The sequence below is a fragment of the Saccostrea cucullata genome, unplaced genomic scaffold (genome assembly GCF_032062105.1).
Source record: "Saccostrea cucullata isolate Sc308-1 unplaced genomic scaffold, CSIRO_AGI_Scuc_v1 ctg1109, whole genome shotgun sequence".
In the NCBI taxonomy this organism is placed as follows: domain Eukaryota; kingdom Metazoa; phylum Mollusca; class Bivalvia; order Ostreida; family Ostreidae; genus Saccostrea; species Saccostrea cuccullata.
The window spans coordinates 1-144,179 of NW_026930649.1; the positions used below are offsets into that span (position 1 = coordinate 1).

Sequence of the window (144,179 nt, forward strand, 5' to 3'; positions counted from 1 at the left end):
AAATTGTGACTAAGAAAAAGTTTCAATTTGCTTCGCATAATCAATTATTTGACCTTTCTGCACTTATAAAATGTGATTTTTCTGGCATTTAAAATTTAATAAGAAAGAAAATTATTTTAAAGTTTTAATCTTTTTCTGATTTGAAACAAATAGGTCAAAGTTAACTTCAATATTAAGAAATGAACATCAAAAGCGGGGGTATATGATGTAAATATCGAGATATTACTAAAACAGTTTCAATTTTACGTTAAAATTGGCCAAATTTTTCCAGGGATTTTCAGAATATATTTACTATATTTGTCACACTTTGTTGATAGAATTCATAAAAAATAATTTAATAAATATTTCAGAACCAGAATAAATATTTCACTGCAAAAAAACAGCTTTGTGTGCAACCTGCATGGATAAATAGGAATCCAAAATTAACAGTACTGTTATAGTTCAAAAAGGAAAAACTGATCATTTTCGTCTAAAAAACCTTCCGCCACAAAATAGTCCCTAGTCTAATTCTACTTGAATAAAATTTAATAGCGGTTTTTTTCACTGAATATAGTTCAATTTGCATTGTAGAATTCAGATCTAATGATAGAAATAAAAAATGATGCAGAATTTTATAAATAAAGGTCATGACCAAAATCTACTCAAAAGCTCAGGATCGAACGTCCTTAAGGTCAAGATCTAGTAAATAATTTTAGACTAATTTTTTTGGTTCTGATCCATTATGACGTCATAATCAATTTCAACTTTCTTTTCCCCGTACTTAACGGCTTTAGCAGAATTATGTAGAAAAAAGGTATTTTCATGACATTCAGTTTGAAATCATATGAAAAGTAAACCGGATACCTATATTAAATTTGATATTGATTTAAAGAAGAGGCCACGAACATGCTAATTATATTACCGTTTTCACATTTCACACACATTTGTCGAATATGAAAAAAACTCCTATATTCATGACTGGTTTTCTTAATTTTTTATTGAAAATGACAGTTTAAAATACAGTTTTTAATCTTGTTTACCTAAAAATTATACCCCAAAACACCTTATTTGTCCAAGCTAAAGTTGTAAAGCATCAATAAAGGAAATTTATCTCAAATTTGATAAATCTGTAGGCACCTTTTATTTACTAGATCTTGACCTTAAGGGGGCAAAATTGCGAGAAACTATTTTAAAAAAATATTTCTTTTATTTTTCTCCTTTATTGGTAAAGTATTTTAAACTAACTTTAATATATTTTCTCACAATTGGGATGATAACGGCTGCTGTGGAGTAATCGGTAGCGTGTCGGACTGACAATCTGGGGTCTTGAGTTCAATCCTCGGTATGGGCGTTGTCTATAAATGGGAGCCGTGCACTATTTCGGCATAGTATGCTTACGCTATATAAATCCTTAGAACACTATACGAGAATTGTTGGGTATGGTTTTATAGAGACAAACTGGCAGGAAGCATACTAAATTAAACAAAAGGCCCATGGGCCACATCGCTCACTTGAGCACTGTGGCTAGGAAAAATTAGAAATTGGATTATTATTGAATAGTTTATATCCAAAAGTAGTCCCATGACCAATCATGGCTTTGCTGTTCTTGAGAAGATGATTTTTAAAGAATTTTCCTATATATTTCTATGTAAAACTTTGGTCGGACATTTTGCCCCACCCCCACCCCCGGGGGTCATGATTTGAAAAAAACTTGGATCTACACTACCTGAGAATGCTTTCATATAAATATGATCAATTATGGCTTTGTCAATCTTGAAAAGAACATTTTTGAAGAATATTCCTATATATTTCTATGTAAAACTCTAGTCAGCAATTTTGGCCCGCCCTACCCTCGGGGGCCATGATTTGAAAAAAATTGAATCTACACTACCTTAGGGTGATTCAACAAGAGTTTCATCTTTCCTGGCCCAGTGGTTCTGGAGAAGAAGATTTTTAAAAGATACCATTAATTTTTCATCAATTCATAATTATCTCCCCTTGAATGAGGGCGTGGCCCTTCATTTGAACAAACGTGAATCCCCTTCACCCAAGGATGCTTTGTGGCAAGTTTCGTTAAAATAAACGGACGGACAGACGGACGAACGGACAGACGGACTACAGACAAAATGTGATCAGAAAAGCTCACTTGAGCTTTCAGCTCTGGTGAGCTAAAAATACATGGTTACTGTCTTGAAATATAAGCGATATTTGGGCGAGGTAAGAAAACGTGATGGAGGACGAGGCTTGCCGAGCCCTCTTTTGTTTTCGACCCGAGCTCAAATATTGCTTATATTTTAAGACAGTTTTTGTGTTTTTGTTTATCCTGTAACAAAATTTTATTATTTGAACGCCCAAAGCAAGCTATTTCAGACAACATAATTATCTGATATGCATTTAATCCATTGAAACTTAGGCTAATATGGTTCGGATGCATTAACATTTATTAAAAGAAAGTATTTTCTTACGTTTGCAAAGTTCATCAGTCATTTTGTTCCAGGTGCCGTTTGAGGTACAAATAATGTGTGAAGAGGTGATGGAAGATTCGTAACCCATGTCGCACGTGAATGAACAGTTATTTCCTATTACTCTTTGGCAATCTGACCCTAATGTTCCATTAGGGATTGTTGATACACACAATTGTACTGCAAACATTACATAAGTTTCTTATAAATCTTTAAAATAATTGATTGAATTTCTCCTGATTTTTTTTTTAACAAAAAAGCAAACTCACCGCATAAATCTTCAGTATTATGACTCCATTCCCCACTTGTATTACAGGTAATATTTGGAAAGGAGGGATTTATTTCAAAAGGACTGGCGCATTTATACTGACATGTTTCTCCAAGATGTGCCCGACAACCGATGAGCTGACCATTTTTTAATGTTTTGGAACATGTAGAACCTTAAAAATAATCAAACTGATGCTTTACACAAAATAATTCATAGTTGAATATCTTAAAAGAAAAAAAAATCCCATGATTTTTTAATTTATTTTAAAAACTTGAAAAAAAAATGGGGGGGGGGGGTTAAATCACATACTTTTAGGTTTTTTTGTTGTAAAATTGCTAATAAGCTCATTTTCTATTGAGATATAAATTTAAATGTACTTACGCCGGCACAGGTTATTGGTATCCAGATTCCAAATACCGTCTTCTGTGCAAACTAAGTTTTGGGAATTTGCTAGAGAATATCCTTCAGCGCACTCGAACGTGCATAATTCATTTACTCTTCTCGAACAATTTGATGAAAGAAAAGCATTTCTTATGTGGGATGGACAAAATATCTCTGAAAATTAGACATTTTCCATGTCATTGGTAGGGAAGGGAAAACATAACTTATACATGTATTTTGTTGGATTAGAAATCAAAGAAAACAGATTTATTTTACATGTACGCTGGTCAAAAGATTATAAATACATGTCCTTTACGCGGATTAGCCAAGAGCAGGAGCCCATTTGCTGCCGAATGGTGTTACCTAGATGTAAGCTTTTACAGGTAAATCTAATCTTAATGATTGTCTTTTTATGCATTGCAAAGATCAGAATGAGAGCTTTCTATGGTATTTTACATCATATTACGAGGGGATTTCAAAAAGTTCGGGGACTGAGGCTATAAAATTAGTATTATGTAGTCTGTGCTTTCAAATTTTATATAGAAGAATATGGAAATAACGAACAGTATTCAATCTCAACGTCCATTAAACAATATACAAAACAAGAGCAGAGCAAACACGGACCTCCGAAACATCAGAGGTGTGATCCAATCGGCAATCCTCGGCTGACTCCGCTCCACTCCATTCAAACCTCGGATGTGATTGGTGGAGGAATACGCAACAGATCCTTACATTTCTCCGCCGGAAACTGCCTTATCACTCATTTCATATTTCGCTCTGCATAACGTTCTTCGAAAATGTTTCTTAATTTATGCAATTCTTTATCGTAAACAGGTTTTGATTACATCCTCATGTTAATAGGCTTTGAAAGCAAGAAAAAACTGTTGAGTGTGCCACAAAATAACTTCGATTTCAAATGTATGACATTTGAAAGAAATTCAAATAAGATCACATGACTGAATCAGCAAGATGGTAGATCACCGTTGACGTCCGAGGTTATGTGCGAGGTACGAGTCATCCGAGGAACTCCGAGTGGGTGTGATCAGGTACCATGGAGGAGTGAGCATCCCCTGCCGACCGGTCACACCCGCCGTGTGCTTGTTGTCATAATCAGAAAATAACGGAAAAAATCCGTCGTCAATTCAGTGTATAAATAATGGACTAACAATTGGTATGAAAAACGTCAATCAGCATTTCATTCAATGATATAGATAATAAAACAACTAAAAATAAAGAAATGTTAAAAAATTTAGCTTGATGCGTTCATTATTTGCCAATTTATTATAAATTGAAAACGACATTATATGATCACGCGGCGCTGTCGTCGTTTATTTTCTGACGTCCGATAACGTCATTGTTTTTTCAATGTTCGCTTCTACTACCTCAAACACTTTTTTGATGAGATTACCTGGAGATGAGTAAGGATTTAAACCCGCCTTGTTTATATGACTTTACAATGTCATGAACAGTGGCCTTCAATGAATATAATATTCCAAATGGATTAATATATTGGGAGAGATCTGCGCTTGATTGTGCCGGCATATTTTGCTTTTGGGAGTTCAATATCTACAACACATGATCAACGTCATTTTTGACGTGATTGATTTTTCACACTTTGACTGCAAATCGGTTTTAACTGTGTATCCCTTTTCTCTCTGACTCTATTTTGACATTAGAAGACAATTACTCTGGATGCATATTATTTCTACCTATCCAGTTTCAACATAATTTGGGTCTATACCAGTTTTTTCAGGGGCAAAACTTTATAGAATGTTGGAAACAGAAACCCCTCCCCCCTTTTGACGTCATTTTCAAGGCCTCAGTTGTTTAGACATTCCGTGTAAAATTCACGATAAAATTTCATAGAACTTCCAGAATGAAGTAAAATTTTATAGTTTATGGAACAATTGTGTCCCAACACATACCTGAATTAACGGGAATTTCGAATGTCAAATGACCTTATCAAAAGAGTTTTTCTCAGTTACACATAGGTCGCAAAAACGTCGTTTTCGAGGTTGCGCCGCCTGGACATAACATTGCTTACTAAAACATTACTAATTTATTAAAAAATAAAATTCATGATTCATGGTTTATTCTTTAGATAGAAAAGATGATGCTAACTAGATATTTTAAAATTCATTGATGTTCCTAAAGCAGTTTTAATTTTATGATGCTAGTCCACGAACGTTTTGATAACCCCTCGTATCTTAACAGAATTTTCAACTTTCAAAAAACAATAATCAAGAATCAAACATTCATAACCTCAAAGATTATATGCACTGCTCGTCATATTTTTACATTTTTGAAAAATGGCCATTAACTTTATGTCTGAAATTTTCCAAAATAAATGTTTATAAATAAAAGAGAAAAAAATTATATTTTATTATGTTTATTACAAATTCATTAATCAAAGATTCATTTATAGCACACATCAACGTGAGATAAATAAATAAATTAATAAACTAATTAATAAACATTTAATGACTTATTAAATGTATACTGACCTTATTGTACCAAAAACACCCATTTACTTAAAATAATTAACCGAAAAATGTGCATTATTAGACGTACTATTTTACTTTGCACGGCTAAACATGTGGCCTTTATTGGTAATTTTCAATTTGATCAAAACGCCATTGATTTAGAAATCTGACATCATAAAGTTCACGTTTTCCCGCCATTTTAACATATTTACGTACATTTTAACGTATCTATACAAGTTTTGTTACTGACAGCATGTTCCAAGATTTGCTCTTTGTTTCCCATAAGAAAAAAAAATGTCAAGAAAAAGCCCACTTTTGTCTTGTTTTGATTGGATTGCAAAATTAGCATCGTTTCTGACATCAATATTAGCCTGTGAATGCATATTATACATGTAAATCCAAAAAAATGTACTGGAAATATTTTCAATGTAATCTATTGTACAAAATAAAAAATCAATTATACATATTATGAATATCATTCTAAAATGTTTATTTTTTAGGGGACCAAAAACGACTCATCATATACAGTCCATTGATTTGACTGCTACGTGAGTGATTTAATCAAAACGTTTAAAAAATCAGCTGAACTGAAAGCTTACACATTAAATAGTAATATATTAAGTAAGAGGAATGTAAAGCAAATTAATTAATGTATAAAAATTTTATGTTATATTCAATCTGCTTTAGATGAATAATCACGCAGTGATATTTGCGACCTATGTGTAATAATAAATAAGGAGAAAAATTGTATATTTTACTTTTCTTCGTACAGACTTAGTAAAAAGATACAGCGTACTTCAACCTGAGAAAAATAATTTTAAAATAACCATTCACCGATTACTGTCATGTATACTGATCTTACTGTACCAACAAGAGGCCCACGGGCCTTATAGGTCACCTGAGCATTATAAAACAACTTTCCAGTGATTGAATTTGATTCATGTTTAAAGTCAGATGCTTTGGCATTCACAATTTTGAAAGAGGCACCATTGATCATCATAACAATACATTTAGCAGTTGTTTAGTTTGTTTACTTAATACCCATACGCAGGGTAGGGGAACAAAAAATGCATTTCAACTGATCAGTAATATTCAGCAATAATCAGTAGTGCCCCTACCACACATGAACCCCTGACCCTTGGGCCTTGATATTTGATTAATACCAAGAAGTACATTTCAAACCATTCATTCATTTTCAGTATATAAGTACAGCCCCCCTCCTTCTATGGTGCAGTGGCTGGAACGTTATTGTTGACAAACCAATCGTGTAGAATCGTTCGTGTATCGTGAGTGATCGTTTGTGTAACGTGCAAGATCGTTCGTGTATCAGACTCAATCGTGTGCGTTTTTAATAGTGCGAGATCGTGCGTTAGGAATCGTGTAAATTTCGTTTTGTAAGTTTTTATCGGAATGTTACCCGGTATTTGCAAAATAAGCATTTCCCATGTTTGTTTTTCTTAATTTATTAATTAAAATCCAAATAAAATGAAAAAGCGCAATATACATAATAGAATGCAGAACGAACTAATTATCGCCCGTGAACTAGCACTGGTTCTCTGCCCTTGATTCCAGTCGCTGCCGCTAGGAATTACAAGGACAGGTAACCTCCGCCGCCATGACAGTGGAAAAACTCACTGCTTGCTTCGCGCATAGTACTGCGCATTCCAAAAATAAATAGCATTATGCTTGCAGAGAAGAATGTTAGGTGGATCCAGCGATTTAAATAACAGAGAAAACAAAACGTAGCATATCTTTCTTGATGAAAAGAGCAATTGAAACAACATAGTAAGGACTTTATTAACTGAGTATATCATCAACTATATTGTCACAATGAACTTTCAAATGTTCCGTAGTGTTAAACATTGTAATCCTCCTATTCCTGGTGCATACCATAACACATGGAGTTAGAGAGACGAGTTATAGCATTAATTCCTCGTAAACTTTAGATTAATTAGAACATAAATAATGTTAAAGAACAAGTATTATAACTAAATCGATGATTTAATTATCATATCAGTGGCAAATATGTAGGAAAATTAATCATGCAACAGATCTTGATTTGAATTATTTTGATAGGATATGCATATGGGACCTGTGATATCGCTTTAAATTTAATGGTTTTTGAGGCAGTACTTCTTTATGGTTTTACAGATGCTTAAAATCCGTCTACTTTCTTTGTTAACAGCAGTGTAGCATGTGTAGAGTGCAGAGAGAAGGGTTTATTTACTTCAGCACTTCTGGATCTACGCTTGTCTAAATATAGATTTTTTCATCAGTGCTGTTTCCTGTGACGCGATAAAATGGCAGTGGTTACCTGTCGTTGGTTTTTTAGGGCGCTTGTGCCCGTTAACCAATGTCAGGGTACCAGTCTACCCGTGAACAAGCAATATAGTAAGTCGTACAATATTAAGTTCTCGTCAAATAGCGCTTGATAAAGTACTTAGATCTTTAATGCCTTTTTGAAAAATCTGATTTTAATTATTATTTACTTCTTATTGTGGTCAAGATAATCTTGAAATCAATTCATTGAAAATAAATATATTTTTTTAACAAAGAAATAAACATTTCTCAATGCTTACATAACTAGTTAGTCGACAATTATACATGGACACGGCATGATTTTCGAGAGTTTTGATTATCTGTGTTTATCTCTTGAGCCTATTTGGAATTAATTAATTTTAAATTTCTGCAAATAAAAAAGTTGAATAATTGGCAAGTTTACCAGACATTGAATCATTTGAAACATAAGGATAAAATTTGTAATTATGATTTAAGTCATTCCATGCTGCCCTTTTTGTTCAATCGTATCCCCCTTTCTGCATATCATGATATCCAATTCAATCAAATTATACGACACACATACATGTACATCGTCTGATTGAACGAACAAAATCCGTTTTTTTTTATCGGAGAATTACTTTAGAAATAATTATTTTTTATCTAAAATATTAAGTCTTGCATATATATAGTTACAGAAATATCATTTTCCGTTTTTTTCTTCAAAGTCTATGAAATAATATTGATAATTCTTTGAAATCTTAAATAAGTATTAAGCCGTATTTCGTTTTGAAAATATCGATTCCTAAATATTTTGAACTAATTTGAGTGAAGAATCGTGCGTTTGCGTTAACAATCGTGTAAGATCGTGTAACGTGTAGAATCGTGAACGTGAAAGATCGTTCGTGTAACAGGTTTAATCGTGCGGAATCGTTCGTGTAACGTGATCGTTCGTGTAAGTTGTCAACAATAACGTTCCAGCCACTGTACCCCTGACCCTGTGGCCTTGAAATTCACAACTCTGAAAGATTAGGGCACTTGTCTATCATAACTATATAGGTAGTTCATCTTCTTAATACCCTGGAGCAGAGAAGAAAGATTTAATGTATTTTCACTATATCATCAACAGAGCCCCACCCTAACACTAGAACCCCTGACCCTGGGACCATAAAATTCACAAATTTGGTAGAGGCACTCTTGCTCATCATAACTATGTACTTAGTTAGTTTATTTAATACCCAGGAGCAGAGTGGAAGATTTTCAAAGAATTGATGTATTTTCACTATATAATGTATAGAGCCCTGCCCTAACACCAAAACCCCTGACCCTGGGGCCATAAAATTCACAAATTTGGTAGAGGCACTCTTGCTCATCATAACTATGTACTAAGTTAGTTTATTTAATACCCAGGAGCAGAGAAGAAGATTTTCAAAGAATTGATGTATTTTCACTATATAATCTATAGAGCCCCGCCCTAACACCATAATCCCTGGACCCTGGGGCCATAAAATTCACAATTTTGGTAGAGGCACTCTTGCTCATCATAACTATCTACTCAGTTAGTTTATTTAATACCCAGGAACAGAGAAGAAGATTTTCAAAGAATTCATGTATTTTCACTATATAATCTATAATAGATCCCCACCCTAGCACTAGAACCCCTAACCCTGGGGCCATAAAATTCACAATTTTGGTAGAGGCACTCTTGCTCATCATAACTATGCAATTAGTTAGTTTATGTAATACCCAGGAGCAGAGAAGAAGATTTTCAAAGAATTGATGTTTTTTCACAATATAATCTATAATAGAGCCCCGCCCTAGCACTAGAACCACTGACCCTGGGGCCATAAAATTCACAAATTTGGTAGAGGCACTCTTGCTCAACATAACTATGTACTAAGTTAGTTTATGTAATACCCAGGAGCAGAGAAGAAGATTTTCAAAGAATTGATGTATTTTCACTATATAATCAATAGAGCCCCGCCCTAACATCAGAAACCCTGACCCTGGGGCCATGAATTTCACAATTTTGGCAGAAGACTCCATGCTGATTACAATCATACCAACAGTTTGACTGCTTGATGTCCAGGAGTAAAGAAGAATATTTTTAAATATTGCACTAATTTTAGTGGTTTTTGCCCCACCCCCCAGGCCCCAGGGGGGCAGGGACCATAAAATTCACAATTTTTGCTCCCCTTTACTCATAGATGCTATTTGCCAAATTTGGTTGAAATTGGTTCAGTGGTTTCAGAGAAGAAGCTGAAAATGTTCAAATGTTAACGCACGACGGACGACGACGGACGAAAAGTGATAGCAATAGGTCACCTGAGTTTACTCAGGTGACCTAAAAAAACCAAGTTATTTAAAATAAAGAATCTGTTAGATGAAAAATGAGCATTATCAGAAGTACTGATTTTGATTGTGGTTGGATATGATTTTTATCCAACTCACTGTGTGTGTTTGCCCTCGACAAAGGCTCAGACAAGAAAGGACACATTTTGTTTAAAACATATCAAATCACAAATCATGGAAAATCCTTTATAATAATAAAAAAAATGAAAACAGGAATTCAGACCTGCACAAAGAGATGCCAACGATGGAGTCCACTCGCCAAACGAATTACATGTAGCAGATACGTTGAGAGTACGTCTAAATCCAGGTTTGCACCCAAATTCACAAGTGTCTTCCGGATATGCAAAGCAGTCAATCAAAATGGCATTTTGCAAAGAAGTAGTGCAGCGTGATACTGTTCAAAGTAATATATTTCCATAAAGACATTACATAAAATTAGATGTTTAGTGTTATAGGAATATCCCAAATGACAACACATTTTAAGTATTTTAAAAACTTATTACTCAGTTTTCTGAAAAGAATAACGCATAAAAATCAACTTTATATTGTAGCTTGTAGGGAAGCAGTTATTAAAAAACTTATCATTATTCATATGCACACAAAAAAGTCATAAGGTATATCAATAAATCTATACTTATAAATCAATAAATTTTGCAAATAAACTCCAGAACGGGGGCACTCGTGATCTTAATTACTACTCTAACAAAACACTTGTATAGTATACATGTATACAGGATGATGTCCGTAAACTACATTTAGATTTCACACATATAAAAAGTATCGTACATTAAATTCAAAGTTTACTTTAAGGATATCCGATCCTTAGCGACGAAGGATAACTCCTTAATTTATAATTTTATTCAAAATGCCTCAAATTTAAGCTTGAAATTGAAATGTTTTTGATGCAAGAATTTTCATTTTATGTCTCTCATCAATGTGATTCAAGGTTCTTTGAAGTTTTAAGAAACGGTATGAAAAAAAGTTTATATTTGTACCTCATAAAAGTACTAAGTAAAATCTACATATTTAAAGAAATCGAAAGATTTTTTTTATCTAGCCTTAGTTATCAATGTTTATCCGCATTATTTAAGTTTAGAAGTGATTTATGGTGTTCATACTTCATACACTTTGCATAATAAAACGATCGTAGGAAATAGGAGCTACTAAAGCATCGAATAAGTATAAATATCATACAATTTTCTTCAAAAGCCTGGATACCTATGATTTTAACTCATAAAATGTTAAAGATGATCAATTTTCCATTAAAAAATATGCTGCAGGTAGTTCTATTCGCATTTCCTGAAAATTTATGAGATTTGCTATTTTTTTCTATATAATATGAATAACGTGAAAGATGAATTTTAAGAAACAGTGGGTAAATACTAACACATAACTTTGAGAATTTAGAGACATCTTTGTGACCATTTTCAATTACTCAATGTATCATTTTCAGGATCTGAGGTTCGGACTACCTTAATTTTCTATATTTTAACAGCCAAGAAAAAGCAAACGTTTGAGTATGGTGGCGTTTACGTTGGCGGATCGAAGCTGCTGACAATTTGTAATGAAACTGACAACATGTGCAAGCAAAGCGTTTATTTATATTATAAAAAGTCATCACTGATTTATTCAACCAAAACCTGATTTGAATGATATAAAAGAAAAAAAAATTGTGATAACCGATGAAAGAAGGAAAATTGAAAATCATTTTCGTCATTCAACGATCTCAATATTGACGAAAGCTTCTAGAATATCATATAGCATGGAGTCCGATGTTAAAAAGAAAACAACGAGGCGATTTTTGCTGTACAAACATAAAAAAAAACCATAGGTCACCTGTATATCATATAACAACTTTCAAATAAATGAATTCGGTTCGTATTTTAAACCCAAGGCCATATGACACAATGACAGTATAACGAGTAGTGTCACACATAAAATTCATAATTTTGAAAGAAGCACCATTGCTCATTTCATCTATACATGCAGAATGCTTTAAGCTTGAATATTTATTACCAAGAAGCGGGGTAGGAGTTATAGCAAAGAAAAAGTACATTTCCATTAATCAGTATTAATATGTAGTGTCGCCACCCTACAGGAACCCTTGACCCTGGGGCCTCACATTTCATAATTTTGGGAAAATGCAACATTCCTCATTATAAATTATGATAAATACAGAACAGATTTCAAAGCATGAATTTATTTTCAGTAACCTTTACCAAGAAATCTTGAAATAAACAATTCTGTAAGAAGGATCATAGTTTATCATAACGATATACTAAGATCATCAGCATAATACATATGAGCAGAGGGAAGGATTTTCAAATAATTTATGCATTTTCACAATAAAATCATAAGAGTCCTGTCCTTACACCAGAAACCCTTGACCCAGGAGCCATGAAATTCACAATTTTGGAAGAGGCATTCTTCCTCACCAAAACTATGCACAAAGCAAAGGAAAAGATTTTCAATGAATTTCACTTTATAATCATAAGAGACCCATCCTAATACCAGTACTCTTAGGAGGCCATGAAATTCACAATTTTGATAAAAAGCATCTTCTCTCATCATAATTATGTATAATCATCATTTGCTATATATCCAGGAGCAGAGAAAAAGACGTTCAAACAATTCATGCATGTTCACTTATATATAAGCGTTAGATCCCTGCCCTTCACGTAACACCAAAAACATGACACAGCTAGGCGGCATGAAATTCATAATTTTGGACGAGGCACCCTTCCTCACTACAATAATGTACCAATTAATTTGATCAATATTTACATTTGTTAATATTTTTCTGAGATGTACCTATTGAAGAGAAAATATGTTCAACTTTTTATAAACTTATTTGGGGGTCAGAGATCATAGCGCGATGAAATCACACTTCGAGATGATATTTTGCTAGCATATTTCTGTCACGGTGCAACTGGTTTTGAAATTTTTCTAAATTAATAGCGATGAAAAAGATAAAATGATTGAAAAATGATTGAAACATATTGGTAATTTTTAATCAAGAGATATACTATAGATCTTCTATCGATGTGAACAATGTTTTGAATACTATAATTGTCTTAAACCGCACTTACCTTCTTAACCCGAATTTCCTTTTTGAGTTATGCAAACATATACTAAACAGACAAAACCACCGCTCTTGACTTACAATACATTGAGAACTCATGAAATAACTCTCATCAGCAATCATTGTTCTTTTATTATAAACAGAGAATTACTAAACTGGACTGCTGAATATGAATTTAAAAATTCAAATGTTGGAGCGAAGTAAACTTTCAAGACTAAACAACAACTAGGTAAGTAGGCGTCACAACACAACAATACGGCGGGACTTGCGGATAAAAAATGCAGTTTTATCTTCGTCCCGAGGATGTATGGAATACAACCGGGGTAAATCCCCGTAAACACTTGATTGAACCTGGATAACTAATAATGCTAAAGTTCTCTTGGAAATGAACTTAGTTGGTATGTGATAAAATCTAAGAAGCCTTTCGGGTTTCACAGAATTTGATCACGTGACAAACTTAGTTTATTTCGCAGAGAACCTATAACATCGTGTTTATTTATTAAAAACCTAAGAGCAGAGTTGATTTTCAAACAGTTCATGCATTTTTACTATATAACCATTTGAGCCTTGACCTAACGCCAGAACCCCTTACCAAAGGGGCCATGAAATTTACAATTTACAGACTTTCTTGCTCATCATAGCTATGTAAATACTGTAGGTCATCGGTTAATTACTCAGAAGCAGAGAAAATAAAATTAAAATAAGTAAAATTATTATCATTATTCAATTTTATAATTCTGCATTTGAATTCACGGCGCCGCTGGAGGGCCAGGTAAAAAAATAATTTTATTTGTTCGGACAAATTAGAAATTCGTTAGAAATTTGTCCGAAGAAATAAATTATTCGTCCGAACGAGTTTCTAATTTGTCCGAACGAGTTTCTAATTTGTCCGAACGAATATCTGATTCGTCCGAACGAATTTCTAATTTGTCCGAACAAATAACTTATTCGTCCGAACGATTTTCTAATTTGTCCGAACAAATAAAAATATTTTTTACCTGACCCTCCAGCGGCGTCGTATTACGGCGCCTGAATTAACAAAGTACTACTAGATTGATTTAATGGAACTATTTACAAATCAGCGGCTTTTACAAATTAAATAGAAATATGAAAAGTAAGAGGAATGTATACATGTAACAATTTTATTGATGTATGCTTATTCCATGACTGTTTTGTTCTGCTTTAGATGAATAATCACACAGTTAAGCGAAGTGAGGCGGATGGCAATAAAACAATTTTAAGCCTTTTCTTTTTCTATGTATCAGTCGAAAATGAAATTTTTAAAAACAGCTTATTGAGACCAAAGGGTTACATTATCGATATCAGGTAGTATACGATGGGTGATCAAAATGTTCGCGAATTATCGCTCTATCTACGAAACTACTATTCAGATTAGAATAAAATTTGGTACACATATAGCAATACTCAAGTTCTAATAATAGCATAATTATGCCGAAAAGGTTAAGGTTAATCTTGAAAAATTCTTTGCAATAGCGTATAATAATTTGTACACATTTAATTAAGACAAAAGTCTTCCTAGAAATACAATCAATGATTGGATTGATTGCTTTAAATTAATGAAGGGAGATGGTTAGAAATTATATATGTTCTGTTGCCAAGAGAAAGTATGTTTGAAAAGAGATGTGTTTTTAATTAGACAAATTTGACAAATTGTTATTAAAGATCTCCAATTTTCAGTTTGAAAAATAGATTAAGGATATATAACACAAACAAACTTTTTTTTTCTAGAAATCAGCAATATTTCTCATAGATTAAAATTTAAACTGGTAAAACCTTAGTAATGTTTACCAAGTATAGTAGGGGAATTTTATAATATTTTGTCATAAGGTTAACAATTTATGCAAAATTTTGTATATAATTATACAGAAAGCGAGACAAAGTCTCATATCTAAGCACCAATTAAGAAAAACCTACAATTAATATATATTTCATGGATTTATAATCTATATCATTTCAAATCAAAATCAGTCATAAAATATATATCAATCCATGCATCAAATATTTTGTTTTTGTTTAGTACCCTAACTTTATTGATAATAAGATAAGTATTAAAGATGTATGGATACAGATTTCAAGTTAATATTTTCTGTATAATATCACAAATTACATATTTTAATAGCATTTCACACATAAATATATTTAAAAAATCATTTCATCTTAAAGTTATCGAAACTTCAATTTTTTTGATTGGTTTGATTGACACATCCTTGCACTTTCACAAATTTTACTTTTATTCTTAACACTGAGGAAATGTGGTAATCTTGTTGTGTATTAATGAAAAATATTAAAAACTTTAATCCAAAAAAATATTTATATTCAGAGTAGAAATGTTAGAAAGCAAAACCCCTTAACAAGTATCATCATTCCGCGCTATGTGTTGTGTGCAGAGTTTAGCAAATTGATTGCACCCGTGAACGTACATAGTTTTTGTAAACAGGGCACGAGCTCTGTTATTGTTGATAGGTGCGTTCAATTGTTAAAGTGTGCTCAGCACAACTGCATGGACTGTCAGTATATACTGTGTGTATGTTTTGCTTTCGAAAATTTCTACTCTGAATTTTCTGGACTATTGTTTTTAATATTTTTCATTTACACACAACAAGGATGTGCCAATCAAACCAGTCTAAAAATCTGAAGTCTTAATAACTTTTATATGAAATAAGATCTTTGATATATTTTTGTGAGAAAATGGTATTAAAATATATATAAGTCGAAATATGATACAGAAAATAATAAAATGGAGGGGCACATTCTATGGGAAAAATATGACTCAGAAAAATCCTTCAGCTTTTGTGACAGAACGCTAAGGAGCAGGTCACGAGACCGCCTATATCACGTGATTCGCGCATGAGCAGAATTGTGGCAGATGCACATTAAATTTGTAGAGGACTCATTTAAAAATAATCAACACTGAAACCAAAATGGATGTTATTTAGTTAGTTCACGAACGTTTTGATCACCCGTCGTATGTACATGACTGTAAAAATAGGAAAACAATGTGTCGACCCATGATTTATCAAGAAATGTTTGTAAAATAATTATGTCCCACTGACTCCCCTGAATAAATTGATTTTTTTCGGTCCAAGGGACATAACATTTAACCTAAAAATTATTATGAAAAATCTGTACACCAAATTTCTCAAATTTCATTTCAATATGTGCAACCTCTGCAAAGAATACAAACGGAAACTGCAAATGATTAGAATTCTTTTAACTCTTTACAACTTACTGAACTGTTATGCAACATACACTTAATGTATCACGTCATAGAAAAATGACGTTAACATTTCCCCGCAAGCACTTAAGTTTCTCTAAAGTTTAGCTTAAATAATATAACTTAATATTTAAAAAAAATTCCTAGTGAAGTATGTAGGAATGCAGACCTCCTTGACATGTAGTTTGATCAGACTGTAAATTAACATTATCCTGACATCCACATGTTCTTCCAGTTGGTGTCGGAAAACAGAACGTACTGCAGTTACCGTTCTTCTTTGAACAAATGGCGTTCACTGAAAATGTTAAAATCAAATTATATATACCATAGTATACAGTTTTCCTTACAATATATCTTTATTAACATCAAGTCAGAAAATGGCTTATTCGTTTACCGTCAACTGAATCATCTGCATAAATATCTAGACTATCGAGTCTCCCAAGCTCTGGATGATTTGCCATAAAAGTATGTTTTACACCCGTTGTCTTGTCCAGCTTTGTAATGCTTCTGAATTTAAAAAGGAATCATTTAATTTTAGTTGTTACACGTCATTTGATTGGATGAAAGATATGGAGATATCGAACAGTGTTCAATCTCAAAGTCCATAAAACAATACAAAATAAGAGAAGAGCAAACACGGACCCCCGAAACATCAGAGGTGGGATCAGGTGCCATGATATAAAAGATTTATATTGATTAACACAAGTTGCCTACGTCATAATGAGTAAGTAAAAACTTATAACTCTGCTTGACGTTAAAGTTTTATCTATGATCAATGTGAAACCATCTTTGGAGGAAAAATTGTCTTATTGTCGTCTGCAATTAAATTAAATAAGAAATGGTGCTTATTTTAACCTATGTTATACAATATAACAAAGCTTGGGGCATATTTTTTTAAACCGCTTTGTGGATATATAGTTAGTTAGACGAAAATAAGCTTTATTCCTTACTATCGAAAATGCTTCAAAACATTTTTTATACCCCCGATCCGAAGAAGAGTGGGGTATACTGTTTTACCCTTGTGTGTCTGTCCGTCTGTCAGTCTGTCCGTAACAAATTTTCGTCGCACTTTTCTCAGCAACCACTCATCGCAGATGCTTGAAATTTTAACCCAATCTTCTCTGAGGCATGCCATACGGTGGGATACATTTTTGGTCAAATCCGATTTTAACTTCTTGTTTGTCTGTGCGTCTGTCTGTTTCATAAAATAACAAATTTTCATCGCACTTTTCTCAGAAACTACTTATCGCAGATGCTTGAGATTTTAACACAATCTTCTCTGAGGCATGCATACGGTAGGATACATTTTTGGTCAAATCCGATGTCAACTTCCTGCTTGTCTGAGCGTCTGTCCGTTTCATACATAACAAATCTTTCGTCAAACGTCAAAGTTTTCTCAGCATGTACTCATCGCAGATGCTTGAAATTTTAACACAATCGTCTCTGAGGCATGCCATACGATGGTATACATTTTTGGTCAAATCCGATTTTAATTTCCTGTTTGTCTGTGCGTCTGTCTGTTTCATACATAACAAATTTTCGTCTCAGTTTTCTCATCAAATACTCATAGCTCATGCTTGAAACTTAAGTACACTCTTTGTTGAGGCATGCCATATGGTGGGATTAACTTTGATATGAATCCGATGTCAATTTCATATTTATATGTGCATCTGTCCATAATTGAACTTGTGTCTATTAACATGAAAGTGTTTATTATGTTCCACAAACGAAGTTTGGGAACATATTGTTTTTAAACTGTTTCTTATTAAGGTCTTCCGTCTTCAGCGGAAGACCTTCTTGTTATTCTTAGGTTTCTTTTTCACTTTTATTATTAAGGTCTTCCATCTGCAGCGGAAGACCTTATTGTTATTCTTAGGTTTCTTTTTCACTTTTATTAAGGTCTTCCGTCTTCAGCGGAAGACCTTCTTGTTATTCTTAGGTTTCCTTTTCACTTTTATTAAGGTCTTCCGTCTTCAGCGGAAGACCTTCCTGTTATTTTTCGGTTTCTTTTTCACTTTTTTTCCTTACCTATTATTAAGGTCTTCCGTTTCAACGGAAGACCTTCTTATTATTCTGTTGTTTCTTTTCAACTTTTCTTATTATTATTCTTACCGATTTTGTGCAGGCGATTTCTCGTAAATGCGTCGATGGATTTTGATGAAAGTTTCAGCATTGATGACAAATTATATGACCTTAAGGAGTTTTTCTTTAATTTGATGACGTCACTTCCGGTTCGGGGTTTTCTGCGATTTAGTGAGTTTTAGAGGGTCATTTTGTCCGGCAGTTTTCTCAATAATGGCTGAAGATAGAAACATGAAACTTTCAGGTATTATAGACCAAAGTCTATAGATATGTATGAGGTATTTCATTTTTATTGGAAGTGCCGCACGTCGGCGCTCGCTTTTACCGAAAATAGTCCTATCAAGAATTTCACAATTTTTCAAAATTTTTCTACAATATCTTTTTACCTGGAAATATTTTGTTATAATATATAGAACAAAAGAAGTGTAGAATTTCAAGATCTTTCGAATGATATTTAGAAAAAAGGGCTGGCCCCTAAAATAAAGGGTCTAGAGGGGCCGAAATTGTTTTCTTTATATCTCAAAAAGTATTGAGAATTTGTAAAAGGTCAAAGAAGCAAACTTGTTCAAAATTTCAAGCTAAATCTTTCGAAGTCGTCAAAATACATCCGGCGTTGTCACTTCCGGCCAAACCGGAAGTAGTCGGAAAACGCGTATTTTTGCTGTTCTTGACAAGTTTTTGAATAACATATGTCTCTAGGAGCATAATAATTAATTTTCCGTCCGTCGTCGTCTTTTCCGGTCAAACCGGAAGAAGCAAAAATGGCTTATTTTTGCATTCATTAACATAATTTTAGAGGATTCAAAGTTTTTTTGGGCGTTATTTCTCATTTATGTTAAAAATGAAAGCTACTTCCGGTCAAACAGGACGCAAGACCTACTCGTTGCTTTGCAACAAGCTTTGCATTTTTCATTTTTCATTTTTATTGGAAGTGCCGCACGTCGGCGCTCGCTTTTACCGAAAATAGTCCTATCAAGAATTTCACAATTTTTCAAAATTTTTCTACAATATCTTTTTACCTGGAAATATTTTGTTATAATATATAGAACAAAAGAAGTGTAGAATTTCAAGATCTTTCGAATGATATTTAGAAAAAAGGGCTGGCCCCTAAAATAAAGGGTCTAGAGGGGCCGAAAGTTTTTTCTTTATATCTCAAAAAGTATTAAGAATTTGTAATACGTCAAAGAAGCAAAGTTGTTCAAAATTTCAAGCTAAATCTTTTTGAATCGTCAAAATATGTCCGGTGACGCCACTTCCGGCCAAACCGGAAGTAGTCGGAAAACGCGTATTTTTGCTGTTCTTGACAAGTTTTTGAATAACATATGTCTCTAGGAGCATAATAATTAATTTTCCGTCCGTCGTCGTCTTTTCCGGTCAAACCGGAAGAAGCAAAAATGGCTTATTTTTGCATTCATTAACATAATTTTAGAGGATTCAAAGTTTTTTTGGGCGTTATTTCTCATTTATGTTAAAAATGAAAGCTACTTCCGGTCAAACAGGACGCAAGACCTACTCGTTGCTTTGCAACAAGCTTTGCTCTAGTTATTCTTTTTTTCTTACCGATTTTGTGCACGCGATTTCTCGAAAACGGCTCGATGGGTTTCCATGAAACTTTCAGGACTTATGTAACATTACTTGAACTTGATTCATTTTTTTCCGTTTTGATGACGTCACTTCCGGTCCGGAAATATTGTCGATTTTATGATTTTTGAAGGGTCAGGTTGTCCGCGAACGTTCTAAAAACTGGCTTAAGATAGAAACGTGAAAATTTCAGGTATGATAGTCCTAAGTCTATAGATGTGCAAAATGAATTTCATTTTTATCGGAAGTGCCGCGCGTCGGCGCTCGCTATGGCCCGAAAATTGTCTTATCGCGAATTTCAATTTTTTTACAACCTTTTCTATGATATCTTTTTACTTTGAAATATTTTGTTATAACATATAGAACAAAAGAAGTGTAGAATTCCAAGATCTTTCAAATGATATCTGTAAAAAAGGGCTGGCCCCTAAAATTAAGGGACTGGAGGGGCCATAATTTTTTCCTTTATATTTCAAAAAGTATTGAGAATTTGTAATACATCAAAGAAGCAAAGTTGTTCAAAATTTCAAGCTTAATCTACGGGCGTCGTCAAAATGCGTCCGACGACGTCACTTCCGGCCAAACCGGAAGTAGTCGGAAAACGCGTATTTTGGTCATTCTTGACAAGTTTTTGGGTAACTTATGTCACTAGGAACAAAAAAATAAATTCTCCGTCCGTCGTCGTCACTTCCGGTCAAACCGGAAGTAGCAAAAATGGCTTATTTTTGCATTAATTAACATAAATTTTGAGGATTCAACCAATTTTGGGGCGTTATTTCTCATATTCGTTAAAAATGAAAACTACCTCCGGTCAAACAGGACGGAAGACCTACTCGTTGCTTTGCAACGAGCTTTGCTCTAGTTATTCGCAGTTATGATAAGGCTGTCCGAAGGCTTAAAATGTTTTAAAAATACACATTTTATTTTGAGCTAGATTTTAGTTTCAATATGTTATCCTTGTTTGAAATTGCAGTCAACTTAAGATAACAGTTTAATCAGGTATTATAATAAAGCCTTTCTGTGATGTCAGATGACTATGTTGATCACGTGACGGACATTTTTTGATATTCTTAAATGTTGCACAAAAATCGCATCGGCACAAGTGCATAACACAATTATTGTGCAAAGTTTGTTACATAGATCAATTCATCGTGATCTATGGTACTTAAAAAGTGATGGGGGCAGGTTTAATTTTTTCTTCTTAAGAAAATATTTTACGATAAATTAAAGTTACCTACGTAAGAAGGGGTATTTTCCACTCTTTATCCCGATTTATACAAAAACGGATAAAATATATACGATCCCCCAGCAAAATTCAGTTAGAAGACATACATCTCTTTTAGATTTACGCAAAATATCTTCAATTTATCCTTGTTTTTCACTTGTGCCAGTCCAATTTAAACACGATTCATAAATTCTAACTCTCTCTACGGAAGTGTAAGGGGAGCGATTCAAACATAATTTTTTTGCTATTGCTTGAATATATGCATATCAGACAAGCAAAAGGAATAGAGATATTTAAATATAAAATGTTAAACATTATAACAGCACACACAAGTTAAAAAAACGAACCTTACTCTTGAATTAAACACAAATCCCCATAATATATCTACATGCCGTGTAAAATTATGACACTTTCCCCGTCATGTCAGCTCAAATTTGCAGTGACTTGACGTCATATTCTATTATGACGTCATATCTAGGTAGTTCAGAGAAGTTACTACAGATTGAACAGTTTGATATTTTACGGGCAGCCTTATCCTATTTGCGTTATTATTTTTTTTTCTTACCGATTTTGTGCACGCGATTTCTTGAAAACGGCTCAATGGATTTCCGTGAAACTTTCAGGACTTATGTTACATCACTTGAACCTTATGCGTTTTTTTTCTGTTTTGATGACGTCACTTCCGGTCCGGAGTTATCGGCACTTTAATGGTTTTTTAAGGGTCAGTTTGTCCGCACTATTTCTCCTAAACGACTTTTTGATAGACACATGATACTTTCAGGTATGGTAGATCTATGTCTGTAGAATTGCGAAATGTATTTCATTTTTATCGGAAGTGCCGCACGTCGGCGCTCGCTATGGCCCGAAAATTGTCTTATCGCGAATTTCAAATTTTTTACAACAGTTTCTATGATATCTTTTTACTTTGAAATATTTTGTTATAACATATAGAACAAAAGAAGTGTAGAATTCCAAGATCTTTCAAATGATATCTCAAAAAGAGGGCTGCCTCCTAAAATTAAGGGACTGGAGGGGCCATAAGTTTTTCCTTTATATTTCAAAAAGTATTGAGAATTTGTAATACATCAAAGAAGCAAAGTTGTTCAAAATTTCAAGCTTAATCTACGGGCGTCGTCAAAATACGTCCGACGACGTCAGTTCCGGCCAAACCGGAAGTAGTCGGAAAACGCGTATTTTGGTCATTCTTGACAAGTTTTTGTGTATCTTATGTCACTAGGAACATAAAAATAAATTTTCCGTCCGTCGTCGTCACTTCCGGTCAAACCGGAAGTAGCAAAAATGGCTTATTTTTGCATTAATTTACATAGATTTTGAGGATTCAACCAATTTTGGGGCGTTATTTCTCATATTCGCGATCAAACAGGACGGAAGACCTACTCGTTGCTTTGTAACGAGCTTTGCTCTAGTTATTCGCAGTTATGATAAGGCTGTCCGAAGGCTTAAAATGTTTTAAAAATACACATTTTATTTTGAGCTAGATTTTAATTTCAATATGTTATCCTTGTTTGAAATTGCAGTCAACTTGAGATAACAGTTTAATCAGGTATTATAATAAAGCCTTTCTGTGATGTCAGATGACTATGTTGATCACGTGACGGACATTTTTTGATATTCTTAAATGTTGCACAAAAATCGCATCGGCACAAGTGCATAACTCAATTATTGTGCAAAAGTTTTTTACATAGATCAATTCATCGTGATCCACGGTACTCAAAAAGTGCTGGGGGCTGGTTTAATTTTTTCTTCTTACGAAAATATTTTACGATAAATTAAAGTTACCTACGTAAGAAGGGGTATTTTCCACTCTTTATCCCGATTTATACAAAAACGGATAAAATATATACGATCCCCCAGCAAAATTCAGTTAGAGACATACATCTCTTTTAGATTTACGCAAAATATCTTCAATTTATCCTTGTTTTTCACTTGTGCCAGTCCAATTTAAACACGATTCATAAATTCTAACTCTCTCTACGGAAGTGTAAGGGGAGCGATTCAAACATAATTTTTTGCTATTACTTGAATATATGCATATCAGACAAGCAAAAAGAATAGAGATATTTAAATATAAAATGTTAAACATTATAACAGCACACACAAGTTAAAAAAACGAACCTTACTCTTGAATTAAACACAAATCCCCATAATATATCTACATGCCGTGTAAAATTATGACACTTTCCCCGTCATGTCAGCTCAAGTTTGCAGTGACTTGACGTCATATTCTATTATGACGTCATATCTAGGTAGTTCAGAGAAGTTACTACAGATTGAACAGTTTGGCAGCCTTATCCTAGCTGCGTTATTATTTTTTTTTTCTTACCGATTTTGTGCACGCGATTTCTCGAAAACGGCTCAATGGATTTCCGTGAAACTTTCAGGACTTATGTTACATCACTTGAATCTTATGCGTTTTTTTTCTGTTTTGATGACGTCACTTCCGGTCCGGAGTTATCGGCACTTTAATGGTTTTTTAAGGGTCAGTTTGTCCGCACTATTTCTCCTAAACGACTTTTGATAGACACATGATACTTTCAGGTATGGTAGATCTATGTCTGTAGAATTGCGAAATGTATTTCATTTTTATCGGAAGTGTCGCACGTCGGCGCACACTATGGCCCGAAAATAGTCCTATCGCGAATTTCAAAATTTTCAACAATTTTTCTACAATATCTTTTTACCTGGAAATATTTTGTTAAAACATATAGAACAAAAGAAGTGTAGAATTCCAAGATCTTTCAAATGATATGTCGAAAAAAGGGCTGGTCCCTAAAATAAAGAGCCTACAGGGGACCAAATTTTTTTCTTTATATCTCAAAACGTATAAAGAATTTGTAAAAGGTCAAAGAAGCAAATTTGTTCAAAATCTTATGTTTAATCTATAGGATTCGTCAAAATACGTCCGGCGTCGTCACTTCCGGCCAAACCGGAAGTAGTCCGAAAACGCGTATTTTTCCTGTTTTTGACAAGTTTTACGGTAAGATATGTCTCTGGGAGCATAATTATTAATTTTTGGTCCGCCGTCGTCACTTCCGGTCAAACCGAAAGTATCAAAAAGGGGCGTAATTTTGCATTAATTAACATAGCTTTAGAGGATTCCAACCATTTTAGGCGATATTTCTCACTCTTGTTAAAAATGAAAGCTACTTCCGGTCAAACAGGACGGAAGACCTACTCGTTGCTTTGCAACGAGCTTTGCTCTAGTTATTATTTTTTTTTCTGACCGATTTTGTGCACGTGATTTCTCGAAAACGGCTCGATGGATTTCCATGAAACTTTCAGGACTTATGTTACATCATTTGATCCTTGTGCGGTTTTTTCTGTTTTGATGACGTCACTTCCGGTCCAGAGTTATAAGCATTTTAATGGTTTTTTGAGGGTCGGTTTTTCCGCACCATTTCTCCTAAACGGCTTAAGATAGACGCTTGATACTTTCAGGTATGGTAGACCTATGTCTGAAGATTTGCGGAATGTATTCCATTTTTATCGGAAGTGCCGCACGTTGGCGCTCGCTTCTGCCCGAAAAATGTCCTACCGCGAATTTCAAATTTTTGAACACCTTTTCTACGATATCTTTTTTCCTGGAAATATTTTGTTAAAACATATAGAACAAAAGAAGTGTAGAATTCCAAGATCTTTCAGATGATATCTCGAAAAAAGGGCTGATCCCTAAAATAAAGGGCCTACAGGCTTTATCTGCTGGGTTCATCAAAATACGTCTTGCGTCGTTACTTCCGGTCAAACCGGAAGTAGTCGAAAAAAGCGAATTTTTGCCGTTCTTGACAAGATTTTGGGTAGCATATGTCTCTGGGAACATAAAAATTAATTTTCCGGCCGTTGTCGTCACTTCCGGTCAAACCGGAAGTAGCAAAAAAATAACTTATTTTTGCATTAATCAACATAGCTTTAGAGGATTCAAACCAATTTTGGCCGTTATTTCTTATTTTTGTTAAAAATGAAAGCTACTTCCGGTCAAACAGGACGGCAGACCTACTCGTTGCTTTGCAACGAGCTTTGCTCTAGTTATTATTATTTTTCTTCTTCCTGGTAAAAATCTTTTCCGCGAGTGATCTTGTAAACTACACATTTGATTTAGGTGAAACCTTTTTAGGGTCACTAGGCATGTTATGTAGATTTGCGGACCGAAAGTCATTTTGCGTGCACGTGCTTGCAAGAACGCGCACGTGCAACACGAAAAATCATCAATATAATTGATATACGAGGGTTGTCCAAAAATTTCGTAGACTGAGCTAATATCTTTTAAAAAAGTTAATGTATCTTTATAAAATATTCAGGGGAGATAAAGCGTGTTCTTGGCAGATAAATTACGAAGTTTTATCATGTTTACTTGAAAACATTTCGAGTAATAACATTTAAAGTGATATCGTTCTCTTACACCCGGAGCAATCTGCAACGTCAAAAAATACAAATTTCGACGGATCAAATTTTTGGAGAAAATATTTCAGTTACCAGAATCAAATCCTTAGATTAAGCGAAAGGGTTATAGTTATAAATGTAAAATATCTTATTTACTATGATATGATCAAAAAATATGTGAACAAAGTTTATGCATGTACAGGTATGAAATAAAAATAATTTGAAAACGTTATATTTCTACGGTCTTTTCGTCTGTTTTCTCTTATGGAGTTGCACAATGGAACTCTTGCCCATTTCTTAGCCCTGTCTTTTATTTTAGTTACTTTTATTCACATATACATAGAGAAACTGTTTTAGTCATTTTAAATACTAAGGATGAGAAGAAGTTTCCTAATCTACCAAACATTTATGACTGGTAAATTTCTGCAAGAGTGAATCCAGGATCAAAATACTTGATCATAGTCCAGTGCGCCGCCTGAGCCAACGCAGCCGCCATTTTTCACAAATTCGGATTTCAACCCCATGTATATAAAACTTTATAAAATTTATATTTATCAAAGGATAAACACCAAAATTTGAGGAAATATAGTTAATAACACAATATTAAGAATTTTCATTTCCATTAAAAAAATACGGGGTAGTAATTACTTTTCCGTAGGATTTTAAATATAATATTCCAAGTTGTAACTGCAACTTTTAGGTATTGCGCCGCCTTCCTACACCAGACAATGAAATTTGTCTTTAAAATTGGAATAGTTTGTATAGGTACTCCATATCTGTCCATAAAACTATTAGATAATGTTGGTTTAATCTATATACGAAGTTTCAATAATGTATGACATAGGGTTCCTACAAAACAACGCTTGTCTGCGGAATTTTGGGACAACCCTCGTAGACGTATTTTTTTTTCAATTCTTGATGAAATCCTTTGAACCTCATAATATAAGGATATATTAATAGAATAGACAAGATGACATGGTCAAAATTGCAAAATCTCATGCGCATGCACGTGCGCTTCGCACTGATTGGCTGAAACTTAAGTCTCAATATCTTTTCTATTTGAAATTTTAAACTTAGTCATACATTAGGGAGATATACAGCCTGATGTATAAGAATTATCATGAAAGCATGCGCATGGATGTGTGTTTGCAATAGCGCGCACGTGCAACACTTGAAATGACTAATATAATGGATATAGATGTAACTTTTTTATTTTTCGATGAAATGTTTTGAAACTCATATTGTAAGAATATATAAGTAGTATAAACAAAGTGACATGGTCAAAATAGCAAGATCTCACGCGCAAACACGTGCGCTTCGCTCTGATTGGCTGAAACTAAAGTCTCAATATCTTGCTTTTTGTCATAATCCTTTGCAATTTTGAACAAAGTCACATATTAGGTAGATCTACAGCATGACATATAAGAATTATCATTAAAGCATGCGTATGCACTTGTGCTGCAATCTGATTGGCTGAAAATGAAAATGCCTTTAACTCTCTTGGTTCTCAACAAAACAGGATGAAATTTAGAATATGAATAGGTATAATGGATTTCTACTTGATGCTACTGTCAAAATCGAATGCAACGACATGCGCATGTGCAATGCGTTAAATGACAAATTTATTTGTAAAACGGTAACATTTATATTTGTATGATTTTTTATTGATTCTCGCGATTATAAGAATATGTTTATGGTTTAGACAACATACCATGATCATCTTGCATGTACATGCGCGTGCGTGCATGTGCAATGCGTTTAGTGACACATTACTGAAATCGTTATAGGGTGAATTCACCATGCATCGGATACCCTTGTACTTCAACAAGTTCTAGCGATATCGCTACCGACGGAAAATTATCAAAATGGAGTTGAACATTTAGTTTGTGATTAAAATATCAATTTTGGACACAATTATATGCCGTTTATTGAGAAAATATCCCCAAAAATCGAGTTTTTAGAAAAAACTGAAAATTCACCATGGATCGGACATTGTTCACCATGCATCGGACATACGGTATAGAGACCGGAAAAATATCATACCTTTATCACAGTGCTTTAAAATCCTTGATATGGATATATTTTTATCTTTTATCTAAGAAATAACCCCCAACTTTAATTTAATCGACGATATTATTGCACAAATGTAGAACGATTCTCGAGATCTCACTCTGCCTTAGAAATGCTTTAAAATGCTTATAATGCCGTAATTTGCGCCCTTTTCTCATGTTTTATCATACTCTGGTTTGTAGAAATAAATTGAGTAAAATTCCAGTCGTCATATATCGATAACTTGTATTTTGACTGAAAATATAGAGTTTTTTTTTTCTTTTTCCGCAAAAAACAGCTGTCAGCTGGGTTCTGTATGAAAATGGTAGTGCTTACCTTTGCATCGAGAAGTGTCCGATGCATGGTTAATTTGTGTCCGATGTACGGTGAAAATAGCATACTAGTAAAAACCCGCTCTGATAAGAATTAAACAAACATTGAAGTGAAATTTAATTATAATTTATGTAAAATTACCAATCCCTGACAAAATTCGACAAAGTCCGACTCGTTCCGTGGAAGTCGAATTTAAAAGAACGATAACTCTAAAAATTGCAAAATCATAAATTTCGGGTTATTCCCCTTTGATGATGTAACATATGACGTAACTTCAAGTCCATTTCGGGGTATTTTTATCACAACATGATAAACACAATCGGTATCATTAAAAAATTTAAATCTTCGTCTTTATGACAGAAACAAATAAATACACAGAACTCTTAAGTTGAAAGAGAGTTTATTGCCTAAAGTTGTCCGAAGCAAGGTATGTGTCCGATGCATTTTATAATTCTTTTATAAAATCCTTCGATACTGAGTATATTTTTTAAAAAGTCTTACAGAAAAATAGGACAGAAAAGGGAGTTGGGAAGCGTTTGGGGAACATCTGTAACGGTCCCCGTTACGATTAAAACTAGTTCACATCAGAGCGAGGGTATTCCTAGTGAGCATTAGCTCGCAGATTTCTTGTTTATCTTAAATTAAAGACCTACATGTATAGATGGTCCTATTTTGTAGTGCTTTATTGACTTTTGATCTAGAATACTGTTCGTTTTCTCCATATGTTTCAAACAGGTATTTTAACTAGGCTATGTGTGTGTGAGTGTGTTGGGGGGGGGGGGGGGTTGATAGAACATCAAATTTGTTATTTGGTTTTTGAAGTGTTTCATTCATAATGAAAAAAATTAAATAAAACGAAAAGTCATTGATTTCTAGAACAAAACTATGAACAACACTTAATTTGTGAATTGTGCTAAAAACAATGACCCATGAAAATTCCAGCTTTGATATCAAGTGCCTAAAGAGAGTAAACATCCCCTATTGATCGGGCACACCCTAGATGAGCCCTCTCTTTCTCTTTTTATATGCCTGGTAGACTGGACTTTCCATAGTCAAATTCAGTATTAAAAAGGGCTTAACAAGTTAGCCAAAATACAACCCTATAAAAGGTTATATTTGCTTACAAAGTCGTTATCACGACGATAGAACCTACAAAATTCTGACTTTAATTGTACAAAGTTGTTTATACCTGTACTATCAACTCATAAGTGAGTAATATGTCTCGATTTAAAAATTGTTTATACTCTGAGCAAGCTTTCAAGAAGCTAAACAAGATGGAAGACATACATGTACAATGTCATGTAAACACAATTAACAGGTTAAAATTGATTATATCTACACAAATAATGGAATTTAGCGATCAAAAAGTTGTAGTCATCTCGTTTTTAAGAATGAAAATTTAAAAGACATTACCTAAATTTTTCTATGAACATTGTTAAACTAGTAAAAATGACCCAAACCTACATGTGCCTTAAGCCTAATCTTACCTTTTTCGTTGAAAGAAACTTTAAAATTACATATTTTCGTTCGTTCAAATGTTCGTGGTTTGAGGATTTATTTCGTGGATTAAGGATTGTTGTAGCTGGTTTGTTTGTTTTTTGTTTAACGTCCCTCTCGAGAATTTTTTTACTCATATGGAGAAGTCACCACTTGCCGGTGGAAACTGCAAATTTTGTCCAATGCTCGGCCTTCAGGGCCACTGAACATTGAGAGATCTTTTTCGTGCCAGCACCTACTGCGACACGGGACCACGGTTATACGACCTCATCTGAAGGGTCAGTCTCTACGTCCCATAGTGGGATTCGAACCCGAGGCGTAATGATCAAGTCTTCACTTTGCGACTTTAGAGCTAAATCTCCAACCACTGCGCCACGCGGATAAATTTTAAAGTAGGAATATATGTTGAAAATTACATTTCACGTTAAACAATTTTTTATACTTTGAAAACTACGAAAATTAAACTAAGTGATTTCCTAGTAAGTAAAATGTGCAGAATATGGGGTAATTTACGATATTATACATGTAGCAGGACTTGCTTTGAAATTTTTCGAGTCAGGAATATATCTTAAATTGTATTGTTCACCTCTTTGTTAAATTTAAAAGCCAGTCCAATTTTATATAGATTTTTATATTATGAAGGACTGTTTTAAGAATAATTGGTACATGTACCTTAGCCGTCTGTAGAAATATGGAGAAAATGCATCATAATCTTTTTGTGATTACAGATCAGATAAGATATGTTTTATAACTAATTCAGTGTCCAAATGTGCATAAAGAGAACAAACTTAGGAAGGAAAGGCCTAAAACATAGCAAAAAGAAAAAAAAAATCATTTAGACATATTAGATATTTAAGGAATCACTGTCAAGTTAGTATAGTATACCAGGGCATCAACGATAGTGGGAAACATAGGATAATTTGCATAACGGGCAAAACTCGTTATGCGTTTCCCACTATCATTGATGTCCATGCCATACTATTATAACTAAACAGGGATTTCATATATTTCATTATGAAATAAAATTGTAGATTTATACTTCAAAATTGTAGATATAGATTTATTTAGCATAAGGACTCTCATGCCAATTTCAATAGTCCTCGCCCACTGACGTCAAACACAAAAGCAACCGCACGAGATTTGCATGCATATTTGGCCTACCTAGCATCAGACACAGAGACAGGTGAGCACGAGATTTGCATGCATATTAGGCCTACTCAGCCCCTGACCTATCGACCTGCCTAATTTACATTCCGATAGAATTATCAAGAAATCAACTCATTCAACTAACTTTCAGAGTTATCACAGATAAAAAAAAAATAGAATGGGAAATATTTACATGTAAGTTTCAAATGCAAATTCATGTGTATAGGTTCATAAACAATGAACTTGAGTAAAATAGTTTATTGTTCAAGCAAACTTACTGTCGATTCCATGCAGTATAATAAATATACTGTCCGTGCACCAAAATGCTCATCAGATGTGCATCCGTGTCGGTTGTCAAAACATGCTTATTTTCACCATTTAAACCCGAATACTCTATGCTATTCTTTAAACCATCAGTCCAATATAATCTGTTGGCTAAATATGATTGATAAATTATTTCATTTTCATTTGTTAAAATATACATTCAAATTTGTTGACTTAAGAGAATGAAATTAAAGAATCAGACTTGCTTACCGGTATAATCTATGGCAAGGCCATTCGGTCTTCCAATATTCGTTGTAGCAATATTCGTTTTGAACGTACCGTCCATATATGATCTACTTAATTCGGTTACATTTCCAATCCCTGTCGCTATCCAGAACAAAAATCTAAAAAAGACATATTAATTTTTAATAATACTGTAAGTTGTAGGCCAATAGAACTGATTTTTAGGATTACATTTAACACCTACATTCCTTACGACTGTTAAAGGCAAAAAATCAAGTTTATTGATCTCATGTAGAGACAATTATAAAGGGTTAGGGAGTGAACGGTAGTAGATTGACCAATGCTGGAGTATAGAACTTCTCTGCAACCTTGCACAGAAAATCTTGCGCCGTAAATTGCACATTATTTGCATTTTAAGGGATCTGTCGTGTTATGGGTAGAAACATAAAAACGAGGGTTGTCAAGAATGAAAAATAATCATCATTGTGTTCTGAAATTTTCCACTGGTTCAATTTTCATTAATACATATATACACGATAAATTTCGAACATAAATATGTATTAATAAACAAATTGTTAGATTCTACAGCTGTATGTTATGTAATGTATCTCTCTACATGTACGACGCATGGATATCGACAAAGTGTTTAAAGTTCTGTGGCCTCATGTTTCCTCTTTGCTAAAATAAAAATTGGATATGTCCAACATCAGTTTGGAAAGTTCATTGATACACAAACTCAAGAGTTTCCCTTTATTATTCCATAAACATCGGAGGAATCAATCTCATGGGACCTTCTGAAGATGTCTCAGTAAAATGTGGACAGAATTCTCACTATCATTTAATTAAAAAGACAATCTTATGTCGATGATCTACTGTGACAGCGTCTTTCGCCATTACCACAGCTGTTTATCCGTCTGTTTTGTTCTATACGGGGACTGGATCAAAAAAGATTTCGATATGACAGCTACCATTTCACTTATATACCAAAGATCTGGTGATATATTTATATATTGTGTCTTCTGTATACATTTTACGTCTCTAGAGTCTTTACAACATCTCAGTCAAACTAAACTGCTCTTCACTGCGCCGTAACGTCATCAAACGTCGCCATTTTGCGTGTTTTTACCACTACATTTCGAATGATGAAAAACTGTAATCACAGGAGTCTGAAGTTTTTATCGTCAAAAAAAAAAAATCCGGAAAAAAAATTTCCTACCCTTAACTAAAAAAACCCCAGGATGGCAACGTGTTTTAGGGGGACCCACCTAAACAAATAGATCTGGGCTTGGCCAGAAAAATCTCGCGACTAATTCAGTATCCGGGGCATTTGTGTTATTTATTTAATGTGAAAAATCCAATCTGCTTGACGACTACGGGCCGTTCCTAGCCCTTTTTCCACTTTGACACCTCATCCTGGACTCCATGCCAGTAAACCGGAAGAGAATCTCGCAGTGTATATTTGACGTTTATAAAAACTTGTTCAAATAAAATCAAATAAATAATTGTTCAACGTAATTTTATTCAGTTATTTTAAATATATTTAACAGAAGTTTAAAAAGTTATTTATTCTTTTTCTTACTTGTACGACGATGTGTACCAGGGACAGATAATACAGTTTTTACAAGCGCCAAATTTAAATCACTGAAAAGCCATGTCGACAAAGAGCCAAACAGTTAGACTAAGCGCCATTATAAAGCATTATTTTGTTTGAAAAATATATCTTTTTATTGATCACTTATGGTAACATAAAATTGTACATGAAGTTTTACATGCATTTTTTTTGGTTCTTTTCTTCATTTATTCACCTCGGAGTTCCCTTCCGGTTTAGTGGCATGGAGTCCAGGATGAGCTGTCAAACTGGAAAAAAGGCCATGAACAGCCCGTAGTCGTCAAGCAGATTTGATTTCTTAACTTGAATAAATAGCACAAACACTCCAGATACTGAATTAGTTGCGAGATTTTTCCGACCAAGCCCAGATCTTTTTGTTTATAGGGGTCCCCCCAAAACACGTTGCCATCCTGGGGTTTTTTTAGTTAAGGGTAGGAAAATTTTTTTCCGGATTTTTTTTTTTTTTTTTTTTTTGACGATTAAAACTTCAGACTCCTGTGCTGTAATAAACCAAAACTCAAGAATCTGTGTAAAAAATGCCTTATCCCCCCTTACATGTATGAACAGGCCAACGTATTTGATACAAAAGACTGTTCTTATATAAAAAAAAAAAATTAATGCATTTTATTGAAGCACAAAACTTAAGAGCTTTAATTGTATTTGAACAACAACTTATTTGTTAGTTTTCTCTTTTATTGTAAGCATGTTAATTTCAAAGTACAAATTGTACGTCGGGTTCGTTAACAAGATACTCTCAGTAAGAAAAATACAAAAAAATCTGATATTATGAAAAACATACATGGAGTATATAATATTTGTTGTATAGTCTTTCGATATATAAGTATAATTCGCAACTTATAGTGGTATTAATGATTTATCGTACCGCGTTGACCAGTCACTCAAAAGCTTTTTTAAGTTCATAAACACCTTTATTTTATAGTCTATTTATAGTCCCTATATAATCTATACAAACGCAGTTATAGTTCATAAACACCTATATTCCCTTGTGTGTTTGTTTTTTTTAACATCGGGCTCGATGCTATATGATGTTCTTGAGACCGGTGAATGACAAAAACAATTTTCACATTTCGCTTTTTAATCGGCTATCACAATTTATTATGTTCCCCAAACGAAGTTGGGGAACATATTGTTTTTACTCTGTTTCTTATTATTATTATTTTTCTTCTTCTTCTTCTTCTTCTTCCTGGGTACTTTTTTGTCCCGGAGTGATCTTGTAAACTACACATCCGACTTAGATAAAACCTTTTTAGGGTCAGTAGGCATGTTATGTAGATTTGCGGAATGAAGGTCATTTTGCGCGCACGTGCTTGCAAGAGCGTGCACGTGCAACACGTGAAATGACCGATTTAATTAATATAGGCGTAACTTTTTACCTTTTTGATGAAATGCTTTGAAACTCATACTGTGAGGATATATTAGTAGTATAGACATGATGACATGGTCGAAATAGCAAGATCTCACGCGCATGCACGTGCGCTTTGCTCTGATTGGCTGAAATTGAATTCTTAATATCTTTCTTGTTTTTTGACAAAATCCTTTGAAATTTTAAACATAGCCATGCATTAGGATATCCTACAACATGATATATAGCAATCATCATGAAAACACGTGCATGCACGTGCGCTGCAATCTGATTGGCTTAAACTTTAAATAGCTATAACTCCCTTGGTTTTCAACCAAACAGGATGGGATTTGGAACATAGATAGATATAATGGATTTCTACAAGAAGGTATGGTCACCATGCACATGCATACACGTGCGTGTACGTGCGCTGCAATCTGATTGGCTTAAACTTTAAAAAGCTATAACTCCCTTGGTTTTCAAACAAATGGGGTGGGATTAAGAACATAGATAGATTTAACGGACTTCTACAAGAAGGTATGGTACCATGCTCTTGTATGCACGTGCGTGCACGTGAAATGAGTAAAATCAAAAATACACTTGAATAAGCGTATTTTTAAAACTTTTGGATTAAATACTTTAATATTTATTACATGAAAATATATAGATTGTGTAGACAATATGATATGGTCATTATGCACATGCATTCACATGCGCACGCGTGCAGTGCTAAAATTTGATAGAACTTGGTACACTTCTGGGTAAACGTTGTTAAAGTCTCAAATGCATAGAATTTGTCTTATTCAATGAAGCTTACAGGGAATAGGGCACCAAAAGGGAGTTGGGGAGCGTTTGGGGAACATCTGTAACGGTCCCCGTTACAATTAGCACTAGTTTCTTTTATATCATATAAATCAAGTTTTGATTGAAAAATTCACAAATGACATTTTATGAAATAAATAAACGATTGCTTGTTGTCAGTTTCATTGAAATTTGCCAGTAGCTTAGATCCGCCAACCGGAAACGCCACCATACTCACAATAATGCTATTTCATGGTTGTTTACAGAAAATTGAAGTATACTAAATTTATTCTACGATACTGACTATCCGAGTGAAATCTAAAAATAGTTTACAGACTTCATCTTATTTATAGCGTATTGTTAGAGTAGTAAGTAAGAACTCTGGTACACCCATTTTGAAGTTTATTTGCAAAATGTATTAATTTATACATATAAGTATAGATACTTTGATTTCGAACAATATCCCTATAATTAAACCTTGGTTTTTCAACCATACGCCGAAGGACCGTGCCTTATGTACATTCAGGTATCATAAAATATCCATTCTTGTCTCAATATTTAAAAAAAAGTGTTCAGATTCACTTGAATATGATAAATAAACATTTACTGAAAATTTTTATTAAAGCAATATGAGCTTTACTTTTGAGAATTTTATTTTGTTGGTAAAATGTGTTTTTATGATCAATCTGTATAAAATCTAAAATCTTATTATCAATAAGACCAAAATAAAGTTTAAAAATGTTTCATTAGAAATATATCTATACAACCAAATATACAGTATTATATAAGAAATCATCATTGTATAGGACGACAATAATTCAATTTTGCTTCTATCAAAGCTTATAGAAAGTTCTTTCATAGCAAATTTAAACAACAGAAGTTTATAAATGTTCAGTAAATTTTTCTGTCATTGAAATAGTTAACTACAAATTTGCAACATTTTTTTCCGATGTCAAACATGCAGCTCATATTGCTTTAAGTGCGCCAATTATTGTTCGGGAAAAACGCTTTGTCCACGATTTTATCGGACAACCTTGAAGTTCGTATAAAACCATTATAACGCTTCAGTTCCCTATCAAATCTTGATAAAATTTAAGAGGGATCTCTACGACGTCACAACATGGGGTACATGTAATTCCGTTAAAAGCCATTTTGGTCCTAAATGATCTGATTTAAATTAACTTTACACCGATAAATAACCGAATATAACTCTTTGCACGTATTACCTTGCACGTATCGTCTTCTGATGAACTATTATACATACCCTTTTGATGGATATACCACGAGATCGCTTGGACTCTGAAGATTTGTCCACAAAGTTTTTTGAAGAAAACTTTTTCTATGAACAACTCCAATATAGCCTTGATTCTGTGCTGATGCCACAGCAATAAAGTAAATATTCCCCGTTGAATAGTCAATCGTCAAACGGGTAGCATGAGCAAAACCTGTAATGCAAGAAATAAAAGGCAAAGGGCCTAAAGGGGACCTGATTAAAAAATAAAGCTGTGAAGTTACCACAGGTATATTAAATTAAACAAAACAGTCATTTGAAGTTATATTTACCAAAAGAATAAAAAACAAAATAATTATTTTCGTGTAGCTATATTTTCTCGCGTTTGCTTGCCCCCAATGTTGTCAAAGTCACCAGATAAACTAAGCACTTGACAAATATACTAAGACGCTCTTAATAAACCCTTTCCATTCCCTCTCAAATTTTCCTCTCTTGGTCATTAAAAAACATAATTTATAATGCTAAAAGCTTAAGATAAAAAAAATATATATATTTACCTATTTTTTATCGTTTATTACAAGTACACATTAATCAGAAAATTAAGAAAAAAAATTTACTTTTTCTTTACTATATTTTAATGCTTCTGTATGATTATATAGATTTCTATTTAATCGACCTTAAAGTATGTGAGTTACGATATTTATTATTTACACAAAAACCCCTGACTTGGGGGCCAAGCAAAGCGCGAACAGAGAGGTTTCAGATTTAAGCTATTTCAGAATATACCCACCAAATTATCGACCTGAGACATAAACACCTGACTAACGGGCTATGAAATACATGATTGTATTACAGTAAATATGTGTTACATGTATCAGTGATTTCAGGTATTTCCTGAAATTTAGGAATTAAGAATGAAATTCCTTTACTGATTGGGAAATACATGTACACATACGTACTGATTTCAGTTAGGAAATTCATGTATTTTCTTAATTTTTCAAAACGTATTTACTGACTGTGTTTTGGTGAGATGATTTAAACAATAAAAAATAAAATATAATTTTAACAATGAATAAAGAAATATGAACAGATGAAAAATATATTCAATATTTATTTCAGTTAGTATATAACGCATGTCAATATATATACCTGGAGACAATTCGAACTCATAAATCTGTCATTTACTTTTAAAATGTTAAGAGTTACTGTGCAAATTATGCAAAAGAACTACAACGGATATTTAATTACATTTTTTCTTAGCTTGGACTGTCCAAGTCAGTTCAAAAGCCACTAACATCTTAAATAACTCTGGAGCCCGTTTCACAAAACTATCTTATAACTTTAAACATGTTAAAAGACTGAAAATTATTTAGAAGATAGCAACATGGCTATTTTATAAAGCTCTTATATCTTATCATAATATTAAAGGGACATAGACACAGTTTCAACTTAAAATTTTCAAAGTTATATTTCACATGTTTTATGTTTACAAATATTTAAGAAATAAGGTATTTCTAATAATTTGAATTTCAGTTGTCAAGATAACAAGACAAATATATAAAAAAAAATGTACTAATAGATGTTCTTCAAAGCAGATTTTTTTTTCAATATACGTGTGTAAAAATGCTGTTGTCTGATTGGACAGAAAAATAATTACATGTACATGATCTATATCTATAGCAACTTTCATTTATCGTTTTTGGCTTCCATATTTTGAAATCGTCCAAACTTGTTAATATGACTTTAAATTTATATAAGTTTTATTTATATTTTATAAAACCTACGACATCAAAGAGGATGGAAGTACCTTATAATAAGATATTCCTTAATTCTTAAATGGAATTTAAGAGATACAATGCAGTATTAGTCTTACCCAGAGTCAGAATTATTGTATAACGTCAGCTTTGTAGAAACAATTATTTGAGTGCTGCTCTTATAAATTGCATACATGGAATTTTAAAATTACTGAATGTTTTAAAGCGTGTATAGTCATTCAGCCTAATTCATAAAAAAAACTTGTAAAATTGGCTGAAATTTTCAGTAAATACATGAATTTTCTAGCTATTCAGTAATTACATGTCTTTCCTAAAAACAGCCGGGAAATACACGTACACTGTAAACATGGAATTCCTGATTTCACATATTTACTGTAACACATATTATTTTGAAAAATGCACACTTACTATGTCATATCATTTGCTACATGTATAGTTTCTGAACTAATATTAAAAACCCTAAAATACAAACATTTGCCGTAGCTAGTCATAACTATGAATTTACATGTACGTAGTTTGCTTGCTTCGTATCCAGGAAAAGATAAGATTTTTCAATAAGTTATGTATTTTTACTATTTAATCAATTGAGCCCTCCTCTCTTAAAAGCCCATTACCCTGAAACCAATTCTAGAAAAGATACCATTGCTCATCATATCTATGCACTTAATATACATGCATTTGCTTAATCTCCTGAGGCAAAAAAAGAATTGTTTTCAAAGAAATTATACATTTTACTATATATGATCAACAGCTAGGTCCTCTTTCTCACAACAGGAACCGTGACCCAAGTCAAATGATAAGCAAACCTCTGGAAGAGACATCCTTTGCAACGGAGTTTAAAGAGATTCCCCTTTAGAAGCCCTGACCCTTTTGCACCAAATTTTAAAATTTGCACGAGACACTTCTGCTGAACCATGTACATGTACCTAGTTGATCTACAGATGTACAGAGGAAAAGGATAATTGAAGTTATTTCTGAATTTTCATAATATGAACATAAGAGTCCAGTCCTGACTTCTGATTTTGTCAAAGGGTTTTGCAGAAGATTCAATTATACTCAAACCTACGGTGGCTGGTATAGGACATGGTATGAAAATTTTTTTTATTAATTCGTGGCCACGAAATAAAATTCGTGGCCACGAAATAAAAGATAAAGAATCTAGTGTATTGACAGATCGGGTTCGTAATTCAGATGTGTCCATAGACGCGCGCGCTGATCTGCAGACAAAAACTGAGAATACATGTTATTTACAATAGCCAAGGTTATGCCCAGTGCATATTTTAATGTATTTCGCACATTTATTGCAAGATGTTTCAATAAATATAGAATGTACTTGTAAGGCTTGTTTAGTCAAACACTCAACGTTTATTTATTTACCAATTAGTGGCAGAATAGACCCCTATTATCGGGAACGTGACATCTTAAAAATTAGAGCAATATTCATATATTGTCATGATTGTTTTTACATAAAATCAACTGTTTAATACAAATGAAAGTGTGTTACTTCAATAAAGGTACAAGTAATTGTTAAGGCATTGCTTGACATACAAGAGAAGAAGCTAAATATGACATTATATAGCAGAAAATTTATTTCGTGGCCACGAATTTTATTTCGTTCCCACGCATTTTATTTCGTGGCCACCAATTTTATTTCGTTCCCACGCATTTTATTTCGTGGCCACGAATTAATAAAAAAAAATCTTATACCATGTCCTATACCAGCCACCGTACAAACCAGGTCTGAGAGTAAAGAAATATTTAAAGAATGCAAAAATTTTAACGTTAAAGCCTCGCCACTACAGTCCCAGGGGATAGGGACCATGCGTGAAATCTCAACTGCCCTTCCTCTTCAGTAATATTATTGAATAGGTAATAATTATTGTTCAGCAGATCCACAGAAGGCGCTTAATATGTTCAATTGAATCCAGGTCATTTCTCCCCAGTACCTGCTCCGCCTAGGTCATTTCCTCCCATGTCATTTCTCCCCTGGGTCATTTCCCTCCCTTACCCAGGTCATTTCTCTCCACAACCTAGGTCATTTCACTCCAAAGCGAAAATCATAATATAATAAGTTTAATTTTAATTAGTTTTATTTGCTTCCATCATTATTGCATACCGGTATTATCTTCATTTTTTTTAAAATTCTGTCTTATTATTCATTTATTAATTGACACATTATTATTTATTCATTTATGAGTTCACACATTTATTGTTTTATAATATTTTTTTATTTATGAATTCATAATGTAAACTTTTATGAATTCACTCGATTACACGTATTTGTAAATTCATTTTTTAAAAAGAATTTTTCAATAGTTTAATTCATTCCTTGATTTGTTAATTTTTTAATTAATTTAATTTACACAATATTGAATAAGTTTTTTTATAAGGACAGAGACATATGATTTATTTAGTTATTTTTTTCATTCATTCTAAGACTTGCTTTCTTTTTAATAGAATATGAAACAACTTTAAATGCGATAATAGAAATATCTTCTTTTACTCTTTAATAATTAAATTCATTATCAAGTAGACTTCAAGTGAATTTGTTTATTGCCCTGTCATCTTTTGTCTATGGTCTTATCAGGAATAAATGTATAATTGTTAGAACTCGTAATTGCTGTCTTGCGGTTTTATGGTACCCTACACAGTGTTTTTATCATCATGCGGGGTACATATGTTTGTCCGTAAATAAATTGTCGATTTCACTGATTGATAACATATCTCCTTTACACTTTAGACAGAATATGACAACTTGTACAAAGATGTGTTCAGCCAGATTATTATATTAATAAGAATTTTCCCCCCACTTTTTATTACATTTAATAATAATCTCATTTACATGAACCTCCTAGCGATCACAACTTTTAGGCAAGATGACTAATCCTAAGTGTATGATTTGTCACAAATAAGTTTAGACCATTTATTTTTTTTAATTACACATGCTTTCTTCGTGTAACAGCGTACCCCCGGGCCCCTTTACACGTTATATATTCTTAAAACACAATTCAATGTACTGATGTATTAGGGATGTCAACGAATAGTCGACTATACGACTGTCAGTCGAAAGGACCGACTATCGAATAATGCGACCGACTATCGACTAAATAAAATACGATAAAAAAGAGCGATAACTCTTGATTACAAATTTATATGTTTATGAAAAAATTGTTGACAAAATTATTTTTCTGAACAAAAACTGTTGATTTTTCATTATCAATGTATAAATGCATATTAATTTAATGCTCTTCTATAATCTGATAATTGTCAATAACAATTGTTTTTCTGATAAATTATGAATCACTGTGCTGGGTTTTGTTTCTAAAATTATAATGAAAACACAGTTATTTAGTCATTACATTCCATGTATCCATAATATTGTTATTTTAGTAATGTTCAAAGGTTCACATACGGTAGCCGAGACAAGTTTTGATAATTTGATAATTACTTTAATAAAAACACGCATACTTCAAAATTGTACATAGTGTTGTAAGCTAGGGCATTTAACTGTAACAGTTTTAAAGTTACGGTAATCGCGGTATCAACAATGTCACACGGGCACCTGACGTGTAGATGCTGTGTTTATCGTATTTTATTTATATGAGTTTAAAAAATGTTTGCTGGTAGTTTTTGATGCATATTATAACTAAATAAATATAATTTCATGTAAACATAATAGCTACAAGTCAAGTGCCTGTGAATATCTGTCAAAAGCATACGTAATGCATACACCAAAGAAGGATAACTCTTGCATAGTCTATGCAAACAAAATTAAAACGGAAATCAAGAATTTTATTATGAAAAAAATGTTCCGAATAGTCGACTATCGTTCGAATAATGCAATCGAATGTTCGACTAAGGAAAATATATATTTTGACATCCCTATGATGTATATATTATTAATTTAAAATGTCCCGATTGTTACAAACATTTTCTGCATTAATTTCTCAAGCGTTCAGATGTATATGCATACATGTAATAGACTTATCATGAATGGTTCCGTAATAATTAAGCGGAGGTATTGAACAGTTTTAAGATCTAGCTAACAATTGAGAGTCGTACGTCTTTTCTCTTTCAAAAATCTAGTTCAAGTTGGTATTCTAGTTAAAATATTATTGTTTGTACTGAAAATTTATTATCTCTGGTATAATAGTGAAAACTGAACGCCACGGGTAAAACGCGTATAAAAAAATTGATGAGATTTGTTTTTAATGTAAGAATATGCAAACTTTTAGGGACAGTTGATTATTTGACATCTACTGAGAGCATCAAGATTTCAATTCCTGTACAACATTTTTTTGTACCTAATAATGTATTCTCTATTTATTTAGAACGAACATTTGCATAGTACTCGTGGATTTTCTTTGGATATCTTCAAAATATAACAATTTAAAAATATATGCTATATTTATTTGAGAAAAGAAACGTATGACAATTTCACTACACCAATTTCATAAAATACTGTGGTAAACACAGCAGTTTACATTATATTAAAAAAGGGGTTGTTCAAATAATTCTTCTTACAAAAATTCATACATGCAAGGACATTTTTAATAGTGTAATATACTAGTATTTTAAACAGCTTAAAAAACCAATTCCTGCGAAGTTGTGGAGGTGTCTATTTCAACACCGACTAAGTTCCTTTTCGAAATCTTATAATTCATGTTCTTAAGAGATATTAGTTTTTTTTTCATTTATACATTCACAGTAATTCATGAGATTTGGCTACCTTTACATATCATATAGCTTGTAAATATTGCATTTTAGGGTTTTTCATATTCATAGAATTTTTACGTTATTGTTTTATTTGCGTTCTTATTGTTTTAATAAGTTACAATTACTAGTATTCAAACTAAATATTAATAAATATTTACATACTTTTACATGTGTATCTGGTTTAATAATACACATTTTGAAGTATCCTTTGTTTTCTAAACATTATTCATATTTTTAGCTCCAGAACTGTAGCTCTCCAAAAAGAAAATATATTGACAGATCAGTCTAATCAATATATTTCTTTTCAGAGAGTTGCAGCTTTCCAGTCATAATATTTTATCAAGTATATTTTCTCCCTTTTTCTCGTAAGATCTAGTAAGTGACATACTGCGTATATTTAAACGTTTTATTTTTTCATCCCTATACTACATGTATTTGTATCGCCAAACATTATGAAATCAATCAATATAAGCAAATTTATTTATGTATAATTTTTGTAAGTTTCAAGTTTGATCATCATCTATATAATATTAAGTTTACAGACGAAATCAGCTTGGATAAAAAATGGATAATTTTAAAAACTTTATAAATTTCAACTGGGTTTAAATTCTTTCAAAATTCTAATGAGGAGGCCTCCACATGGCAAGGGCTGGAAAACGGTATCAACTGTTTTATTAAATATTTAAATTTTTTCCCTGTAAATAAGACTCCGACACACTTTCTCTTGTTCGATTTTTATGAATCTTGAAAGATATAAAAGTTAATAACACAAGAATGGAATTGTAAATAATTATATTAGACCAGATTAAAAATTGTTTGAAATGACCTATGTAGGATAGAGAAATAAACTACCGTGAAATGGCAGTAGACAGAAATAACCTGGGAGCGAAAAAGTTTTAGAGAAAAATGATCTGTCACCGTTCTATTCTTAAAGGTTTGAAGTTAATATTTTCTCATTTTTTCTGTATAATATCACGAATTATATATTTTAATAGAATTTCACACAAAAATTAATTAAAAATCTTATCTCATTTAAAAGTTATTAAAACTTTAAATTTTTTGGCGGGTTTGATTGACACATCCTTGCACTTTCACAAATTTTAACTTTATTCTTAATCCTTAGGAAAAGTGGCAATTTTGATGTGTTTTAATGAGAATTATTAAAACTTTTATCAATAAAAAAAATTTTATTCAGAGTAGAAATGTTAGAAAGCAAAACACCTTCACAAGTATCGTCATTCCGAACTAAGAGATGCGTACAGAGTTTAGCAAATCGAGCACACTCGTGTTATGTACACAGTTTTTGTAAACAAGGCTCGAGTTCTGTTATTGTTTATATTTAGAATTCACCGGGTGCGTTTAATCGTCACAGTCTGCTTACCACAACTGCACGGACTGACAATATATTGTGTGTTTTTTTTTTTTTGCTTTCGAACGTGTCTTCTCTGAATTTCCTGGCTTATAGTATTAATATTTTTCATTTATACAAAACGAGATTGCCACTTTTCTTAAGGATTAAGAATAAAATTAAATTTGTGAGAGTGCAAGGATATGTCAATCAAACCCGCCGAAAAATTTGAAATTTCAATATCTTTTAAGCGAAATAAGATTTTTAATTAATTTTTGTGTGAAATGCTATTAAAATATATAGGTCGTAATATTATAGAGAAAATATTAACTTCAAATCTGTGTCCAAGTACCTTTAAAGGATGATATGTAATGCTTTTAACGTGTTTAAGAATAGATATCAATGGATCACCTGGCAAATGTGACCTTAAAATAATGTGCGAAACCGAAATTAAATAGAAATATAACATACGAATTGAGATTTTATCTTTTAAAACTGGTCGATATTACCTGTGGCATAGATCAACGACTTGTTCTTTCCCAGAAGTGTGGTGGACATAATAGTTTTTGTTGAGAGTTCCGAGTAAAAGATTTCCATTGTTGATTTATCAAATGTAATGCCTGGTGAGTTTTGTACATTTATTGGCAGTTTAACCATGTTTCCTGTGGTGATATCAACCTGGAGGATTCGACCGTGGGAATAATCCGAAACAATAAGGAAATTTAACGAATAAACACCTATCAAAGAGAGAAAGAGGGTATAAAAATCATCTGTTAAATTCAATTCTTGTATCAATTCTATCAATTGTATCAATTAAAATTTTCGAAGGAAAAGAAATACTCACTACTTTTACAAGTCAAATTTTGATGTAGCTGTAGACCAAAATCACACTCACACACCCGGCCATTTTGAAACGGCACGCATATTTCATCGCAACCACCATTCAGTATTTGACAGCTGCCTATATTTTTTAAAGTTAAAAAAATGTATTTGATGCAGAAAATGCATAATTAAATAAATTTCAGGTCTACTGGGAACGATTCTTAGCTGAAAACTATTTGTAAAAGAATTCAAAGGCCATATTTTGTTCTTGCTATTATAAATAGAGCCCCTATATAGAGACTCCGTTTATACTTGTTATCCGTCCCACTTGGTCACAGCCATCGGGCAATACAAATCAAATGTAAACTTCATGTGGTATTATAAATGTTTGCCCCAAAAGAATTTCAGATAAAAACCTCAAGACATAAAGAATACTAACTAAAGAATAATTTCTTGGGACATTAAATTACATCTCAAATAATGTTAAAGCAGTGGTAAAAACTGAAGCATTTTTGTACCATGCTTTCGCAAAAGCGAAGATGATAATAACTTACATTCTACTGTCACTCTGTCCGTCTATCATAAAATAACTTCAACTTAGGCAATAACTTTAAATTAACAAGAGGCAGGGCTTTCGTTTTTCATATGACTTTTTATTGTACATTACTTGTGAGAAGACCTTTCCGAATATACTATGACTTTCCACGACCTTTAAGTTTGGCCTACTTTTAAAGAAAATCCAGGTCTTACTGTCCAAAAGTTATTACAAAGGTTAAAGTTTTTAAAAAGTGGGTCAAACTCTAAGGTCAAGGTGGAAAGGTCAAAAATATTTATACCAGCTGAAATTAAAGGTCATTTCAGAACAAATATATATATATACACATGTGAAATATTAAAGCCCTAGCTCCAACTATTCAAAAGTTATGGCCAAGGATCAAATGTGATACGGGCCTACAGGTAAATTTGTATACCAAAGGTATGATGTCACAGCAATGTTTTAAGAATGCATATCATATAAGTTAGTAGACTTTCTCTTTTGTTTTGGTCGGATTTATACTCTCTCTATCAGTATATATACATTGATAGTGTTTGTTATATCCATATACCGGTATTTCATATACACAGTCACGTCTCATACATATGAAAAAAAACTTGAAAAGCTATAAAAAAAACTCAATTTTTAATTAGCACTTAATGCTTTGTTAAGCATGACGTGTACTCAGATAACAAAAAAAAATCAACTTACATGTGTAAAAGAATGAAGGACCACCTATTTTTCAATGTAGATCCCTGACTGTATTGTTATAATTTGTTTTCAAGTAACTAGGCTATTGGCCTACATTTTTATGCTAGTGGACCCATAATGTTTTAGGTTATGATCAATATTTTACGTTTTTCAGGAAAGATACTTAAAGGCAAAAGAAATGCAATATCCTATTTTAAGGGGTTGGCAAATATCATATATAGGAAATAATTTTGTATACAAGAGGTCCATGAACCGTAAAAGGTCTCCTAGCCATAATATAACAACTTTTTCAACAATGGAACTTGGTTTGTATTTTGAACCAGAGGTCACTCGTAATTTTGAGAGGCACCATTGCTCGTCATAACTATACACTTAATATGCTTAGTTTGGTTACTTAATAGAACCTCTTTCGGAAAAGTCTTTGCAACAGGATTTTCTAACTTTTCAAAATGATAAATAAGCACTCGCTTATCAAGCAGTTAAAAGTACAAGGCATGTTTCCTTGTTACGTGTATTTAATGAAGTTAAGCCTGTAAAACTTGATATTGTAATAACTACGTACGAATACACATTTTCAGTCATTTGTAGAGGTACTTGTCAAGAAGAGAGCATGAAAAATCACAAAAAGAATTCTTCAAACATCGTCATTTATAGACTTATTTAACTGAACAGAATTGAGATGTACTGCTCAAGAATGATTTTATATTAAATTGACTTAAAAGATTAAGTCCACATTTCCAAAAATACAGGCAAACTAATGAGAGCTAGTTTATTAATCAAAGATACTGATCTTGACCTTTTTTGCACTAGCACGGAATTTAATCATTAAATGAATGTTTAAGAGGGTAAGTTCAGATAAACAATGTGATTCTTATCAAAAAAGTTCTCTTTTTTAACTTAAAAAGATCATAATTTTTGTGCATGACAGTCTGGCATGCAAAAAAAGGGAAATGGGGGAGGGGGGGGGGGTAACTGTCACGTGTGAAGTTAAAACCTGTTTACATTTTTATTAATTTCCTGACTAAATCGAGTTTAACAAACTGTTTTCTTTTTGAAACCATAACATAAAATATCATATTAGTTGTAGATTATTATTACTGCTTGTTGCGTTTCTTTTGCGTTCATTATTTAATGAATAAAACTCTTAAGCTTTGGATAATAGAATATAAAATTAATTGACTATTTTTGCTTAATATATTTAAAAAATAAATGTTGAAATTTAAATGGAAATAATCAGAATTTCTTTTGTATTATTATTGTACATTTTCTACAAATACGAGTAATAATATACATGTATAATTTAAAAGGGATTTTTAGTTTTAATAAAATGTGATTTTTCCATTTAGAATCCATTTTTGATATGACATGGGGTAATGAATTGAGTTTTATACCTGTAAACCATAACTCTGGGTATATTGTACTTTATTGCATTTTCATATTTGTCAAGTGTAACTCTGAGTGCACTTCATCATTGATAAATGTTAAAATCTTTGGTAAAAAAAAACTTTACTTCTTCTATCCTGTTGTACAATGGTATCAAATATGGCGATTTGTTTCGTGTTCTGTATAACATCTACGTTGAACTCCGCATAGACAGCAGACTTTTTGGCAAAATACGTCTTGTTTCCATTTATCCAACCAAAATAGTCCTGTAATGGAATACTATGATTAGTTATATTAAAAAAACGCCAACACAAAGGTTTTTAATATTGTTTTGTTTTTTGTTTGTTTGTTTTTTTTTTTTTTTTTGAAAGAGGGCTGTCCATGAAGTTTGTGAACAAATGCGAGACATTTTCTTATGGTCAAAATCTAGCATAATATGAAAGATGCCTATAGCTTTATCAAATTTTAAAAAAATGAATTCCTTTAATGATGCTTTATAATTATAGCTTGGCAAAATATTATCTTTTGGTTCATAACTTGTAGGTACATGTAAACAAGATAAAAAAGCGTTAACATAATATTATGTTGAACTGTCATCTTCAATAAAAAAAAATACGGAAACCAGTCATGAATACAGGAGTTTTTTATTCATATTCGACAAAAAACCCCGGTAATTTGTTTCTTTATAGTGTCTTCTTGTTATTGTGTTATCTTGTTATTGGTAAATGTAGAAAACATAACTTATCAATTGATTGTAAATTAGACATGTTTGATAAAATTGTCAAACCAATACTCTTATATGGGTGCGAAATATGGGGTTTTCACAATTCTAAACTGATAGAGAAATTACACCTAAAATTTTGTAAACATATTCTGAGCCTGAAAACATCAACACCAAACTTTATGGTGTATGGAGAACTTGGTAGACACCCTTTATTAATTGATATCAAAGTTAGAATGATCTCATTTTGGGGTAAACTCATCAATGCTCAGTGCTCTAAATTATCAGCAAAGCTTTTATGTGCATTGAAATTATATAAGAATCCATGGTGTGACTTTGTACAGAAAATTTTAAATGAATGTGGATTGACCTATGTCTGGTATGAAAATTCAATTAAATATATTATCATTCCATGGCTGCACTACATTTAATAGCAAGGAAACACCGTTCACGGTAGCTCAGTCGGTAGACCACTCGCTCTGTGAGGTCAGGAGGTCGTGAGTTCGCATCTCGGCCGCGACTGACCTAAGTCGATAAAACATGGGTAGCAACTGTTCCATCTGTATGCGCTCGGCACTTTGAAGTGAAATTTGCGGGTCCTTCGGATGATACCTTAAAAACCGAGGCTCCGTGTCAGCAGCAGGCGTTGGCACGATAAAGATCCCTCACTTCTCAATGGCCCTGAGTGCCGAGTGAAGGTCAAAATTTGAAGCCCTTCACCGGAAAAATTCTCGAGAGGGACGTTAAAAAAATACAATCAATCAATCAATAGCAAGGAAACATGTCATGTGCTTTTAACTGATTGATAAGCAAGTCCTAATTTATCATTCATTTCATACACTGTATCTTAATGAAACTCTAAAAATGATATTCTATTTCTTAAATATTTACATTTGAAAATGATGATCACGCCAAAAATACCCTACGCTATTTCTCGGTGATGTCATAAATGAGTGACGCCCTTTCAATGGATCAAAATGTGCCGTTGAATTCAAAAAATAAAAAAATACCACTCGTAAAATATATTAAACAGATAAACATAGAAGATAAATTGTAAATTTTGTAAATTGTAAATATAAGTAATAAGTTATCATTTTAAAACATCTCTTAGGATGTAAACACTGGTTAATGGTACGATATCGAATTTATCATAAAGCATTATGCTATTTATAACAAACAAAGAAAGCATTTTATTGTTTAAATAAATCAGAATGACTTGTCACGTCACGAGTGATTTTTTATGAAGCGCGGCTTGTGGTGTAACTTAAACCTGTTTCATATTGTTCTTACCACATATTTACTTTATCAATTAGATTTTCTTAATATTTCCAGAACTGTGCTTGATTCGGTATAATAAACAGTTTATTGCATGAATATTCTAGAGACATGACGATTTTTTGAAAAATCAAAGTTTTCATGGGCGAAGAAATCTTCATATCTCTGGATCCCTGACTATCATGCAATAAATGTATAATGATTTTCGTGTTTTTGATCATGATATGTTATTATATACATATATTTCCATTTCTAATTTTTTTCTCTGTGATAACTCTTTGAAAGTTGTCGGAGTTTATTTGTTGATAATTCTGCCGGAATGTAAATTAGGCAGGTCGATAGGTCAGGAGCTAAGGAGGCCTAATACGCATGCAAATCTCGTGCGCATCTGTATCTGTGCCTGACGCTAAGGAGGCCAAATATGCATGTAAATCTCGTGCGGCTGCCTATGTGTTTGACGTCAGTGGGCGAGGACTATTGAAATTGGCATGGAAGTCCTCGTGTGATAATAGTCTATGTCTACATTTTTAAAGTCTAAATCTACAATTTTTATTTCACAATAAAATGAAAATATAAGGAATCACTGTCTAGTTTTGAGAGTATGCCAGGGACATCAACAATAGTGGGAAACATTGGATAATTTTAGCATAACGGGCTTCGCCCGTTATGCAAATTATCCCATGTTTCCCACTATTGTTGATGCCCTGGCATACTCTCAAAACTAGACAGTGATTCCTTAAATATATACTTGAAGAAAATGAAAATAAAAGTTATATCTCGTGAAAATCCCGTATTTTTACCCCCAACAGTGGCGTAGCATCGTTTTTGAAAGTGGGGGGGGGGCAGCCAGCAGTTTTTTTTTTACTTAACTGAAAAAGTTGACATGCAAAAAAAAAAAGGAGGAAGTTGAAAGTTGCCCAAAGACGAAAATCCTATTTCGTGGGGGGGGGGGGGGGGGGGGGGGAGGAGGTGGGGGGCAGGCCCCCCTGGCCCCCCTGTTGCTACGCCCCTGCCCAAAATGTTTTAAAACGAGACCTTATTTCTTAAATATTTCATCCATTTAAGATTATTAATTTTATTAGGGTTTATATTTTCCCTTCATATATAATTAATAAATGAAGATAGAAAAAACGCACTGATAATTACTTTGATTGTAAAATAAAATAGTTTTTATCCCGGGAAATGCTAGATTTTGACAATGATATATCTATATTCCACTGCGGTTTAATATTTTTAACAACAATATTTCAGACGAACCTTATATGCAAACGCCTGTGTTGCACCGTATGTGTTGACATGGCTTTGAATATCAGATCCATTTGTCATTGAGCTTTTAATCATAGAGTTATCCAGCCAGTAAATTCTGTGGTTGGAAAACAAAGACATACCGTAAGTAATTTTACATGGTAGTTTTTATTTTTTCATGCAAAGTTTCATAATAATGGAATTTAAAGTGAAAAAATATTTGTATAGATTAATAAGGATCTTTGCAGAATGGTAGAGTTTTGAACATCTTAAAAGGTTTCAATTTCTCAATATTTTAGAAAATTATCATTGGCACCATTTGCAACAAAATAGGCCAAGATATATATACCAATCCATGAGTCCATATTTTTTGTTTGTATCGTCTATTCTAAAGAACAGAAATTGTTGAATGTAATTCCGAATAAACAGCTCCATGTATCAATGTTTGAGAAATGCCAGATGAAATTCAATTCTAAATCTTGAACTTTTGATTCATGATTGATTGATTGATTGTTTGTTGTTTTACGTCCCATTCAATCAATCAGTCATTCAAAATTTAAGATTTAGATTTAAATTTTATCTGACATTTTCAAAAGTGTAATTTTATGCAAAGATACAAAACACGTACCTGTGACTGATGACATCATATTGAAGAGAAATCGGATTATTTAGATTTGCATGGGACACGATGACTTTTGGAGAATTTCTATTCCAGTTTCCTCTTAGTATTTCCTTTTTTGAGGTTCCCGAAATCCAATATAGGTCCCTAAAATGTGTATATTAACAATGAATAACGTAGAAGCACGGTTATATTACATGATTGTTTTAATTTTCTTTTATCTCCGTAAACAGCATCAAAGGTCTACTATCCGACTGGAAAATTTGTTGCGTATCACACGTACATGTATGGTTCGATCTCTAATGAAATTTTCCCTCTTTGTTTTAATGATTTGATGTTTAAATAATCATACATGTCTTATATAATATGTTAAGTTCATATTAAAACTACACAATTGCTTCTAATTTCAATTTACATGGAAAACTTCCAATCAAGAATCGCAATCATTTACACAAAAATTGAAATAACACCAAAAATCCATGTTAAAATTATGTTGAATCTTCAACGTAGTTTCAATTTTGAAATTTCGACAAACATTCAGTGTTGAAATTATGCATCTGTAATGTTGTTTCAACCTTGAAATAACACCAAACATTCAACAATGAAAATACAATGTACGAGGGGTGATCAAAAAGTTGGCAAACTAATTGAATAACTTCCATACAAGAAACAATATTTGGTTTTAATGTTGATTATATTTTAAACTAATCCTCCCCGATTTTAATGCACATCAACCACCGTTCTGCGCATGCACGAATCACGTGATATTGGCGGTCCCGTTACCTCCTCCGTAGCGTTCTGCCACAAAAGTTGAAAGATTTTTATGAGTTTAATATTTCTTTCCATGTGAGTTAATTTTTATGACAAGAACTGTTCATTTGTCAGAAATGGTCATATCTCGGCAACAGAATAAATGGATAATAATATCCTTTCCAAAAATAAGCATGGCGACCGTTAAAACACAAATCTTCTGTCTCGGGAGAGACCTTTATTCAATGTGGATAGAGAATGGGTGCATCCTTTTTATCAAATCTAATATGTTTAAAATCTAAAGTAAACGATATCTTAGGTATTTAATACTTATATCATTGTTCAAATATCTAACTATTTTTCAAAGTGCTAATTGGAGGTCTTTGATAGCAAATTGCTTAATTAAAAATAAATATCTTTTCAAACTTGCTTTCACTGGGTAAGATGACAAGTATCACTTTTAACCATCAGCTTTCCTTCACTAAAACGATTAATCCAATCATTAATTGAATTTATAGGAACTCATTTATCTCAATAAACTGTGTACAAATTATTATATGATTCTGTAGAGGGATTTTTAAGGTATACAATAAATTGTACAGTCGTTTGTTGAACGAGTCCACTGAGACAACCATTTTCGTCACAAGTGACCAAAATAGTGACGTCATTTTCACATTGTGACGTCACAAACGAGAAGAAAAACTTTATTCAGCATATGCTATTTATAGAACCTGTGTATGACTATGTGTGTACCGAATTTCATTCTAATCTGAATTGTGGTTTTGTAGATATAGAGATAGTTTACGAACTTTTTGATCATCCCCTCGTATGTTGCATCTTCAATGTTTTTCTTCATTGGTGTAAAAAAAATTGAAGATTCAACATTGAATCAACGATGAACTATACACTGTAGTTGTTCAATGTTGTATCTCAAATTCCACATTCTTTCAAGGTTTGAACAAGTGAAAAAATGTTGCGTTCCTGCTGGGTTGTTTTGTACATATAATGAACAGTTAGGTATTTGACATAACCCAATTTCAGGCACCCTCACTTTAACTTTAACATATTCCAATGATTTTCAAAATTTTTATAGATATTGATATAAATTTTCATAAAACGTTACTTATTTGGGATACCAAAGAGAGAAAACTCTATAATTTTGGTAAAACTCTTGTGTTTTCCACAATAGAAATCAACGGAAAACGGAAAGTATTTTTAAAACATCTTTCCCCCCCGTGAAACAAAAATTCCCTTTTACAGGTAATATGGACTGCCATTTTACAAATTTATGACAAAGCTTTTTGTGTTTCACGGGGGGGGGGGGAACATATGTTTATCGACAGAAAACGAAAAAAAACCTGATTTTTCACCAGTTTTAAAGCTATTTACAATTAAATAATTGTATTTTATTAATTAACATATGTTTTATTTATTTGTGTAAAACATATGAAAAGATATGAGATACATCTTATCATATTTAAGACTATTTCAAATTATGGTGATTCTTTAAAGTTCGATTTCACTAGAAAATATCGTCTACCCCCTTTTTTCAACAGCTGGAATTAATGATAATTTACTGTCTAGCTCTGGAATTAAAATGATTAATCAATAACCATAGAACTGTTCTTTGTATTAAACAAAGATTTAATGGCCAAATTGCATTAATATTGAATTTAATGGGTGCAAAATGTAGGCAGGAATCAAGAGTTAGAGTTCGTAGTTCTTACCATACGACATTTTAAGGATATTTGATTCTCAGCCAGGAAGGATAACCCTATAATTTATAATTTAAATCATAACGTCTAAGAAAAAAAGGTTGAAATCGATATTTTCATGCAACAATTTTCATTTTATGCCCTCTCAATGTGATTCAATGTTCTTTCAAAGTATACGAAACGGACTTAAAAACAGTGATATTTGTACCTCATAAAAGTAAGAAGAAAAAATAAATATTGCATGAAATCGCAATTACTTTAATTTATCTTCAATTGTTAATGTTTATTAACAAAGATATGAAATTAGAAGTGATTAAAGATATTTTTTAATGAAAGGAAACACTTCATGCATTATAAAATGATCGAAATAAATAGGAGAAACTAAAGTACCAAATATGTACAAAAATCATTCAATTTTATATCCACAACTTTTCCACTAATAAAAATAACTTTCACAATATGAAAAGCCTTTCCGTAGCTTGTTCTTGTTACTTGAAAACTAGTGAAGACACGAGAACTTGAGTTGAGTGAAAATGTCATTTATTGACCAGATAAATGACGAAAGTGAACAAAAACACATAAATATACCATATTACATACAATCATGTAAATTATAGCTGGGATAAGGCCAAATAATGATTAGTTTCAACTTAGATATGATATATTGCGACTTAGTGCTTATCCCAGCTATTGTTATATAATGATTACCAAGTTTGTGTAACAAGAAGGTGGCGTAAACAAAGAGGCCACACGGCATGGTAAATGCTTGATGTTATACAATGAGGAAAAAATTCCATACAACAAAAATTCAAATATTGGTATTACATGGGAGGAGGATGGGGAGGTGGCGGTAAATTGATTCCAACCTCATGTTTGCGTAAAGTCAAATTAATTGAGCACTCGATCCCGATCAAGCCGAACCCGATCAAAACATGAGTTCGATCCCGATTCAGTCGACCCCACTCTTTTTACATTAAAAATCAATAACAACTGCAATTTTATTCTAAATTTGTCAAAAACAATGTAAAAAAGATTGTATATAAATCATTTTATGAGACATAAAATTGTATTTATTCAAAATCCTGAATACCAATGATTTTTATTCTGAAAATATATTTGTTGATCAATTTTTAATTAGAAAATATGCACTGGATAGTTTTTTGCATTTCCTAAAAAAAAAATATCTAATATAAATTAATTTTCTTTATATAATATCTGACATCAAAAAGATGCTTTAGTTTCTGATTGACAATATTTATGTTGTTTTTGGAGACCAGGTCTTCCAACAGTCTATTGGAATTCCATTGGGTACCAATTGCGCGCCTGTATTAACAGACCTATTTTTGTATTCATATGAGGCAGAATTTGTCCACAATCGTGTGCGTAATAAAAAAGAAAACACTTGCTGTGACCTTTAACTTCACATTTAGGTTTATCTACGACGTATTGTCAATTAACAATGGTAATTGCCATTGTTATGTCGATACGATATATCCCGATGAGCTTGAGATAAAGAATATCATAGAGTCTGACACATCTGTTACATATTTTGGATATTTTACTTGCAAAGACGTTAATGGTATTCTAACGACAAAGCTCTATGATAAACGTGATGACTTAAAATTTTCTATCGTCAACTTCCCTTACTTATCCAGCAATATACCTTCATTACATGTTTTACGTATGAACATTCAGATTCTAAAACGAGGTAAATTATTGACAAACAAGTCGATGAAACAAGAATTTCAGCAGTGTCGTTTAAAGTCATCATTTGGTAAGTTTTATGGTCGATACAATGCCCTTGTCAGCAAATACAATTTATCATTGAGTCAAATGCTGACTGACGTTTTTTCATACTTATTGCTAGTATATTATTTATACACTAAAATGACGACGCATTTTCCCGTTATTTTTCCGATCATGACAATGAGCACATGGCGGTTGTGACCGGTCGGATTGGTATGATCACTCCTCCGTGGCACCTATTCACACCTCTGATGTTTTGTAGGTCTGTATTTGCTCTGCTCCTATTTGTATTGATTAATGGAATTTTACTTGGCAAGAAAAAATTTCTCAGTACGTTTGGAAAAAAGAGCCAACCTCCCTAAGTCTGCTTAATGGTCCTGGGACCTGCAGTCCCCTCCAACCAGATGCTCGACAATGTTTCGTTTAGTAAATTCCGACCTTATATAATGTCACAGCCTAGACTGTGTCTCATGCGGTTTGAAGATCTTTGAAGAAACGGGGCAACGTTCCAAAGGTATGATCTGTATAAATTTTTCCGATAGTACAACTGCGCTCGAATCATACAAAAGTCCTGAAGGGACACGTGATTAACAAGGTAAAAACTAATTTGAGATCTCGGATTACGCGTACACAATCCGTTCCCACAGATCATGAACTCGTTCCCTCGGTTTATAATTTAGTCACATCATATAACAAATGAAAAATTCTCCTATGGGTAGTAAAATAACAATTAAATTATTTATGCTTCGTTGCAATGGAAGCGTCGAAAACGTTAAATTATTAAGCCATCACCGATGTACTCTAGCGGAAATGAAAAAAAAAACAATATTAAAAAGCAAATGATAATTCCGAGTTTATATCATTCTATAACCAAAACATTGACAGATTATGAATTTTGTCAATTTCACGATTAAAACTGATCTACATGTAGTTATAACTAATTTCGTGTTTTCAGAAAAAAAAAAAAAGCTTTGAAAAGTGCATCTTTTGATTGCTCTATTACAATTGCGCCTTATCATGGTTAAGAGAGTTTTGAATGTATCTTGTCTTCAAATTATTTCTTGAAAGTGCCTTGCCCTTCGGTTTTCCATTTTTCAAAAAATATTTTGCTTTTTAAACTTCAGCAATATGTGCTTAGATACTGAAAATATACTTGATCAACTTTCTTTAAACTTTTATTAAATCTCAAAATAGAAAAAAGCGCAGATATTCATGATTTTTTATTGTACAAAACTGGATGCAAAATATATTACAGTGCTTGATTGAAATAAGAATGAATTAAATAAATACATGTACGATGTAGATTCCTCCCCGATTGTTCTCATGATGATTTCAATTTTGTTGACAAAAAAGCTATTAAATGTGCATTTTAGAAATAAGATCTAAAATTGCAAACCAAAGCTTGTAAACAAAAATGTATTTCTAATGGCAAAAAGTATAATCTATGAGGGTTGTCCCAGAAAAATGCATATATCATAAAGTTTATACTCCTAGTATTCAAATAAACTTACCCATTATGAGCATCAACAGATAGTGATGAAGGTTGTTGAAGACCAGTGTATATGACAGAAGTCGTCCCAGAATTGATAGAAAAAGCTCGTATTCTGGACTGAGTAGGTTCAATCCAAGCAAGAAGATTAGCAATCCAGTCAAAAATCAGATCTGTCGAAAATTTTCAGCCATAGTTACATATGGTTATCAGTATAAATGAAATATGGAAATAATAAACAATATTCGAACTCAAAATCAATTAAGACGATACAAAACATGAACGTTTAATTGACCAATATGCTGCCTCTATGATGTAAACAATTAGTAAGGGGTGTACAAAACCAATACATGTATTTTCCCACTTTAACATAAGTGGTTCTGAATATGGTCTTATCAAACTCCAAGGTCAAGATCAAATAGGTTGATATGTAAAGAAAGTCACAAAGAATATACATGTAAAATTCCTAGTACTAACTATTCAATTGTTTAGACCAAGGCAAAAGTTTTTAATCGTGGGTGAAACTTTAAAGTCAAGGTCAAAAAAATATTTTTACCCTTTGAAAGGTCGTGTCACATGAATAAAACTGAGAAGTATGAAAGCCCTAGCATCATAAAAAATACTTGACCAAGGTTAAAGTTTGAAAAATGTTAAGAAAAACTGGTTTAAACTCCAAGGTCAAGAAGTCAAAGTTGGTGGTACAATTTAAAAGGTCTTGTCACATGAAATACATTTGATCTTAGAGTTTATCCACTTTAAATCCACGCCTAGTACTACGGCTTTCATAATTAACACGTGTATTCCTTGTGACAAGTCGTTCCTGTGAATTAAATGAAATGTAAATTTGAGTGACAAACAGCCTTCCAATTAATTCAAAATTCCATTGAATAATATAATAATAATTGCAGAAGACGGAAAAAAGATCAAAGTTCGGATTACGTGCCATGGAAAAGTGAGCATCCCCTGGATACTGGTCATAGCCACCGTGTGTTCCTAGTTAATATGATCGCGTAATAACGGAAAAATCCATCGAAAATTCAGTGTGTAGATAATGACCTAACAATTAGTATGAAAATTGACAGTCAGCATTTGACTGAATGATAAACTGTAAATGCTTACAAGGTCACTGTATTAACCATGGAACTTACATGTACGAAAAGATGGCTTTAAACGAGACTACTGATATTTTTGTTTCAGCAACCTGTTTTCCAATAGCATACCCCGTGTGAAAAATTGTCCATACGCAGAGCATGCTCTTGCATATCAAACGAACTGAGGGATATAAACAACGTATGAAGGTCATGAAGGTATACTGCTGCATAATTGCATAAGTGAGGGAGTTTGATGATTGAAAAGTTAAAGCCATTTCGTCTGTCATACAGCTTGGTTGTTAGATCACCATTAAAGTCTTTTTCAATTAAGTAAAATATCTTAATATGAAACGTGTGTGTCAGAATCTGTCGTATCTTTAATTTCAAGCCCACCGGAATATATAATATCGCCATTAGAATGAAAATAACAATTGTGAATTTACAATGTCATCGATATATATTAATGTCGAGTTAAAGGCCACAGCAAGTAATTTCTTCTAGAGACGTTGGTGAATAACAATTTCAACAATACCTTGCAAATCTTTACCGATCGAGTTGGATGTGGCCGGCAGACTATTCTAAGGCTTCCAAACTGAGGAGAGTAAAATGGGCATAGCTTTTTGTAAGACTGAAAAAAGTAATTGAAGTATGACACTAGCTGAGATTATTGATGGCCTGGTGTCTTCTATGATAGAATGGACATAAAAGATATTGCTAAATAATTATATAAACCGAGTAATTGATATGATTTGACAAATTTTGAGGCATTTATGATTATCAAATCTTTTCATGTTTGGACAAACAAATTCTGCTCCTTATGGATGCAAAAATAGGTCTGCTAATAACGGGAGAGAATTAGTACCCATAGGAATTCCCAAAAGTTGTTGGAAAACCTGGCCTCCAAAAACTATATAGATACTCTCTATCAAAATATCAAGCATTTTTTAAATATAAAATTTAGAGTACTTGTGTACAATAAGAATGTTTTGTTAACAAAATAAATTTGCAAATGAACAAAGAGATGGTTAGGAAATTGACGAGTTGCAATTTAATTGAAAAAGCAGCTGTCAATTAAATAAAAAAGTCTGCACTTTAATTCATCGTGAGGAATATAACGTTAAAAAATTCTAAATTTAAATGCTACTCATTTTAGTAAAAAAAATATGTGATTTCAAACTTCCAAAACTTTCTTTGAATTTTTAAGTATCAACATCTGATTTACACCACTTTTCGAATATATTGTTGCTGAGATTTATCCTTCACTATTGTTAATATCTTAATAAGGAGTACAAGGAGTTTGATAGAACATGTGCATGTATTGGAACCTGCTACATGTATGTATCTTTATTATTTGTAAGGATTTTTATGACGTTTTGGAGTCAATTATAGATATGGTAATTCAAATTCATTTTGGCTGTTTGGAATATTAAAAATATTCCAAATTGACATATGATTTTGAAGAATTTACTTCCTAGAAAGGGAGCTATGAGTATAAGTAAGATTACCAACAATTTTGAGCTTGAAGTTAAACTCCACAAAACTGCACCCTCGCTGTAAGCTGTCATGATTTTTAAGCCCTCGTACTTGAAGATTCTGGGTATATAATTTTGTTCTGTCCGTCAGTCTGTATGTCTGCGTATTTGCTTATCCGAAAAAACTTAATCTTCGACCTAACTTTTGACTTGGTGGGGCTGAGTCTCTCACTAGTATTTCAAATCGTGTGTTCCTTGTGAAAAGACCTTTCTTTGGTTAATTTTCAATTTTGAAAGTCCCCCCTTGTAATGCCTATTGTGGCCTAATACCCCACCCCACCCCCCGCCGTCATGATTTTTATGATTTAGAATCAAGATTACCCCAGAATATTTGCGCATAAGTTTCAGCTTTGCTGGGCCATTGGTTCTGGCGAAGAAGATTTCTAATGATTTTTCCTATTATATTTTTATGTAAAACTAGGATTCCCTATTGTGGCCCCGCCCTACCGCGGGGGTCATAAGTTTAACATTTTAGAATCTACACTACCGAAGGATACTTAAACACAAGTTTCAGATTTTTATGGCCAATCGGTTCCTATATATTTCTATGTAAACTAGGATTCCCTATTGTGGCCCCGCCCTATCCCTAGCCTGGGGGCTATTATTTTAACAAATTAGAATCTTCACTGTACACTACCCCAGGATGCCTCACATAAGTTCAGCTTTTCTGGGCCCTTGGTTCTTGAGAATATTTTTAAAAGATTTTTCTTATATATTTCAAAGTTAAATTTGGATTCCCTATTGTGACCCCGTTCTACCCCGAGGGATGTTTTGAATAATTTAGAATCTACACTACCCTAGGCTGTTTCCACGTAAGTTGCAACTGTGTTGCCCAGTGGTTCTTGAGAAGAATATTTCTAAAGGTTTTTCCTATATATTTCTATGTTAAACTAGGATTCCCTTTTTGGCCCCGTCCTATACGGGGGGGGGGGGGGGTCATGATTTGAACAATTTAGAATTTACACTAACCCAGTATGCTTTTAAATAAGTTTCAGCTTTTCTGGTCTAGGTATTCAATGTATAACGACCATGTTTTTCTAATAGATGAATTATCCCATAGTTTAAATCATGGTAGCATTTTGAAGTTGTTATCAAATTAAAATGCTCCACCAACGGAATTTACGAAATTTTGATTATTTATTTTCCAGTTAATTGAACTTTACATTGAAAATTATAGGCAGCAGATATTTTATTAAAATATTTTTAAAAAGTAATTTGAATTTCAAACAAATCTCAAGATGCATAAATTTCCTCTTTATTATTCTATAAATAAAATAATTTTTATACCGCAGAAATATTGAAAAATCAAGTTTTCTTCTTTTCATTAAGGGCAGATAAATCTTTAAAAACTTTTAACTTGCAAAATCACTACCTCTTTACATGTTATCTGTCTTGTGAAATTGGTTCATTTCACATTCATCGTTATCTGGCAATGCATTTTTAACTGGTTTAAATTAGGTAAAATCATTCAAAATCTTTTCATTATACATTGAATACCTTAAGAAGAAGATTTTAAATGACCCCAACCGATTTTGTTTGTTTTTTTTTTTTATCTGCCCTTGTAAGGGGACTTGGCCCTTCATTTAAACAATAAATACTTCCCATAACCCAAGAATGCTTTGTACCAAGTTTGGTTAAAATTGACCAAGTGGTTCTTCAGAAGAAGTTGAAAATGTGAAAAGTTTACTGACGGACGGACAGACAGACAGACGGACGACGGACAACGGGTGATCAAAAAAGCTCAAGTGAGCTAAAATTACCTAACTTCAAACTTTGCCATTACTTCTGAAAAGTTGGTGCTGCGGATTTCATACCGCACAAGTGTATTCATTCTGAGAAGCCGTCTTCAGTTGGTATAAATATTTTTGACTTAGACCTTAGATTTTTACCCACTTTATAAAAACTGACATGGTCATATGGTTTTAAACAGTTACATGTAATATTAGGGATTTCATATTTCACATATGTATTCTTTGTGACAAGATCTTCCCAAGGAAACAACAATGAGTTTGGGTTTCATTTAAGAAACTTCAATCCTCGCTATACATGTAAGCTGTAATACGGAGCATCAGTGTTTCACGTACACATTTTGTTTTATTAAAAATAAATTATTTCCTCAATAAATTTTTAGCAAATATATTTATAAAATAGCAAATCTGTCTGTGAGTTAGAACAGTGGAAAAAATCTATGTAGGGTTTTGATTTCACCTTCTTTGAGAACAGATTTCGAAACAAATTGTGACCGGGGGAAAGTTCTTCTGAAACAAAGGTTTATTCTTAACTGCAGAAGGCTTATGAAAAAATTACCTTTGCCACCTATTGCAGTGGCTAACGTTCTTATTTGATTATGAATCAGGTTTAATTCTTGGAGTGCATTTCGACTGCTGTCCAAGTAATATATAAGATGCATTGTGGCATCAACAGCAAATGTTTCAATAATTGCAAAAGGCACTATGACTAGAATCCTTCTCTCTCCTCCGCTAACAACCTGCACTTCCACCATTGCAAAATGTGTTCCATTGCTGATGATGAAGCCTTTTTCGTGGAAGAAGGAGCGGTCTACGAATAAATTACATGACTTCATTTTCAATATACGACTGCAATAATGCAACTAATCTTTGCACCAACTTACGATTCCAAGATTTCGATTACGATTGCAAGATTCCAAAAAATCTAGATCAAATGAGGTTAACAGGTCAGTGAAAATCCAAATACATGTATCTAAACTTAAGAAAAAGGTAAATTACGATACCTGTACAGGATCGTCCGTCTGAGGATAGAAGGTATCCCTCAGCACAGAGACATTTACCTCCCGTTGGTGTGTTAACACAGATATGCTGACAACCTCGGGAAGAACAGGGGTCTATACACCATAAAAATACGATAAAATAATAAATGTGCCATACAGAAACACATGTGTTGTTTTGAATATATTTCACTGGTAATTAAAACACAGTTACATTGTTTCTGTTCACCAAATGTTAGCTTATTGTCTTTTTGATAATAGAATTTAGAAACCATCGTTCCTCATGAACAGCCTATTTTCCTTAACAGGAAAAGCTGATTTTCGTTGTATTTATAGGAAGTACAACTGATTAATTTCTGGTAAAACTGTCATTTCATGTAACTGCCTCTGGTTTTGTAATAAATCACCCACCCATTTCTTGTAAAATTATAATTTGTTCTTATCTTTTGTTCTTTTAAGATTGCTCAGAAACATGGAACGAATTATAGCTGCTATGATTTGACACTTCAATAATAATAAAAATAATTTGTTTACATTTTAAACTGTCTATGGCCATTTTGATAGCCAGGGTGTGGTGACAAATTTCTGCTCCCTATATGCAAGATAAATTATGTTAACATGAAACATTTTTATGTACACATGCAACATATTTATGTCAACATGCAATTTAATTATTTTGCATGTTAACATAATTTATCTTGCAAGTAGGAGGTAGAAATATGCCATCATAGCAGGGAAATCAATTGAATGAGCAGCATCTATTTGATTTTAATTTATGGGTACTGTAAGATTCTTCTCTTTTCATCATTTTCATAATAATCTTTAAAAAATGTATTGAGTGCCATTATTATTATCATTAAAAATTATGCCATATAACTATGCTATCCACGCGTTACATGGTATTGAAAGAAAAAAGGTTTAAATAAAATTGACATAAAAACGTTATGTACTAGTAAAGATTAAACCAAAAAAAAAACATTTACGAAAATGTTTCAAATATTTGAATGTAGTTTGAATACTGCAATCAAATGCTCGACTAAGGAAATAAAATATTTTGACTTCCATACAAATTACGGAAGCCCGTTGAGGCCAGTCCAGGGAAAGATCTATTTTTTATTTGCGTTTAATAGTAATAATCGCGTTTAATCGCAATAATCATTGCGTTTAAACGCAAAACACTTTGCGTTTAATCACAAAAAATTGCGATTAAACGCAATCTTTTGCGATTAAACGCAATAATATTGCGATTAAAGGCAATAATTTTTGCGTTTAAACGCAGTGATATTTTTGCGTTCAATTGCAATAATTATTGCGTTTAATCGCAATAAATTTTGCGTTTAATCGCAATAATATTGCAATTGAACGCAATACTTTTGCGTTTAATCGAAATACGAGGGTCATTCAAAAAATAAGTAGACAATGCTTCTCATTGTCATATAATTATTACAAGATTATAGATCTACACATTTTCGTAAACATTTATTTTGTCAAAGTGTGAAGTTTCATTCCATTTGATTAAATAGAACTCATGTTATAGCCAAAATTTAAACCAACATGTTTTGTTACCACGGAGCACGATTAACCAACATTGCAACGTCAAAGACAACGTTGAGAAAGTTTGTCTAAATTATACTAATTTTCTTAAATCTTTTCTTAAAACACGGTTTGTAGCGTCTTCTCCATTCAAAAAACATATCCATAACACTTAACACCTAGTTTGCGAACAATTGTAAAAATACAGCTTGAATAAGAATATCATTGTTTTCAAATTCTTTAATTTACCATGTAACTCTATTAATTCTGCAACAGTTAAGCAAACATCACGTTCAATGACATTCCTAACTTTTTCGATGATTTTTTTTTAACTTTAACCTCTTTCTTTGCAGACAATCCATCGTCCGATTCAAACTCGCTACCTCTCAAAATTTGTATTTTCCTGACTAATACAAATACACAGATTATTTTTCATACAGATCCTGATTATTACGGATTTTTTAAGCTTGTAGAAGTTTCCCGAATGTAAAGTACAATTTTATTGCTACTTGCTGCTCCGTGACGTCCTCCAACGTCGTGGTTTTTTGTTTTTTTAAATCAAGTCCATATGTATTTAAAAACTGATATCTTTTAAATGGGGTGACATATTACATAACCTGATTTCATTTTAATTAATACAGCAATACTTTATTTAAACATGTAAATTTTATTTCGTCTTAGCACTATTTATTAGAGGTATGGCTGTAAATACTATAAAGTGAAAATTAGTAAATTACTCAAATGTGACGGTGCTCCGTGACCCCATTTTCGCTGTTCTAAATCCTTGGTAATTTAGATAAATATGAAAATACATTCCAATTTTTTTACTCATATTATTTGAATCTGTTGTTAAAATATTTGTACCAAATTTGGATACAATATGACGTTAAATAAAAAAGTAAGGACAAAAGTCTACGAACTTTTTGAATGACCCTCGTAATATTTCGTTTAAACGCAGTAATTTTATTTGCATTTAAACGCAATAATCTTTGTATTTAAAAACAAGTATTTCTATTGAATTTTGAAGAGTGCAATGGATCCACGCTGATATTTTTTTTGTACATTAATCTATAAGGAGAACTATGTATTGTTAAGCTTTATAGAATCAGATTTTTCTGACAAAAGCATTTTCTGAATGCGCATGTGAGTTAAGGCTATATATGGAAATTTCTATACAAAATATCAAATTAAACTCAATAATTGCTCTACCTACCGCACAGAAAATGCTAAGACTTGCTTTCTAATACATTCTTGGTACCCACGACATGCAATAGCCAGTACACATTATGACGTCATATTATGACGTCATCGACCTGTACTACATAAGTTTATAAGAAACATCAACAAAATCGCTTCGGCGCAAGGGCATACCTTACTTTGTTTTACACAAACAAGGTATCAAAAGACGCAGGATATTCCAAGGATTTAAGATATTGCTGCACAAATGTCGGCAGTGCAATTGGTTGCTTACTTTTTGTGCAGTTTTAAGTTTTAACAGGGTAAAAATTCACTGTCCAGGGTAAGTTTCTTAAAATTTTGATCAATTGAGAAAGTGCATAGGATTTGTGCAGTAATTTTATTAATTTTAAGAATATTCACCATAATATTATACATTATTTATTTTAAATTAGATAGGATAGGCCCTTGCGCCGACGCGATTTTGTTTATATGATTTAATACCTTGAATGGGAGAGAACAATGACGTCATAATATGACGTCATAATGTGCACTTGCATTAATAAACTGTGGGTACTGATTATGTATCAGAAAATCAATTTGAACCTTTTCTGTACATAAAATAAACAAATTATGAATTTTCATTTGCTTATTTACATAAAAATATCCATATTTAACCTTAACTCACTTGCGTGGTGAAATCATGGTTTGGATTTGAAGAGGAGAAAGAAGTGTCGGTCTGCAAAAACAAAGACAACCTTAGAAAGAAACAAACCCCTGCGAAATGATATTCATGATTTTAAGAACCTTTATGAGTTGTTCATAATTGTTCATGAATGGTTCTTAAAGGATTCTTAACAGGTTCATAAAAGTAGTTCATGAATTAAATTCATGAAAACATTCATAATTCATAGTTCATGAACAAATGATGAACAAATATGAATATTGTTAATTTTCAGTTTAGAGAAAAAAACTTAATAGTTCAAGGTAATGAATGTTCATGAATTTTCATGAATACTAAAAATGTAAAAATAATTGTCACAAACGATCTCCAGAAAACACTCATTACTCCCATAATACAACTTTTGCATGCAGATGCAATTGTTGAACAAGCCCCTGATTTAATTAATAACATGCTTTTGTTTTGATTTTGAAAGTACTAGAACAGAAACAAGTAGGAGAACATAAGAAGTTAAAATCACTATTTTCTACTCTCCGAATCGGTAACTTAGATTCTTCAGAATAATAAAACTCTATTATGTACTGTCTAGAAGGGAGATTGTAATTAAATTATGATCGTAATTTAAAGAATACTGCATCAATATTGACAGCCTTTTTTTCTCATATTGAATTACTAATGTTTCTTCATCATTTAAAATGGCCAGCTATATCAGGGACCTATATACTAATAGTATATAGGTCCCTGGCTATATTAATATTGTGCTTTAAATTATCTCATTTTTTCACGACACAACTTTGCTCGACCGAATTTTCTCTATTTGTCAAACTTTTAACAATTTGTAAGAAAATGAAACAGACTTACAGTCTAGGAAAATTTTCATAATCTTCGTAAAAACGTATCATAGATTTATTGACAGCTAAAAAATCATATCTCTTGTCCGTACTATTCTTGGGTCAAACGCTTTATATTTTGATGCAGTTATCAAGTCACATTTTTCTGTCTATCGTGTGTAAATGATACAGCACAGGCTGCATGGTTGTGAAGTATCTATGACATGATCCACATTCGTATTTTGTAGTCTATTCTCCTATACACTTTCATAGCTCAGGATACTCTGTTTGAGGGCGAGAGGTTCCAAAGATTTATTTGTTGTCCTCTTGATATGGAGGCGGCCATACTTGAACATACGAAACTGTGGCTCTACAGGTATAATGTAAAAAATCCAATTCAATAATTGATATAACTTATATTAATTTAAAAAAAATTAATTTCAGTGAAAAATCATTCAGATAGTGTTTGTTATTTTTTGTTTAACAACAATCTTGGCAATTCGAAACTATTTCTTAATTAGCTCTGCATGACACTTTTTAAAAGGCGCAAACTTTGAAATGCGCGAGACGTTGGAAAGTGAATCGGTAGAGTGGGAGGATTATTAGCGTAGATCTAGTCATTCTTTGTCAACCTTTGAAGAAAATAACAGAATACATGTACGAAGAAAGAACATCCAGAGGATCAATTTACCTCATAACTGCAGATATTAATGGTGAGTTACAAATAAATTGAGGCAATCGCTGTATCTGTGAGATATTTGTCAAGATGTTACTGTCTATTTGTAAGAGTTCAGTTATGTCTTTTTTAATGAAAATTTTGTCAAACTTTGTTATGATTAAGGATCCAACCAAATTACGTTACATTTAATAATTAAAGATTGAAAAATTCATCCTGTTTACCTATAACATCTTATGATCTTGAACATGGCAAGGGAAACAGGCTAAACTCCCGCTCGGAATGCTTTAAAATATGACAGTGCCTATGATGCAGAATTAAATGAAACAAATATGCAAAAAAAAATGAAGTCTTAAGTTTTCACATTTATGAGCATTTTCAGAAAATCTTTGCTCTTGTACATGTTGTAGGGAAAAGAGAAGCAGTTCACAGATAATGTCGATGAGTTGAGATCAAAGGATTAAAAAAAACTCTGGCTGCCAAAAAAAATAATAAAAATCCAGGATCATAAAGAAAAACAAAAGAAAGGAATGAAAATATGAATCGTAATCGATCAAAGTATCCAAGTGATGAAATTCTGAAAATTCCACAGGGAAGCCAATGAGATTTTTTATTTGACCACCTCTTCTCAAAATCTTTGAAAGCCCTTTTAGCTGATGCCCTAATTGCTGAACATACTTTTCTGCCAGACATTGGGACTTGGATTAAAAATCATTCCATTTTAGGCATACACTTAGCTGCAGATCTGTAGCGTTATGGTTTTATATATATATGTCTTTGACCATAACGCTACAGATCCCGTAGTGCAAAAAAGGTGCAATTTACGGCGCAATATTTTATGCGCTCTTTTGGGGAGAATTTCTCCACTTTCCAGCATCTTTCAATCAACAACCTTTCAACTCCTAATTCTAGACACATTATTTAATTAATCTGTATATTTTATCCATCCCCCCTACCCTTTATAGTCGTCTCTACAAGTGATAAACTCGCTTGATTAAAATTATTTGTTAGATTACTGAAAATTCATATCCAGCGAGTTTATTGCCTGTAGAGACAACTATAAATGGTTGGGAGGTGAATAAACTATACATATTGGCTACAGAATATGTCTAGAATTAGGTAGTTGATTGACCAAAGCTAGAAAGTGGAGAAATTCTCCCCAAAAGAGCGCAAAAAATGTTGCGCCATAATTCCACCGGGATCTGTAGCCTTATGGTCAAAGACAAATATATAAAACCTTAAGGCTACAGATCTGCAGCTAGCATACACTTTGAAATATGCTGAATAAGGAACCCACACTCCTCTTGACCAAGTAAGGTTAAGGATTCTGCAAAGAGTCGCGTTTGAATTAAAATTTTTCATAATTTTACTAGGAATGAACTACATTATTTATTTATTATCGATATCACTTTTAAGAGTTGTTTACTTGAATAAAGATTTTGTTACCATGATTTGAAAACAAAAATTCTGTGAAATCTTTCAAGATGCTATTAAAATATTTCTTTTACAGTTTTTCATTTTGCATAACTTATTACATTTTTGTTTACAAAAAGCAAGAACATTCATGAATAGTTCATGAACATTCCTAAATAACTTTTACAAATTATTCATGAATAGTTCATGAAAATGCATTGAACCTATTAATATCATTCATAAACTTTTCTTGAAAGTTCAAGAATATAATTCATGAAGTTTTCTTGAAAGTTCAAGAATTATTCTTGATCATTTTGCAGGCAATTAAAAAATCCAAGTTTGTTCATGAACAACAAATAATTCTTGAATATTCTTGAACTTGTTTTTCATGAATAAAATCCATGAAATCATGAGTGTCCAATTTTAACTTCATGGGATCTTCATGAACAATTCATGAGCTGATTCAAGAATATAATTCATGAACTTTTCTTAAAAGTTCAAGAATTATTCTTGATCATTTCGCAGGGGAAGCTATAGCGTGCAAAACTATGCAAACAATTTTTAAAGAATTTCGAAATAAAAGACTAGAGAAGAAATAATGATGGGAAGACTATTACTCCACGTTGCGGACACATAGTTTATACCACGTACCTTTATAAAGGGCTTAAGGAAACAACTAATGAAATGTTTAGACTTATGTATATGTACATATTATGTATATGTATATTCACAACCTTTCCTTTGATCACATACAGTAAACACGATGGAATCATATGAAATCAAAAATAAATCAAATGAAAACAGATTGATCGATGTGTACTACCAAACTGATATGGCTACTGATACCACTGAAACATTTTTAATTTGATGTGATACCTACGGAATTTATTAATGATAATAATAAATTTATTAAAAAGTGTTGGATTCTAATAGGTTTTAAAAACTTTGGTTGTTTACTTAGGATGCCATTGTTAAACTTAAAATCTCACAAACTGCAACATTTAGCAACAAGACACAGAACCAAACGGTTCTTTTTTAAAGAATCAAACCGTAGTATTCATGATAATTTTTGGCTAGCTGATGCTTGATTTCAAACTACAGAACTAAATTATTGTGTTTAAATTCAAAATAAATCCTTAAAAGGAAGGATTATTGCGATAAAATGCAGAGAATATTGCAATTAAACTATTGCCATTAAACGCAAAAAATATTGCGATTAAACGCAATAATTATTGCGTTCAATCGCAACATTATTGCGTTTAAACGCAAAAATTATTGCGTTTTATTGCAATAATTATTGCATTTAAACGCAAAAGTTATTGCGATAAAACGCAAAAATATTATTGCATTAAATCGCAATGATTTTTGCGTTTAATCGCAAAAAATTGCGTTTAATCGCAATTTTTGCGATTAAACGCAAAGTATTTTGCGTTTAAACGTAATGATTATTGCGATTAAATGCAAAGTTTTGCGATTAAACGCAATAACTGTTGCCTTTAAATGCAATAAAAAATATTTCTCTCTCTCTGAACTGACCTCAACGGGCTTCCGTAATTGCACTCAAAGATCAATAGAACTACTTGCTTTTAAATATAAAGATTATTGTGTTTAAATGCAAACAAAACATTGTGTTTAATTGCAATATTATTAAACGCAATAATATTGCGATTAAACGCAATAATTATTGCAATAAAAGGCAAATATATTATTGCGTTGAAACGCAATAATTATTGCGTTTAATCGCAAAAGATTGCGTTTAATCGCAAAAGATTGCAATTAAACGCAAATAGTTTTGCGTTTAAACGCAATGATTATTGCGATTAAACGCAAAGTTTTGCGATTTAACGCAATAATTATTGCGTTTAAACGCAATGAAAATATTTCTTTCCCTGGACTTGCCTCAACGGGCTTCCGTACAAATTAATTAGAAATGTACATCTTTTTTTCTAGTTTTTAAATGGAAAATCAGTGGACAATTTTACAAGTAAAACGAATTAGGGAATAACTATCTTCTAATTTGGTATTGGCGACCGTTAATGCTGATTTAACGGTCGCAAACTGAGTTTTACCGGCGACGCGTAAGCGGAGCCGGTAAAACGGATGTTTGCGACCGTTAAATCAGCATTAACGGTCGCAAATACCAAATTAAAAGATTAGTTATTCCCATTCTAATGCAATCCATGCATTTTGTTTTTGTTTACGTCTTATTTTGTTGAATTTTGTTACATGAAATACGTCACGGAGCATTGTGTTTTTGCGTCGCTCTATTATGACGTCACAATGAAAAAGCTTTCACGCTCGTTAATGCTCGTTTAACTGCTTCAAACATCAGTGCATTAGCCAATAAAAACGTGTTTTACAAAACAATTGCATTAGAATGCTATTTCTTTCCACACTGTCCATACAGTGAAATAGTTTTTGATCTATCTGCCCATTAAATAGTCATCAAACTATTCGCCAGCAGCATTCTGTTTCCCTCGATTTTCATATCGGAAAACGTCTTGTTATATCAAAATTGTGACGTAAAGATTATGATGTACCAAAAATGAATAGCATTAATATTTGGTATAATAAAACACCTATTTACTGGCTAAGAGGATAATAGCAGGTTTGTTGACTGTGTCTCTTGAAATAGTTTGCTGTCCTGGGTGGCGATAAATTTGCTTTTGTCCTCATAGCCAGTAAATAGGTGTATAATGTTTTTTTTTTTATATCAATGAGATATAATTATAATAAGTATAACAAGGTTATGATGAGAATGAAAAAGTCCATGGCATCATGACATCACTTTTGATGTTATTTTAGATCCATGTTTACTCTGTTCCCAATCTGTACTGTTTCAGTGGACTCAGATCGAATTCTGTTCATCATAAAAAATATCAAAACGTGTTCCCCGAATTATTAAAGATCTTTATCTATATTTTTACTATTTGTGTATCCTCATACTCAGGCATGCTACAATTTGTTTTATTTGTCTTCACTGTTTACATTTGTATCTTTATGTATACAATATTGTAAAAATGTGAAGATATAAATAAATTAACTTTATTTGATAATTAAAATGTTTATATTTAAATGTAATTAAAGACTGAAAGCCAAAGGAAAAATGACCAATCAAATAGAAACTAATATGATCAGTAAAATTTCATAATTAAAAACAAAAAGCATGCATTGTCAACGAGTTCAGAAAATGAAAAATAAAATAAGAGGCCCATGAGCCACATCGCTTACATGAGCAGATGCGCTAGGTAAAAAAATATCTAGGTATTGAATGGTTTACTGGGGGGATTTGAATTTTCTACTTGAGGATGCCATCATATCAATATAATACGCATACATCTCTATGTGGATGCCTTCAAGTCAATTTGACTAAACATAACTTTTTATAAGTTCACAAACAAAGTTATACCCTTTTCTTTTGGCCATGATAGATATTAATTTTTTCAACAATAGGTAATACAATAAACATTAAAAGAATAAACAAGTAACATTATTTTGGATACAAATGAATACTTGATGGCGTTTAACAGGTCGCAGAGAATACTCGAAATCGGGTATTATCCGTGAAATCGCGTATAATACTCGATATTAGGGTATCGTTGAATCCGCGAAATCGGGTATTCCGTGCAACTTTCTATAAAAACTAAAGAATAAAGCAACGGCGCATTATACCAGTAACTGTTACTTGTACATCAGTATCTTGTGGATTTATTTTTATTAAACCTAATTCATACGGTTTTCAAATAAGTTTAAAATCACACGACAAACACTGCTGGGGTAACAAAGAGGACACAATGGCGTTATTATTTTTCAATATAATTTCAAAAAACACATAACTACACTTCGTTTGTCTTTATTTCCCATTAAAGTATTCCATACATTTATTTTTCTAATTTGTGCACTATTCACAAAACGTGAAATTTTAAAGAAATTAAACGACTAACGCCGTGTTATGTATTTTTACTGAAAAATGTATGGCGTCCCTTTCACGTGAAATATATATATTATTCCTAACAGTTAGAGAGTACAGTATAAGCGAGTCATAATTTTATATCTCTGCCATAATAGAATACCAACGTTATTATAAAGAAGAAAATAAAATAATTTAAATAAATACTCACGGGAAAACAGTTTGAAAATAGCTATCTGAAGGTGAGTATCATTTTTATGTCAATTTAGCATGAAATTTTTATTCAAAGACACCGTGAATTTTTTTTATTGCATTTTAATCGATACAAGATTTGCTATTTTACCTTTATTTTATGCATTTGTGTGAAAATTGAGAGCGAGAAATCATATGAACAGGATTTTCTGGGTTTTTTTTTTTGGGGGGGGGGTATAAATAAAAGTCAAATGTGTAATCTTTTCATGAGCTTATAATACATTGAATTTCTCAATATAGATTGAGGTACAGTCATATTGAAATATGAATTACATAGTCAAGTTTTCACATTTCTTATAGTTTTTACGTTTATTAACATGTTAATGAACAAACTGAAATAATGGAGTGTTCAATTGCCTTGGAAACTCTTGTCTTACTTTTTGGTAATATAATTCCTCATCGGACATTAAAATTTTTATAAAAATCGTAGCCACTTCCTTTCTTTGTTATACTGTTTGATAGACAGGGTAAATTTCACCTCTTTACCTTCTATATTTTTTTTATATCGCTATCTTATACCTCATTGTAATATGCTAATACAACGCACTATCTGAATGGTTCTAGACAATATGTCACAGTTTTCTTTTAGTTATTTTATCTATGATATGTATTACTCATGGCAATAATTTTTCCTAATACTCATCTATAATGAAAACATGTGTTTAAAAAAAATAAACATGAATTCTAGTTACTTATAGTCTCATATTGTGTTAGAAAATAACAGGTTGCTTTTTGTTTACCTACAATGTATATGATATTTATTTGATGAATAAATCTTCCCTACGATTAAAAATATATGACCGAGTTTAACCGACCGTGACATTCAAAGAGAGGTCTCTTGGACCCATGTAGAACACAGTCGAGGTTGTTTTGTCAGAGGTGGTCAAGAAGCCTTTACCCCCCCCCCCCCCCTTGAAGTCGCCAAGAAATGGTAAAAAATTGATGACTTAGCGAAATTAAACGATCAACAGTTATGTTCTCTCATAAGCTGTATTCCTGAAACTATCACTGTCTCTGCTAAAATGTTGAAGACATATTCTGCAAATATGTTTGAATGATAAATAAAAAAGAAAAGATTTTCAAAAAAAAGAGAAAGAGGGTTCTTTTAGCCGAAAGAGCTAAAGCCACGAACTTTAGACAAATGTCACTGCATTATTTAACATAATTATTATCTGAAATAATAAATTCTGAAATGTTTTCAGATTTTGTGACTGGATAAATAAAAAGTGAAGCCGGGCGCAGTAATTATTAAATCTTTTTCTTAACAAAAATCTTTTATAAAGAAATAGAATTATCAAAGTGAGTACGTATGTTTTTGTGACGAACCCCGATTTATTCGTGCATTTTGACAAAATATATATGTATTGCAGAATTCGTTTTAAAAGTTTTAAAGAAAAGGAGGGGGTTGTAAGTAAAATGAATTTGATTTCAAAGACTTAAAGTATAAATAGATTGTAGCTCTAAATTCGAGTTTTTCTAGTTATATTACCAGGTATATCGTAGCTCGCTAGATAATATTGATATCACACGCATTTTGATTTAGATTTTTTTTCTTTCAGGTATTTATCTTGTCCATTACGCAAAATTAAACATTGTATTTATTTGATTTACTATCTTTAATTCTCATGTTCTAAATCGCTATCGCTTCTATTTTGTCTTGAGGGGGGGGGGGGCGTAATACATGCGTTTTCATCCTTTCATCTTAAATTATATTATTGTGTACTGCATTAAAACAAATCTGCGCCTATGTTTAATGTAAAAAAGAAAAAAAAAATCAAGTATTTTAATAAACAAAGGATTGTTGCTTGTCTCCAGTATCACACTCATGTGTGTATATAAAAAAATATTTAAAATCGCCATGCACATAGTACTACCCGGGATTGGGACGGATTATATTTTAGATTTTTTTTATCGCCTTTTTTTCTCTTCCTGCTCCTTTATCCGTGAAAATCACTACCTAATATTGCCAAAGTTGTTTTTTTTTTAAATATTTGAAGCGAAACCAACGCAACTACCAGTCATAGTGAAGAGGCATCTTAAGTAACAAAAATATATCAATTCGCGTTCACTGTAAATATATATAGGTGATATGTATATAAAACGTAGTGAAAATGAAAGCTTTTTTATCACTTATTTTTAAAAATTGTCATCCCCAAGTAACACTTTCACATCACTTCCGCATAGATTTTCTTCTATCTAGAGATAATTCAGTTATCCCGTTTCTTAAATCTGTCCGATCCATGTTATGTCTGATCACCCTAGATGTGATTAAAAATTACTACTTAAAGTAAATTAGGGTTCAAAATCAATGTTTATTTTTATTCATTATATACACATGTATGTGCAAACCATGAGTCTGACACCTTTTTATTTTATTCGGATAACCTCGGTATTTCCCTCAAAATTCATTCAGATGTTAGGCTACAGAATTTCGGACACATTTGACACCTTTTTACTTTAATCAGGTAATCTCAGTATTTAACTCAAAATGCATTCAGATGTTACAGAATTTCGGAGATATATCACACCTTATTATTTTAATCGGGTAATCTCGGTATTTACCTCAAAATGCATTCAGATGTTACAGAATTTCGGACACGTTTGACCAGTTTCTATAGTAGTCACGAGACATAGTTCTATAATGTATACGTGTGAGGAGAGATCATCCGGAGTTATTCGGTTTTAGAGTTATTAGATTACCAATAGATCTTCTATGGGCAGCGGAAAGGGCAAAAATTACCATAATGAGAAAACAATCAATTATCTTAATTTTAATAACCATAAAAACTTAACAAATGATATGCAATGCATAATCAACAGACGTTTTCGCAAAACAAATATACATTAAAGCAAAACCAACGACCATGTTCGTAACAAACATATATGAATGCAAAACCAACAATCATCTTTACAGTACAAACGTACAAAAAAACACAACAAGCGAAAAAAATTAACAAACGTGCACGCGGTAAATCTAGTCTCACCGGCTCCCGACGGTCCCGGTTTTTGTTTTTTTTTAATCTTGGCGATTTCCGTTCTATCGGCGCATAGAAACTTTTCACACTTCTCAGGCACATTTCTATGTTTAAAAAAAAAATCATTAAATTTAATATATAAAACTTTAACAAAGCGTCGGCAATATCATCTGCCAAAACACGGTAAATCTAGTACTCAGCTATAAATACAAAAACCCCTGAAAAAGGATACCGATGTTTTCGTAGAATCGCGGTTAAAAAAAACAAACTGAGATATACATATTTTTTTAAATAAATGAAAACCCTTTTTTTAAATCAAATAATTTTGATATTATGCATTTGTATAGAATTTAAATGTTTATCTTTTTTATTAACACCACCAATTTTCACTGAAATACTAATACCGGGTACCATCTTTTTGAGAAGAAAAATCGTCTCAATATCAATATTTTTAATATCTTTTAAGAGATGGACACAGATTTAAAGTTAATTTTATTTCATCTTAAAATTAATGAAATAAGATTTTACTTTTCCCAAGTATTAAGAATAAAATTAAAATTTGTGAGAGTGCAAGGATGTGTCGATCGAACCCGTCTAAAAGTTTGAAGTTTCAATAACCTTTAGCTGAAATAAGATTTTTATTATATGTTTGTGTGAAATGCTATTACAATATATATAAGTCGTATTCTTATACAGAAAATATTAATTTCAAATCTGTGTCCATGCACCTTTACTATCTTCGACACCTTGCATCTCTCTGTATCGATGTCCGTTTTTGGTTTTCATTTATAACGGAGTACTACATTTAACGCTTTTTGGAAGGTGCTACTGCTGATTCAGTAATAAATACGCAAAATTGTCGAAGTTTTTACATATTATTGAATTCATTTAAAAAGGAAATGTGCATGGGAAGTTTGAAGAATTTCTGTGCACCGACAATATAAAGAAATCGAGAGAAAAAAAAACAGGAACGTCGGAAGCCGGGAGTCGGGAAGACTAGATTTACCGCGTCCACGTTTGTTAAGTTTTTTTCGCTTGTCGTGTTTTTATGTACGTTTGTACTGTCAAGATGATAGTTGGTTTTGCATTCATATATGTTTGTTACGTACGTGGTCGTTGGTTTTGCTTTAATGTATATTTGTTCTTCGAAAATGTCTGTTGATTATGCATTGTATCATTTGTTAAGTTTTTATGGTTATTGAAATTAAGATAATTGTTTGTTTTTTCATTATGGTAATTTTTGCCCTTTCCGCTGCCCATAATCTTCCTTTCTTTTTTTTCGTTCGGGAAAAAATTCTGCGTTGTATTATTTTTTAAAGGTATGCCCTCCCACTCCCCCTTCTGCACAAAATTAAAAATAACGTAAAAACTGCCTCTATAAATAAGCTCTTTTCAAAATTGTATAATACTTTTAGTATTCATGAAATGGTTCTTACACTTCATAAAGGACATCGTCAAATAGGTAAGTTGATATTGTAAATTAGAAGGCCAAATAAAAAATTCTAAGACATCGTTACTTACAGGCTAATAAAGAAGGGAAAAGCTACGGAGAGAGAGAGAGATAGAGAGCAATAGTTTTAGAACTTAGAGTTTTAAAATAATGTTAGCTAACTAACATTTACTGTAATCTTGAATGCATAATATTCATAAATGCCGTATATTTTTTCATTTGAAATATCAGTGTGTAAACAAATCAAACTATTTACTCTTTTACGTATTCTAGAATACATAGTCACAGAGTTGCATGAATTTTAGATATCAACTTCGGATTAGGCTTAGATTTGAAACAAGATTACCGTATTACTTTCAACATCTAGTGCTGGCAACAAATTGGAAACTCGACACAAATCAATTCTCAACACTTTTTTTCTAATTATAAAATTATTTTGACAAACTTCTTCAAATTAGTTTTGCTCAGATTCAGTAGGCCTCACGGTGATATTATGACGTCATCATTGTATCATGTACGTAAGCATGAAAGAAAAGAACGTAATTTTAAATTTTATATAAAAGAACACATATTAAATGGCAATTTAAGAAATTCTATTAAAAAATTATTAACAAATTGGGGATTATATAATTATCAAGAATAAATCTGATATACTAATGTCTAATTTAGGGTATTTACGCATATGACGAACTTATAATTACTATTAAAATGGAGGACCTTGCTTCAATTTCTGAAAGCTCAACGTTGAAAAAATGTAAAATTCATATTGGCCACACGCGAGTACCTCTAAGATATTTTGCATAAAGGTGCATATATGTTATATTTTTATGCATGCAAAGTTTGGAAAGGGTACTTGAGTGTGGCCAAATTCAAATTTCGGAATAACTGCCGTAAAATCAGCGTTTTTATGCAGTTTTTAACTACATAGGTATATTCGTCTCTGCGCATGTGCTAAGGACGGTGGCCTGTGTGCCAAAAAATTATTTGTAGCGTACCATGACATTGTGCTCTACAAAATAACATATGATAGGCTTTGTGATTTCAAACTTAAATTTTGTCTAAAATCAAAGGCAGATATTGATGGTTCATGGCTTTAGCTCTTTTAGACATTTTTATCATTACATTATCTATACATTCATAAATAAATTTGATTTTATGCACAAGATGAATGTGAAAGTAATTAATGAAGCAGACACTCCCTTGTTTATACATGGCATCATATTTGGTGTGTGAAATGTGTTTCCGTATAATTTGATTTATTTACAAATTGTTCATGTTTGTCGTGTTGATGTGGAATAATTATAAATTCCCGAATTCTGATACTTTACAGTTCTGTTGTGTTGGGAATGAACATTAGGAAGATGCATATACTTTCAACCTAAGGAAAAATATAAAGCAAATCGAACGCCTTTTTGTGTGCAGATCATGAAATGTACTGAACTCCACGGGTATTTGTTGTCCCGAGCGCATTAATCTTGACGCCCAAATTCTTACTTGGCTAGTGATACCTTTAGAAAACATGTGTATCTAGATGAAAGTTAACTCGGCAACATGCGCCATCCCATTGTTTAAGTTTTATTAGGTGATTACACCTCCTATACCCGATTTCGCGGATTCAACGATACCCTTAATCGAGTTTTATACGCGATTTCACGGATAATACCCGATTTCGAGTATTCTCTCCGACCTGTTTAATATTGAATGCTGTTACGTTAAACATCAAAGATGAAGAGAAATTGAATAACGTGCGTAGAAAGGTGAAACTTTCAGCTGTTAAGCTACTAGATTAAACTTTTTAGAGTTTTCAAGTTGTTTTCATGTTGCGGCCTAAAATTTGTAAATGTAAGCATTTGATATAATTTTTTATGAAATTCTTGATAAAATGCCGGAATAGCCAGGTTTGACTATTTGTTAGTGGGAAAATCAACAAATTATAATTACATACGTTTGTAACGTTAGATTCATATAACAAGCTAAGACTGCTATACAGTTTTATTCTTATTCTTTCTAACTTCCAAACAGTTCATTGTCATGTAAAGAAGGAATTAAAACATGGAAAAAAACTCGCAAAATATTTAAACTATGCTTCGGGGCATATATTAAGGGCAGACACCACAGTGATAAAGGAATTTACCGAAAAGTGATTTTTGGAGCAGAATTTTCAAAAATTTTAAATCACTGTCATACATTTGGTCTGACAAAGTAAAAGGATATGTCAGAATGGACAAAATTTTATCAGAACAGATACATGCACCTCATTTTTTACGCTGATATAGGGGGAAAAATAAAAGAACAAAAATGCGTTTTAAGTATTAACAATTTCAAACTTTTACAACACTGACTTCATGAATTTATCAGCATTCAGTTGGTCACGTGTACAACACTAGAACTGAACTTGAAAAATGTGTGTGGCATGCATTAATGAATGCATTTCAATGCGTTGTCTGCAAATTGAAGTGTTTTGCTGTAGTACGTTATAAAATGTGTCATATGATTTTATTAATTAAAACAATTAATGTGTAATGAATGAATACATGCGTATGGTTTAATAAATTAAAAACAATGATCGATCTGCTAGAAAATTCGTTCCTCATAATAACATCTTTTTTATTTCTTGCAGTAGCTCGATAAACTACGTCTGGTTTTAAATTACATTTGTATCAAATAAAAATCACAAATATTTTTGATATTTTTAAAATCATTGTCACTCGCGTTGCGCAGTTGTTAAAAATCGTTTTCTCTGGAGATTTAAAGTACGGTGTTTATCCTTTCATGGCAGGATAGAATCCTAGGGGAAGTATTTGGAGACGAACTTATCGGATGAGACAATATAAACCGAGATCCCATTTCGCAACTGGCATGAAAAAGAGCCCTCACTGCTTAATGGTTCTGAGTGCCGTGTATAAGAAAAACTTGCAGACCTAGCTAATTCCATTGGTAAGTGGTAGTGTCTCAAAATGAGTAAAAATATAAAACAAACAAAATGTATTCAGATATACTTGCTTCTTCATAGAAATTTCTTGAAATGAAATTTAAAATTATGCTTAATACCCAGAGGTAGATCAGAGTAACAAAGAGAAAATGCACTTCCACTTTCTAACCAGTTGTGCACCCCATCCCAAAGGAACCACTGACCCTGGGGCCATATATTTCAAAATTTTGAAAATTTTATCATAAAATGGTTGATTAATAACAAAGAGCAGATTTCAAAGCATTAATCTATTATCAGACTATGTAACCCTCACAACCCCCCCCCCCCATACCCCTAACCCAGGGGCAGAGATGGGGTAATTGAATAAAGTAATTGTAATTAAACGTAATTAATTACATTTTTCAAAGTAATTGTAAGTAATTTGTATTTGAGCTTGCCTTCAATTACAAGTAATTGAATGTATTTAAATACATATCAAAAAAAGGTCATGTATTTTCAATTACTTTTCAATTACATTTTCAATTACTTTTTTCAAAATGAAAGTTTATAAAAAATGTGTTCTTATACTTATACTGGTGGGTTTATACTAAGTACCTATTCCCACTTTTTAAAAATCTCAATTCTACCTATTCCCAATTGCAAATAACAATGATTGTTTAGATAGTTAATTTGTTTTTACAGTAATTAGACTAAGTGCACCCCCTTTTAGATTTCCCTTTATTCTATTCATTTTAAGATAGAAAATTATGAATGGTTTTGTGAGAAATATTTATTTCCTTAAAAAATTTGGATTTGAGAAAGTAACAAAAAAGATCTTGCCATACACTATACTGCTGTAGCATGGGCTTGTGTTTGTACAATAATTAAATGCCTCATAATGTTAATTGTTTAAATTGTTTAAACAGTGTGTCACACTGCCCAAGGTATTTGGTAAAGGTCTAATTTTGTACAGGTGTGAGCCCTTCTCATATTCAAAGACAAAAAACGAATAAAAGTTCATTATAGAAAAGTTTTAAAAAAATCTTTTTAAAAAGTAATTGAAATGTATTTAATTACATTTGTGAAAGTAATAAAAAGTAATTAATTACATTTGAAAAAATCAATGTAATTGTAATTGCAAGTAATTGTCAAAATTATCAATGTATTTGAAAGCAATTAATTACATTTCAAAGTGATTGACCCCAAGCCTGCCCAGGGGGCATGAAATTATTCTGCTAGATGCACCTTTCATCATTATAATTATACATATACATGTTCTTGGATCATTGGCATAATACCCTTAAAGAATTAATGTATTTTCTCTATATAATCAAAAGAACTCCCTTTACACCAAATGGCAAAACCCGACACAGGGGCCATGAAATTCACAAATTTGGTTGAGGCACTCTTGCTCATTATAACTATTATACAAGTTAGTATATTTAATACCCAGGAGCAGAGAAGACGATTTTCAAAGAATAAATGCATTTTCACTATTTAATCAATAGAGCCCCGTGTCATATAATATATTAAACCCCGCGATATTTTGAACCCGGGTTCAAAATATCGCTGCGATATATTGAACCCCCCCTATAAAATATTGAACCCGGGGTTCAAAATATTATGGCCATAAAATATTGAGTCCGCTGTCCTTCTTATTTTACAGGGAGGGGGGTTCAAAATATTATGGCCATAAAATATTGAGTCCCCCTGCCCTATTAATTCATAAGGGAGGGGGTTCAAAATATTATGGCCATAAAATATTGAGTCCCCCTGTCCTAACAATTTATCAAGGAGGGGGTTCAAAATATTATGGCCATAAGATATCGAGTACCCCTGCCCTAACAAACTTATCAAGGAGGAGGTTCAAAATATTATGGCAATAATACATTGAACCCCCATGTCCTTTAAAGATAACAGGGAGGGGGTTCAAAATATTATGGCCATAAAATATCGAGTCCCCCTGCCCTAATAATTTGTCAAGGAGGGGTTCAGAATATTATGGCCATAAAATATTGAATCCCCCTGCCCTTTTAATTGATAAAGGAGGGGGTTCAAAATATTATGGCCATAAAATATTGAATCCCCCCTGCCCTTTTAGTTTATAAGGGAGGGGTTCAAAATATTATGGCCATAATATATTGAGTCCCCTTGTTCTTTTTTAGTTAAGAGGGAGGGGGTTCAAAATATTATGGCCATAAAATATTGAATCCCCCCTGCCCTTTTAATTTATAAGGGGGTGGGGTTCAAAATATTATGGCCATAAAATATCAATTCCCCTGCCCGTTTGATTTAAGAGGTAGGGGGTTCAAAATATTATGGCGATAAAATATCGAGTCCCCCTGCCCTAACAATTTGTCAAGGAGGGGTTCAGAATATTATGGCCAAAAAATATTGAATCCCCCTGCCCTTTTAATTTATAAAGGAGGGGGTTCAAAATATTATGGCCATAAAATATTGAATCCCCCCTGCCCTTTTAGTTTATAAGGGAGGGGGTTCAAAATATTATGGCCATAATATATTGAGTCCCCTTGTCCTTTTTAGTTAAGAGGGAGGGGGTTCAAAATATTATGGCCATAAAATATTGAATCCCCCCTGCCCTTTTAATTTATAAGGGGGTGGGGTTCAAAATATTATGGCCATAATATATTGAACCCCCACGTTCTTTAAAGATAACAGGGAGGGGGTTCAAAATATCATGGCCATAAAATATCGAGTCCCCCTGCCCTATTAATTTATCAAGGAGGGGGTTAAGAATATCATGGCCATGAAATATTGAGTCCCCCCTGCCCTTTTAATATATAATGGAGGGGGTTCAAAATATTATGGCCATAAAATATCGAGTCCCCCTGCCCTAACAATTTGTTCAAGGAGGGGGTTCAGAATATTATGGCCATAATATATTGAGTCGTGCCAAACCATGGGGATCCATCACAGAGTTTCAGCCCCCTACCATCCACAAACCAATGGACTAACTGAGAGATTTAACCAAACTCTTTGCAGTGCACTCACAAAATATGTAAGCGAAAAGCAGGATGACTGGGACCAGTACCTACAACAGGTTGCATTTGCTGCGCGCACTTGTCAGCAGAAATCTACGAAAGAATCCCCCTTCTACTTAATCTATGGGAGAAAAGCAATCCTACCAATTCAGCTAGACATTCCAACAACAGTGCACAGTATGCAGAGACAGCAAACAGATGAAGAGTTTGATGAAATCTACAGTGACAGGATAACCTCATTTGTTGAACTTTTAAAGGCCCATGATGCAGCTAAAGACAACATCAGCAATGAACAGAAAAAACAGAAGACATACTACGATAGAAAACATGGAACAGCTGATCTTCTTCAACCTGGCCAGAGAGTACTTCTCAGGAACTCAAAAAGGATCAACCGGAAAGGAGACAAAATGCTGAACAGGTGGACTGGTCCTTATACTATTTCTACATGCATTGGAAAAGGGGTGTACAAGCTGGTGGGAAGAAAGGAAATAGCCAACATCAAGAGTATGAAGTTATACAGAGAGAATTCTACTGTTACAACAGGAAAACAGACATCTCAGCCTGGAAGAAAATCTAAGCAGATTGCCACATCCAAGTCAAGAGTCAGTGGTCTCCAAAGATGCCGAAGGAGAAGAAGGGTACAGAAGCCAGTATGTAAGCCTACTTGTCCAACAGATGTGATAAGGAGAAGAAGCAGCCGAAGCAGTACTGTATCCCAACCAAAGACCAACATTACTGCACCTACTGAGGACCAAGGAGAGTGTACTTCAATTTCAACAAATAACAGAAGGAAGATAAAAGGAAGGTCCAATAAATCAAAGCTGAAAACTCTTCAAAAGGGACGTTCTTGCCATGTACATCCTAACAGAAGACTAAGGACATCTGAGGTTTCCAGCTCACCCAAATTTCCTCCGTCATCTAGAACAACCCTGCAGAAAAGGAAAAGACCTCCCACAGAAGAAAACCCATCCAGGCGTGTGAAGGGAATGGAGGCAACAAAGCAACGAGCATCACAGAATGTGTACCTATGAGGACCTATTCTTCAGAAGACATCATCTCAATCGTCAGACATTGTGCCAAGTACAGCCTTGCTGATGCTGCATCTAGATCACCACCTGTCTCTTTGTATCTTGCGTGCCAGAGAGAGGGAGAAGATGACTTACACCAGTGTGTGAACGATCTCATGGAAGTAGTTTCTGGAGCACACAGTCTGGACCCAGCTCTTCAAGAGTCCACTGAGACGGCCCCTGGTATTATGCTTGCAGCTGCCATATTTATCCAGTCGTACAAAATACTAATACCAGCACAGAAATTCCTTCCAACCCTTGACAGTATTCCACTTGGCAATTCCACCTCATCTTGCAAGAGACCAAAGGGACAGATCAGTCGTCTTAGAGTTGGTGCGATTGTACTCAACCAAGCTGATATCAGTACCCTGGACTCCATAATTTGGCTGAATGACAAGGTATTATAACAATTAAGTAATTTTTTTAACTTACAGCGTATGTAAAATTGCGATGTTACTCAAAAATAAAAACAGACTTTGAGAAAATGGCATCAAGTAAATTACTTATAATTGTACTTTAATGCCTAGGTCACATTTCCCGGCCGGTAGCCGTAGACCGGTGGTAATCGGTAGTAATCCGTGGTGTTAACGATGCCCCAACATCGGTCCACATCGGCCAAGTAGTCCTTAAAGTATCAGTCACATTATCCAGCGATGGGTACACGATGGACAACCAATGCGTTTTATGAGAAAAATGGCGTGGTTGCCGGCCGGACTTACAAAGGCCCAGCGATGCATTGCTAATCATAAAACGATGTTCCAGGATAATCGGCCGATGTATATTACATCGCTCATACATTGGTGAACATTGTTCGTACATCGGTCGACAACGGGCCAATGTTTGGTCGAACATCGACCGATGATCGGTCGTTATCTGTTGAACACCACTAAACTCCCCGATGACCTCAGATTCAACGGATATTGGACGATGCTCGGCCATACATCGGCCGATCCTTGAAAGATGTGTTAATGATGGGTTGCCGATGAGGAGCGATGTGAGGCATCGTTGGAGACATCGCTGAATTTTAACTACGAATTATTCCCTACCGATGACCCCACCGATTCGCAAAAAAGACTCAGTCACCGTCCGATCACTAGTGATGCCCGGCCGGCAACCACGCCATTTTCATCAAAAAACGCATCGGTTTCTCATCGTAAACCCCATCGTTGGATAATGTAACTTATACTTAATCAAGTAAACCCAAATTTTTAAAAACATGATGAAAGTGAAAACAATTTGAAATTCTAAAATAACTTTTTCTACTTAATTGCAAAATTTAATGTAAAGTAGATGTATAGTAGATAGATAGAGAGCACAAAATAGTCAATATATTTATATTATTTTAATTCATTGCTGATCATACATTCATATCTTGGATTGTTGAGCTGGCAGTGTAATTCAAAAGAACCCCAGTCAGCATACGTGCTACCCTGTTTTGTGGCTACAAAATGGGAAAATGGAGACTATTCATCCTGGTTGTTTCAGAAGGTAAATTGTCAATTTAAACAATACTATTTTTAAAAATCACGACTACAAAGATTTACAATATAAATCTTGTTTATAAGGATTTAGACGTAATTAGGTATCAAACAAATCAGCATTAATTTCTAGACACTTATTGGTCATCACAACGTTTCTAATTGTGTTTTATGTTAAATATCTTTACTAAATTGACCTTATAATATTTATCAATTTTTCACCTGTTTTCTGTATGAAAACTCAAATGTGCTGATTTCTCAATACATGTATTTCAAACATTTTTTTGATAAGTGGTGGTCACTTTTTCACAAGAATATAAGACAGACTGCATGACCGATACATCTTTTTATACATTAATTCTTACATTTGGAGATAAATATTGATATTTCTTCATATTTATGCTAGTTCAGCCCTACTGTGCATCTTAAACTCTTGCAACTACTTTGTAAATATTTTCTGAAGAAGCCTTAGTTGATTAACCTTTTTTTTCATTTCAAATAGGTTCCACTTCACTCATATGACACCATTTTGCTGCCTGTGTGCCATCGTGACCACTGGTTTCTAATGGTTGGCTACCCAAAATTGGAAACTCTGCTCATTTTGGATTCTCTGCCCAACAGACAAAGAGAAAAACATTTTGCCAGACACTGGAGGTAAATATTTTTTAGATATTTTGCAAATTCTTTCTCCTTCAATGAATGAAAAATTACAGGTTACCAAGAGTTAGATTCACGTACTCCATAAAATGGCCCTGTCAATATACTAATTAAATGACCAAGTCCTTAAGTCCTATTTCGATCATCAACATAAAGTAGAGACTTAGTGCTTTCATTTCCTATAAAAAACTTTCCTCTGAGAGTCCAAGTTTGGAAACTCAAGCGTTGTGAAACTGCAATATTCTTGATTTTTGAAGAAAATGGGTGAAATTGAGAATCTTCAACTTTTGATAAAAATATGAACCCACCCTGCGATCAAAAATTTCTTTCATGGATTAGAATCTTCTGAAACAGTTCTTTCATTTTATAATTCAATATTTTAGATCAGAGGTTTGGGGCTATACAAAATATTAAAAATCAGCTTCAAGTTAGGGGCATTTTTAATGAAATTTACAAGATTTGAGGAAAATGACGAAATTCATGACATCACAATACATAGACAAGAGAAAAAATTACATCATTTTTATTTGATATGAAGTCACCAAGGGTCCAAGTGAAATATAACATATTTTTAACAAAAACTGAGAAATTCACAGGGCCAAAAATGAACCAATGTGAACTTTCTTTAAATTATTCATGTATTCCATCTGACTATGATATTTTAAAATTTTAAAAGATTTCTCCTTTTTTTAAGATGCTTTATGGAAACCCGATTTCAAGCAGAGCCATCAACTCCCTTATCATGGACCCTTAGCCCCTTTAAGTCCTCGGTTCAGAAAGATGGACATTCCTGTGGAGTTTTTGTGCTAATGGTAAGAAATCAAGAGATTTATCAATTATCTTTCTACTGCAGTAACAAACAAAAATAAACTGTAAATTATAGTGTCAAAAGAATGTAATGTAATGACAATAAGCAAATATTTTTTTTGTTTTAAATTAGTTTCTTATGCAAATAGTAGAGACCTACATTACTCAACAAGGTATCTGATACATTTTGTAATAATTTGTAGAATTCAGCAGCCATCTTATCGCACATCTCCCCCCAAGTCATGCGGCTATGTCACATCAAGGCCTACAGAGCTTATGTGCGTGCGGAGCTGATCACTAATGGGAAACCAGACAAAAGGAGCCTTGCATGCGACCTTCCCTTCTGCGCAGCTAGCTACAAGAAACAGATTCAGTGTAGTTCCTGCTTGAGATGGTGCCACCATGCCTGCCTTGGCATCAAGGAGAAAGACAGTGTGGAAACGTGTATCTATTGTGCCTGAGAAAGAGTCCTGCAATGATTGTGCTTAGAACACTGTATCTTGTGCTTATGCAGAATGACTTTTGAGAGAAGATTATTTTTTTTTAATGTTTGTATTTCTGTTATAAGTGTTTCTATTTATTTTCTTGAATATTACCACGTTTTTGTTATCTTGTATGACTTATCTAAATGAGATGCTATAAATTAATTTATTATAAACAGACTTTGTCTTTTCTTATTCATGTTATGCTTAAGAAAGGTAAAATTGAAAGAAACAAAAAGCTGATCAGTTATCAACCACAACATACTATAAAAGCACAAATACTCGTGATTAAATTTCTTTTATTTCGTTGTTTACAATTATCAACAAAATTAAATCCCACACAAAATTTTATATGACTATAAATTGAATAGGCTAACTCTCTAAACAACGCAATTAAATGCTCACGAAACTATTTTTGATAACAAATCAACGAAATTTTATCCCCACGAAAATTTGTGCTTCAACAGTATATCCACTATTTATCCGACTAAGGAAATATTGTGAGATTCATTAGTTCATCCCATAAAGTATAACTGGAATATTTGGTGTTTTATGAAGGGAGAGAGCAACTGGGAAATAAAAACCTATGGAATTCTAATGCCCTGTTCACACAGAAAGAAATTAGAATCAAAAATAAAGTTACTACGAATTAGCTTTGCTTAGTGTTCACACAAAGAATTTAATGCGATTTAGTTTAATTCAAATTAGTTTACTGCACATTAAATAACTTCGCATTAGCCCCCCGCCCTCTTAACTAAAAAGGACATGGGGGCTCAATATTTTCTGGCCATAATATTTTGAATCACCCTCCCTCTTAACTTAAAAGGACAGGGGGACTCAATATATTATGGCCATAATATTTTGAACCCCCTCCCTCTTAAATTTTAAGGGCAGGGAGACTCAATATTTAATGGCCATAATATTTTGAACCCCCCTGCCTCTTAACTTAATAGGACATGGGGGTTCAATAGTTTATGGCCATAATATTTCGAACCCCCTCCCTCTTAACTTAATAGGGCAGGATGATTCGATATTTTATGGCCATAATATTTGAACTCCCTCCCTGATAAATTAATAGGGCAGGATGATTTGATATTTTATGGCCATAATATTTTGAACTCCCTCCTTGATAAAATAATAGGGCTTGGAGACTCAATATATTATGGCCATAATATTTTGAACCCCCTCCCTTGTACATTAAATGGGCAGAGAGACTCGATATTTTATGGCCACAATATTTTGAACCCCCTCCTTGTTATCTTTAAAGAACATGGGGGTTTAATATATTATGGCCATAATATTCTGAACCCCCTCCTTGACAAATTGTTAGGGCAGGGGGACTTAATATTCTATGGCCATAATATTTTGAACCCCCTCCCTGTTATCTTTAAAGATCATGGGGGTTCAATATATTATGGCCATAATATTCTGAACCCCCTCCTTGACAAATTGTTAGGGCAGGGGGACTCAATATTTTATGGCCATAATATTTTGAACCCCCTCCCCTTTACATTAAATAGGCAGGGGGACTCGATATTCCATGGCCATAATCGTTTGAACCCCCTCTATGTTATCTTTAAAGAACATGGGGGTTCAATATATAATGGCCATAATATTTTGAACCCCCTCCCTCTTACATTAAATGGGCAGGGGGACTTGATATTTTATGGCCATAATATTTTGAACCCCCTCCTTGTTATCTTTAAAGAATATGGGGGTTCAATATATTATGGCCATAAAATTCTAAACCCCCTCCTTGACAAATTGTTAGGGCAGGGGGACTCAATATTTTATGGCCATAATATTTTGAACCCCCTCCGTTATCTTTAAAGAACATGGGGGTTCAATATATTATGGCCATAATATTTTGAACCCCCTCCCTCTTTCATTAAAAGGGCAGGGGGACTCGATATTTTATGGCCATAATATTTTGAATTCCCTCCCTGTTATCTTTAAAGAACATGGGGGTTCAATATATTATGGCCATAATATTTTGAACCCCCTCCCTTTTACATTAAATGGGCAGGGGGATTCGATATTTAATGGTCATAATATTTTGAACCCCCTCCATGTTATCTTTAAAGAACATGGGGGTTCAATATTTTATGGCCATACTATTTTGAACCCCCTCCCTCTTACATTAAAAGGGCAGGGGGACTCCATATTTTATGGCCATAATATTTTGAACCCCCTCCCTTTTCAATTAAAATGGGCAGGGGGACTCAATATTTTATGGCCATAATATTTTGAACCCCCTCCCTCTTACATTAAATGGGCAGGGGGACTCAATATTTTATGGCCATAATATTTTGACCCTCCCCCTCTTACATTAAAAGGGCAGGGAGACCCGATATTTTATGGCCATAATATTTTGAACCCCCTCCCTGTAAAATTTAATGGGCAGGGGACTCAATATATTATGGCCATAATATTTTGAACCCCCTCCCTCATACATTAAATGGGCAGGGGGACTCAATATTTTATGACCATAATATTTTAAACCCCCTCTCTCTTTAATGAAAAAGGTAGGGTTCAATATATTATAAGGGGGTTCAATATATCGCACCGAAAAAGTGAACCCGGGTTCAAAATATTATGCGATATATTGAACCCGGGTTCAATATATCGCGGCATCAAAATATTATGCTACACCCGCCCTAACACCAGAACCCCTAACCCTTGGCCATGAAATTCATAATTTTGGAAGAGGTAATCTTGCTCATCATAATAATTATTATGTTCTTAGTTAGTTTTTTTTAATACCCAGAAGCAAAAAAGATTTTCAAAGAAATAATGTATTTTCACTATATAATCTATATAGCCCCGCCCTAGTACTAAAACCCCTGACCCTGGGGCAATGAATTTCACAATTTTTGTAGAGGACTCAATACTAATTATATTCATGCCAACAGTTTGACCGCTTGATGTCCAGGAGTAAACAAGAAGATTTTTAAAGATTTCATTAATCTAAGTGGTTTTGGCCCCACCCTTCAGGGCCCAGCAGGAGGGACAAAAATTCACGATTTTTGTTCCCATTAACCGTAAATGCTGTATACCAAATTTGGTGAAATTGGTTCAGAGCTGTCAAAGAATAAGCTGAAAATGATAAAGATTTTATTTTATTTTAAGAAATTTGGTATGAGCTCCCCTACTTTCCTACCATAAAAATTTACTATTGTAAATATTGAAAGTCCGCCCCTTTTGTTGCAGAATAGCCAAATGAGGGTACTGTTTGAGTAATACATGGAAATCTATATATCCCACGAAATAGAATTTTTGATTTTGGAGAATATTCGGGGTTCAATTTGTATGTTTCATTTTGTCTAATTGTTGTCAAAGTTTTTTTCAGGTAAGTTGAACTGCCCCCCCCCCCCGGTACTTTCATAAACGGTGCTAATTACCGGCCTGTGTGGGAAAATAAAGAGGTAAACTTTTTGAAATCTGATTTAGAACAAAGGTTAAGGTCATTAAAGTTTCTCAGGTAAGTATTGTGGTCCATGATCTTCGTTATTCTAATGCAGTTGAAATCATTTCTATTGTTTTGTATTGTATCTCTATCAAATATGCACTAATTGACTTGTATTTAAAGCTGTCCTCATGATCTTCGTTATTTAAATACAATTGATTTTTTTTTAATGATTGCATCTCTAACAAATCTGCTCTAATTGACATATCTAAAAACATGAAAATGTTCCTCTACTTCTTTCACATTACAATGTTCAACTCCAATGTGTATTTTCAGTAAATTGATTCTGTTCTGGAAAAGAAGATGTTTACCTACATTTTTCAATGTAAAATTCGATTCCTGACTGTGGCCACACTTAACCCTGGGGGTAATGATTTGAACAAGCCTGAATCTGAACAATCTAAACAAGATGTGTTTGTGAAACACTGATGCCTCCGTATGGCAACATAGTGAAGATTAAACTTTTCTTAGATGCAAACTCACTGGAAATACAATTCTGAAGTACAGAAATCTCCAAGGTCAAAAGAGCAAGGTAAGGCCTAAAAAAATATGTTTGTTTCCTGTAACCCGACCGACCAATTCAAATTACCCCCGGTGGATTTTTTTTCTGACAAATGGCAAACTTTCGTTTGATCAATCAGCTGATTCCATTTAGTAAAAAAAAGAAAATTAGATTGTAGTTTAACTTGAGACATAAAATACGTCAACCTAGTTTTCATTTACCTTAGTTATAAAGAGTAATCATTATTATAACAACAAGTTCGTTTTCTGCAGCTAGGCAGCCATTTTGGATGCCATGTTGGGTGTCCACTGTAAATATGACACCTGGTTTATTCAAACCGGGCATGTTTGACCATTCATAAGCAAAATAAATAAATAAATTCCCGACCTACCGACCCTTATTTTTTGGGAATGTTACAGGAAACAAACATACTTTTTTTTAGCCTAATTGGTATTTAATGAAAGGTCTTGCCACAATAAATACATATGTGAAGTATGGAAGCCCTAGCCCCAACCCTTCAAAAGATATGCTCAAGGTTAAAAAATTAAAGAGTAGGTCAAACTTAACGGTCAAAGGGTTAAAGATGTTGCTATCAAATGAAAGGTCTTCTCACAAGGATTAGATATGTAAAGTGTAAAAGCACTAGCCCTAACCCTTCAAAAGTTATGGTCAAAGATTGCTTTTTGAAAGTAGGTCAAACTCCAAAGTCAAAAGGTCAAAGTTCTTGGTATCAAATGAAGGGTCTTCCCACAAAGATTACATATTTGAAGAATAATATCACTAGCCCTTAGCGTTCAAAAGTTATGCCCAAGGTTAAATCTCCAAGGACAAGGTGAAATGTCATGGTAATTTGTATACAATAAAAGGTCTTCCCACAAAGAATACATAATTATGTAAAGTATGGTATCCCTAGTTTTAACCGTTCAGAACTTAAGGCCAAAGTTAGAAATTTTATAAAAGTAACTCCAAGGTCAGGGTCAAAGGTCTTGATATCAAATGAAAGGTATTCTCACAAGGATTAAATATGTAAAGCCCTAACCCTTAAAAAGTTATGGTCAATGTTTGCTTTTTAAAAGTAAGTCATACTCATAGGTCAAGGTCAAATGGTTAAAGTTTTTGGATTCCAATGAAGGATCTTCTCACAAGGATTACATATGTGAAGAATAAAATGTTAAGTTTTTTACAAGTGCGGAAATCTTCAAGGTCAAGATCAAAAGGTTAAAGTTGTTGGTTTCCAATAAAAGGTTTTTCCACAAAAATTACATATGTTAAGTATAAATGCCTTGGTATCTATTGTTCAAAAGATATGGTTAAATAAAAATTTAAAATTTTTTTGTATAAAAGTTGGTCAAACTACAAGGTCAATGTCAAAAGGTCAAATTCAGTAGTACCCAAAGAAAGGTCTTGTCACAAGGAATGCGCATGTGAAATATGAAAGTCATTGCTCAACTACGTCAAAAGTTATGGGCAAGGTTAAAGTTTTAGCGGACAAACAGACAGAGAGACAGACGGACGGACACGACAAAAGCTATATACATGTACTCCTGGAACTTCGTTTACGGGGGCATAAAAAATTACTAATAATGGATTTGTTGTTACTTAGAATTTTAAAGATATTTTAGTTTTATATTCCTATGTAAAAATTGATCCGACCTCATGTTCCCATCCTACCCTGGGAATTCTGTTTTGAATAATCTTGAATCTACACTACATATGGACATTTCCATATAAAAACACAAATTATGGCTTTGCCTTTTTTCATAAGATTTTTTTTAAAAACTTTTCCTATACTTATTGAAGTAAAACTTTGGTTGCCCATTACGGCCCCACTTTACCCCCGGGGTCATGATTTGAACGAAGTTGAATCAACACTACCTATGGATGCTTCGATATTAATGTCACCAATCATGGCTTTGCTATTGTTGAGAAAATGATTTTAAAAAGATTTTTCTTACATTGTATATATTGTATGCAAAACTTTGATTTCCCATTATGGCCACACCCTAGTTCCAGGGTCATGATATGAACAAACTTGAATTTAAACTACCTGAGGTTTCTTCCATATTACTACATGTATAACCAATCATGGCTTTGCTGTTTTTAAAGATTTTTAAAAGATTTCTTTCCTTATAAATTCCTATGTAAAACATCGATCGTCCATTGTGGCCCCATCCTACCCCCTGGGCTCCTTATTTGAACAAATTGAATCTACACCATCTGAGGAGGATTACACATGAGTTTCATTTATCCTGACCAGGATTTCTTGAGAAGAAGATTTTAAAAGATTTTCTTATTCATTCCTGTGTAAAAATTTGATCGATCATTGTGGCCCCACCCTACCCCCAGGGGTCATGATTTGAAGATACGTAAATCTACACTACCTGAGGATGATTCCACACGAGTTTCATCTTTTCTGGCCCAGTGGTTCTTGAGAAGTTGTTTAAAAGATGGCATTGATTTTTAACTAATTCATAATTATCTCCCATTTCGAAGAAGGTGTGTCTCTTCATTTGAACAAAATTAAATATTCTTCCCACAAATAAAGTTTGTTCAAAGAAAGAAATTTTGATTTTGAATATCTATGTAAAACGAACATTATTGATACAAAAGATTATCAAATTATGGAAAATTTTTCATTGTTTTACAACGAAATGCTGGTATTTTTTAATGAATGTAAAAGAAACAAAAGAGAACTGATTTTGAATGCTTTATTAAAGGAACCACTGTGGTGTTATAGTAAAATGAAGTATAAAAACAAACCGCTATTTTTTGTAAATAGACTGAAAAATGGATTTAAATATTCTGGTGATGTTGTAGTCAAATATGGAATGCAACCCATAGAATGGTTTTATGATAAACTTGTATGTAAGAGAAATTGGATTTGTGAATATATCATAATGAAAAATGTAGTTTTGAAAGCTTTTGTAAATTATGAATTTACAAATATACAGTATGAAAATATCATATATGAAAATAACTCGTATGATTGACTATACCATAATCAAGTAAAAGTGTATATCATTTCAAAATTAATCTATACTATTTTATGTCATAGTAAATTTAAACATAACATCAATATTATTATGAAAAAATGTTTGAAATTCCAAAAACAGCATGGAAATATATATATGAACATAAAATATTAGCAATTGCAGATAGAGGCATATCAGACTTTAATTATAGATTATTAAATAACTTATTGTGTAATAGAGAAATCTTGGAGAAATGGAAATGTTGAAAATGAAATGTGTGTTTTTTGTAGAGATGTAAAAGAAAACAATGAACATTTCATTCTAAAATGTCTAAATGTTTCTCATATATCGGATATTGTTCAGCAAGTTTTGAAATTTGATATATCATGGAAAAATATTGTTATTGGTTTTTATAATTTAAAAAAAAAATAAAAAGATATTACTTTTGAATAGCATAATATCCCTGATTGCTTGTAAAATGTACAAATACAAAATGTACTGTAGACTAGAAAATAAAGAAGAAAAGCCTTAAGAAATATGTTATAATATCAAGAGTATACTGAATATTTTTTCTGAAGTGTATAAGAAAATTCACCATACTCTACTATCTGACGTTCTACTAATCTTATCTGGGGGACAATAAATAGACTCCGTTTGAGCTGGAGGTGTGGTCTCCCAGATATATATGGGTACCTTTACAATTATACATAAGATTTTTAACTGAATTTTTGTTTTGTCTTTTCTTCATTTTGATATTTTGTGATATATTATTCTATATGACTTTTTAAATGACATATAGAAACAATGTAATTGTTTAATTCATCAAAGCAATGCATGTTTGTAATATGTATGTAAGGTTTTGTTTTTCTCAATAAAATAAAAAAAAAAAACAAACAAACAAAAACAATAGAAGAAGTAGCCAAAAAAATCTCAAGGATACTTTGTTGCAAGTTTGGTTGAAATTGGTCCATCGGTGCTTGAGAAGAAGATGAAAATGTGAAAAGTTTACAGCGACAATGGACATATTTTAATCAGAACAGCTTAAAGCATTGGAAAGATTTTTTTCCAAAGTCCACATTAAAAAGGCTTCCTTGAAAATGGATAATCATCACTTAATTATTTCCATTTCACAGTTTAATGGAACCTTAACTGAATTTGCAATAAATACCTATGGTGTCCGCATAAGGCCATTTCCAAAAGCTCAACAGCGCGTATAGAAAAATACGCGGTCGCGCTGCAACACGCTGTCACGAGTTCGCACAACACGCCATCGTGCTAGCACACAACGCGCTGTCACGCTAATACGAGTTTGCCGTCGCGAGTTGCGTGTTAGCGCGACGGTGTGTTGTGCGAACTCGTGTTAGCGTGACAACGCGTTGAGTGTTAGCACGACGGCGTGTTGTGCGAACTCCTGTTAGCTTGACAGCGTGTTGTGTGTAAGCGCAACGGCGTGTTTACTGAACTTTTGCAAATACCCCTATCCGGACACCATAAATACTAGTTACATGTTACATATACTTCTATACATATGCGCATGATAAGGATTAACATTACCTGGATATGATCTTGTCGATTCTGCGTCATAAACATCAATTGTAAATGGCTGATCCGTATCTCTTATATGATAAAGTTTTAACCCTGAAGTTATATCCACTCCAAATATCGATCTAGTTTCAGCACTTACAACATGCAGCACATTCTGAACAAAACATTAAATGTAAGATATTACATGTACAAAATGTGTAAAAATATCAATTGATCGATTTATCAACAGTGGTGTTTAAGGTTTCGTAAAACCGTTTTGTTTGGCTTTTTCAATATTATATATTATTTAATTTTTAGCAGCAAAACATAAATTCAATGAAAACAAGTGGCCCAAGAGGTCATTAAATTCACTATTTTGAAAGATGCACTATTGTTTATACTGTAATAACTATAAAAATAATATACACTATAAGCATGCTTACTCAGGTTATTTAAAACCCAGTAAGAATTTAGGAAATTTTATCATCAATTCTATATAATGATAAATGGTTGATTAATACCAAAGAGCAGATTTCAAAGCATTATTTTTTTCAAACAATGTAACAGCCTCCAGAATACCCTTAACCAGGTGCCCTAAAATTAACAATTTTGGAAGAGGCGGCTTTCTTCATCATAAATATGTACTTAGATCGTTGGCATAATACCCAAAAGCAGGGAAAAAAGAATTTCATGAAATTCGCAATTTTGAAAGAGGTATTCTTGCTCATCATAACTAATGGAATGAGAAGAATTTTGAAGAATTTATGCACATGCACTATATAATCAATTGAGCCCGACCCTAACACCACAACCTCTGACCCTGGGACCATGAAATTCACAATTTAGGAAGAGGCAGCCTTATTCAACATAACTTCATATATGTACTGAATTACTTTATTTAATGTTCAGGCGCAGAGAAGATTTTCAAAAAAATAATGCATTTTCATTATATAATCTATATAGCCCTGCTCTAGAACTATAACTCCTGATATTGGGACCATGAATTTCACAATTTTGGCAGAGGACTGAAATAATGCTGATTTCAATCAAGCCAACAGTGTCCAGCAGTAAACAAGATTTTACAGTTTGCATTAGCTTTTGTGGTTTTGGCCCCACCCCTCAGGCCCCAGAGGGGCATGCAAGGACCATGAAATTCACAATTTTCGTTTTCATTCAGCCATTGATGCTTTATGCCAAAATTGATTGAAAATGGTTGAGGGGTTGCAGAGAAGAAGCCGAAAATATTCAAATGTTAAACACAACGGGCGACGCACGATGACGGAAGAAAACAGATAACAAAAGGTCACATGAGTTTACTCAAATGACCAAGAAGGTAAGAAAAAACTTAAACAATACATGTACATTTCCTTTATTCATTTTTAATGTTTTGAAATAAATTCTTAGTAATTTGCTTGCTACATTTGAAAAAACTCTGGTTAATATTTTCTGTTGAAAAATTACATTTTTGTTTAGTTTTGAATTCGTTATCCCCATGGAAATGATATGATAATCATAATATTATAGACAAAAGTTAATCAATATTGTTTTGATGTATAAAACAAAACTGACGAGAAAATATAGTCTCATTTAACTTTTTTAAAAATCCAACGGCAAAAAAAGCATCAAAAACTTGCAAGTCTCTTAAACAAAGGTTTATTACATCTCATGATAATCAACAGTTACATGTACATCTTACCTAAATATGTTATGAAAGCATAATATTCTAATCCGACTTAACTCAATATGAGTTAAGTCCCGTTATGGAGACAAATAGAGATAAAAAGTTCAGGGGAGACAACTCTCACTCAAATGCACTGACTTCATTTAGTCACATCCATTACGCATGTGCATTTGCTCTTCCTTTCCATCTTCCGTCATCCATTGAAGCTCATTGATTTGACTATTAATCAATAAAGCCATGACAAAAACTGCCAATCGTTCTTAATCTATTTTGTCGACATAATTGAAATAAGAGAAATGTAAAAAAAAAAATAATGGGAAATATCAGACGCATTTAGTTTTTAATGCAAAGATCCCGACAGAGGAGTTGGTTCTTCCATATTTTCCAAGAATTAAAATACAGGTAACTCTTGATGGCTCGAACTTCAATCTCTCGAAGTTCTTGATCGCTCGAAGTGAGTCTCCGGTCCCGATTTTTTCCACTATATAACTAAGCAAATTTACTCTTGATTTCTCGAACTCTTGATCTCTCGAAACCCTTGATCCCTCGAAGTCAAAATGCAGTCCCGCTATGCATATTCTATTGAAATTTACCCTCGATACCTCGAAGTGACCATGTGTATATAAAGTTGTATAATTAGCAACTGTAACTGGACATTTAATGGCCCCAGGCAGAAAACGCGGGTCTTGTGAAACGGGATGTTTATTCAGGTGACACTAATACACTAATACTGCAAGGTGATTATTGATTTACGATAAATGTTATGATGTCTACATGCTATTAAAATAATTATCATTGACTGTATTATGATAATTTAGAAACGCAGTGTCACTGAGAAATTGTAATTGCAGAATAAGGCGAAACATTTCATTTTTATTTCGAATCAGTGTCAAAGTTTAACGAAATATGAAAATTCAGAAACAGCTCAATGTCAATATGAGGACTATTGTTGGACAAATACTTGTCGTTTTCATCACAGGCACTTGTTTCTGTAATAAATTTTTTACCCATAGTATAATAATAACACAAGGTATCTAACTCCGATTTACACCGAGTACCCCCCTCCCTAAGAATCGCGCTCATTTACACTTTCAGAGGAAATGCACGGGTAAACTGTTTATACCTATGTCTTCTTCGATAATTTATCTACACAACCATATCTGGCATGCTTGTCTTTATTTTCTTTTATCTCCGTAATCAGCGTCAAAACTCTGCTCGCCGAGTGGAAAGTAAAACTGTACCATAGAATTGGATGCAAAGAATTAGACCTCGAATTTGATTGGCTAAAAATCTGTTTCTAAAATTACTCCGGAAAAACATCGTAGCGTTTTATGGAAAATAAGACACTATGACATTTTATTAATTCAATGTAATATTTAAAATCTGGGATTGAATTTTTAAACCCACGCATTCTTTATTTTTTCTCTTTGCCCGAGATTAGAACATCCAATTCTATGGTACAGTTTTACTTTCCACTCGGCGAGCAGAGTTTTGACGCTGATTACGGAGATAAAAGAAAATAAAGACAAGCATGCCAGATATGGTTGTGTAGATAAATTATCGTAGAAGACATAGGTATAAACAGTTTACCCGTGCATTTCCTCTGAAAGTGTAAATGAGCGCGATTCTAAGGGAGGGGGGTACTCGGTGTAAATCGGAGTTAGATACCTTGTGTTATTATTATACTATGGGTCAAAAATTTATTACAGATAGAAACAAGTGCCTGTGGTTTTCATATAATGTTTTTGGTGTAAGGTGTATTGCCTAAATGTTCATTTGAAATATATGTAATATCTATTTAACTTAAAATATTTATAACTGTATCCGCCTTACTTCTAAATTATATATATATTTAATTACTTATTTATGGCTATAAATAAGAACATCTATGAATTATATTTTACATTGTATACTTGTTTAATAAACTAAGGAGCTGATAAGAACAGGTTTATAATCTCTAAACAAACAATATTTTAGGTTGTGTACTGGGATGATAAAGACTGGAAGAATGACTGGGAGTTTCAGTTAACAGAGAGAGATCAGAGTTGAAGATTATTTACTACATTTTGAGAAAAAGACTATAGAAGGTATGAAGTGAGAGTTATCTTTCATTATAGGAATTACCCCTTCAATAATGAGATTGAGTTACTGCCCTTTGGAGCCAACCTCCACTTCAGGTAGAGGTTATTTGAACTTATTTCAATAACAATGGGAAGGATAACCAATGAAATTCTTTCTATTTATAACTAAGTTCTGCACTTGAGGACCTATTGATGATCATTATATTACCAATGATTTCTATTTAATTTTTAGGTGGAATAGCTACTTTAGATCTCTATAATTCAACCCAATGCACTTCTGTCATTTCTCTTTTCTTTCTCTCTTTTCTTTACTTTCCTCTTTCCCCATTGCATTTAAGCACGATATGAGAGCTGTGTCTTACAGAAAAGGAAAAACCAAGGTAACACTTTTGCAGGTTTTTTCGCCTGTTAAATTTAAAACCTTATGTCAGAGTTAAAGATAATATCTGCAAATTGTCAGGGCCTTCATGATTTTAAAAAAGAAAAGATGTTTTACAATACTACAGACAATTGAAGTGTAATGTACTATGTTTACAAGATACTCATTTTACTACAGATATGGAGGAAGAAATTAGGAATGAATGGGGATATGATGTATATTTTAATTCCTTCTCGTCTAAGTCCAGAGGTGTAGCAATATTTTTAAATAATAATTTTGAATATAAAGTTCACAACAAAGTGAATGATAACTCTGGTAACTTTTTAGCACTTGATATTAGCCTTGGGGATGTACGTACAAGTCTTATTGCAATTTATGGTCCAAATGACGACGATCCTGGGTTTTATAATATGGTTTCAGAATCAATAGATAATTTGAACAATGATCATGTTATTCTCGTAGGGGACTTTAATTTAGTTATAAACCCAGATAAGGACTATCATAACTATCTTCATACTAATAATCCTAAAGCAAGAGAAAGGCTATTAGAAGTTATTTCTGGCCAAAATTTGTCAGATGTATTCAGAGAAATTCACCCAGAAAAACAAAGATATACATGGCGCAAGCCTCATCCATTTAAACAAGCAAGGTTAGATTTTTTTCTGATATCAAACTCATTGTTGAGTATGATAAAAGAGACTGATATTTTATCAAGCTACAAATCTGATCATTCTCCTGTATACCTCAATCTAAAACTGAGTAATTTTACTCATGGAAAGGGATTATGGAAATTTAATAACTCATTGTTGCATGATTCTGAATTTATAAAAAGCATTAACAAGACTATAATGCAGATAAAAGAAATTTATGCTTTACCAGTGTACAGTAAAGAATATATATTGTCTAATGCTGTAATACAATTTATAATTAATGATCAACTTTTCCTTGAAACTCTTCTAATGGAAATAAGAGGGAAAACAATATCTTATTCTAGTTTTATTAAAAAAAGGAATAATGAAAAAGAAAAAGAAATTATATCTGATATTGATAAATTAGAAGAAAACTATGAGCAAAACATAATGTTTATTAATGATAAAAAGAAAGAGTTGGAGAATATAAGAAATCATAGATTAATGGGAAACTTAGTGAGATCAAGAGCTAAAGTGACAGATGAAGGAGAGAAACCAACAAACTATTTTTTGAATTTAGAAAACAGACATTATACAAATAAAATAATTCCTAAATTAATTAAAGATGAAGAGACTCAGGAAGAAATAACAAATCAAAGTGATATCTTAAAAGAAATAGAAAGTTTCTATAAGAATCCAAAGCTAATGATGAAGGCGGTGACTATGATTTAAATGAAATTTTATCAGACACAGACATTAAAAAGTTGAATGATATTCAAAGAGTTTCATTAGAAGGGGAACTTTCTTACACCGAAGCAACATCTGTTCTAAGGAATATGTCAAATAATAAAAGCCCTGGCAGCGATGGCTTTACTACAGAATTTTATAAAGTTTTTTGGAACAAAATTGGACATTTTGTGGTTAGGTCCTTAAATTTTGGATACAGCATGATGGGTGAATTTTCGGTAACACAGAAACAAGGTATTATCACCTGTATTCCAAAGGAGGGTAAAAGTAAATTTTTCTTGAAAAATTGGAGACCAATAACTCTTTTAAATGTAGCTTATAAAATAGGCTCTGGATGTATTGCTCAAAGAATAAAAACTGTTCTTGATACAATAATTAGTTCTGATCAAACAGGCTTTATACCGGGTAGATATATTGGTGAGAATACAAGATTAATATATGATTTAATGCAATACACAGAGGAACATGACATCCCTGGCGTTTTATTGTTGATCGATTTTGAGAAAGCATTTGACACAGTGTCCTGGAAATTCATACATAAATGTCTAGATTTTTTCAATTTTGGTCCATCTATTCATTCGTGGATATATACTTTTCAAAGCAATATAGAATCATCTGTTACACAAGCAGGACACCTTTCAGATTTTTTTAAACCTAGCTGAGGCTGTCGCCAAGGTTACCAAATTTCTTCGTATTTGTTTTTATTATGTGCAGAGTTTCTTGCTCTCAAAATAAAAAGTAATAAAAATATAAAAGGTATTGAAATTAACGAAATAGAATATTTAATGTCTCAGTATGCTGATGATACTGCAGTAATACTAGATGGGTCTGAAAAATCCCTGAGAGCCACTATTGAGGAATTGAATCATTTTAACACACTCTCTGGGCTAAAAATCAATCTATCAAAAACACAATTAGTTTGGATAGGTAGCAAGAAATACTCAAATGAAAAATTATGTAATGAAATGAATTTTCATTGGACAACCAGCTTTAAAATATTAGGCATTCATTTTGATGTTGACCTTACAAATATTCCCAAACTTAATTATGACAAAAAGCTGGTAAAAATCAAAAGTATTATTACTCAGTGGAACAAAAGGCATACCACTCCTATTGGCAGGGTTACGCTGATAAAATCTCTACTTATCTCACAAATGAACCATCTTTTTATCTCTCTACCAACACCGTCAAGCAAATTCATAAAAGATTTGAACAATATTTTGTTTGATTTCCTTTGGAAATCTAAGGTGGATAAAATTAAAAGAAAACAAATTACTCAAGACTATCCAAATGGAGGCCTAAAATGATTGAAATTAATAACTATATCAAAGGTCTGAAATCATCATGGATTAAAAGATTACTGTTCAGTCAAAATCCAAAATGGAAAACTTTATTAAATGAAAATGTCAATTTTGACAAAATCTTCAAAACTGGATCAGATTACATTAATGATATTTTGCACCTTATAAGAAATCCTTTTTGGAAAGATACATTAATTGCTTTTCGAGATATTCAAGATAAAATGAAGATAAAATCATGGCAAGAATTTTTAGCTCAACCAATATGGTTTAATAAAAAAATTAAAATTGGAAAAAAGTCCATTTTCTATATTGAATGGTATAATAAGAATATTATATATATTAATGATTTGCTTGATGAGAATGGAGCATTTTTGAGTTTACGAGATCTCCAGAATAAGTTCAACATTAAAACTAATTTTCTTACATACTATGGTATACAAAATTCTATTACAACCAGTATCAAAAGTGAGGATATTGTCAAAGAAAACAATAACCCTAGACCAATTATACCATTTTACATAAGATTATTTTGTTCATCCAAAAAAGGTACCAAAAATATGTATGACACACTAAATACAGAAGAAAATGTCACATCTTTTTACAAATCAAAATGGGGAAAATATTTCACTCTATCTAAGTTACAATGGAAAGCAATTTTTCACTTACCTTTTATCAGTACTAAAAGTACAAAACTACAATGGTTACAATATAGAATTAACCATCAAATCTTAACCACTAATGTATTCATGTTTAAAGTGGGGATGAAAGATAGTAAAATGTGTAATTTCTGTAATTCATACTTAGAAGGCTCTGACTATTTTGCTCGTGATCAAATAAATGTTTATACAGACATGGTTTTTTTTCCTAATTTGTTAATAAGCAGCTTCTCTTCCCTCTCTCTTCCCTTTCTCTCTTTTCTTTTCTTTCCCCTCAATCAGCAATTATGAGACATATCCTTATTGTAATGTATATGATGTTATAAAAAATTTGCTGATTTGTACTTGCACTTGTGAAATAAAAAATAAAAAAAAAAAAAAAAAACTTTGCTAGTTTGCAGTACAAAGTGGTAAAAATTTAAAACTTGCGACAAACATGATAAAAGACTGAATTCATATTCAGTCATTTAGGGTATTTCGAATCACCCCGCATCTCGCGACACTCGATAATTTACCTTAATTAATTCGTTAATTTGCTATCCTTCTCAAAGAAAATTTCCGAGTATAAACGTTGCAGAATATTTCTCATCGATGTTGTGGCGTTGATGGTGAATAAAATCTAGCATAATAGGTATTGATAGAACGGCAATTTTATGAGCTTTCATGAGCATTAATAATTTTTTATTGCATCTCAAAAATGTATATGTTACCACCGCATTTGTAGCCCCCTACAGTTTAGGGTATTTCGAATCAAGTACATGTATCATGTGCATGGCCGCAACTTAAGAAATTGCACACCTGCATACTTGTTATATGCCCGATGTTTTGATAAAATCGGTTTTCTTTACATGCAAGGGACCTATGAAAATTATGAAATGGAAAAGCAGTGAAGAGTTAATGAGTAGCTTGACCAGTGTTGATCCTTTTATCATACATGTGTAAATATGGACTTACACGCATATACATGTACACATATATGTATACTGTGCACGTATGCAGTGATTTATGTCATATTTAATAATTGTGATACATATATCTAAACTAGAGCTAGCTTTTATCCCTTTTCACACATTTCTTTTATTATCATCATCATTACATGTATATGATATATTCTTTTTTTATTTTCATTGTTAATTGTTTTGCAGCGAAAAAAAATCACAGGGGCAAAAAAGAAACATAATTATATTTACAGGAGAACAATTTACAGTCATGTAATTTCTGAAACCCCTATTTTTTTTTGGTAATAATTGCTTTTCTGCTTCTGAAAAAATGTTTTATAGTGCGAATAAAGAGGGGGGTGTTGGTAACTTTTAAATAAACAAGAACAATGAAGAAAATTTTAATTCTTTTTATTCTTGGAGCTTTTTATAAACAATACTAACTAGTTCATCAATTATGATGATGTTTTCTGACCGTTTTCATCACCCATTTACCTGGTGATTCGAAATACCCGGAAGTGATTCGCAATACACTAAAAAGGTGATCCAAATATAACCCCGTCAAGGTCGCTGTATCGAAGATAGACTCGTTCGATCTTTAAAGTAGATCTGATTTTTCTCTAAATTGGCTTTCCTTTGATACCAAACAACCATGTGAAAAGTTTTAAATAAAATCATCTGCAGTCAAAATGTAAAAGGTGATTCGGAATACCCTAGCTGTAGATCTGTAGCTCTCCAAAAAAAAAAAAATACTGATAGACCGGAGAGCTACAGTGCCACCCATTGAAAAAACTGTATATTTATTGTGCACAAAAAATGCGCTCGGTTTTCGATTTATTTTTCCATGTTTTTAAAACTGCAATCTCAAAATATTACTAACCGTATGTTCCTAACACATTCTTTCGCTGTTTCCAAAACCAAACATTCCTCATAATTCCTCCTGATCCTGATATTGTAGTCATCGAACATTTCGTTTATTTATACTGCCATTTTGGTTTCAAAGATCTATTAATATTTTTTTTCGGAGAGCTACAGATCTGCAGCTAGGAATACCCTAAATGACTGTTCATTCAAATTGGGGGGGGGGGCTATCAACTTCTGTCGAGTGTATCTAGTACCCAATCGTTTAACCCCATCCACATCCCCACAATTTACATACTAATATTGAAATGGACAAAAATAATGAAAAATGATAAGGATTCTGGAGGGGTGTTGCTAAAACGAGGAACGGAAAACGGAAAGGAAAACATATTTTTTTTTATAGATTAAATCACCTTAAATACACAAATTTATAAACAACATATATTTTATAAATTCAATCCCCCATTATTTAATTCAAGTTGATTTATTCATAATCATAAAATCTCTTATGCAGGAAAATCGCAGTCATAGCAGTGACGTAGAAACGATTTTGAAAGGGGGGGGGGGGTTAAAGTTAAATTTACCTGAAAAGAATTTGCCAAGTGAAAAAAAAGAAGACAATTGTTTGATTCGGGAGGTGGGATAAAAGTAAAATCCAGCATCTTTCATTTTCTTAAACTCCTTTATGGAGTTTTTTTGTATAACATCTCCTGTCAGTATTTTAAATAATTTATAAGATTGTACCAATTTAAATTTGGCAGAAAGCAAACAAGTTACTGAAGGCTCAAATTTTATATGTTCAAGTCTCAAAATTCATATGAATGATACTGAAATAGAGTCCGTTTGAATTTTAAATACTTGTAATTTCCCTTTTATTAATTAAACATTTAAACGTTTTAGGTCTATGTTAAAAAGAAACTAACTTACAAAATGTAAGGAACATATATATTCATATGATTGTTGAAAAAAAAATTGCAAGTAAGCTAGTGCAATTTATTATGCTTTTTTTTCATTTCTAAACAATTGGCAAAAATGCTAATCCTCATATAAGGGGTAATTTCTGACAATTTAGTTTTATTTAATTTTTAATTTTAATAATGTTTTTCAATCTTAATTATTATTTCAGAGAAAATTGTTACATGTTTCAAAATCTAACAACAATTGCTTATAATTTAAAGTACTATATTTGACTTAGTAACCCATTTGAATTTGAGCAATTTTTTCGAAAATTGGCAATTTGTAAATCCCCATATCTCAATTTATTATTATTTTCGAAGCTCAATATTTTGCAAAGATAATGTTTAGAGTTATATTTGTACAATAAAATCAAAAAAAAATTAATTTCAAAGATTGGTCTTGGAAGATTGGGGAATTAAATTTGTAATACTTTTGGCAATTCTTGAAAATTGGCATCATGCCAATTTTCAAGAGTTGTCTGCCCTTTGATATATTGCATATTTGATTATGATAAACGTCAATTTTGAAAGAACATAGTCTTATGTTTACTTAATAATACCTTAATGGAAATGCAAGTTTAATTTTGAGTAAGATAAATCAAATGTGAATTTTACCATTTTTCTTGAATTTTTTAAGTGCATTCATTTTGCACTCAAATGTGCAAAAAGGAGGTGGCGCTGCCTACGGCTGCCAGGTTGAATGATGGGATTTTTTTTTTTGGTCATTTTTTAATAACATATTATAAAGTCTAACTACCCTTCAAATTTCATTAAGATATGACAACCTTCGATTTGGACAGTTCTGCATGGTTTTCTCGCGGACTGGCTCTTAAATAACATTCCAGTCAGAATGTTGAAATTTCCTTAGGTAAACGCAACGGAAGTGCCTATTACCTGTTATGATAACACCCGAGAGTGATTATTACGTCAGGCAAAAACTCTCTCGATCGGACGTTATCGTAATAAGTGTAACATTCTCAATGCACGGGGGGGGGGGGGGGTCCTGTCCACAAGTACCTGTGATTGAAATCAGACCTAAACTGTAGGAGGAGTAGCGTTTTAAAGGGATTTCATTCAAATTTCTATTTTTAGTAACCATGGCAACAACGTTCATCTAGCCTCAAAAACCCATGCACTAAATTATGTATCTTAGTTTAGTCTACTTGTGTCCTGAGTTACACTGTGTATTGAAATCAGACGTAAACTGTAGGAGGAGTAGCATTTTGAAAAATTGTTTACTGACAGACGGACAGCTAGACAGACAGATGGATGGACGACGGACGCATTACTATCACATAAGCTCTTCTGGACATCTATTCACAAAACATCTTACGACTAATTTAATCTTTGACCAGTAGAGCTAAAAATTAACCATCATCGGAACTATTTACAAGGGCTTTAAAAAATCTTTATCTTTACTAATGAAAATGAAATACCTGGTAATAGTGTAATCCAGTTACAGGAACGTTGTTGCTTCGTCGGATTACTCTTCTATTTAATCCGTTATAGTCGCTGACCTCAAGAGTGTGTCTGTCGTGATCTGCCCAGTACAGTAAATTACTGGTCTCATCAACGGAAAGGGAAAATATTCGTAGCAAACTGGTGTACACAATTGCAGTTCTATCCCTTCCATCCATAGAAACTCTTTCAATGCGAGAAGTTGGTTGATTGTCCGAAAAGAACATTAATCTGTACAAAAAAAAAACAGTTCTGAATAATTAGTAGACACAATTATTTAAATTTGCGCTGAGGAGTACATGCAGTATGAGCAAATGGAAATATACTCTTCAAAAAGGAAACGCATATAGTAGGAACACCCTAGGAGTACCCTAGGAGTACCCTGAAAAACGAACGATAGTTTTGTCATACATTTATTTTAAAGATAGATACCATTCATTCGAGTAATTTGCGTTATTTTTTAACGCAATTGCTTCAATCTCACAGACAAGAAGACCTGATTTTGTAAAATGATAAAACAAATATCTCAATTTTCATTGGATGGTTTCTGATGCAATTCCATCTGGCACAAAGGGGCTATAAAAAAGAGGGGTTCTCGATATTTTGATTCTGGTTGTATCTGAAAATTGACGCTATATAAAAACGCTGCATCCGAATGATGCAAAGCGCAAAAAGGAAAAAGGGCTACTGGAAGCAGGTCTACCATAGTCTGCAATTTAAATGTTACGCACGGCACTATTTCAAACATATAAAACATACCATTAACAAAGAACATTCAATGCTCGCAAAATATGACAGACCACCTGTACAATCAACACAGGGTCGCTTTAGATGGATTACGAAAATTTCATGTATGTTTCACAATAACGTCATCTTCAGCATTAACTACATGTATGAAGTGCACAGAATATGGCCACATCAACACTACTGAACATATTGGTTTAGCTATTAGTCCAGGATGTTTACCAGAAAGCCTGTTATAAGTTTAAGAGTGCATATAATGCTTCGTAATGAACGCTAGACAGAAAACTGCATCCAGGACGTTGAAAGATTTGGTGGTGTTAGTGTGATGATTTGGAAAAAGGTTTTACATAAAAGTAAGACTGATCTGGTTCATATTCAACGGACTTTGATGGAAAAAGGTTCTCTAACAATGTTCTACTTGCACATGCCTTTTCAATTTTGCAACATTCGGGAGTCGCATTTCATTCTATCAATGCACAAGTGGGAGAGTATTCCTATGACGTTTTTTACTACACTGTATATTTACTTCCAATAAATGCCGTTATAGGCTATCATTTGTGTCTTTGGGACATGCCAGATATTGATCTTTAATGACCTTAAACTGTCTATGATTTTGATCGATTTTCTTTATAAATTTGAAGGAATGAAGCAATTTATAAAAAAGCGTAAACTGTCCAAGTTATGTTATATCGTATAACATAGGTTGAAATAAGCTTCATTCTTCATAATTTAATTTCAGCGTAGTTTCCTCCAGAAAAAAGCTTCAAATTGAGCATATTTTAAAAGTAACGTCAAGCGGAGTAATATGTTTTGGAGTAACTCATTGTGACGTAGGCAACTTATGTTATACGAAATGGATTTAAGAAAAAGTCCGCGTTGTCGTGAATGTTTCAGGATAACCTCCGAGGTCGAGAAATGTTGTTTGAAAGATAAAAGCCGAGGCGTTAGCCGAGGCTTTTATATTTCAAACAACATTTCTCGACCTCGGAGGTTATCCTGCATCATTCACGACAACAAGGACTTTATTTCTATTCTACAAAGATCGCTTAACATGCTAAAATACAGCTGATCGTTTCCTCTATAGAGAAAAGAATTAGGTCACCATGTCTCTATAAATCTGTTCCATTTAACACCAGAGCGAAATTTTGTTTACTTACCTGTGTATGGAAATCAGACGATTTGAGCTTTCGTTGCATTAAAAATAGCTTTATGAATTACAAATTTGTTCGTAATATGTATTGATTAGTTTTAATGAATAGATGCAGTAACAAAATCATGTTCCGGTTTTACTAAAATCACGTTGTTTAAATATGTAGGGAGGTCCGTGGAATAGCCCGCTCAGCTATAAAAACCGACCTTCATCAGCAACTTGATGCAATTTACAGTGTTTATACTGCAAAAGACGACACATCGGTGCGGTCTTAACAAGTATTTCATTCTTCAGCCAAACATGCAATTGAATTGTTCAAGTTTGATACGCGTTTCTGATCTGATAATTTTTTGATGACGTTCGTGATTTATTGGAGAATAATGTCTGGCGGTTTCCTTTGATGTTTACAATAATCGTGGTAGAATAAATCTTTTACCCAATTCATTGACGTGTTACCGCATTACTAAAATTAAATTATTGACATTTAGATAGTATCCCAAATAATTCTGTAATATAAATACATTATTTTACTAAATAATCTCTATATACTCAGTCTATATACAACATGTCACTAAAATTCATTCAGTAACTATGCATACCTTTTTTCAAAGGGTATATTTATTTACTACAAATTCAGAATAGAAAATTAAGCAAACTTTTTGTCTATAGAAATTAGAACATGACATTCGTGAATTTGAATATTAATTTAATGAATTTTGAACACTTTAACATTTACATGTAACTGTTACATTTAAAGTTATAACACATACAGTCATGTACATGTATGATTTATTTCATTTCTTTTATATAATAACTTACCCATCCTCTGGATCAAGTGCTAATCCCTCCGGTTGATATAAATCCTTTTGAACAACAACTTTATAAATCGTATCATTGTCACTGTATGCTGGTTTCATGGCAATCCATTTATGAAGGGAATCACACCAATATAAGTTGTTCGAAATGTAGTCAAATGCAATTTGACCGAAGTCTGAAGACTTCCCTTTGTAAGCTAGCGACAGAGAGATTGAATTATTTTGCCAAATGTTGAAGTTATTAAACCTGTAGATAGAATCCATAATAGCAGCAAAAGCAACTTTTTTCCGAGAATCAGACGTAACGCTAGTGATTTGAAGATTTGACGGTGATATGTAATTGGAAAGGCCAGGATAAGAAGCAGGATTTCGTGGTATTACAAAAATGGTGGATAACGAAGCTGGATTCCACACTCCAAGGATTAAGCCTTTGTCTCCAGGAGTACCTGTTTATACATTTAAAGAGAATTTTATTGTTTCTTGTCCATGTAATTGGTGAAATGTTTGACATTTAGTTAAGAAGTGTCAATTATAACAAGAATTCGGTTTAATATTTTCTGTAAGAGGTAGCCTGCGTCATTTGATAATCTCAAAGATTCAGAGATATTCGAACCTTTTTAAAGCATATAAATTATACAGATAATTTAGGTCTATTTTGAAGTATGTTTCCTGAGACTAAGATGAATGAAATGGCTCTGATTACAGATAATAATAGTCGCCCGCTGGTGCAGTGGTTATAGTGTGTCTGCTCTAGAGTCGCGAAGTAAGGAGTTGATAATAAAGTGGCGGGTTCGAATTCCACTGTGGGACGTGGAGACCAGTCCTTCGGATGAGACCGTATAAATCGAGGTTTCGTGTCGCAGTAGGTGCTCTTACAAAAAAGATTTCTCCCTGCTCAATGGTCCTAAGTGCCGAGTATAGGACACAATTTGCAGAACTCCACCGGCAAAAGGTGGCGTCTCCATATGAGTGAAAAATTCTCGAGAGGAACGTACAAAGATATAAACTAATATACAAGCAATCAATCATTACAGATAACAATATTCTTTGTGAAGAAAATGAATGTTATATAACAACTTGGAAATAGATCTCGTCTATAAATTTATAATTATTTTTCATAAAATAAGAAAAATCGGAGACTCTGGTTGTCCAAAAGCTAGTACACCTGTCTCTTCTATAAGAACTGATTATATAAAAAAAGAAATTAGAAGAGCTTTTGGGTTTGGCAAAGTTAAACGTTTCTCAACTTCAAGTCAAACACCAAGGTCTAAGAGTTGTGTTCGTGAAACACTAATATGCTTATGGCGTTCTCAAATGCAATTCAAACTCAAAAAAGTCAAGATCATAGTTGTTAACCTTGGCTATCTATACTAGTCTTATAATTTAACAAATTTTGCAAATAAACTCCGAAAGGGCTGCACAAGAGTTCTTACTTAAGCCTATAGGAATATACTAGATATTAGGTGATGTCCGTAAACTATATGCAGATTTCATTCGCATAGTAATTATCGTGAATTTAATTAAGTATACATTCATTTTCAATTAACAGCCTAAAAATATCATAAAAGAGAGTATATAGTGGTGGTTTCGGTTTACGGATCTTAGTCAAAGGCATTTTATAATAAAACTGACAACAATCAAGCGTTTATTTATTTCATAAAACGTTATTAATGAATTATTCAATCAATACTCGATCTGAGTGATATAAAAAAAATAAGCTCATTGATTAAAAAACAAAAATGTGCAAGTCCTTAAATTCTGTTTATATCCGATCTCACATTTTGTCGAAAGTTCTGGAAAGTCAAAAATCGAGGCTGTTATTTACATGTATCATAAATGGGCTTGGAAATGTAAAGCAATTTGTATCACATTAATGACTTTGTGAATATATTCTAGAACATAATGCTAATGTTTTATAAATGAATGTCGTTTGATGGCCTTTGTTATTTGTTTAGACATATAAAATGGTACAATGTGATTTTAAAATATTTTGCTTAAATGCGTTTAAAAAAATGTTCTTTGACGAATACATATCAGTGGATTTAGGCCTGCATGTACATATGGGTTGAAAACAAAGCTTTTTTCGATATTAAAAATCTGACACATTATTATTGTTTCTATATAGTTAAATGTACACGTTCATTCTCTTATCCTTGATGTAAATTGAAACAGATATTCGAAGTATAATAAGTGATAACATAGTTCAACATATATTAAAATAAAGTTTCCAACATGTAAAGAGAAAATGTCAATAAGCACCCGTAGTACATGATGTATAACATAGTTCAACAGAATAAGTTTGCTTTTGTAACATGTAAGAAGAAGAGGCCTTTAATGAAATTGATATTTGTAGAAGTAAAAATGAAAACCATGATGTAAGAGAGTGTACGAATTTTATATATCTATATCCATTCTGTTGCAAAACTGACTGCGGGTCTTTGAAGAATTTCGTCATGCTATATAAGCATGTGTAATACACTTTCAGTAGTATCTGAGAGATAGTTTTTGAAATAGTTCTGTTTGCAGTTTTAAATAAGCCGGTGTAAAGACGAATAATGACCCCCATCGAATAATGACCGGGGGTCATTTTTCAACGACAAAAAATTACCCCCACCCGTAGAAAAAAATCATTTTTTGTAGAAAAAGAGTCCTAGGGGGTCATTTTTTTATATGTTAGTCCTATAAAATAATGACCCCCATTGAAAAATGACCCCTTTAAAGAGATACAAAATATACACTCTTTGATATCTTTTTTACAGCGAAACTAATTTTTACATTTTCTGTAACCAGAAAAATACAAAAAGTCGTATGAAATAATTAAGAAATTTATGTAGTCTTTCAATGCTAAAATTGTGCTTGAAAAGAGATTCTTTAATTATCAAGTAAATAACATTTCTTTTTAATATTCCTCCTTAATTATAATGTTTGCTTAAAGAATGATATTCCACTTGTTTTTAGAAATCAAACCATGCAAAAATCAGGTTTAAATATTCTTTAATAGGAAAAATTAAACTTTTAGCTTGTTTAAGTTTGGCAAATCCTATTTGACATTGAAAGATGAGGAAATTTTTATCCCCTCCCCCACAAAAAAAGAATATTACGTTAAATCAAAACAAAAAAAAAAACATAATAAATCAAAAGCAAAATATATATATAAAAAAAAACAAAACAAAACTCTATACCTTTGAATTATTCTGAAAGAGGCTCTAGATAAAATATTGAAATGAAGTTAAGCCTTCACACAAGTACTATCATATCATAATTTACTTTGCCATGATTAAAGCATGCTGTAAATGTTGGTGGAGGTATACTTGAACGAATTGAGGCAAAGTAACAATTAAAAATTAGTAGAATAGTAGATAATTTGAAGCTTATTTTTAATTCCTTCTTATAGAAAAATAAAGGAAGTTTTTTTTTTTTTTCTTTTGTTCAATATCGACTTCCTCCTAAATAAGAAAGGGGGTGGGGTAAGCATAAGACCTAAAAATATTCTCTGTAAAGCTATGGGCTAGTGCAAAATACACAGTCTTTGTTTGAATGCAAAAACTATACATGTAGACGTTAACTTTTGATTTATCACACAGTATTCATTACATTTCTTTTAACGTAGAACCTTCTTTGTATGACATCATAACCGGTAAATGTGTTTAACCTGTGCTAACCCATTAAGACGTCATAATTAATAATTCAATGTCACTTTTTCCCATACTTGACAGCTTCAATAGAAATGGTAGAAAAACTGCATTTTGAAATTCACAGAATTCAATCATGCCAATATAATCTTAATTCAATTCATATATTTTTTGGTTTATATGCTTAATGGCAATATATTTCTGGAATAAGAGAAAATATGTAGGCACCTTTTATTTACTAGATCTAGACCTGAAGTTGACAAACCCAAGACTATGTAGTGTAATGAAATTACAATGTACATACAACTTTCGTAATAATTTGAATGGTATGTAACCATTTTGAAGGAATGCATAAATTGTAAAAAATCTTTAGTTGCCAGCTATATAGTGTAATATCTTGATGAAATGTGTCCAAGTCAAAGATGTACGTGTTGTAGATCGTTTGATCGTGTGTACATTTTGTCATATCTATAATGAAATGATGTGCATTCCTTTTTACAATTATTTGTTACCTATTCATATTCTTGGTGTTTGATTACAATTTTCTTTTTAATATGATCTTTTTAAAGTAAAGGTACAATTTCTGATAAATATTTAATCTGAAAGTAACCCCAAACAGTCATTTAATTATTAAGTCCCGTGTAAGTGCAAAAAGGTAAAGAATATGCGTATCGATAAATAGCCTATCTTTCATTAGTAAGAGGGGAAAGGTTTATATTTTAATCACTTTTTGTAATCATTTGGCTATGTTCTTCATCATATTAAAGATTGAAAATATTGTGACAAAGACTTCTAAAAATATTTACAAATGTAGGGTGCATGATTGACTAAAAATAAAAGAGGTCATTTGACAATTTTTTTTAATTGTGGACTTACATTGTATCTTTTATGTTAATTGAATAAAAAAGAAATTATTCTTGATATAATATAGTTTAATATTATTCACTTAATAAAGTTTATAAACGACGATGTTTGAAGAAGTATTTTGTGATTTTTCATATTCCTTTTATGACAAGTACCCCTAAAAATATTTGAAAATGTGAAGTCTCAGTATGTAAATAACATACCAAGTTTCACAGCCTGTTCTAGATAAAAAAAACAAGGAAACATATCATGATATTTTAACTGTTTGATAAGCAAGTACTAATTTATCATTGATTGATTGATTGATTGTATACTGTTTAACGTCCCTCTCCAGAATATTTCACTGATATGGAGACGTCACCATTGCCGGTGAAGGGCTGCAAATTTAGGCCTATGCTCGGCACTTACGGCCTTTGAGCAGGGTGGGATCTTCATCGTGCCACACCTGCTGTGACACGGGGCCTCGGATTATACGGTCTCATCCGAAGGACCGCCCCATTTAGTCGCCTTATACGACAATTAAGGGGGTACTGAGGACCTATTCTAACCCGTATCCCCACGGGACTATCATTTTGAAAAGTTTGAAAATCTTGAGACAAAGACTTTTCCGACATAGGATCTACCTTAATTCTTGATTTACGTCATCCTTTTACTCAGTTCTGAGTATATTTTTCAGAGAATTTAATATGAAAATCAGAACAAATATTTTCATTATTGTAACGTCTTCTTTATAATGTATCATAATATGAAAAGTTTATTGAAGACCATTTCTTTTTATGTCCCAGTAATCGAAGTTTCGGGGGTTTGTAGTTTCATCGTGTTCGTCTGTATGTCCGTCTGTCTATCTGGCGGTGTGTTTGTCCGCAAAAACCTTAACCTTGATCATAACTTTTCATTTATTGGAGCTATGACTTTCATATTTGTTATCTGTATTCCTTGTGACAAAACCTTACTTTGGGTACCACCAAATTTGACCTTTTGACCTTTACCTTGGAGTTTGTCCCATTTTACACAAAAATGCCAAATTTTTACTTTGGGCATAACTTTTAAACGGTAGAAAATAGTACTCTCATACTTCAGATATGTAGTTTTTTGGCATTACCTTTCATTGGATACTAAAAACAAGACCTTTTGACCTTGACCTTGGAGATTTCCGTACTTATGATTTTTTTTTACCTTGGCCAAAACTTTTGAACGGTAAGGGCTAGGATATTCATACTTCACATATTAATCCTTGTTACATTAAACATTTTCTTAAGAAATCATCAACTTTGAAGCAGTCACGGTAGCCTAGTGGTAGAGCGTTCGCTTCGTGATCGGGAGGCCCGGGTTTGATTCTCGTTCGCGGCGCCGCGTCATACCTAAGACGTAAACAAAGGTTGTGACTGTTCCTTCGCGAAGCGCTAGGCACTAGAAGTGAAAGTCACGGGTCTTACGGATATGACCTTAAAAACGTAGGTCCCGTGTCACGGTAGGCGCTGGCACGATTAAGAACCCTCACTGTTCAATGGCCCTGAGTGCCGAGTATAGGTCTAAATTTGAAGCCCTTCACCGGCATACGGTGACATCTCCATATGAGTGAAAAATTCTCAAGAGGGACGTTAAACAATATACAATCAATCAATCAACTTTGACCTTTGAGTTTGACCTACCTTTCAAAAACTTATCCTTAGCCATTACTTTTGAACAAGTTGTGCTAGGGCTTTCCTATTTTGCAGTTGTATTTCTTGTGAGAAGACCTTACTTTTGGTAACAATATATTTGAATTACATTTAAGAAAAGTTTAATCTTCGCTATGTTGCCATACAGGGGCATAGCTGTTTCACAAACACATCTTTTTATATATGAGGATTTGCGGATAAGAGATGGATACCTCAAAGCGTAACAGACGGACGGACGGACATCCCGATCACTATATTCCCTCCCGCTTTTCAAGCGGAGGATATAACAATTTATTATATAGCTAATAAATAGTCTCTAATAAAATACTACCAAAAATCTAGAGAATTTTATATTCAATATCTTGACGTTTTATTGAACGCTAACTTTGTATTACGAATATGAGTATGCCCGAAACATTCCGAATACGAGCGTTCAATATCGAACGCCCCGTTGTAAACAAAACAAGAGGCCCATGGGCCACATCGCTCACCTGAGAAGCTTTGACCATTCTGTTCTTTACCAGATTTCCCCCTTGTTATACATAATGCATCCCCACCCTACCCCACTGATCATTATTTAAACATTTTCAGAGCTGCCAACATTCTGAAATGACAAATAGTAAGGCGGGGTCTAGGGACCAACTAGGCCTCCTGCCCCTGAAGATGTTTTGTAAATGGGCATGCAATCTTTACTTTAAAACATTGACATGAATGTGATCGGCCTTTAAAAACCAAAATGATGATACAAGCAAGCGTTGTAAGAATAATGAATATATTATAATGTAAAAACTATAGACTGCCAGCTATGAAAATACCGGTATTACCGGTATAAACTTTGAACGAGAAAAACTGAAATCGGATGAATAAAGAGAGAAATCGTAAGGCGTATTTTAGACGCTGATTTCGTACGCCTTACGCCAAAATCGTAAGGGTTGGCAGCTCTGCATTTTGAAATCTACACTACCCCATGATCCTTCCATGGGCACATATGTTTCAGCTTTTTTGGCCCAGTGGTTCCTGAGAAGAAGATTTTCAAAGATTTTTCCTATATATTTCTATGTAAAACTTTGATTCCCTATAATAGCCCCGCCCTTACCCGGGGGTCATTATTTGAACAATTTAGAATCTACATTATCTCTGGATGCTTCCACATATGTTTCAGCTTTTCTGGCCTAGTGGTTCTTAAGAAGAATATTTTCAAAGATTTTTCCTATATATTTCTATGTAAAACTTTGATTCCCCATTGTGGCCCCGCCCTTCCCCCGAGGGTCATGATGTGAACAATTTAGAATCTACACTATACCAGGATGTTTCCACATAAGTTTCAGCTTTTCTGGCCCAGTGGTTCTTGAGAAGAAAATTTTCAAAGATTTTTCCTATATATTTCTATGTAAAACTTTGATTCCCCATTGTGGCCCCGCCCTTCCCCCGGGGGTCATGATGTGAACAATTTAGAATCTACACTATACCAGGATGTTTCCACATAAGTTTCAGCTTTTCTGGCCCAGTGGTTCTTGAGAAGAAAATTTTCAAAGATTTTTCCTATACATTTCTATGTAAAACTTTGATTCCCCATTGTGGCCCCGCCCTTCCCCCGGGGGTCATGATGTGAACAATTTAGAATCTACACTATACCAGGATGTTTCCACATAAGTTTCAGCTTTTCTGACCCAGTGGTTCTTGAGAAGAAGATTTTCAAAGATTTTTCCTATATATTTCTATATAAAAATTTGATTCCCCATTGTGGCCCCGCCCTTCCCCCGTGGGTCATGATTTTTACAATTTAGAATCTACACTATCCCAGGATGCTTCCACATAAGTTTCAGCTTTACTGGCCCAGTGGTTCTTGAGAAGAAGATTTTTTAATGACCCAACCCTATTTTTGTCTTTTCTTGATTATCTCCCCTTGCGAGAGGATATGTCCCTTCATTTTAACAATTTAAATTTCCCTTCACCCAAGGATGCTTTGTTCCAAGTTTGGTCAAAATTGGCCCAGTGGTTCTTGAGAAGAAGTCGAAAATGTGAAAAGTTTACAGACGGACAGACAGACGGACAGACAGACAGACGGACAGACAGACAGACAGACAGACGGTCAGACAGACAGACAGACAGACAGACGGACGACGGACAAAATGTGATCAGAAAAGCTCACTTGAGCCTTCGGCTCAGGTGAGCTAAAAAGTCGTCTGGTCAAATTCTCAGAGCTAAATTAAAGAAAAGAAGTGGCATCTAGGTAAGATGTGTTTATTTTTCACACAAAAATGAAATTATTTATTGATAATTTAGTACGTATTAGACCCATTAAAACCTAAATAAGCAAATCATAATGCTCGGTAGGGTCATTGTAACGATGCGATATTGAACACTTACAGGGCAGGCGTTAATTTGAATACTGATACTAAAAAATCATTAATTTGAGGGGTTTTTTAGTTGGAATAATTATTATAAATAATGAGGAAATGTTTAACCTATGTAATAAAAGAGTTATTGAACTTATATTGGTGAATATTGGCACTCGTTGGCTGTATAAATGCACTCGCAAGCTCGTGCATTTGTACAGCCAACTTGTGCCATTATTCACCAATATAAGTTTAATAACCCTATATTATTATATAGCTAATAAATAGTCTCTAATAAAATACTACCAAAAATCTAGAGAATTTTAACGTTCAATATCTTGACGTTTTATTGAACGCTAACTTTGTATTACGAATATGAGTATGCCCGAAACATTCCGAATACGAGCGTTCAATATCGAACGCCCCATTGTAAACAAAAAAAGTCGTCTGGTCAAATTCTCAGAGCTAAATTAAAGAAAAGAAGTGGCATCTAGGTAAGATGTGTTTATTTTTTACACCAAATTGAAATTATTTTTTAAAATATAGTACGTATTAGACCCATTAAAACCTAAATAAACAAATCATATCGCTCGGTAGGGTCATCGGAATGATGCGATATTGAACTCTAACAGGACAGACGTTAATTTGAATACCGATTCTAAAAAATCATCAATTTGAGGGGTTTTTACGTTGGAATAATTATTATAAATAATGTAGAATTGTTTTAGATATATATTAAAGGAGTTATTGAACTTATATTGGTGAATATTGGCATGCTCGTGCATTTGAACAGCCAACTCGTGCCAATATTCACCAATATAAGTTATAACCCTATAATATAATACTGCTGATTTTTTCTGTGAGTACGATGATTTCCACCATCAAAAAACAATGTTTACTTAACATTTAAGGCTTGATAAATCTTTTACTCATTAGATTCTGAATCATTGCATTGACCTAAAAATATAGCTATAATTGTATAATGTTATGAGATCAACATATCATCAGTTTATTCCCAATAAACTCAGGTGAGCATTTTGGACAATATGCTTCTTTATCTAATTTTTTTTTTGCCCCCTAAAATTTTAGCTTTAATCTATAGGGGGTCATTTTTCTACGGGGGTCATTTTTCTTCACGTGGGTTCTGCAAATTTTTAGGGTGGTGACATTTTTTCTACGGGCAAAAGGGTCATTTTTCTACGTCGAATAATGACCGGGGGTCATTTTTCGCTGTCGAAAAATGACCCCCGGTCATTATTCGATGGGGGTCATTATTCGTCTTTACACCGGCAATTGCTCTTTGAGCAATAAGCCCGGCTAAAAATGAACATTCCCCCGCGCTTGCTCGGGATTTCAGCTAGTAACCTTTAAATTGTTAGTGCAAGAGCTTTCAAACGTCAAATGTGTGTTCCTTGTGACACATGTTGTTCTCAATTAATTTAACTGAGAAATATGAAAGCCTAAGCACTTACCATTAAAAATATAATGGCCAAGATTGAAGTTTAATAAATGTGGGCCAAGAATTCAAGATCAATGTACATGTACTACTTATTGTTTTTTTTTTAAATGTTTTTTACTATCTTGTTATACATGTATTTTGATCAGTCTAATTTTCTAAAAAGTAAAAAAAAAAAATATTTTGATCTTTTGCTCTGCTTTGTAGAGAAGATTCTAAAGGAGAGGTGATACAAAATTGTTACAAAAATATGTATGCCTGGATTGGTATATATTTTTCACATGTTTGATTTGTAAACGATGTGGCTAATATATTTCTTAAATACAGCATTTATGTATAAGAATTTGTAAACTTTCTCGAGTATTCAAATCCAACCTCTCTTCAACCATCTTTACTATATCAATGTATAAACATGTCAAATTGTCAATTCGCTGTCATTTTTAAAATCCAAATAAAATTAAATGAAGCGCGATTTACACAAATAATATGTTAATTATTTACTTAATTATTTATAAATTTTGCAAATAAACTCCGAAAGCTGTACCAGATTCTTACTTACTCCCCTAGAAATTTTAATACTCTAAGTATGGGTTAATGACTGTAAATTATATTCAGTTTACTAGACAAGTTTATATCTATAACTAGTGGCTGCAACGTTATTGCTGACAAATAAATCATGTAGAACCTTTCTTGTTACGTGCGTTATCGTTCGTGTAAGTTCGTGCGTGTATTAGACTTAAAGACAGACGATATGTTCCTAAATAACATTTTTTTTCTGCTATTTTATCATTGAAATAATGCTACTTTTACAAGTTAACTCACAAAAAATTAAGGAAATATGAATCATAAAGATACACACAATAGATTTCTGAGGAACGTATCGTATGACCTTAATCATTAATCGTTCGCAGTTTTAAATCGTGCATTAATTATGAGAAACGTGTAAATTTCGTTTTTGTAAGTTTTTCTGGGAATATGTTTTGTTAATAATAAGCAGTTCACTTTTTTTTTTAAATACAAATAAAATAAATGAAACGCGATTTACACAGAACTACTTATCAATTGGAAATAAGTAATAAAGTAAGTCGTACAATATTGTGTTCTCGTCGAGAAGCGTGGTTTTCTGTGATAAATAGTACTAAACATATGCTGAGATGTTTAGCGATTTTTTTCTGATATTGAATAATATTTATTGTGAATTGTGGCAAATATATATTTATAATATATACATAAAAAAAATGATATTTAGTTTTACAAATAAATAAATAAACAATTACATGTATTTTCAATGCTTATTGTACATAAATCTTTAGTCGGCAAATGTACATGTACACGGCATAATTGTCGAGAATTTTGTTAATCAGTGTTAATCTCCGGGGCTTATTTTTATTTTTTTTTTTAAATTTCTGCAAATAAATGATTCGTTAAATAATTGTGGATATTATAGATTCGCAAATGAAAAGATGGATATAACTTTCCATGCCATTTTCTTTCGTTTAAATCCCCACCCCACCCCTCTTTCCGCATAATTATTATGAAATCAATTTCAATCAAAACTCAAATGCTCAAGGTCCACCCACATGTTCATCTTCTGATAGAACAAAGAAAAAATCAGTTTTCTGAATGGGAGAATTACGTAAAAAATTAATGGTAATCTGAAATAATTAATAGGTCTTACATGAATTTAGTTCCATCAATTTCTATTGGTTTTTAATTTTCAAAGTCGATGAAATAATATCAATAGTTATTTGGAATTTAAAACAAAGAATCTGTGAGCCAATGCTTACTATTAATAACCCTGCTCATGTGTAAATATAATATGTTAATAATCGTTAGGGGTATACTTTGTATGCACGGACGAATAGGAACCTGACATCTGATTCATACAAAAATGAATCCAAACATACTGAATGCCTCAACAAAGTATTTACTAAAATTACCAGCATTTGTTATGAGTAGTTGCTGAGAAAACTGCTACGAAAATTTGTTAAATTACGAAATGGACAGATACACTGACAAACAGGAAGTTGAGATCAGATTTGAACAAAAATTAATCCCACCATAAAGCATGCCTCAGAAAAGAGTGTGCTAAAATGTCAGGCATATGCGATAAGTAGTTGCTGAGAAAACTGTAGCAAGAAATTGTTATGTCTGAAACATGTATGAAATACAGACGCACGGACAAACAGGAATATGACATCAGATTTAAACGAGATTTAGTCGAATTATATGGAATGCTTCAGAAAAGGTTGTGTTAAAATTACAAGCATCTGCGATGTGTATTTGCTTAGAAAACGTAGACGAAAATTTGTTGTTTGAAACATGTATGAAATGGACAGACGCACGGACAAACAGGAAGTTAAGTACGTTGACATTAGATTTGAACAAAAATAAATTTCACCATATGCCATGCCTCAGAGAAGATTGTCTTAAAATTTCAAGCATCTGTGATGAGTAGATGCTGAGAAAACTGCAAAGAAAATAATTATGTTATGCATGAAACATGTATGAAACGGACAGACGCATGGACAAACAGGAAGTTGACATCAGAACTGAACAAATATGAATCCTACCATATGGCATGCCTTAAAGAAGATTGTGTTAAAATTTCAAGCATCTGCAATGAGTAGTTGCTGAGAATTAAAACTGCGACGATAAATTTGTTACGGACAGACGGACAGCTGGACGGACGGACACACAAATGTAAAACAGTATACCCCCCTTCCTTCTGAACGGGGGAATAATAAATATAAAGCTTTTTAATTTTTCCTCTTGAGAGTATCCATTTCTAAACATTTCAAACTATTTTGCGTGAACAATCGTGCGTTTGCGTTTTCAATCGTGTAACGTGAAGAAACTAGCTGCAATAATGTAGCCACCCCCGATTTTTTTTTTAATTTGATGTTGTCTGGAGTGGGCTACAATTCCTCAGCAACTCCGAAATGGTGCAAAAATATTTTTGAATGCGGGCGACTGCAGGCAGAATAAATTATTTTACATTCAACTTACTTCTAATAAGACAAGATTTTTATTCACTGTCGACAACATAGCACGTTTAACGCGAAAACCATGTAAAATAAATCCGAGTGATTACCTTTCGCTTCTCTTCGGCCACCATGACAGTTCACGCGTGACGTACTGAGACTTGCGCTTGAAATTTAGAATAACTCAATAAAAGAATAGTATCAGTAAACATTGATAAATAAAACCATTCCATGAAAGATACGGAGATAACGAACAGTATTCAATATCAAACTCCATAAAACAATACAAAATAAGAGCAGAGCAAACACGGACCTCCGAAACATCAGAGGTGGGATCAGGTGTCATGGAGGAGTAAGCATCCCCTGCTGACCGGTCACACCCGCCGTGTGCTCAATGTCATGATCAGGAAATAACGGAAAAAGCGTCGTCAATTCAGTGTAGAAATAATGGACTAACGATTAGTATGAAAAACTTCAGTCAGCATTTGTCTCAATGATACATGTAAATTGTATTTGCTGACAAAGTCATTGTATCGTCCATATTATGTTATTTTTCTGTAAATAGCGGTATTTAGGCTTAAAATAAGATAATTCCAAAGAAATTCGCTCCCTAAAGATCCTTATTCTCATTGGCTGCCCCAAATTAAAATCTGTTAAGATCAGTAAACATGGCGGATAAATTTAAGTTGTGATGTTGACATACACGTAAAAAAGATATATATAGATTTTTCTGTATATTTTTAGATCGATTTATGTCTTGGATAACTACATTTTGGAAGTCCGGGTAAGAGATGTTAATTGAATAGCCGTTTACTGCCAATTTGGGCCGAAATCCGTGCTGGAGTGAATCGCTCCCGCTTTGCACTATTACGGAGATCCTAAGGATTTGTAGCCCCCATCTCTCTCTCTCTCTCTCTCCCCCCCCCCCCCAAAAAAAAAAGGGGAAAGTGCTACATTATTGCAGCTATGTAGAATCGTGTGCGTGAAGGATCTATCGTGTAACAAGTTAAATCGTGTGTTAATTGTGCGGAATCGTTTGTGTAACGTAATCGTTCGTATAACTTGTCAACATTACAGTTGCAGCCACTGTACTAAACTTTGTTGATTTCATTATATATGGTATATGTCATTTTTTTCTACTGTGATGTGTTTAACAATTCAGATCTTGTCAATATAGGTAGGGACTGACCCAATCTCAAGGCAAGATGTGTATTGGTGAGGAACTGAAATTAGTTACTGTTTAAATTGTCACCCGCTTGAAAAGTGGGGGATATTAATTTGGGTCTGTCCGTCCGTCCGTCCGTCTGTCTGTAACGCTTATATTTCGACACAATATCTCAAGAACCCTTTGAACTTTTGCAATGAAATTTTGCATAGCTACTTCCTATGGACTAAAAAAGAACTCTCTTGATTTTTAGGTCGAAAGGTCAAATATCGAGGTCATAAATTCGAAAATTCTGTCTGTTATAACACTTTCGTTTTCGAGCAATATCTCGAGACTCCTTTGACCTTTTGCAATTAAATTTTACATAACAACTCCCTGTGGCCTACGGAAGACTCCTTTTGATTTTGAGGTCAAAAGGTCAAAGTTCAAGGTAATAAATTTATACATTTTCTCTGTGTGTATCCTTTCTGGATATATTTCAAGAGGATTTTAAGTTTTTGCAATGTAATGTTATACCAAAACTTCCTAGGAGCTCTCTCACTCCTCTCAAAGTGTCCCGCCCCGTTTGTTTTATTAGTATTTATTGTATTACATGTCATTAAATTAGCACAGAGGCATGACGAGAGTTATTACGTATAAAACAGGTTTTCGGCGGAATTAATATCCATATTACATTTATTAGAACAGTAAGGTTACAAAATTAGACACCTTGCATTGTAAAAAAATTGACGATATCGAACGTGAATATATACATGTACATGTATATAACTTCACATTTGCATATAATTTTTTGCCAGTTTAAAGCGGATCTGTATAGTGATTTGTCTCTCGCTTCAAATGTGAGAGAACCCGGATTCGAATCCATTTTCTTTTTTTTTTCCGACATACTTTTTTTACTACATGATAGTATTCAGCATGTGAAATGAAAAATTTATGAGGTCTAGCTTGTACAAACTCATTAAATCATCATTATAGTTGAAACTATTCTATATAAAAAGAATCTTCTATACACATACTAAAGAATAAGCAATCAAATCTTCCAATCCATAATATTGGCATACCGGTTTTTTTTATTTGCTTCAGTATACATGTATACATTTAATAATTCAGTCAGGGGGATCCGACCCCCCCCCCCCTTTTCCCCGAATTGCGCATGGTTTACTTTATCCCTAAGCGGGGGGCACAAATTCTCTCAATTAGCTTGTTCTTATTAGATTATCAAAAATCAATTCATTTTTCAAAAGCTTAGAATGCATGTTGTGCCAAACCTAACCCTAAGAAGGTGGAAGGTGATGGGGTATTTATTTTAATTACTTAAAGTAACTTAAATCTACACTTACTAGAAGGATATGGAAATAACGGACAGTATTCAATATCAAAGTCCATAAAACAATACAAAATAGAAGGAGAGCAAACACGGACCTCCAAAACATCAGAGGTGGGATCAGGTGCCATGGAGAAGTGAGCATCCCCTTCTGACTGGTCACGCCCGCCATGTGCTCAATTTCATGATCGTAAAATAAGGGAAAATCCGTCGTCAATTCAGTGTATAAATAATGGACTAACAATTGGTATGAAAAACGTCAGTCAGCATTTGACTCAGTGATAAATTGTATTTGCTGACAAGGTCATTGTATCGACCATAGAACTTACGAAATGACGACTTTAAACGAGACTGTTGATATTCTTGTTTCATAAACTTGCTAGTCAATAATTTATTTCGTTTAGAAATTGTTCATACGTAGAACATGCTCTTGCGTATCGAATAAATTGAGATATATAAACTTTGTATGCAGGTGATGAAGGTATATTGCTGCATAAATAAGGGAAATTGACGATAGGAAAGTTAAAGTCGTCACGTTTATCATATACTTTGGTTGTTAGGTTACCATTAACGTCTTTATCAAGTAAAATATCCAAGTATTAACAGATGTGTCAGCCTCTGTGGAATCTTTTATCTCAAGTTCTCCTGGATATATCGTATCGACGTAGGAATGGAAATTACCATTGTTAATTGACAATACGTCGTCAATATATCTGAAGGTCGAGTTGAAGGCCATAGTTAGTGTTTTCTTCTTTTCACGCATAAGATTTTGCATAAATTCTGCTTCATATAAATACAAAAATAGGTCTGCTAATAACGGAGCGCAATTGGTACCCATTGGAATTCCAATATATTGTTGGAAGACCTGGTCTCCAAAAACCACATAGATATTGTCAATCAGAAACTCAGGCATCTTCTTGAGGTCAACTTCAGAGTACTTGTGTGTGTAATCAGAATCTTGTTTTTTACAAAATAATTTTGCAAATACCAATGACCAGGTAAATAAATTTACGAGTTCTATTTTTATTGAAAAAGCAGCTGTCAATGATATCAAAATACCCGGATTTTAATTTATCGTGGAGAATAGTTGTGTATGGAGTTGAAAAGTCGTAAGTTTTTAAGAGTCACTCTTTGTAAGCATCAAAATGGGCTGGAAATTGAATCTCACGAATTTTGTTGAAACTTTGCGAAATAATTACGTCATAAGCCCGATTTTCAAAAATATCATTGAAAGTGATCAATTCGTCTTGTTTCCATTGCAACCAGGTTACCTGTTTTTTCACATGGGTGGAAAATACCTAAAATGATATTTCTTCCCATTAATGTACATTTCATTAATTATGGTGATTATCATCAATTTTTTTCTTTGAAATAAATTGTTTTTTGTATCTTTTATGCAAGAAAGTTGAAAAAAATATTTGGACCTGCCATTGAATGCCAAATATATAAAATTGCTTTAAAAAGGGTGGTTTTAACACAACAATGTACACAAAAAAAGCAGGCACTAGTGGAATATTCTGATGCTCTGAATTTTACCTTAAACATTCATTAAGAACATATCAAAAAACTGGATAGGTATTGTTTTAAGAAAATAAACTGATTGTAAAGTTTGTAAAAATATCTAAATTTACACATATTTTTGTCAAGAGTTATTTCCCCTTTCGGAAATCTTTTGCTTAAATCAATGAAAGTGAAAGTACACAGCAGAAAACGACTTTGAGGAGAAAATCCTGTCTGTTTTGGATATTTTCAGGGTTTTTAATCCAACTTGTGAAGTATTTCACATTACCCATTGTTAAACTGTAAAATGTTTGCTCAGGCTCTACTGTGTCTGAGAGATAAACATGTTTGTGTATAGAGTTGATAAACTTGAAAATGGATTGCACCTTATGAAATTCCTGCCTATGTGACAAGTGCTGCATCATTAAAAAAATGTTTAAAACAAAGTAACATCAGTAAAACGGACTTCAGAGCTAAGAGTGGGAAAATAATGTTGTTACCCCCCCCCCCTGGTTCCGCCAATGATAAGGTTGTGATGTAGAAAGGTACTTGGCAATAAGAAGATCACTAGGCAAGTACCGATGAAATATTTACCACGCAGACATTTATCAAAACCTGGCAGATGCACATGTTTTGTATGAGATTATAAATAATAGAGGGTATGACTATTTATAGTAAAAAATACATTAAAGTACCCAAAACAAAAATAATAACATGAATCTAATAAATTATATCAATAAACTTGAATCTACACTACCTGAGAATGATTCCACTTGAGTTTCATCTTTCCTGGCCTAGTGGTTCTGGAGAAGAAGATTTTTAAAGATTTTTCCTATATATTCCTATGTAAAACTTGGGTCGGCCATTTTGGCCCCATCCTTGCCCTGGGGGTCATGTTTTGAACAAACGTGAATCTACATTACCTGAGGATGCTTCCACATGAGTTTCATCTTTCCTGGCCCAGCGGTTCTGGAGAAGATTTTTTAAAAATGCCATTAATTTTTAACAAATTCATGATTATCTCCCCTTGGAAAAGGGCGTGGCCCTTCATTTGAACAAACTTGAATCCCCTTTACCCAAGGATACTCTGTGCCTAGTTTGGTTGAAATTGGCCCAGTGGTTCTTGAGGAGAAGATTCAACGACAACAACAATAACAACGACAACGACAGACGACGGACAAATTTTGATCAGAAAAGCTCACTTGAGCCTTCGGCTCAGGTGAGCTAAACATGGATGCTATGGTAGCCAATAGTTCAGGAAAATCCCCTTCATTGATATTTTAGATATACAAAATATACTGCCTTATTGCATGATTATATGTCTTCTTCAATAAAACAATTCACATAAACCTTGTCATTAAATTTTCACTAACATGAAAAAACAAAATGAAAATTCATAATTTAAAAATAAAGCAGTTGCTATGGTAACCAAATAATTCAAGAATGGTCCAAATATTTATTGATTTACCAGTATACAAAACTCATAGCACTGTCAAGTTTGAAGTTTAAATCTGGTGTCAACTTCTTGTTTATCCGTGTGTCTGTCCGTACCATGCATAACAAATTTTCGTTGCAGTTTTCCCAGCAACTACTCACTGCAGATGCTTGAAATTCTAGTACACTCTTTGCTAAGGCATGCCATATGGTACAGTACTGACCAGACCCAACCTGACACCAAAGCAGTCCCAGAAAGCAGTCCCCGGGACTGCTTTGGGACCGCTGTGGGACTGCTCTGGGACTGCTGTGGGACTGCTCTGGGACCGCTCTGGGACTGCTATGAAAAGCAGTCCCAGCTGCCCCTGGGACTGCTTTGTTCACTCATGTGTGAAAAAGGTTCTGAGTGACATGATAGCTCCGCCCCCTTGTGTATTCTGAATTTGCAGGCTTCCTGTTGTTTTCTTTACTTGCAGCAGAGAGGAGTTTAAACTGTTTAATAAGCAAGGATTTCTTACATTCTTTTAATAAGTAGAGATTATTATAGTTAATTGATATTTTCAGGGACTGTATATTTACACAAATTAATGTGTATTTAGAATAAATTAAAAAAAATAATAAAGTTGATAAATAAGGAATTCATGAGAAAATTTTTATCCCTAAAAATAAACTACAAGTTTATGAAAAAAAAAATGGCTTCATGTGGGCCTTTTTTAATTATTTAATGTTAAATTATAATATGTACTCAAAATTTGCATTGGTACTATTTAGAAATAATCATTACAGTTAGATATAAGATTTTTTTAATTAAAAATGCTACATATTTTATAAGGACGACGCTAAAAAAAGAGTATTCCATGTAGCCCTCAAATAAAACCCAACAATTTATTAAATGACCATGAAATAAAATTATGCTACAATTCTCCCGTAACATAAACTATGTGAATAATCATTGGGGAATTAATGAATTACCGGTAGCTTTTAATTACTAAACATGTTATTAAAAGAGTACATGTATATTTATTTTTTTAAAAATGAAAATACCGGGAATTGTGATTTACTTCTTTTTTTGTTTTGCTAGTGTTTACCTGGCCAATTAATGTTTATAAGATGGTATCAACACCCATTGTTTCAATCGCCTTTGGGCAGAAAAATCAATACATGTTTTTTGGGTATTTGTATCAGTGTTCCACATCATTGAACATGCTGGTAAACAATGACCCTAATTTCACTTTATTTAATGCGAAAAAAATGTGATAAATAAAATGTGTATAAATTTCTTTTGGGATTAATTAATTTTGAACATAATCTGAAGCTCCATTCTAGTGATTTACAGATGTACAATCTAATATTTACAAATTAAATTATAATTTTAAATTATAATTAAATTGACATGTCAGTAAAAATAATCATGACTGCAAAATTAACAAAGATTTTTTTAAAAGCCCCAATACTTAAGAAAACTCTTAACTTTAGAGTATCCCGATAGTCTAAATTGGCCATATAATGATAAGATCTATTTAAAGCTTCTTCTGGTGGAAAATATTTAATTTTAATTTTCTGTATAAAAAATAAACATGAGAACCAGTTTCAATCACAGAAGAATTATTAATATATCCAAGAATTGTGATTAAATATTCATGTTCAGTGTAATTCACATATGTACATATGTGTAAAAGCCTTCTTCCTCCAATAAATATTATTAATAATTATTTTAATTTTTATGTGCGTACATGTTCTGTTCATAAATGACCTTCGTGTACATGTAAGGATTCCTGGCATACTACCCAGAATCAATTTCTACTGCCTTTTATAGTTCCATTGTTTATTGGAAATCTCATTTCTGAGTTAGCTCCGCTCATTATATTAATAAACCCCTCCCACTGGGACTGCTTTCTGGGACTGCTGGGACTGCTCTCTGCGACCGCTGGGACTGCTCTGGGACCGCTGTGGGACTGCTCTGGGACCGCTGTGGGACTGCTTTAGCAGTCCCAGAAAGCAGTCCCCGGGACTGCTCTGGGACTGCTTTGTGTCAGGTTGGGTCTGGTAGGTACTGTAGGATCCATTTTTGTTCAAATTCGATGTTGACTTCCTCTTTATCTGTATGTCTGTCTGTAACTGAACTTGTGTATATCAATATATCCATGTCTCTATTCAAATCAGAGCGGGGGTATTACCAGAGAGCATTGACTTGCAGACTTATTGTTTATCAAGTTGGTTGCAGGCCTTTTGATAAAAAAACCCTTCCTTTTTGTTGCAGTAGCATATGTATAGTGTAAAACCCTGTCATCCAGCCATTATGTATTTTTCACGGGGAAAGTATAATATGGAAGAGATGTCAAAATTCATCTTTCCAACAAGATTTTTTAAAAATACATAATTCCTACTGCAACAAAAAGGAAGGGTTTTTTTTATCAAAAGGCCTGCAACGAAAATTTGTTATGTATGGTACGGACAGACACACGGATAAACAAGAAGTTGACACCAGATTTAAACTTCAATGTTACCCAATATATATGGCATGCCTTAGAAAATACTGTGCTAAAATTTCAAGCTTCTTCAATGAATAGTTGCTGAGAAAACTGAGACTAAAAATTGTTACCTACAGCTGCACAGGCAGCCTAAGCCAGACAGACTGACAGACAGACACACAAAAGTTAATCAGTATACCCCCTCTCCTTCGTAGCGGTGGTATGATAATTCCTTACTAAAGGATGATGATTTTATATACATGTAGGTACTTATTGTTTCAATGGAAACAAATCCTGCGCAGTAATTCAGATGTATGTGATCAGTTTGAATTCATCTGTTCTTGTCCCAGTAAATATATTAATTAGAAGTATAATCAAACATTGGTAACAGTGCTATGAGTTTTGTATACTGGTAAATCAATAAATATTTGGGTCATTTCTGAATTATTTGGTTACCATAGCAACTGCTTTATTTTTAAATTATGAATTTTTATTTTGTTTTTTCATGTTAGTGAAAATTTAATGACAAGGTTTATGTTGTTTTATTGAAGAAGACATATAATCATGCAATAAGGCAGTATATTTTGTATATCTAAAATATCAATGAAGGGGATTTTCCTGAACTATTGGTTACCATAGCGATCATTTTTAGCTCACCTGAGCCGAAGGCTCAAGTGAGCTTTTCTGATCAAAATTTGTCCGTCGTCTGTCGTTGTCGTTGTTGTTGTTGTCGTCGTCTTCTTCTCCAGAACCGCTTGGCCAGGAAAGATGAAACTCATGTGGAAGCATCCTCAGGTAGTGTAGATTCAAGTTTGTTCAAATCATGACCCCCGGGGTTAGGGCGGGGCCAAAATGGCCGACCCAAGTTTTACATAGGAATATATAGGAAAAATCTCTAAAGAACCACTAGGCCAGGAAAGATGAAACTCATGTGGAATCATCCTCAGGTAGTGTAGATTCAAGTTTGTTCAAATCATGACCCCTGGGACAAGGGTGGGGCCAAAATGGCCGACCCTAGTTTTACATAGGAATATATAGGAAAAATCTTTAAAAATCTTCTTCTCGAGAACCACTGGGCCAGGAAAGATGAAACTCATGTGGAATCATCCTCAGGTAGTGTAGATTCAAGTTTGTTCAAATCATGACCCCCGGGGCAAGGGTGGGGCCAAAATGGCCGACCCTTGTTTAACATAGGAATATATAGGAAAAATCTTTAAAAATCTTCTTCTCGAGAACCACTGGGCCAGGAAAGATGAAACTCATGTGAAATCATCCTCAGGTAGTGTAGATTCAAGTTTGTTCAAATCATGACCCCCGGGGCTAGGGTGGGGCCAAAATGGCCGACCCTAGTTTTACATAGGGATATATAGGGAAACGTTTTAAAATCTTCTTTTCAAGTACTTCAAAGCTATGATTAGTGATATTTATATGGAATCATCCTCAGGTAGTGTAGATTCTAATTTGTTCAAATGAAGAACGCCTGGAAGGGGGGGGGGGATAAATTCAAGCCCGATGTGCTCAGGTGAGCGCTGTGGCCCCTGGGCCTCTTGTTTTAAAACTAAATTATGAATTACTATTTTGATATTTAGTGAAATACAATGAAATTCAGTTTATTTTATTGAAAAAGAAAATAATCATAAAAAAGCTATTTTATTTTTAGCTCACCTGAGCCGCAGGCTCATGTGAGCTTTTCTGATCAAAATTTGTCCGTGGCCTGTCGTCGTTGTTGTTGTCATAAACTTTTCACATATTCTTCTTCTTCTCAAGAACCACTGGGCCAATTTCAACCAAACTTTACACAAAGTATCCTTTGATGAAGGGGATTCAAGTTTGTTCAAATGAAGGGCCACCCCCTCTTCCAAGGGGAGATAATTATGAATTAGAGAAAAATTCATGGCATTTTAAAAAAATCTTCTTCTTAAAAACCACTGGGCCAGGAAAGATGAAACTCATGTGGAATCATTCTCAGGTAGTACAGATTCAAGTTTGTTCAAATCATGACCCCCGGGGCTAGGGTGGGGCCAAAATGGCCGACCCAAGTTTTACATAGGAATATATAGGAAAAATCTTAAAAAATCTTTTTCTCAAGAACCACTGGTCCAGGAAAGATAAAAACTCATGTGGAATCATCCTCAAGTAATGTAGATTCGAGTTTGTTCAAATCATGACCCCCTGGGCTAGGGTGGGGCCAAAATGGCGGACCCAAGTTTTACATAAGAATATATAGGAAAAATCTTTAAAAATCTTCTTCTCAAGAACCACTGGCCAAGGAAAAATGAAACTCATGTGGAATCATCTTCAGGTAGTATAGATTCAGGTTTGTTCAAATCATGACTCCTGGGGCTAGGGTGGGGCCAAAATGGCCGACCCAAGTTTTACATAGGAATACATAGGAAAAATCTTTAAAAATCTTCTTCTCAAGTACCACTGGGCCAGGAAAGATTAAACTCATGTGGAATCATCCTCAGGTAGTGTAGATTCAAGTTTGTTTAAATCATAACCCCCGGGGGTTGGGTGGGGCCAAAATGGCGGATCAAAGTTTTACATAGGAACATATAGGGAAACATTTTGAAATCTTCTTTTCAAGTACTTCAAAGCCAGGCTTGGTTATGTTTATAGGGAATCATCCTCAGGTAGTGTAGATTCAAGTTTGTTCAAATCATGACCCCCTTGGGGGGGGGGTGAAAAATTCAAGCGCCCCCCCCCCGTTTACTTTCAGTTTTGATCTGATCTGTTTTTTCATAGCCAATTGCTCAGGTGAGCGATGTGGCACCTGGGCCTCTTGTTTGTTGTTTACTTGTCAGTAAATTGTGAACAAAAACAAAAATTGTGATAGCAAATATTATAAGGAAGACTAAAAACTATTTAGTTACCATAGCAACATGATTTTAGACATTTGAATTCTTTTTAAATATTTTTTTTAATGTACAAAGGTGATATAACAAATTGATAAGTGTTATCTATTTAACTGAATATATTAAATTATGCACTGAGGCCACATATTCTGCATAATGATAACGTCGATAGTTATAGTGATTTTTCCTGACTTTTTGGTTGCTGTAGTGACACATTATTTTTCCTTAATTTATGAACTTACATTTTTTATCATAATATATTCAAATGACGAGGTTTATTAGTGTGATTTGTTTAACTTGCCAAACTGAGCCAAATGTTGAACCTACATATTAATCCAAATTCTCCATAGCAACCATTTTCGTTTTCGTTTTATTTATTTTTTATTTTTAATTTATAATTTAAGAAATAATACCTCTCTAGTAACGAAAGAGGCTTGATTGAACATTTACTGAAACCCGCAATGTATCTTTGTTTGTAAGGATTCTTATGAAGGTTCGGAATCCAATATATAAGGTAGTTCAAATTCATTTTGGCTCTGTGGAATATTAAAAATATTCAAAATTGACATCTGATTTTGAAAAATTTGTTCCTTAGAAAAGGAAGTTTGAGTTTAAGTAGGATTACCACATTTAGAATTAAATCCAAGTTCTTCAAGAATAAAATTTATATAATGAGCCTTACAAAGGAAGACAATGTTGTTACATGCTTTGTCTGCAGGGACCAGTATATTAGCTCACCTGAGCTGAAAGCTCAAGTGAGCTTTTCTGATCACATTTTGTCCGGCCTCCGTCTGTCGTCTGTCTGTCTGTCCGTCTGTCTGTCTGTCCGTCTGTCCGTCTGTAAACTTTTCACATTTTCGACTTCTTCTCAAAAACCGCTGGGCCAATTTCAACCAAACTTGCCACAAAGCATCCTTGGGTGAAGGGGTTTCAAGTTTATTCAAATAAAGGGCCACGCCCTCATTCAAGGGGAGATAATTGGGAATTAATGAAAATTTGGTGACATATTTTAAAAATCTTCTGCTCAAGAACCACTGTGCCTGGAAAGATGAAACTTTAGGGGAATCATCCTCAGGTAGTGTAGATTCAAGTTTGTTCAAATCATGACCCCCGGGGGTAGGGCGGGGCCAAAATGGCCGGCCAAAGTTTTACATAGAAATATATAGGAGATTTTTTAAAAAATCTTCTTCTCAAGAATAACCAAGCCATAATTCATCATATTTAAATGAAAGCATCATCAGGTAGTGTAGATTCAAATTTGTTCAAATCATGACCCCCTGGGCTAGGGTGGGGCCAAAATGGCCGACCAAAGTTTTACACAGAAATATATAGGAAAATTCTTTAAAAATCTTCTTCTCACGAATGGCCAAGCCATAATTCATCATATTTATATGGAAGCATCCTCAGGTAGTGTAGATTCAAGTTTGTTCAAATCATGACCCCTGGGGGTAGGGCGGACCCAAAATGGCTGACCAAAGTTTTACATAGAAATATATAGGAAAATTCTTTAAAAATCTTCTTCTCAAGAATGACTGAGCCATAATTCATCATATTTATATGGAAGCATCCTCAGGTAGTGTAGATTCAAGTTTGTTCAAATCATGACCCCTGGGGATACGATGGGGCCAAAATGGCCGACCAAAGTTTTACATAGAAATTTTATATAGGAAAATTTTTTAAAAATCTTTTTCTCAAGAATGACCAAGCCATAATTCATCATATTTATATGGAAGCATCATCATGTAGTGTAGATTCAAGTTTGTTCAAATCATGACCCCTGGGGGTAGGGTGGGGCCAAAATGGCCGACCAAAGTTTTACATAGAAATATATAGGAAAATTCTTTAAAATTCTTCTTCTCAAGAATGACCGCCATAATTCATCATATTTATATGGGAGCATGCTCATGTAGTGTAGATTCAAGTTTGTTCAAATCATGACCCCCGGGGGTAGGGTGGGGCCAAAATGGCCAACCAAACTTTTACATAGAAATATATAGGAAAATTCTTTAAAAATCTTCTTCCCAAGAATGACCAAGCCATAATTCATCATATTTATATGGAAGCATCCTCAGGAAGTGTAGATTCAAGTTTGTTCATATCATGACCCCCGGGGTTAGGGTGGGGCCAAAATGGCTGACCAAAGTTTTACATAGAAATATATAGAAAAATTCTTTAAAAATCTTCTCAAAGATAGAACATCCATTATTGTTCATGGGACTACTTTTGGATTTTACCTTTTCAATAATAAACCAATTTATACTTTTACCTAGCCACAGTGCTCAGGTGAGCGATGTGGCCCATGGGCCTCTTGTAATTATCATGTAATCTATGTAATTCTTTTTTCACTTCTGGTTAATTGAACACAGAAGGATAGATGGTTTTCATATTGCCCCTCAATCTGTTAATACGTGACTTTAACATGAATCTGATACATTTAATCCATTCTCACAAAGTGTCAACGTCTTCTTTTTCATATCTGGCCCATCGTCTGGCGTAATTTTCAGAATCCATAATATTAATGAAATTCTGACGCCAGTTGAAGGATCGGGGTTCCCCATATTTAGGACATTTTAAAATAAGTGATCTAAGGTCTTTATTATTAACTATATTTACGTCACCTGTTATAACGTGTCCAGCAGGACTTTAGTTATAGGATGAAGAAGAATATGAACACGATGGAGAATTATGCTACAGATGCTCTGTATCCAGGCCATGTAAAGTTTTTTTTTATAATTGAAAAGTTTGGAAGCAATGGTCGATGTGCTTTTGTAGGAAATACAAGGTGTAGTCTTTACCTTGAAATATGGTGGAATACAAGCTTGGACCCTTTTGTGATCAAGAATATTACTTATATTACTACGGATGTATATTACTTATAATTATATTACTATGGATGTTTACATGTTTCTATAAATAACAATGTACTGTGGAATTTTTTCCTATAAATTTAAACTTTCATCTTGGCACAACCCTACCCCCGGGGGTCATGATTTGAACAAACTTGAATCTACACAACCTTATGATGTTTCCATATAAATATGAGCAAGCGTGGCTTTGTTGTTCTTGAGAAGATATTTTTTTTAGAGATTTTTCCTAAATATTCCTATGTAAAACATTGATCGGCCATTTTGGCCCGGCCCTACCCCCCGGGGTTCATGATTTGAACAAACCTGAACCTACACTACCTGAGGATGCTTCCACATTAGTTTCATCTTTCCCGACCCAGTGGTTCTTGAGAAGAAGATTTTTCAAACACGCCACCAAATTTTTACATGTTTCTTAATTATCCCTTAACTATCCCTTGAAAGAAAGGGGGCCCTTCATTTAAACAAACTTGAATTTCCTTCACCCAAGGATGCTATGTAGCAAATTTGGTTGAAATTGGCCCAGTGGTTCTTGGAGAAGAAGTCGAAAATGTTAAAAGTTTACAGACATGCAGAGAGCTAGATGGACAGACGGTCTAGAGACAAAATGTGACCAGAAAAGCTCACTTGAGTTTTCAGCTCAGGTGAGCTAAAAAGCACTTTAGCGGGATAAATTTGATCTTGCCTCGCTCAATACGGTTTTCCGTTTCACACCCTGTATATCTCTGTATTAGGTCCCTAACTGATTATGTAACTAATAGTACATGGTTGAGTGGGGAAAGCGGCCTACCAGTCATTTAACTGTTTTCTTTTATTATCCAGAAGCAAGAACGAAATTTAGACTACGTGATCAGTATCAAATTCAGCAAAATTCTTTGGGATAAAGTGTATTGAAGTCTTTTTTTACCGATCTCAGGCCTATGTGTATGTCACACAAGATAGGCGCAATTAATAAAAGTAACGCGCAAGGGTGTGTAAGCGTGTGTTTGAGTTTTTCCTAAATAAACATGCGTCTGGATCGATGTAATTTACAGAAATTATCTTTGCTAGGGTATGCCTTGCGATGCCTTTGTTATTTATTTCTTGATTAATTTTTCATTTGGAAATCAGGAGTGTTAAAAATTTATTCTATAGTTTTGATTTTTAACAGTCATTCATAAAGGCCTTTACATGTATCAATGTCTAAGTAGCTTTATTAATATAATTTTTTGTTATATAAGGTACTGCTTAGACAAATGTAAAACTTCTAATTAGAGACGGGTTACATGCATGAATGAAATAATACAAAATAACTATTTTGTCAATGAACATGCATCTATTTTCTTCGTGCATATTATGAATCAATATTAGACTCAGTAAATTAGAGAGATTAAGCATTTGACTGTGTGGTATGGAACGCTTTAACTGCCTTATGTAGAGAACTTTTATAATATGCTGCTACTTCATCATTAGCTGCTGCTACTTTGTCATTATATGCTGGTACTTCAAAACACTTAAAAGTTATTAAATAAAGATTCTGACATTTCAGTCAAGAAAACCAATGTTTTAAAAGACGTTTCACACCTATAGATATCTTTACATAAAGTATATAGGTGTGACATACTCACGTCTTTTAAATAATGAAGAAAAAAAAGGAAGAGGTTGAAAGAAAAGTTTTTGAAAACTTTTATGTTCTTGATATTCAAATGAGAAAAACCTGAATCTTGAGAAAGTCTTTGCTCTTGCAATTGTATACTCATTTTTACAAGTATTTTGAGTTTATTTTGTCATTAATACCGCCCCCCTCGTCGCCCGGATGGCGCAGTGGTTAGAGTGTCTGCTCTAGAGTCGCAAAGTAAGGAGTCAATCCTGACGTTTCGGGTCCAAATCCCACTATGGGACTCGGAAACCAGTCCCTCTGATGAGACCGTGGAAATCAAGGTCCCGTGTCGCAGTAGGTGCTGGCAAGAAAAAAAAAAGATCTATCCCTGCTCAATAGCACTTAGTGCCAAGTATAGAACAATATTTGAAACTGTCCATCGGCAAGTGGTGGCGTCTCCATTTGAATAAAAATTCTCGAGAACGACGTTCATGAGTTGAGAATTGATCCTTTCGTCATAGGTTCCAATCCCACCATATGGAGAAATGGTGGTCATGGTGTTCACTCTGCTTATTTACATATTCGCCATATTGGAGCTATAATGGCGGCAGATTCCATTAACTAAAGGCATATATAGAGAACTTACAAAACATAGTCATTGCAATTTTTTTATAAACTAACTATTTCGGATAGAGTTCTTCCGCCAATTGTTTTGTTTTTCTTTATATCTTCTACCAGAAATAACAATAATTTTGATGCTAGAGTGAAAGATGCGATTGCCTTTTTAACTTGAAAATATGAAGCGAGATTACATTGTTTTACTGAAGAAAAGAGAACTGAACTAGTGTCTTTCTCATTTTTGGTGTTTATTGCAAGATGACAAAGTTCTTCCGGTGATTAATAGGTGCAAACGAATGTCTATTTTTACAAAATATAAATCTTTTAACATTTTATGGAGAGTTACGACCGCCTTTTAAATTTTTAAACGGCAGTTTCTTGCATTCGTGCGACCTACTTATTATTAAAACAAACGGTGTCATTAATTGCTTTGACAATCACTACCCATACATCTATGGCGGGGGATTAAAGAAATAAAAATAAAATAGTCTTGCATGTTTTGATTTTTAATTTTTAAAGAAATTGTATATTTTGAGTTTTGGCAGAATCTTATGAATATTAATGAGAAGTAAACCACGTGGGAGCAATCTCATGAATAAACAGCACATCATTTCTCCATTTGCAGTGTGACATGGAGCCCGGTCCTTCGGATGAGACTGTATAAACCGAGGTCCCGTGTCGCAGTAGGCACGAATAAGGTCCATCACTGCTCAATTACCCTGAAGCAATAATCAAAGATACAAAACACCCAATCTTGAAATCCTGTATACCCATCTGGAATGTGTTAACTATCTGGCTTACAAGTTACATGATTAAATGGCAGTATTATTTAATAAATAAATACAAGTAAAACATGTATTTTAATACGTATAGCTGAATTAATTCAATTGAAATTTAATATTTTTCGTGAAAAATCAGATTTACAGATGTTTGGATGTAAAAAAATATTTTTTTTTGAATTTATAATTTTGATTATTTTTTGGAAGGGGGTATTGTCAAGATTACAACTCCCTAAATATTCACAAGTTCAAACTAATTTTATATGATCAGATTCAGCAATTTTACAGTTTACTGGAGTGATTGCATGCATGGCATTGGATGTACAGACCAGCTTAATTAGTGCAGTAAAAATGCAGTGGCAGCTAGATTCTGGAAAGCTTTTGAGTTATTGGTAGCCTAAATAACTAGGTAAATGTCATAACAGCGAAATCCTGATTATGAACAACAACCCCCGTCCTACCGATTTGAAAATTACATATAAAATTGCAGAGCTATCAAAACTACAAGTGCTGACGCATGCATGGTTCTGAGCCTGGAACGACCATGCAATTCGTGTGGGAGGGGTGTGTGGTTAACATGTGTAATTATTCATCTGTACTACTTTGTGAGAATGAATAATCTGTACCTGGTCATCTAGAAAATGAATACTATAAGCTAGTAATTTATAATTCACGTAATGACATGTCAATAAATGAAAATAACACCCAACCCCACCCAAATCAAACAAATGTTTGTCTCCTATAAATTTTATTATTCTGCTTTGATATATATTCTGTAACGTCATTGATTGAAAAACAGCAAAGACCTCATACAATGATTGAAGAGTTCCTGAACTTCCAAAATTTTTAAAATTTTTCGCGCATTACACACGCTTTTTGCAAAAAATCAGCATATAATGTCAAAGTATCAGCATATAAAGTTGAAGTATCATCATATAAAGTTAAAGTATCAGCATATAATGTCAAAGTAGCAGCATATAATGATGAAGTAGCAGCATATAATGACAAAGTAGGAGCATATAATAACAAAGTAGCAGCATATATTGACAAAATAGCAGCATATAAGGACGAAGTACCAGCATATAATGACGAAGTACCAGCATATAATGAAAATTCCCCACATAAGGCAATTACGGCGTTCCATACCTTTGCGTCTACTTGTAGAACTACGTGTAGAACTTCATTGATTAATTGAAATATCTGATCAGCCAACATTTTTATAATCATTTCGTTTAATTTGGCTCTGTTAATTGGTGGTTCAGATTTGATTTGAAACACAACTAAATGAATAAAAATGACTCATTGGATTTTTATCGTTCTTACTTTCTTGAGTAAACTGAGGTCGCCAGTCTTTTTCTATATTATGAGAAAACTATGTATGAAAAGAAAAACGTGGAATTTTTCGGGGGTATATAGTTTTTGTCGTGTCCGTCCGTCTGTCTTTCTAGCTGTATGGCTGTCTGTCTAGCTGTCTCTCTGTTTGTCTGTCTGTCTGTTTGTCCACAAAAACTTTAACCTTGCGTATAACCTTTGATTTAATGGAGCTATGACTTTCATATTTCACATGTGTATTCCTTGTGACAAGACCTTTCTTTGGGTACAACCAAATTTGACCTTTTTGACCTTGGAGTTTGACCAACTTTAACACAAAAATTTTGAACTTTTATTTTGGTCATATCTTTTGAACAATAGACACCAGGACATTTATACTTTACAACTGTATTTTTTGTAGAAAGACCTTTCATTTGCTACCAACAACGTTTACCTTTTGACCTTGGAGATTTCCGTACCTATGAAAATAACCTTGGCTATAACTTTTGAAACAATAAAAACTAGGGCTTTCATACTTCACATATGTTATCCTTGTAAAAAGACCTTTCATTAGATACCAAGAACCTTGACCTTTTGACCTTGGAGTTTGACCTACTTTAAAAAACAACTTTGACCCCAATTTCTGAAGGATTAGGACTAGGGCATTCATACTTCACAAATTTAATCCTTGTGACAATAACTTTCATTGGATATCAAGAATCTTGACCCTTTGACCTTGACCTTAGATTTTGACCTACTTTTTACAAACTCTAACTTTGGCCATGACTTTTGAACGGTAAGAACCAGCGCTTTCATACTTCCCATATGTAATCTTTGAGAAAAGGCCATTCTTTAGAATCCAACAACCTTGACCCTTTGACCTTGACACAGAGATTGTCCTATCTTATAAAATGTTAACCTTGGTCATAACCCTGGATCAGGTGTAGGTAGCGTTTTATATTTCGCATTTCTTTAGAAAAGGCCTTACTTTTGGTAACAACATATTTGATCTGCATTTGAGAAAGCTTTACCTTCGCTATGTTGCCATACCGGGGCATCAGTGTTTCACAAACACATATTGTTTGTTTAAGCAAAATGGGCATACACGCCGTATAAAAAAGTCATCTAAGTTGCTGTATCTACTTTTAGATATAACCTTTCATGTACCGCGGCTATTAAATGCCCTTCTCGATTCGGGGAATAATTGCGAGATTCTGCATTATCCTCTTTTTTAAAATATTCAATAAATATGGAAAATAAAGAATATTTTACAATTCATATTTTGTACATTGTACATTGAACATCACACATGTATTTTTCAAAGTTAAAGCTTTTCTTAATAATCGTTATTCAATAACTGCGCAGTACACGCCAGTTCTTTGGTTGATATAATTTAAAATTCATTTCACGGTAAAATACTTTAAAACGTAACATTTTTAAAAACTTACCGTAGCAGAAGTATCCAAATGATATAACGAGAAATAAAAAATGTGCTGCATACAAAATAAGCTCCATTTTTCTGCTGTAAAAAGTACTGAGACACTAACCCTGCAAGATGGGTACCTGCATGAATAATTCTATTACCATTTAAAATTTACTACCGGTAGGATGTTCCGCTCTAAAAAATGCAATGAAATCCTATACCATATGTTTTCAATTGTAAAATAAAAGTATCCGTAATTTAAGTCTTTGGAGGATAAAAATGTCAAATGTGTGTATTAGATGGATGAACCTAACCTTATCGGATGAAAATGGGACAAGAAAGGGTTACATTAAGATAAAAATTGTACAAAAAGCAACACACAGAAGAATGCAAGTAGTTGTATAAGTATAAATAAATAATTACTCTAGCATAACAAAAACCAGAAGTCTCTGTCGAGACTGTAGCTCTACTGGTTTATACTTAAAACAAAGGAAGAGAAAAGTAGCAGTTGATACTTTAAACTTAAAAACAGCAATAAATAGAAAAATGATCCTTGCCACTCATCAATATAAAAACCGATGCACAGAATCATGTATCCTAGCATAGTCCCCCTTTGTGCCAAGTTATCTTGAAATAAGACCAAAACTGTAGGACGAGTAGCATTTTGAAAGAATTTCACAGAAATTTCTATTCCTAGTAACCATGGCAGCACCATTCGTTGAAATCCCAAAATCATGTCATAATATTGACGATCCAAAAATATGTACATATTCTTACACCCTCTGAAATATTTGTAAATAAAAATGATCATATTTAAAATAAGATTTAGCATAAAGGTATTAGAAAACCTTTCAAGCTATACTGCTTGAGGTGCTTAAGAAGTAATAAAAACAATTGAGTCTTCAGCCATCAATGAATTTGAGGTTGGTATTCTTATTTATCTCTTGTAAGGTTTTGATCCCCAACGAATTAATTTTTGATATAATTGGCAATCTAGCATCTACAGAACTTTGCAGTCTTGACATGCTTACCACCATCTTTTTCGTAACAACAAAGTCTCAAGTACCATCAAGTTTACATTTAAAGCTTGTACCTGACAAATATGTTCTTACCGTAGAATATGACAGATTATCTATTATCTATTTTTCATCAGGATGCCAAATTGGATGTGACCCACAAGATAATAAGACAAGCCTTAAACT

The 144,179-nt window shown here is 33.1% G+C and overlaps 2 protein-coding genes across 2 annotated transcripts; one reads left to right on the forward strand and one right to left on the reverse strand.

Annotated features, from left to right (window-relative positions):
* Positions 1–2,412: 2,412 nt before the first annotated feature.
* LOC134229437 (low-density lipoprotein receptor-related protein 6-like) lies at positions 2,413–110,997 on the reverse strand. Its single transcript, XM_062711190.1, has 20 exons — positions 110,723–110,997; positions 107,988–108,240; positions 96,353–96,497; positions 62,564–62,674; positions 62,119–62,370; positions 57,211–57,361; positions 51,498–51,635; positions 50,882–50,987; positions 47,756–47,894; positions 45,022–45,138; positions 44,687–44,914; positions 36,372–36,552; positions 31,362–31,495; positions 31,106–31,262; positions 16,914–17,026; positions 16,689–16,814; positions 10,426–10,596; positions 3,091–3,159; positions 2,711–2,881; positions 2,413–2,621 (listed from the first exon to the last, which is right to left on the reverse strand). Exons 1-20 carry the CDS (start codon positions 110,980–110,982, stop codon positions 2,413–2,415), a joined length of 3,231 nt encoding a protein of 1,076 aa, XP_062567174.1. The 5' UTR covers positions 110,983–110,997.
* On the forward strand, positions 85,777–88,993 carry LOC134229443 (uncharacterized). Its single transcript, XM_062711195.1, has 3 exons — positions 85,777–86,566; positions 87,264–87,381; positions 87,580–88,993. The coding sequence occupies exons 1-3, from the start codon at positions 86,478–86,480 to the stop codon at positions 87,835–87,837; spliced, it is 465 nt and encodes a 154-aa protein (XP_062567179.1). The 5' UTR covers positions 85,777–86,477; the 3' UTR covers positions 87,838–88,993.
* Positions 110,998–144,179: the final 33,182 nt, after the last annotated feature.

Bases quoted from the DNA above. Each gene is read 5' to 3' on its own strand.
- LOC134229443 (XM_062711195.1), top strand. From the start codon at position 86,478: ATGGTTGGCTACCCAAAATTGGAAACTCTGCTCATTTTGGATTCTCTG. The intron at 86,567-87,263 runs GTAAATATTTTT...CCTTTTTTTAAG, and splicing joins CATTTTGCCAGACACTGGAG to ATGCTTTATGGAAACCCGAT. The intron at 87,382-87,579 runs GTAAGAAATCAA...AATAATTTGTAG, and splicing joins GTGGAGTTTTTGTGCTAATG to AATTCAGCAGCCATCTTATC.
- LOC134229437 (XM_062711190.1), bottom strand. From the start codon at position 110,982: ATGGATTCTATCTACAGGTTTAATAACTTCAACATTTGGCAAAATAAT. The intron at 62,371-62,563 runs GTATCGTAATTT...ATTTATTCGTAG, and splicing joins AGACGGACGATCCTGTACAG to ACCGCTCCTTCTTCCACGAA. The intron at 31,496-36,371 runs GTATGTATAATA...TGTCTTTTTTAG, and splicing joins GTGGTATATCCATCAAAAGG to ATTTTTGTTCTGGATAGCGA.